This window comes from Hyaena hyaena, unplaced genomic scaffold (genome assembly GCF_003009895.1).
Source record: "Hyaena hyaena isolate Hyena2069 unplaced genomic scaffold, ASM300989v1 scaffold_32, whole genome shotgun sequence".
NCBI lineage: Eukaryota > Metazoa > Chordata > Mammalia > Carnivora > Hyaenidae > Hyaena > Hyaena hyaena.
The window spans coordinates 1,695,697-1,839,875 of record NW_024080663.1 but is presented as its reverse complement, the minus strand read 5'-3'; the positions used below and the strand labels follow the sequence as shown (position 1 = coordinate 1,839,875).

The 144,179-nt window shown below is 36.1% G+C and overlaps 1 protein-coding gene across 1 annotated transcript; it reads left to right on the top strand.

Moving 5' to 3' along the window:
- The first annotated feature begins 29,810 nt into the window (after nt 1–29,810).
- Nucleotides 29,811–131,000, top strand: SNX7 (sorting nexin 7). The gene is made up of 9 exons (XM_039228423.1): nt 29,811–30,014; nt 55,004–55,186; nt 61,165–61,275; nt 61,818–61,982; nt 63,879–64,077; nt 68,837–69,036; nt 71,995–72,081; nt 104,988–105,140; nt 130,687–131,000. The coding sequence occupies exons 1-9, from the start codon at nt 29,835–29,837 to the stop codon at nt 130,771–130,773; spliced, it is 1,365 nt and encodes a 454-aa protein (XP_039084354.1). The 5' UTR covers nt 29,811–29,834; the 3' UTR covers nt 130,774–131,000.
- The last annotated feature ends 13,179 nt before the right edge of the window (nt 131,001–144,179 follow it).

Here is a 144,179-nt window from a genome sequence, read left to right as displayed (position 1 = left end):
AAGATCATTAAGAACTTGGAATGAAGAGGAAGAGGTAAAAAGAGTGTAACTAAAATTGCTGCCATGACCAGTGTGCTTTATAAAACCCACTAACTAAAAGTTTATACTTACTTATTTTACTTTTGGATGACAATATAAAGGATAGAAAAGTATGATGATTAGAGTGAATTCATCTGTCACTAAGTCTTAAAAATACATGAAACTAAACCTAGATTACAGTCTGAGGAAAAAAAATTCACTTTCAAAATAAAAAGGTGAGCTAAAATATAATTTAAGTAATTTTTAAAAATCATATTTTATGAAGTGTTTTATATACAACATATCAGTATTTTTATTGTGTCTGCTATATATAAAAGATTAATTGAATTGTTCATGGAATATTCAAGGCTTGAGGGAACATAGCCTTTAATGGAAGTATAAACCCCATACTCTTTATGGATTATTCATGGTTTATAGCTTTTCATAGCATTTATATAAAGTTATATATTTGAGGCGTTATGCAATTATTTTTAAATTTTGGTTCATCACTTGCCAGTGACCTAGCACAATATTCTCATTTCCATTTAATTGGAAGAAAATGTGAAGTTCGAGATTGAATGAAATAGTTTAACTTCTCACACAAAATTAAGAGATGTGAAAAGTTTATTATTTTTAAATGTCATAGACTAAGTTAACAATTTCTTTCTTTGAATTATAATTTACTGAAGTATAATGTGTTCTTTCCACTCAACTCTGGGGGTTTCTAACATTGGCACAGCATGTTCTCAAATGGGAAAAAAAATACTCACTTTTGTAAGGACATATTAATAAATGAAGGCCAAATTGTGCCTCTAAACTTATATTTGTGTGTGTTTGTGTGTATGTACTCATTAACCACCCATCTCTCAAGGATACAAAGATTCCTCCTCTTGATGCCCCATCAGTAGCACTTTCCTAATATGACTACATTTTCAAGAACATAATGCACAGTCCATCATCTATTATTTCCAGCATTTGCTTCCTGGAAACTGTATCCTTCTAATGGATGTAGAAATAGAGTAGACGCTGGTGTAATAAGGAAAGAAAGAAAAGTGGAGAGATAGATGTTGGTGTGGCAAAAGAGGACAAGGTGAGGGAAGGACACCGATGTTTATGCATAGAATGACTTCTGCAACCAGATGTTAGATGCTATCTCCAGAGGTCATTCAGAATTTGATCTATCTTCTTTTGGCCAAAAAATCCTTTCTGGCTCAGAATGAAGGGCATACATACTACTAGTTTATACTTAGCAAAAAAAAAAAAAAAAAAAAAAATCCTCAATGAAAATACTGCTAGTAAAAAAATTTACAAGGAGGGCTTATTTTTACTCTTTCTTTTCAAGTGCACATGCAGTGTGTGTGTGTGTGTGTGTGTGTGTGTGTGTGCGTGTGCACATGTGTGTGTCTTTAAGGACATTCTTATGGAAAGTTGAGGAAAGTGCTTCCGTCTCCAAGTCAGCTGTTTAAATTATCTCTGTTCTGTACCCAGGTAGCTAAAGACTGACTGTATATGAATATGAGTCTAGTTTCTGGGTCTAGATCTAAGAGGGTGAAGTATGTCACTGAATCAGCAGAATATAAGGGGCTATAAGAATATTGCATCTATCTTGCCTGACAACAAATGTAAGACCTGCATAAATCTCTTCTACTTGAAAATGAGTAATAAAGCAATAGAACAGGAATAAACAGTATGGAGCTTTTGCTCCATTGGAAAACATTTTGCTGCCAAGGGAAAAGAATCACTGAGGATAAAACACTAACTTTGAAAATGTTTTAACATAAGAAACAGAAGAAGATTTTATAAATATGCTTTGTGTCTTCTGAAACTCAAATAGGTTTCTTCACAATGTACTGTAATCAAGGAACAGTTGAAAGTAGAGGCAGAAATGAAAAGGCGTATGCCTGAAGGAGAAATAATGCAAGGAAATGAGAATGGGTTAACAGAACTAGGCTTGGACTTTAAAATGTAAAATCATAGACATAAGAAAAATAAATTACTGATATCAGGAGAGGTGAGAGAGACTGATAAAATTGAACAAATGCAAGGAAGCACATTATATATCAAAAAAAAAAGCTAGCAGAATGGGAGAGTGGAGGTGAAATTATGTTTGGCAAGATGGTTCTTGATGCCTACTCTCCCCTTCTTCACAGACACAAATGCTGAAGACCAGATAGCTTCGCCCATAAACAGCTATACCAGATTGACCTGTGTGGTATTGCTCTGTTCACAGCAGCCAACACAGAGGGAAAATGTTTCCTTTTGTTATTGTCCAAACCAGCCTGACACAGTAAGTTTAAGGACTGATAGTACCAAGAAATATCAATTCCCCGAAAAGAATCCTAAATAAAATATTAGCAAATAAAATTAAAAGTATATGTTTGCCATGATTAAATAGACTCTTAGTGGGAGTGAAAGATGATTTGATATAAAGCAACCTACTAGGATCCACCATTTAGTATGTCCAGATGGGAGGAAAATTATTATCTTCATAGACTAAAAATTATTAGATAAAGTTGAAAACATAAAATTTCCCATTAAAATAAGGATACAGAAAGAGCTACTTATTATGATGAATAAATATACATAGGTATATGTATATAAAATGTAAAACACTAGTGTGTGTATATGTGTGTGTGTTTATGTTTGTATATACATCAGTCCAAAAGCTAACATCAAATTGAATGTTTCAACAATAGAAACATTCATGTTAAAACCAAAAAGAAGAAACATGCCCATTATTGCTACTGTCATTAATTTTTTTGGCAAATTTAGACAAAGTAAATAGCAAGAGAAGGAAATATGAAGTATAACATTTAAAAGGAGAATGCAGTATTTTTATTCATGCAGATCATTATTATTGTCTACTAAAAACAATATAATAATTTGTCAAGTTATTAGACACAAAGAAATCAGTAAGTATGCCAGATATATAAGGATGTATGATATGTCTATATATAAACAGCAGCCTATTGAAAATATAATAGAAATAAAAGTCAAATTTAAAAGAAACATTCCATGCGAGACACTAAAGAAAAACTTAGAGAAAGGTAGTATATTTATACAACAAAAAATTTTAAATGCTGCTAAGGGACTTTGAAAAAGATCTAAATAAATGCCAAGATTTATTACATTCTTGGATAAGAGGAGACAATATTGTAAATATGGCAGTTCTCTAAATTTTGAAACCAGGCAAGCTAATTCTAAAGGTTATTTAGAAAAACCAAGTTACTGAGAATAGACAGAAACTTTGATAAAAGGAAATAAAGAAACACTAATCCTACCAGACGTTATAAAATTCCACTAATATAAAATATATGCAATAAAGGTGGAAAAAAGGATGGATTAAAATAAACACTGCCACATTCCTTTTATCAGATAATGTTTGAAATATCAGTGATTTAGTAAAACCATAAAATATCTAAAATGAAATATCGGAATATTTTCCCCAATAATGGTAGAATTAGGAATGCTTTATGAGGTATAAACCCCAGACATCATAGGGGAAGGTAGATTAGCTTGATCATATTAAAATTAAAATCTGCATAAAAACATAAACCCTAAAGAAGAAAAGTAGGAAAAAGTGCAATACATTGTGGCTAATTTCTTTTATCTTTGTAGAGATATTTCAAATCAGTATGATAAAAACAGCAATAAAAAAATATGGGCAGAGAACAATTCTCAGAAAATGAAAAATAGTAGGTGTTTAAATACTTTTTAAAAGTTGTTTTATCTTATAAAGATATGCTAAATAAAAGTGATGATATCACTTCTTAATCTATTATTTTAAGAAATGGAAGAGATATTTGAAAACTCATAGTGTTGGAGAGCAGATGGGAGAAAAGGCATTCTCAGACACTACCAGTAGGAGTGTAAATTGCATAAAGTTTTTGGAGATCAATTTTGTAAGGTCTATCAAAATTAGAAATATACACCCTTTTACCTAGTAGTTCAACTTTGAGTAATAGCTGCAATTATACTGGCACAATTGCCAAATGACACACGGACAAGTTTACTGAAGCATTGTGTTTAATAGCAAAAGACCAGATTATATAAATGTCCAGCAGTGGTTTCTTAGTCAAATCAGGCTGCTATAAGCAGAATACCATAGACGAGATGGCTTACATAACAAACATTGATTTTTCACTGTTCTGGAGGCCAGGGGGTCTGAGATCAGGGTTCCAGTGTGGTCAGGTTCTGGTGAGGGCCTCCTGGGTTTACTCATATGTCAAAGAGGAAGAATTTGGGTCTCTTCATCCCTTTACAAGGGCACCAATGCCATCATAATGGCTATACCTTCATCTCCATGACTTATCCACATTTAATTACTTCCCAAAGTTTCTACCTCCAAATAACATCACTTTGGAGGACAAGGCTCCAACATATGAATGAGGGGGAGGGGCATAAAAATTCAGGTCATAGAAATGGTCAAATAGGGTGTGGTTCACCCATGTAATGATATAATTTGTAGTAATGAAAAAATTTTTTCAACATCTTTATGCAGCATATTCCTTGACTTACAGAATGCAGTATCACTTTTGTGTGAATCTATGAGGAAAGGATTCTTTCAGTTTTTGTTTGTTCAAAAATCTTAAATTTACCTTCATTTTTGAAAAATAATTTCATTGTTTAGCAGCAGGTTTCTTTCAACATTTTAATACTCTGCTTCTGGTTTTGGCTTGTTTGTCTAGAAGCTCTTATTTTCCTATTTCAAAGTATTGAGTCCATTTATTTTTGACAATTTATAATATTCTCTTTGTCTCATATGACTTGATGCCATTTCCCTTGTATTTTCTTGCTTGGTGTTTGTAACAATTCTTAAATCTATCAGTGATGACTCCAGTCATCAATATGTAAAATTCGTAGCCATTACCTATTTCAAATATTTCTCATTCTCACTAATGATCTCCTTTGCTGTCTTAATCTGCTATTAGGTTTATTAATTTCTTAATTTGAATTATTTTAATTGTGCATTCTAGGATATCTATTTTGCTCGTTTATGGATTTCAGCTATCTACTGAAAGTATGTTTTACAATATATTTTAAAAGTATGTTAAAATTGTTTTGTGGCTCAGTCAGTTACGCTTCCTACTTCGGCTCAGTTCTCACAGTTCATGGGTTCAAGCCCCACGTTGGGCCCTGTGCTGACAGCTCAGCTCCTAGAGCCTGCTTTGGATTCTGTGTTTCCCCCTCTTTCTTCCCCTCTCCTGCTCTCACTCTGTCTCTCCCTTTCTCAAAACTAAATAAACATTTAAAAAAATAAAAATAAAGTTATTTTAAAGTCTAAATCTAGTTACTCCAACACATGTGTCACCTATGGGTCTGTTTATACTGCCTATTTCTCTCTTTCTTTCAATTATTTATTACTGTATCCTATCTTACAGCAATTTCGTTTTATTTTGCTTCTAAAGCCAGACAATTGAGACTCTGGATGATGTCCTCTTTCCTCATAGAAGATTTACATTTCATTTATGACTGTCAACCTGATATAAGAGTAGATAACCTTAATCCAGTGTGGTTTGAGCTGTTGAAAAACCAGGTTTCAATCTTTGGGAGAGATCATCTGTTTTCTGTTTATCCTGATTTGCAGGATGTAGCCATTCAAGAATCCCAACTGAATATCTAGGGTAACTTCCAGGGACTTCATCTTGGGCAGGTCCTGAGTTGAGGTTTGTCTTCCTCATACCATGAGTCTTGAAAATTCTGCTAAGTTTCTCAGCTTTTTAGTTGCTGCTTCCTGCTTGATTTCTCACTCGTAACTACAATTTGAAAACAACAAACACTTCAAGGGGAATAGTGACACCAAATGTTAGGCTGAGCTCAATGCATTTTCCTTCTCAGGGATCCTAGTCTGCCAGGATCAGTTCTGAATGCTGTGCATGGCTGTTTCCTAAAGGCTATGAACAGGTTTTCTTTTCTATCTAGAAAGCTTTTACAGTTGTCCATTGTGGGAATATTGGTCTAATGAGAGTTAACTCTTAACAGGAAGGCTGAATTAGGTACTTCTGAGGTGTGGGCATTTTGAATAACTTTTTATTTACTATTGTCATCACAAAAAAGGTATTAAATTCAGTTTCTTTCACATATGTCCATTATAGAAAATACATTTAATTGTTATACATAGGAATTCATTTGCAGATGAATAAAAATGAATACATAGAAGGACAAAAGTAAAACCAAGCAAACATGAAATAACCAAAGTCGAAGTAGATTATTCAAGACTATATAAGAGAATAATTTGTTGACTGATCTGGGAGGTTGAATAAGAAAGAAAAGGGGACATGTGTAAGGATATCAATGTTGATTCCAGATACTGATACCAAGGCACAAATATTAAAGTGTGGTATGGTGTCAGATATATTAGTTGAATAAAACAAAAAGTCCATAAACAGACAGAAAAATCTACACCACTATAAATGTCATTATTTTATTATAAAAGTGGTGTTTCAAGTCAGTGCAGAAAATTACTAATTAAGTAAATAGCATTGCAACCCCTCGGTACACTTAGTAGAAAAAAAAGTTAGATCCTTTATCCATACCTTATGTCAAAAGAAATTGTAGAGATCAAACACAGAAACCATATAAAATACCATACAGAAATAGATATATATGGGGCGCCTGGGTGGCTTAGTCGGTTAAGCGTCCGACTTTCGCTTAGGTCATGATCTCACGGTTCGTGGGTTCGAGCCCCGCATCGGGTTCTGTGCTGACTGCCAGCCCAGAGCCTGGAGCCTGTTTCAGAGTCTGTGACTCCCTCTCTTTCTGACCCTCCCCTGCTCACGCTGTCTCTCTCTCTCTCCTAGAAATAAATAAAAAACATTAAAAAAGAAAAAAGAAATAGATATATATAAGCTTCAATTCTTTTCTCTTTTTCTTTTTTAACAAAGAAAAACAAGTATGTATAAATATTCAGGAAGAATTGCCAACTGTGAAACAAGAATATTTGAAAAAACTCAAAAGAAAATTCTAATCATGAAAAAGAAATTTAAAAGTAATATGAAGGGGTACCTGGTTGGCTCAGTCAGTTAAGCCTCTAACTTCGGCTCAGGTCATGATCTCACAGTCTGTGAGTAGTAGCCCTACGTAGGGCTCATGCTGACAGCTCAGAGCCTGGAGGCTGCTTTGTGTCTCCCTCTCTGCCCCTCCCCCGCTCAAACTCTGTCTCGCTCTCAAAAATAAATAAAGATTTGGTGGCTCATTCGCCTGGGTGTCTGACTTTGGCTCAGGTAATGATCTTGTGGTCTGTGGATTTGAGCCCTGCATCAGGTTCTGTGCTGACAGCTCAGAGCCTGGAGCCTATTTCAGATTTTGTGTCTCCCTCTCTCTCTGCCCATATCCCACTCATACTCTGTTTCTCTGTCTCAAAAATAAAGAAACCAAAAATAAATAAATAACCATTAATAAATAAATAAAGTAAAAATAATATGAAAAAGCCTGTAAGTTAACAATGGTTGGTTGCTGTTTTAATTTAAAGGAATGTTACATACAAATCCAAGCTAGTGCATCTCAATGAAATAGATATTTTTCTAGAAATTTAAAGATGATCATAATTAACAAAGAAAGATAGCTACTAATTGAACAGACTAAGGAAAATTTGAGGGAAAAGTATTATATACTTATAATTATCACTGTCCAAAGGTTTTGGGCCACATGGCTTTATGGACGTGAGTTTTTAATAGTAAAACTTTGGATTGCAAGTAACTTGTTCTGTGAGCGTTCCGCAAGACAAGCAAACATTTTTAATAAATTTTAATTTGATAACTAGTGATCCCTTGCAATACGAGTTGTACATAACACCAAATGTCACATGATCACAGCATGTTTCTGGAACGAATTAAACTCGAAAGCAAGGTTTTATTGTATTTTAAAGATTAGGTTTTTCTGATCCTAGCATAATTTATTCCAGGCTAAGGAAAATGACAAAGAGCTGCCCGGTTAATCTGATAGATCTAGGATAATTCTAAACCCAAATCAATAAAGAATGTGGAAAAGAATAATATACACAAATTTATTTACATAAATATTTATACATCTTAAATAAATTATTTAAAAAATATATTCAGTAGTTTGTTTTTAAAATGTTCTATGACCAATAGGTTATGCTTAAACAAGTATTAAATACCACTCAACAGCCACTGCTTATTTTTAAAATGTTTTTGAAATGTATTAAAGAATATATCCTTAACATAAGGAAACTCTTACCCCAATGGTAAAATGGTAATTTGAGTAGTTTCTAGCATTTTTTGAGCATTTATTTCAATTAGTCATTTCAGCACTAGAAATAAAGAAGCTTACTTTTACAGAGAGTATATAGAAAAACTAGGCTAGGAAGCTTCTTAACCATTATAGTGGAGCAATAGAGGCCTTACCATTCATTTTGAATATAAAATAGATTTGCTTTATAAACAATAAAAATGTCACACCAGAGGCCACCAAAGGCAAAAGTTAAGAGTCCCCTGCATTCTGGGAAAAGTACGTCAACTCATCCAATAGAAAATGTGTTTAATGCCATTAATTTAAAATCAGAAAATGTGTTTTTTTAATATAATATATTTTTTGAAGAGCTGTCAACTAAACTCTTCTTTACTTTGAATGTTGTAACTGTGTTCTTCCTGATAACAATTATAGATTTATCTCCTTCTTACCTAAGCTTATTGTCTTTTCTGGAAATGGAGAAAGAATAAGCATTAGTGAAATTCTTCATAAAAATTACTCTGTATTTAACTTCTATTAAAATGTCCTATCTTGGATGATTCTATCCACTTTGACTTTAAATATATTCCTGGGCTTCATAGTAAGATACTATCATCTTTGTATTTTTTTGGACTCTTCAAAACAAATAATTAAATTTTCTCACTTTCTTCTATTGATTTTTATTTTTAGCCTGAATATGTCCTAACTATATATTTCAGGAGATTTCTGTCTTTAGTCATTGAAGAAATTTAATTCCCTTTGATCAGCTAACTAGGTTAAACAACTTCATCAGGAGATAAAATTTTAATTAACAAGGAAATACATTGGAAATAAAAGAAAAGAGTTATTAAAACAAGTATTATAAAACAAATACTTGTTTTAGTATTATATTATCCATTTTTATTCATTCATGACAAAAATATAAGCCAAGCCTTTATGAGGGGTAAGGTAATGACCATATTCTCTCTCTCTCCCTCTTTACTTTTGTCCAAGTCTTTTATTTAAGTGTTACAAATGGTTGGCCAGAAAATTAAAATGTATTTAATTTTCAAAAGAGACATTCCTAAAATAATTTTCATTCTAGTTTTCATGGGAATTACCTGTGACACAGCCAAATACAGGCAGATCTATGTATCTATCAGGGTTTTATGGAGCAGTAGATCAATTTAATTTCTCTGTTCTTTCATCTGCTTAAATGGACATCAGTGGACATCAGTCTGAGGGATTGTCCCCAGGCTTTACCTGCAGCCCCAACCAAAGTTGGAATCAGTGTCAGAAGAACATTTTCTCATATTCCCTTCCAGTTTTCTCTCTTGTATATTCTTTCTTTTCTGGGCAACAGTGGGTTTCATGTTAACTCACCATCCAGATGTCTGGAAATTGGTCATAGCTATCTTTTAAGCACTTTTGTGTAGAGAAGAATACCTGTTTGTGATTCCACTATGCTTCTTGAGCTGTCACTTCACTAGATATTTAATGGTGAGCTGTAATTCTGTAAATGGTCCTTCATTATTCATTGTTCATCAAGTACTTACTGAGTGTTCACTCTGTGCCTCACATCACACTAATTATTGGGGTTACAGGTGGGAATAAGGCCTATCTCTCCATTCTTATCTCTTCTCATTTCTTAGGTCACGTCTTATGCTTTGTAATAGTCACATTGCTCCAGCTTTTTACATTTGCATCTCTCCTCATCTTTTAAGATTAAGCTCAATTCCCATTCAAGCATCCCTTTCTTTTTTTTTTTTTTAAATGTTTTATTTATTTCTGAGAGAGAGAGAGAGAGACAGTGTGAGCAGGGGAAGGTCAGAGAGAGAGAGAGACACAGAATCTGAAGCAGGCTCCAGACTCTGAGCTGTCAGCACAGAGCCCGATGTGGGGCTCGAGCCCACAAACCGTGAGATCATGACCTGAGCCGAAGCCAGACGCTTAACCGACTGAGCCACCAGGCGCCCCTCAAACATCCCTTTTTCCTATCTTTTCATTCCTGTTGGAGGCTTGACTAATTGATCCTCTTTTGGATCTCTTGGTGTATAGGTGATCATTGTGTTTCCTTCATTGTATTGAAAATATCGGTTTATAAACCAAGATTATAAGAATAGAATTGCATTATATTTATATCACCCTCATTTGTCTGGGTAGAACATAATAGCCACTCTATAAGTGTTCATTTAACTTGTATAAATTGTACTGAACTTAGTAGAGTAGGTGAGTAACATACCTAGAGATATAATATGGCAAAACAGAGATGTTAACAAGAAAGGAACAAAGTGTTGTAGAACTAGAATGTAAAGAAGGAAGAAGGAACCAATTCTGTGTGCAAGTTTCTTAGTTATTACCTCTCAGCTCCACATTCACCCTTTTATACTTTTTCTGTGACTCTGGGACTGCAACTGTGTTTTGCCAAAAGGAAAACAAAAACAAAAAGATTGGAAGGCAAGACGAAGTAGATAAGGGGCTTCTTCCTTTGTGTCCTGTGTGCTGATCACCATGGAGTGATGCCACAGCCAGAAGTAGTAGGTTTTAGATTCCAGCTTCTTTCAACACCCTCTGAACCATCCGTAACTCGGTCCTTCATAGGAACCATCATTAGCAGCCATGACTCCCTCCTTAGAAGGACTTGCTCCCCAGGAGTTCCTCTCTGAGCTTCTACTTCTGATAAACCCCAACCACTTCCCTTTATTACCCAGCCTTTGTGTGCTCGCTGTTTCCTATTTCTTCCTTACTCATGTCCTGTATTTTGATTCGCCAGTCTCCTAACATCTATGTAACTAGTTCTTTTTGCGAAGTCTTTTTTTTATGAAATAGCTTAGTTGGCTGATTTAGAAAGGATTTATTTTTGTTGACCGGCCCTGTGACTAATCTGTACTGCCTGGAGACAGTATGGAAAGACCTTACAGAAAAAGTGCTATTGGAGCTAATTTTTAAAGGATATGTAGGAAAACTAGAGAAAACTTTAGGGACCTTGAAAAGCAAAAATGAGCTAAAACAACCCATTTTAATCAAGTGACTGATGACTTACAGTGATCTACTTCTAACTGTAGTTTTTAAAAAATTCACTTGAACTGGAAACTCTTCAGCCTAAAAGAAGATAAGTTTGAGAAGTAATGCCCTAATCCAAAGATATGAATGAACCTGATGGGGAACATATCTATGACCATTATATCCAACCTTATTAATAATAAAATCCTTTGTGGTTCACATATATGACCCACTTTGATCTTTTCAATGACACTGTAAATTAACCTGTGTAGATATTTTAAATAGTTTGTAAGAGACAAAGTCATCTAGTCATATAGTTTGTAAGAGACAGATTCCATTAACATCTGCATTTCCTGACCTAAAGTCAGTGTATTGTTCATACACCACATGGCCTTTAATAGCAGACAAAAGCTATTTGGAGGCAGAAAGGGTTTGTATCCTTGTCAAATCATAGCATGCTCCCAGAGGACCCTCTACACATAGGCATGACATCCTTTTTCATAGTGAGAACTAATATTCCTTTGGTACCTACTATTTGCAAGGCATTTTACAAAGTGTTTCTTAAGGGCTATTTCATTCAGTTCTCACAACTATTATTCTACTTTAGAGATGAAAAAACTAGGGCTTGAAGGTGTTAAATAATTATAACATAGTTGGTAAGGGACAAAGTCAGAATTTTATAGCAGGCATTCTGAATCCAGAGCCCACATGCTTAATCACTATACTCCAATATCTCCTATAAAGAGGTAGTCTTAAATAATCCTGTGGGGAAGCGCATTTTCAATTTGAATGCATGAATGAATAAACATTTTTATATTATGAGTTGAAATGAATGGAAGTTTCATGGAATGAAACTTGCATGTCACTGTAAGTTTGAAACAAAATGAACTGTTATAATAGAACATCTTAAAGTTGGAAGAAACAATTGCATTATAACACTAAACTGAACCTATTTTTACTGAAGTATTATCAAACTTACTAACAATAGAAAATTGAAATTGCCTACATATTAATTACTGAATTAATTACTGAAGTGGATACATAAACTTTCATAATTTTTTGAATGATATTTTTCTTTTATAAATTTAAAATATGATCCCATGTTCAAAAGTTACCTTTGTTGAAAAGACTGCTAATATTATTCAAAGACTATGATATTATTATATATTTATCTATGAGAGTCTGTACCACCCTTGTATGCTCCTTTTCCCCCCCATTTATAGGCACTAATGAAAGGCCAAGGCCACTTCACTTTCTCTCACATGATCTGTCCACAATATTTCAATTCCTAAAGAACTAACATTAATTACTTTTTAAAACATGTTCAATTGTCAAAGGCAAATAAAATCAAGGTAGAATATGTCACTGCTTTTGCAGTCTAAATTGATGTTTTGAAACTAATAAAACATTTATAGAAAAGTTCTTTTTGAAATATAAACGTTTGCCTAATAATTGCATTAAGTAACCATGTAAGTCATGAAAATGTTTTTGATAAAGGATTAATAGTCATAATGGAAACTGTCATATTTGGAATATGTTGATGGGAAAAACTTTAAAAATTGGTTTTAAAGGGCATGAGAATAAAATTAGTTCACTTTATCTGTCCAGTATGTTGACCTTTAAATCAAACCCTATCAAGTGATTCTCAGCTACCTTTTCTTCTTCTAAGGTCAATCACAAAGCAGCTGCTCAGCCTAATAATGCTGCCCCACAAACCAGCAGAGATTGGAAATTGCCGTCCCTCTTTCTGATCCACAATCTAAATAAAGCTTAAACAACATAATCAAGGCAGTTTCCCACCCAGACTCCTTCAGGACAACTGGGCTATCTCGCAGGCTTCTTTTGCCTGGATCCCTGAGATGTCTCATTTGCCGTCTCTCTCAGGGACTGTAGGAGCTTCCTCAGTCTTCAGGTGTCTGACTTCATTTCCTGCACACGAAGTCTTGTTTTTTTCTTTCCTTAGTATTCTATCTTGACAGAATATTTGGAATGATGACATCCTAGCCCAGTATCTGACACACTTATAATTTCTATTCACATTTGCAAAGCTGTTTCCATCAACTTCCAATCATTTCTCTGCAAATCACTTTGTCCTTTTAGTTCCCTAAATTCAGTTTCAAACATTTTATGATCATATCCAAATGTTAAGATTAAATGTAAATACATATGCATATAGAAATACAGGTTTTAAAAATCATTCCTTTATAAAATCATATTTTTGTCTGTAGTCATATGTTTACTTAAAGACATAATAATACTTTGGAAAACCCTGCTAAGTCAACATTTATGGCTAGAATTCCTTACTTATATTGGCTGCATGATATTTCAGAATAAATTTCATAATTTATTTACCTAATCATTTATGGATAGATATTCAAATCCTTTCCAGTTTCAGCCACTGTATAACTGCTATAACGAAAAATTGTTATCGACTGATTCTTACTTTTCAGGACTAAGAAGTCAGTTTTTAAAATTTAATATATATTTCTGGGGCACCTGGGTCGCTCAGTTGGTTAAGCAGTCGACTCTTGATTTTGGCTCAGGTCAGGATCTCATTGTTTGTGAGTTCAAGCTTCGCATCAGGCTCTGCGCTGACAGTGCAGAGCCTGTTTGGGATTCTCTGTCTCCCTCTCCCTTTGCCTCTTCTGATCTCTCTCCCTCAAAAATAAATAAATAAACATTAAAAACAAAATAAAATTTAATAGCTATTTCAATAGATATGTTTTATATTTTAGTATATATCATGAGAATGCTTTCAAAAGAGGTGCAATAGTTTATCTATCCTCTGGTATTTAGGAGAGTAGTTTCTACCTGTACCCACAACAGCAGCAAGTCTGATTAATTTCCAGTCTTTTGGGAGGAGTCATCTGGCTCCAGGGCCTGAGAAAAGGATCTGCATATCTTACTGTTCCTTAGCCCACACATTTGCAGTCAAACATACTTGGGGCCTTCAATTCAATAGAAATTAGGTTACATTTCTTACTTTTCCCTCAACTCCCAAAAACTTGTTTTCTTTGGTATGTTAAGTCCAGTACTGCTCATTTGTTTCCATTTCAGCATCACCTGGCTTCCTGTCTAATCTCTTGTTGTCTGTTGTCTGTTTAAAATTATTCACAAATATAATAAATTTAAAGATTACATACATATGAAGAATGTATTGTGGTTTTAAGTCAAACTTTGTGAACCCAAGTTTTATGTATGACAAATGGCTACCAACAAACCATTTTAACCGATGAAAGCACTCTATATCATGATTTGGTTGTGATTACACTATTATATATAATTGTCAAAATTTGTCAAGTTGTACATTTATATTTGGTGAAATTTGCTGACTACAAATTATACCTTAGTAAAGCTGATTCAAATTTTAAAAAGCTATGGTATCATCTATATCCCGTAATAGTAGATTAGTGTTTCAGATCACTTTTGAATCAGAAAAAATACTGAATTAAGTATTCAAAACATGAAATGTGCTTTTTTTTCCCCTTTTTTTACGCTTACTTATTTCTTTTGGGAGAAAGAGAGCACTAGAGGAGAAGGGGCAGGAGAGACAGAATCCCTAGCAGACTCCACGCTGCCAGTACAGAACCCATTGTAGGGCTCAAACTCATGAACCATGAGATCATGATTTGAGCCAAAATCAAGAATGAAATGCCTAACCAACTGAGCCTCCCAAGTGCCCCAAAATGTGCTGTTGTCTCGGATGCATTTGGCAACCCAGAAAAACATAATTTTAGTCTTTCCAGTCTCATAGGAGCAGATAAGAAATCTCATGTCCTATATAATATGGAGTGTTTAACAGGAGCACCCATCTCATGTAGCTCACATTCCATAATAATTGTGTGGGTAAGAGTAGACTGCACGTAGCCATTTTCAAGTCAACTTGAACTCGGTATTTTTTCAGAAGATAGAGAGCTTTGGAATCTAAATCACAAGAGAAAAAGAATGAGTCAAATAACTGAAGCAGTTTGACATCTATTATTACAATCTGAATGTACAACCATGGAATCTTTGATAAGGAACTTCCAAATTTGCTTGATAAAAACTTAATACTGTCATTATGGATCCAAATATTTTCCCATATCTGTCTTTTAGCTTTATAATGTTGGTATTGTTTTCAGGGTATATCCTCCTTTAGTCCCAAAGTGGGCTCAACATTTCCAGATGTCAAATCCAGACCTGTTAACTTCCAAGGCTTCAATAGTAGGACAAGTATTCCAATGGAAAGGGAAGGAGGATTGCATGTAGGCACAAGTGAGTGAGTCTGTATGTTTGACACTCTATTTTCTTTATAAAGTAAGAGATAAAGTTGCCTGCTGAGAAGGAGGGAGGTTGTGCAAGCAAGATTCAGAGTCTTCTCTGAACTTTTGAGTTCTATCCAATTTTTGAAATAGTTGTCATAGGGAGTAAGAATGGGAGTTGAACAAAGAAACAGTAGAATAACTGGGCCTCAGTGAGGACCCAGATGAGATAGGTCATTATGAAGTTACACTGAGAACAATGTGTCATGTTCAGTAATTCTCACTCAGCTACTCGTGTGTAAATATTGGGAAAATAAATAGCTGTAATTATCCAGGTTGAGGGCATTAGAGGCCCATGCAAAAGAAGAAAACAGGGGTGAGAGGTATAAGTACTAGGATGACTGAAATGAAAGAGCAGGAAATCTCAACTGAATGGTGATGTATTAGAGAGGTAGTGAGAACAATGACCTGAGGGCCCAGTGAGACCCAAGAATGATCACAGAGGGAACAGTTGAAAGAATAAGGTAGAATAATAGAAGACCGTACTCAGGAAACACATTGCTTGAGCTAGTGTTTTGGCGGCAGAGGAGCTTTTTAAAAATTAAGTCTTCATAAAGCATGGAAACAGGAAGGCATTCCCCTTTAAATTTTAGAGAAAAACCAAAGTTCCTCAACATATTTGAGTAAAAGCTAAAGCCATTTTTGGCTACCCACATCCTCTCTCCCTTTCTGCAAAGGTAAACCACAGTAACAGTTTGATGTGTGTTTCTTGTACAAACATACATATCCACAGAATATATATTATTGGTTTGTGGGTATATATGTCGCTATAAGGCTACGTATTTGTTGTATATACACTTCATTCTGCTACTTGTTTTTCATTTAATAATGTTCAACAATCATATCTGAGTTTATTGATACATGGAGCTGTTCATTCCTTCAACTGACATCGATCGCTTCATTATTTGGATATATTATTCTTAATTTTGTCATTTCCTTATTGGAGGTACATCACTCAGTGTTGGGCTTGAGAAGCAAGTAGAGATAACGTATAGGGAATTAAGGCTTACAAAATCACTAGAAAGTCTACAAAGAGAGGGTTCTCAGCAGGCCCTTCAAGAGTATCTTCCAAAACAACATGGAATTGACCAACTAAAGTAGCTATTACCTTCAAGACCACTTCTGAAGCTGTACCCAAGTCAAGTTGCCAACACGGCTTCTGTTACTTCCCTAACAACCTCCTTTTAACATCCAGGAAGCTGGGAAATGGATCCTGAAATGCTACTGCTCTGGAAACAGTCAATAAACCAACCACAGCAAGAGCAAAATGATTGTACATCTACCTCCTTGCTGAACTTTGGAAATCACCACGTAAAAACAAGAAGACAGTATCCATCTCACTTCCAAATGCCACATGAATGCATCTAAGCAATTGACCTGATTTGTACACAGAATCTTAGCTGCTGTCATCTCTGGAAAATAAAGTTCCTAGTGTTCCAAATTTGAAGAATAGGTGGTAAAATGAAATTTGAATGAGCAGATTCACAATATTTAACACAGAAAGGTGGCACTGGAATTATTTCCAATTCTTTGCAATTAGAAAAATGTTGTAATGAGCATCCTCCTTTGTGTCTCTAGGTCTTTACCTTGAGAAAAGACCTGTACCTGGAATTTCTGAGTCAAAAGGTATTGTGTTGGTTAGCTCAGGCTACCACAAAAAGACCACAGAGAGAATCTTAACGGAAATTTATTTTCTCAGCATTCCAGAGGTCAGAAGTCCAAGGTGAAGGTGCTGTAAGGCTTGTGGTTTCTTGTGAGATCTCTTCCTGGCTTGTAGATAGATGGCCTCTTTCTCATTATATCCTAAAGAGTCTTTCTTCTGTTCACATGTGGAGATAGAGAATGCTCTAGAGTCTTTTCATACTATTGTAAGGACATCCGTCTTATCAGGGTAGGGCCCCACCCTTGTGACCTCATTTAATCTTTGTTACATCTTGATAGGCCCTATATTCAAATACAGTCACATAGGGGTTAGAGAAAGGACACAATTTAGTGATGAAATCTATGTACAATTTTCACTTAATAAATATCACCAAATTTCTTTGTAAAGAAGCCTTATCAAATTCATCAAATTCTCCAAGCAATAAAATTCGAAAAAGCAAACTTTGAGATCTTGCACAATCGTATAGATAAAAAACTGGAACTTACTGTGAATTTTATCTATATCTTCTAGCTTTGGGTTTGGGTGTCTTTTTTTTTTTTTTTTTAATCCCTAAAATCAAGTTATATAGGGCATCTGGGTGGCTCAGTCAGTTGAGCATCTGACCTTGGCTCAGGTCATGATCTCACAGCTTGTGGGTTCGAACCCCGCATAGGGCTCTGGGCTGACAGCTCAGAGCCTTGAAGCCTGCTTCAGATTCTGTGTCTCCCATTCTCTCTCTGCCCCTTCCACACTCACACTCTGTCTCTCTCTCCTTCAAAAAAATAAACATTAAAAAATTAAGTTAAAAAATCAAGTTATATATATTATATATATAATAAAAATGTAACATATTATTTTTTTCTGACAGTAGATAAGCATAATTGATTAAAAATGGTCAAGAAAACCTTTAGAGTTGAAGAGAAGGAATAGATTTACTCAGGATGAGTGTAGGATTTTGAGTATAAAGAAAGGCAGTGGACCTGATGCCAAAAAGTGTTATATTAAAAGGAGAAATGGAGAAGTAAATAGATGGCATTACCAAGAATAGGGAGAGTATGCTATATCCAAATGGCAAAGGCTTTGATGGAGTTTGATATGCAAGATCACGTGGCTAACAAATACTCTTTAGATTTTTATGAAAGACTATATGCTAGGGTGTCTACCTCAAAATTGTATGGTCAGCTGGTTCTCCCATATTGTCCCAAAGAAATCATGCTTTGGATGTAACCATTTGAAAGAGAGAGAAAGACTTTTGCTTTAGATTTCTAAATATAAAATTATCATTTTTTTTTTAAAACAAAACAAGACAGCTTTACTTTATAAGATCAGACTTTTATATAACATGTTTGGAGCAATATTCCATCTTATAATAATGACTGCAGCCTTTTCAAAAGGAGATGGTGGAGGTTAAAACTCGTGTTTCATACTTGAGAACATTAAACACTGTCGCCTCTGTTCTCAAAGTACATTAAATATTCACTGCACATGTTCTTTTTCCTGAAGATATTAAATGTGGGAGTTTTAATGGCCTTATTTATGTCTTTTTTATATGTTTATTTTGCTGATGCAAAATAAACCCAGTAGGAATTTTAAAGAGTTGATTTTTTTAAACAAGAACACTTTAATTTTCTTAAGTATCTAATGTAGATCTTTTAAAATATTTCTCCAGGCCAAAGTGTTGATACTAAGTTCTGATATTAAGGAAATTGCTTAACAAGTTCCTTTTTGAAATGGAAATGCAAGTTTAATTAAGAAAAATCAAAGAAATAGAAGTTTTCCCTGGTATCAGGCCACAGTACAAAACTTGTCTTCCAAATAATGAATTCCATCAAAATGAAGAAGAGTGAAAACTGCTCTTGCTCTGAGTGATTTTTTTGACTTTGTGTCATTCAGAGAAAGTAAGCATTAGAGACAACTTGCATAATAGCTGAGTGAGGAGCTCTACAGACCTGCTCTCTTAGCTCCCGAGAGAACCATAAATGGTACCTGACCTAAGGGCATGTAGGAAATGCAGAAACATTTATTCAAGACAATCTCCTAAATCTCTGTTGGAACAGGAGAGTCTGTTGTTGAACTTGAGACACAACGTGTTCTCTTTTCTCCCTCCCAGCTCATGGTGATGATGGAAGCTCTACTCTGGGTGAATGTAGCTGAGAAGACAAGGATCCTTCTTTCCCCAGCTACAGTTAAGAGCTCCAGTAACTCCCTGTAAGGTACATGCCACTGGCATTTCCATTCCTCCCCTCCCCTTTCTCATGTTCCAGAGGTTAAATTTGAGGCAAGTGCAACCAATGTACAGGGGTCCTTTCTCAGGAATGAGAACACAAAAGGAATACAGAATGGGTGAAAGAAGAGGGTAGTTATAAATATCAGCTATGACCACATGACCTGCTACAAAAATGAGGACTCTAATTGTCATGAGTATTCTATACTTATCCCTTGTTTTGTTATGATTATATTTGTGTATGTGTGCACATATATATGCATATATAAAAGACACAAAGATGTTTGCCATTTCTTTCCTCTCTTATTCCCTTATCATGTACTATAAGGTGTATTTACTTTATATCACAGTATTTAAGCATTGTTAATTTTAACATTATAGTATTTAGGTTATAGAACATCAAGGAAAAGAGTAAACATCACTCAAGGACTTTACTTCCTCTTCGAGAGGAGAGGCATTTTGATTGTATTGAAGATAGTTTTACCATGCTGGGTGGAATTACGAGCTTGGTATTTCTTCACGTGGATATGAGATATCACTTAAAGAGATATGAATGGATGCTGCATTCATAAGGGGTGAAGTTGTGATGGTTAATTTTACGTGTCAACCTGACTGTGCTATGGGATGTCCAGATATTGGATTAAACATTATTCTGGGTGTTTCTGTGAGGGTGTTTCTAGATTAGATTAACATTTGCATTGGTATACTGGGTAAAGCAGATTGCTTTCCCTAATGGGAGTCTGTCTCATCCAATCAATTGAAGGACCAGGTGGGGGGAGGGGGAATGCTGAGTAAGATGGAACTCCTGCCTGACTGCCTTCAAGTTGGGACATTGGCATTTTCCTGCTTTTGGACTTGAATTGGACTGCTGGCGCTCTCTGGGTCTTGAGTCTGCTGCTCTTCAGGCTGGAGCTACACCATGGTCTCTTACAACTCCGCCTTATTGATTGCAGATCTTAAGACTTGTCAGTTTCCATAATTTTGTGAGCCAGTTACTCATTATATAATTGGTTCTGTTTCTCTGGAGAACCCTGACTAATACAGCAAGCAAATGAAATAAAAGGCAACCATATTGGAAAGGAAGATGTGAAACTATCTCTATTTGAGGATTACTTGATTGTGCATATTGAAAATCTTGAAGAATTCACTAAAAAATATTAAACTGAATAATCAAGTTAAGCAAGGTTATAAGGTACAATATCAAAATTAAAAACTCAATCAATTCTACATAATAGTGATAAAATATCTGTAAATAAAATTAAGACTACAATTCCATTTATAGTAGTATAATAAACAATAAAATATCTAGGAGTAAATTTGATGAAAGAAATTCAAAATGTACATGCTAAAAACTATTAAACATTGTTTAATAATAAAAAAATTAAAGAAGACTTAAGTAAATGGAGAGAGACTCCATGTTCATGGAAAGACGATTTAATACTATTATAAGATTCCACTTAGAAAAAATGAGCAGAACTAGGCAAATCTATAGAGATAAAAAATAGATTAGTTGTTGCCATGGGCTAGGGGCTGGGCTAAATGGGAGTGGCTGCTAATGGGGGTAGGGGCTTTTATCTGGGGGTGATGGAAATGTCCTATATGTAAATATATAACGCCCATTGACTTTTTAAATTTATTTTTTTAACGTCTGTTTATTTTTGAGAGAGATAGAGAGACGGAGTGAGATCAGGGGAGGGACAGAGAGAGAGGGAGACACAGAATGTGAAGCAGGCTCCAGGTTCTGAGCCGTCAGCATAGTCCAAGACGGGGCTCGAACACTCAAACCTCCAGATCATGACCTGAGCTGAAGTCAGACGCTTAACCAACTGAGCCACCCAGGGTCCCCATGGCTTTTTTAATTTAAATGGGGGCATTGTATGGTATGTGAATTATATCTCACTAAAAGTATTAATTTAAAAAAAGAGAAAGAAAATGTCTGAGTCTCACTTTTAATATACGGCTTCTCTATGTTCCATAACGCTTTCATTTAAAAGCATACCAAGTCCATATGACTTATTGGAACATTTTTTTTCTGAAGTTTCTTTAAAGCAAATATCTTCAAATGAACTTTTTCTTCTAGGATTGAAATGAGCTGGAGATAACTTCCCATTATATTGGGTACCACTTAAATTAAATTCTATGGTAACAGTGATCTGTCTAATGTGTTTGTCCATAGAAAAGGAGTATGGCAGATCTGAGAAACTGAACATTTATTTATTTTTTTTAAATGTTTTATTTATTTCTAGGAGAGAGAGAGACAGCGTGAACAGGGGAGGGTCAGAGAGAGAGGGAGTCACAGACTGAAACAGGCTCCAGGCTCCGAGCTGGCAGTCAGCACAGAGCCCGAGGCGGGGCTCGAACCCTTGAACCGCGAGATCATGACCTAAGCGAAAGTCGGACGCTTAACCCACTAAGCCACCCAGCCGCCCCGAAACTGAACATTTATTAAAGCATCAACATTTTAAAAACAAATTTGGCAACAATCTGTTTTTAAATCAGTTTATCCATCCAACTAATTAGGTAACAATTATTGAACAATTATCTTACTATGCCTGCCTTACTATGTATGCCTCTTACTTCTGTATTCCTAGTTATGTTAGATAGTAAATTTGCTTTTTGTTTTCAATGAAATCCCACCTTTTTTTTTTTCAAATAGTTTATTGTCAAATTAGTTTCCACATAACACCCAGTGCTCATCCCCACAAGTGCCCTCCTCCATGCCCATCCCTCCTCCCCCCCACATCCATCAGTCCTCAGTTTTTGTCACCATTCAAGAGTCTCTCATGGTTTGCCTCTCTCCCTTTCCCCCACCATTTCCCCCCTTCTTCTCCCGGTTAGTCCTCTGTTAAGTTCCTCCTAGTCCTCCTATACGTGCACACATATGATATTTGTCCTTCTCTGCCTGACTTGAAATCCCACCTTTAATAGTGGGATCATAGCTTTACATTCAAGAGAAAAGCAGCCCATTATTGGTCATGGAATTACATACATATTCCATATCCTGTGGGTTTTCATAAAGATGTTTAAAATCATGTTGTCTTATTATTCCAAAACATGTATTTGTTCCTTTGTCATAATAAATGACAGAGGACTTGAAACTGCCAGTGCTCCTAAATAGTAAGAGAAACCTTAAAAACAAAACCAAACCCACATATTCTAATCAAACTGCAACACATTACGTTACACTATAGGAGCTAACCCAAAAATTACTACTTGAGTGTCTAAATGAAATTATGGGGAAATATGGCAATCATATGCTACTGCTTACATTAATAATATTAATAGTAATGAAACAATTAAGATTTGTATATGTCTTTGTTTCACATATATTAGTTTCTTTGATCCTCATAGCCTTTGAAGTATATACTAATTACCCCACTTTGTAGATGAGAAAATTGAAACTAATAATTTAAAATACTTGCTTGAGTTTTTAAGCCACTAAAGAATTCTTTTTAGAGAGCTGTACACTTTCAGAATAAATGGGTTTAATCACAGACTTGGGTTATTGCTTTCCATCATCTTGTCTTTGCCTCATGTTAATTACCTAGAATTAACCACATATAGGCTGTGACTGTCATTTGTGCCATTCATCAAATATCTTTGACCCTCTGCCTATTGAACATATGATTGTACTTCATGACCCCTTGGGGTTAGACAGAGCCATGTGACCAGTTTTGGCTAATTAGTTGTGAGCAAAAGAGACATGAATCACTTTGGGGCCAGAAGAGATGGGATGAAAAACATACAAGTTATGGGGTACATGGTAAGAACAGTTGATTCCAAGTGAATGAGCTTATGATTTCCTTTGCTGTGAAATGTTTTTAAATTTTTATCAGATGGAATGCTATATGGACTGCTATGATGGTGAATGATACTCTATGAATTCATCAATGGTGGTGTTGGCAAAAACATGGCAGGAAAGGAAAACTAATCCAGAATTTTTGTTTCAATGAGGACAAATCTCTACCTACTCCATGATGGCATATATCCAGTATAATCAGCCTGCCACCAGATAGCTGGCTTGCCTTCACACATCCCAAGAATGGTGCCATATTAAGGATTCAGTATTGGTTTGCGCTGTTGGCAGATTTAATATCCAACAGCAAGACTAGTCAGGTCAGCTTTGGTAAAGGAATGCCCATGTTATCAAGTGCATGCATAGATTCCATTCCTGCCACCATAGCCACTAAGTTCACAGGCTCCTTAAGTAAGGAATGTGATGGCTATGGAGAAAGGATAGTTGACATTTCTAGAGTCTATAGTTTTTCCATCTGATTGTTAAGAATCTCCTCTGCAGTAGAGGTCCTTTGGTGGACATTTCACTTTCACTAGTATCATCACAATCTGTGCCCATTATGAAAAATACATTGACTATATACTTCTTCTTAAGCTCTCTTTCATCAGTTTCCCACTTTTGTTCTTTCCAAGTCCTTACCCAGCCAACCAAACCATTTACAAACTACCCATGAATTAATATAGACTTATATTTCTGGACGTTTCTCACTCCAGACATAGTAGATGACCAAATTTCATACCCGAGGTAGGGTATATACCAAGGTAGGTATATTCTCACTAGGAGAATTTTCCTTCAACACCGTCCTTCAGGTTTACCCTTGAGTGGGGATATAGTTCCAGCAGCTGCTACGTTGAGGTAGTACTAGCATATCATAAAGACCCATCTGTAGACCAGGCCCAAGGTTTTTTGTGGGTTCTCCCCCCTCATTCAGCTGGTTGTAAGGAGATTCTTAGAAGGCCATTTTTGTAGGTCTATCTCTTAGGAACATTCCCAGTACCAGCTCTATATTGTTCATGGTCCAGGCAGGAGATAGGACTACATGGTCATTTGAAAGGGGAAATTTAACATAAAGCTTTATTTTTTAGCTGGGATTGGAGCAAGAAGTGAGTGTTTAAAAGAATTCTAAAGAAGTAGCTATGGCAGATATAAGTACTCAAGAACAAGTCTTACACTATTGGGGTTAAGATCCATATATCACTGGAAAGAATACTATGTTCGCTTCCTGAATGGGGAAGTCAGCCACGTGCTACCTTAGTGGAACCTGCTGGAAATCCATACTCTGGGAAGCTGCTAAGCCTTGGAACTAGTTAGGCCCCAAGAGAAGCTGCTGGACCCTGTTGTAGTCTGGAGTTTGAGAGGTCCCTCTCTTGAGGAGTCTAGTGCACTTCCACGCTCAGCTCAGACTGGGGCAGCTCTGGGCTGGCTGTGCAAGATGAAGGTTAGGGGATGGCAGACCTCCAGGTCCCCTGGGCTGTCCATGCCGAGGACTGAGGAGAAGGATGGGGCTTAGCAACCTGGGCCAGGGGCAGGCTCACGAAATCTGGGTCTCTAGATGATGCCACCACAGCTGTATGAGTTTGATAGTGGGCAAAACGCCATGAAAACTGTGCCCTGCAGGAAACTTAACACTAGAGAAACTTTGTAGGGGGTAAACAAAGGAGGAAAAAGGGCTGTCCACAGGACATTGGTAAGATAGCACACCAGAAAAAGAAAGAGGAAAATCCTTCCTTTTCTGGTGCCCTTCCAAGCCCTCTACTGATAAGGCTTACCATCATGCCAGGTGGCAAAGCAGAAATATTGATAAACCCCATTGCCATTATTCCAGAGCAGGCAATAAGAGATGATTTGAAGTGAAGAGGCAAAAATTTAACCATCAGCACAACGACTATATTTTTCATTTCTCAATTTTTAGTTATTTTTATAGCATCTTATAGTTATTTTTATTCTTTTTATTTATTAAATAATTTCTATTTTTGTGTTCTTTAGGCTCTAATCCTTTTAATAGTTTTATAGAGTGATTCTGGAACAAGGTAGATTGTTTTTTTAAAGAATGTTTTTAACTTGAATTGTGATCTCATCTGCAGTAACAGCTTTATCTGTAGAAACACTGTCCGAAGTAGTTTGAAGGGAGAGATTTTGTGTTTGTTTACACCATAGGTCCCAGGTATATGTCGTCAACCCAGGGACACTTGTAATTTTTTGAATTGTGACTTGCTGAACTATGGTTAGGATTTGGGGGGAGATATCTTTCCCACCTGGAGTTCAGGCCAATGAAGAAAAGTTTTGTCATTGAGTGCATATTTCACAAATTTTCACTTCCATTATTCTTTCATGATGATTCAAATTTTTAGATTATAGAGGTCAGCCCTACCACCCCCCTGGGGGCAGGCAGAGTGTCAGTTCAAATATTTAGTCTCATTCTCTTAAGAACCAAGAATCCCAAAATACCCTTATAATTCCTCTTTTCTTTTCTTTTTTTTTTTTTTTAATTTTTTTTTAATGTTTTTATTTCTAGGAGAGAGAGAGAGAGAGAGACAGCGTGAGCAGGGGAGGGTCAGAGAGAGAGGGAGTCACAGACTCTGAAACAGACTCCAGGCTCTGAGCTGGCAGTCAGCACAGAGCCCGACGCGGGGCTCGAACCCACGAACGCGAGATCATGACCCGAGCGAAAGTCGGAAGCTTAACCGACTAAGCCACCCAGGCGCCCCATAATTCCTCTTTTCTATATTTTTTAAGGCAACATACATAATGCTGTCTTTCAGTGAGAGTAAATTACCACTTACTACTTACCTTGGGTAAGTTACTAAACCTCTCTGGTCATCAATTTCCTTGTCTATAAAATGGGGATGGTAATAATAGCACCTCTTATAAGATGTTTTTGAGAATTAAATGAACATACATAACGTGCTAATAACAGTATCCGACTCAAAAGAGGTACCAATTAACTACTATTAATAGTTTTATTGATGACCCTGTGGAAACAAGGATGCTCTCTGGCACCTGTGATAAGTTCTGAAGGAGAATCAAAAACACTAAAGTTTTAGGGCAAAATATGCCCTCCTTTTTTTCATGTAGGAAACCAGCCTTTGGCTTGTTGTGGGATTTTGGGACATTGTGTGACTGTGACCTGAGCAGCTTATCATGAAATAGGTGCTATATTAAACCAAAATATCATAAAATTAGATAAGCCTTCAGCAAACCATACTTTTGCAGAAATGGCATGTATAAAACTAGTCCTAAAAGTATACATTGCATGAGCACTTGGCTCTTGCTCCCAACAGGGATACTGTTAGGATCTCAGAGGGAGTTCCATTTGAACAGTTAACTAGGGGGTAAAAATTACAAATCTGGGTTACAGATGGTTCTTTATCATATTCTGGAATCAGTGTACTCCTGTGAAAAAGGGCAATGCAATAGAGAAATCCTCTCCATGGTACATAGCAATGGCCAGTGATCTTCAAAGGAGAGAAGCTGGGATAAAGATTCTTTATTGTCTCAAGGACACGGGCTAAAGGGTTGTTGGGTGGGACTTAAGAAGAACAAGGTAGGAACCAGAAGTCAAGGAGGTTTGAGAAAATGTATATGGATGGACCTCTTAGAATGGTCCCAGAATAAAAGCATGTATATACAGCCCATGGCGATGTCTTTCAAAACTCCCATTTGATGAATTTATATGACCAAACAGCATGTTTGGTAAGAATTCTTGTTCTGTGGATGCTAATACTATTGCTTTTCCAGGTACTACCATGCTCGTTTCATGGCCTCACATACCAAGTAGCCATGGTGGTAGGGATGTATGCTATGCACCAGCTTACTAGCATGGATTTCCCACCCGCTAAAGGAGAGCCTGGCTACCTACATGGCTAAGTGTTCACCTCGCCACAGCAGCAACTGCTTCTGGTCTACTCCTCTGCTACCTTTCTAAAACATACCATGATTCGTCCATAGTGGCAAGGATACATTGGGTCTGCTTTTCCTGCTCAGTTTCTCCCAACATGATCATCTATGAATTCACTGACTGGTTGCTTTCCCATCAGATTTTGCACAAAGCATTTTTCTTCGAATCAATTAAATCATCTCCCAGCAAAGGAAGCAAAACCACTGGGCAATGCCCTAGGCGTGACTTGTCTTATCATGAATTCCATTATCAGAACCAACTGACTTTATGGATGGTTGAATGTAATATTAAAGACTCAGGTATGGTGTCAGGAGATTCCACCTGAAGGAGGTGAGAGAGAGAGAGAGAGAGAGAGGCAAAGGTTTCTCACAAGATGTACATTCTCAGAACCAAAATTTAATATATGATACGATTTCTCCTATAATCAGAATAAGAGTCCAGGAACCAAGGGACAGACTGGATAGGCCTCCTCTTAGTATTGTACCTGTACTTAAAGTTTTGAATTATGTTGGTTCAGAGACTTTATTACCCAAATAAGAATTCTTCCATTATAGAGCCCAGTGATGATCCCATTTAATGGGAAGCTTAGACTGTTATGTATCAGTTTAGGATTTATCATGCCATTGAATAAGCAGGCATGGCATGTTGGTGATTAAATTCAAAAGTTTAGTCCATAAGTTGCAAAATATCAACAGGATTGCAGAAGTGCAGGAGGAATAGACATATGAGACTTGGAGCTGCACCAGTAATGAATAGGTTTGGGGAGCTAAGGACTATATTCCTGAGTGCTTGAGACATAGCTGAACTATATTAGAAATCTCTGCGGGACTTGGGCAGGTGAGCCAAGAGGATCCGTCCTCCAGGGTTTTGAAACTAGAACTATTCACACAAGAAAGAGGACTGTGGGGGCATTTTTGTGGCAGGAACAGCGGAGGTACTTCTCAGAGGCAGTTCTGGTACTCGTATTGATGACAGTTCCCAAAGTCTAGGGGTATCAGTGTTCATGGCAGTGTGTGCAGCTGCTGTAGCATCCAGTGATCAGCAATGGTGGCAGCAGTATCTTCACATTAGTTCTGTGGCATGGTTTTGGTTGTGATCCAGGCTGTGTGGTCTTGGTTTGTTCTGCCCATTTTCTGAGCCTGTCACTATGCTTTCTGGCAATTGTGTGAGTCACAGTATCCTTAAGAATTTTCTAATTCAGATTGCAATTAGAAAAACTTGAATCTCTCACTAGCTGGAATGAGCGTAGAGAGGAAAACACAGTCTTTTAATAACTGTATTCCTTTTAGACCTTGGGATAGAGCCTTTTTGAGCATATCTGATACTGTGGTTTATTAATAAACAATGTGATCCCTACCCTTAAAATGTTATCGTTTACTAAGGAATATAAGTGAAATAAATACATGAAATAAAGACAGTCTATAAGATGGCATAAACTTAAATGCTAATTCGGGAACAGGCTGTGTTATTTGGAAAGTCTTCCTGAAAGAGATGGGGCTCTAGTTAGTTCCTGAAAGATGAGCAGGAGATGGTATTATGGACATAGGCACCATAAAGTGTAGGAAGAAGACTGTACATTCACAGGGCAGCTGACGAGCCTAACTGAGGAAGTGCAAAGGGAGGTACATTTGAATGGCTAAGAGGGCACATATTAAAGCCCTGTCCCCTAATAAGAAGTAGAAAACAATCTCTATTCCCCCCAAATATCTTATATATCTTTCAACTTTATTAAGTTAAAAATTCTAAACATTGGGACAAATATTTTGCCAGGAGTCAAGTCTGACTTAGCCTCCTCCCTGCCTATCTGCAAACTCATTAGACATTCTTTCCAGGGCCATGGAGAAAAGAGCTGGCTGGGACTGAGGGGAGTAAATAATAAAACGTGGAGATAGTCCCAAGATACATCAATTTTTGTTCAATTTTCCGTTATTTCTGAAACTTAGATTTAAAAAATAATCAGCAGTGAACAACTAAATAATCATAGCGTCGCCTTCGCAGTACAAAGATTGAAGATTATTTCTTGGTGGCAAGGTCCAGTCCTGCTCGCTGTCCTCAGCTCTTAGAAACATTCCTGCTCATTAACTTCAGGAAGACTTGCAGAAGTAAAGGCACATTTGCAAGTGACTGAAAATAGTTTTTAAATCCAACTTCCCTGGCTTGACAACGAGATGACCACACAGTCCGGTCACTGGGTCAAAAATCAATTACAAAAATAGAGGTGCTTTTCAGGTCTTTTATTTTTGCATTAGCCTTAGTAGGAAAAACAGAAACAAAAACAAAACCCACCAGAATCCAAAAACCACAACCGAGAAGAAGACAACCATTTAAAATACAGGAAATACAGTATGGGCTTATTTCTCTGGGCCGGATGGGTCGGCTGCCTTCCAGCCTCCGTGCGGATTCCCTGAAGTTGACGGTTTGCTGGGTCGGTCGCTCAAGCCCAGACCCCTGCCCCCGCGGAAGCCCACGCCAGGCAGTCCCCGAGCCAGGGCAGTGGGAGGACGCCCCGGTCCGACTTGGGCGTGCTGGGCTTCGGTGCGGCGGACAGCGGCCCTTTGCCCACGCTCGCCAGGGCCCGCGAGCCGCACGCGCGAGCCTCCCGCAGGCCCCAGGCCAGGTGGGGACGAGCCGGCCCCGCGCTCGCCCCGGCAGTTCCGCGTCTGCGCAGCGGGCGAGGGGCTGGAGCGGGGCCGGCCGGGGAGGCGCAGGATGCGCGGGAGCCAATGGGCAAGCTCGGGGGAGCCGGGCTGGCGGCGGCGGCGGGCCGGGCGCGCACTCTCGGGATGGAGGGCGAGCGCCTGGCGTCTCCGGCGCGCTCCTCCGGCCTCCCGGCTGGGGGCGCCGGTGGGGAGAGCCCGGGGGTCGACGCCCCCCTCCTGGGCAGCAGCGGCTCCTCCGCCTTGCTCCAGGCCGAGGTGCTGGATCTGGACGAGGACGAGGACGACCTGGAGGTGTTCAGTAAGGTGAGGGCGGAGGCGGCGGCGCGTCCCGGGAAAGTTCCAAGTCAACTCCAGGAGTTGGCACCGTGGTGCGGCGGCCGCCCCGCGAGCTCGCCGGGTCCGGGCGGAGGCTCGGGGCTGCGGATGGGTGGGGTCTCCCCCGGCCGCCCAGCCCAGCCGGCAGCTGGCCTCCCCCGGGCTGCCTCCCGGCCGGGCCCCGAACCGCAGCCGCTCCCTCCTCTGCACTTTGACCTTCCCTTCCCCACGGCCTTGGCTTTGTGGAGTCTGCAAAGTTGTGATTTCCCCCCCCCCCCCTTTTCTCTTTTCTTCTCTGATGCGGACAGCTCATCCGGACAGTGTCCGAACCCGGGAAGCAGTGGCCCGAAAAGTACCCCTCCCTAGAAGCTTCTTTTCGGGCGCAACCAGCCCCGAACTCTGAGAGATCACCCTAGTCTAGAGAAATGATTCCTGATTTAGGGCTACTGATTGTGGGTCTCAGGCCGGGGTGATTGACACCCGAGGTCAGTCTCGAGCCCAGGGAGAAGAGGTGGCCTGGGAATCCCGTCTTCAGGAGAAAACGGTTCGTGTGTCCCACAGGAAGCTCCTCTGTTGCGGAGTTGAGCATTTTTAAGCCAGATACAGCCACCCAACCCACCGCCAGCCGCTTTCGTTTTTCCTTTCCCCGGGGAAATCTAGGACCAAAGGGCCGTCTTAACTTGCAGTGTAGTTGCAGGGAAATTGACTCTGGTTAGTGGTAGGCTTGTGGCTTTTGTAGACCGGTGGTTATAATTTCTTTTAGGAAAAGAAAAATACCTTTCTTGCAGGGCTGTTAGAATGCCAACCCAGTTTCCTAACGTTGCTGCTGGTAGAAGACGTGCGATGACAACAGTGTATTAATTAATAGAAAGTCTGTGCAGTAGTTAAATGTTACCTTGAGGTAGGAGGGAAAGCAACATTCCTAACCACTGCTATATTCTGGGAGAGTGAACTCAAGTTACCAAATTGAACAAGCAGACTCTGGCCCCAGAGAGGAATATGCAAAACTCCTTTCTCCCCTAAGGATTAAATGCAATGGTAGGCACGATTGTATTCTAGACGTTCAGACAGTATCAGCTTTGTGCTCTTGAGAAAGTTATTTGACCTTTCAATGTGTTTCAATCGTAAAGCAGTGGAATTATTTTATGGTCACTTGTAAAAAAAATATTAACACTGCCTTTTTATATTGCACACATACTTTATGTTCAGATCAAGGACAATTGGCCAGTGCTTTGCATTGCCTTCTAAGAAACTATTAGTCTAGGCGTATTGGTGTAGGGCAGCTGTGTATCAGAATCATCTAGGATTGTTTTTTCCTGTGCTTTCTCTTTCCCCAGATTCTAGGTCTCCCAGCCCCCTCTTAAGAATGCCCCGTTTGTCAGAAGCACATCTAAGGCGAAGCTATTTGGAATTTAAACTTCAGATGTTCCTTTGCTTAGGCCTCTGGAACTGTTGAGAGTTACTGAAAATTGTAGATGTTCTTGGTGGGAAGGGCATGACAGGTTGCAACCAGAAACATTTCTAAGTTAGTATGCCTGGTAAATTGCCTAAAGCTATCTCAGAAGAAAGGAATCTAGATCCCCAAGGCTTCCAAAGAGCTGTTGAGATTTCTTTTCTCTTTCTAGATAAACACTTATGTTGCTATCTAATTTTGTTTTGTAAGTTTGTATTTTTTTAAAAAGGATGTAAGCTTCAGCTCCATACACCTGGACCCACCCTACCTCTTAGTGTTGTATAACTACCCGTGTTGAACTCTTAGAAAAAGTTAAGAACCACTTTTGTAGAAACTGGCCACGTAGATCAAGGTAAAGAAAGATACAATGTTTGTTACTGAAAACAATACTTGAAAAAATTTTAAGTTAGCTACCTACTTGTATTTCAGTAAGTTGAATTTTACAACCGTTAACCCCAGTTAGTTAGACAGCAGATTTGGGAAAGTCGTCTCCATTTGGCCTGTTGTCTGTACCACTCCCTTCTTAGAGCCTGCGCCTCCATAGAACTCTTCCACTGACCAGTTTACCCTAGGGTGCTTTCAGCAATTACTTCTGAAGTATACTGTTGTTACCCTTCTGTACTTTGAGATCCACTACTTTCATATTTAGCGTTCATTTCCCTTAGATTATTTGTGAAGATATATCACATTCCCCTCCAGAAGCTTTTTAAAGAATAGCGTCTTTGGCTTATTATTAATTCTTTTCTTCCCGCAATGGAAGTGTATGACAAATATATGTTAAATATTTGTGTGTGTGTGTGTAAGATACTGTGCTAAGTATTTGGAAAAAAGAAATACATGATTCAGTTCTTGCTGTCAATCTTGGAGTCCAGGTGGAAGATATGACAGAAGTTCTAAATGGCAATATAAATCAAGAGAGATGGAAAACAAAACACAGTATTGTTCTGAGTTTTAAAGTAATCCAACAAGGAGAAAATGATACCAAATCTCAAGAGACCATAGGGAATGTGAAGGATGTTGGAAGGCAGGGGAACATGATGAATGATTCAAAAACAGAAAAAGGACAAAAATTATAATGATAGTGTAAGAATAGTGTTAGAGCTGGGCCAAAATGACTTCCAGCTTGCAAAAAATTTAGAGAAAAGAGTCCAGTTCTATATTTTTTAACAGTTATTTTTTTCAGAAATAACATGATAATAAAATATATAGCCTTTATTTTTATTATATATATTATGTATAGAAGGAGTAACTGAAGCATAGCAAAGGTAACTAGGTCACAGTGAAGCATCAGGTGCTTATCTGGTACTCAGTAAATGATAGATCTTGTTTATTGGTCTTTCTAAAAGGTATTCAGGACTAGAATATGAGATCTATATCATCTAAGATAAATAGGGAATTTACAGATGTAATTATTGTCATCACCACTAGTCATCTTTGAGGGGACACGGATTGTAGGCTTGTGCACCAAAACCAAAAAAAAATTCTTTTTGTAATATAATGGGCAAAAAGGAAGCTCTGGAATGTATAGGTAGGCTTAATCAGTCTTTAGCAAAGCTATGAGAGTGATAGAACTATTTAGTATTTCGTTCATAAACACTTTGAAAAGAGAGAGGTGGTCTGGTTTTAAAAGAAGGATGGAAAATTGTTTTTTAGGGTAAATCAGAAATACAACAATGAGCATGTTTATTTGAACAATGCATTTGAAAGAATCACTCATTTTTGTGAAAAAGGTTCTTTTTGAAAGAATAATAGAATGTAGTTTTTGAGACAACCAGTTCCTATGTATATTGGATCTCTGTCAATCCCAACGTAATGATAGAGGGACATAATTATGCTATTCAACAATTCTGTCAGACACATAGAAGAAGATATTGGAAGTTTGGTTATTAATTCTTCATATTTGTTCCCTGAACTGTCTCTGTTTAGTTCCTATTGTGTGTCTGTCTCAGTCACGGCCCTGATAAGAATTGGAATTCTCTCCAGCAACTTAAATGAAGAATGTTTGACACAAGAATGACTTACAGAATTTGGGGCAGGGTTAGGAACAAACTAGGGATACTGAGGTAGATCGAAACTTGTCAAGGCAAAAAACACAAAACAAACAAACAAACAAACAAAAAAACAACCCACAAAACGTTAGCACCTAGTGTTTAATGGGAAGAGGATAGATACAGTGTTGCTGAAATCCAGTGAGAACTGGGCCTGTAGAAAATGGGCCACTTCCACAGGAGCTTATTTACGGAGAGATGTAGCCAGAAGCGCGGCCCTACAGAAACGTGGTGCTAAAGCAAGGAAGAAATAGGCAGTGTACTCCCTGAGCTCCTCCCTCCTGCTCTTGGATCTCCTGCTCCTGACCGTCCCTGGGCAAGCAGCTCAGGCTGTGTTATCCATTGGGGCTGGCCTCCCAGGCACGGAGTAGATGCTGGGAGCTGGCAGATTGGGGGTGAAAATAAAGAATAACCAGCATAAGACATAGTACAAAGATGTGGCAAGTAGCTATGGAAAAGGATAGTCACATCTCTGTCTCCTGTCCTATATGCTCTTCTGTAACGTGAGCTGCCGCCTCCTCTCAAGAGGTGGGCTCTCTGCCCCTCTCCCTGAATCTGGGTGGGATTGTGACTGCCTGGTCACTAAGCTGTGCTGGAAGTGATCCTGTGCAGCCTCCAAGGCCACATGCAAAAAGGCGGTGCAGGCTGTGCTTTGTCCACTGGGATACTGTGCTTTTTGGATCTGATAGGCAAGAAATGTCTGTAGTCGAAATCCTGGTTCCATTGCTTAATAACTTTGTTTCCTTGGGCAAATTACCTAGCTTCCCAATGCCACAGATTCGTCATCTGTAAAGTGAGGGCTGATAATAAACATGAGAATTAAATGAGTTACTATGTGTAAAGAATTTGTGAGTAGTTTCTGCCTTTGGTCAGCACTCTTGACTCTTCATCAGCTATGCACAGGCACCATAGGATTCTGTTGTCCAAAAAGAACTGCAATAATGGGCATATTCTATATCTGCCTGTCTAATGTGGCAGCCGCTAGCCACATGTGGCTTTTAAGCACTTGAAATGTGGCTAGTACATCTAAGGAACCGACCTTTTAATTGTAATTGTAAGTAAAAGTAAATTAAAAGTCATTAAAAATAGAAGGGCACCTAGGGGTGGCTCAGTCGGTTGTCTGACTTCGGCTCAGGTCGAGATCTCACAGTCTGTGAGTTAGAGCCCTGCAATGGCCTCTGTGCTGACAGCTCAGAGCCTGGAGCCTGCTTCGGATTCTGTGTCACCCTCTCTCTCTCTACCCCTCCCCCACTCATGCTCTGTCTCTCTCTCTCTTTCAAAAATAAGTAAACATTTAAAAAATGTTTAAAAATAAAAATAGAAGTTGCTGACTATGGCTAGTGACTATCAGTTTCAGCAGAAGCCTAAACAAATCTTATTTCATTACTGGCTTGACTTATGGTTACTCCAGAAATATGAAGGAGTGAATGAGTAGTTCCTTTGGTGCATACGTATGTGTGTAATGTGTGCATGTAGGAATGTATTTGTATGTATAGGTTATGAGTATGCTTATAACGTGCAAGCATCTATGAATGTATGTGAATATTTGTGTATATGTGTGTGTACATTCTCAACTGTCCAAATCACTTAAAATCTAGAATGTAGGATTACAGGAGTCATGATGGTCATGTATTCTCCTTTCCTGGCCTACATCCTAGTCCTGCCTTAGTGGGTCTTAGCCATTTTGATGGTTGAAAAAAAGAGGATCCTGTAAACCAAAAGAAAGTAGGACTGATCTGGGACATTTATATCCCGACCACTCCAGGTTCCACCATTTACCGTCATCGCGTTCTTATACGTTAAGTACTCTTACGTTCTTCCCAGAGGAGGAAGAAAGGTGAGTGAAGCAGAAAGGAGTTTAAAAAAAAAACAACCTTTAAGTTATGGGGAGCCTGGGCGCTTCAGTCAGTTACATGCCCAACTGCAGCTCAGGTCATGATCTCATGGCTCATGAGTTTGAGCCCCACATTGGGCTCTGTGCTGACAGCTCAGAGCCTAGAGCCTGCTTCAGATTCTGTGTCTCCCTCTCTCTCTGCCCCTTCCCCCCCTCAAAAATAAATAAACATTACAGAAAATCCTCAAGTTCTCCTTATGTGTGAGCACAGATGGTCAGCAATAGAATGTAAATAAATAAAGAAATGCCAGAGTAAGTTTAGGGAGACCTTGTATAGGATCATTTTAGGTACAAACCTTCCTAGTGGTTTTCAGTGACTGAAAGAAAAATCATTTTACATAACTGACATGATATTGAATCTAGACACCATGTTTTCAAGGTCATATGGAGTATTAGATGTAATATGTAGTATGAATTGTCTATGCCACTTCTGAAGTCTCATCCCATTCTCTGTATTTTAAAGGGAAATCAATGTGTATATCAGAAATTGGCAGAGGGAGATTATCTAGATGCCAGCGCCCTATTATTGATTCTTTGGAATGCTGTATTGAAACTGAGCCTGAGATCTGTCTGGGCTTAGCAGAAAGAGGGCTTGGGTCCATCTACACTGTCTTCTAGTAGCATGAGCAGTGGGGAAGGCTGCCCCAGCAAGAGTCTTGCCAAACCCGTGCTATTGTGAAGGAGAATAAACAAAGGGGATTCACTGATGATGTGTTTTGGCATATGAAGAAAGGCTGAGGAAGAACAAAAAGTAGCTTAGATTAGAAAGACTTGGGTTAATTCTTTATGAAGGGTTGTTGTGTTCTACATTGGTTAGATGTTTGTAGTTTTGAAGGATGAAACCAGAACTGCTAGGTCAAAAATATGAGGAGACAATTCATTTATGGAAGAATTTTATTTTTTTAATGTTTCTTTATTATTTTGAGAGAGAGAGCACACAAGTGGGGGAGGGCAAAGTGGGGGGAGGAAGAATTCCAAGCAGGCTATGCACTGACAGCACAGAGCCCAACACAGGGCTCAAACTCAGGAACCATGGGATCATGACCTGAGCCCAAGCTGGATGCTTATCTGTCTGAGCCACTGAGGCACGCCAATGGAAGGATTTTCTAATCGAAGCTTCCAAAATGGGAAAGGATTTCTCAGCATGGTCACGAATTCTGTCCTTAAAAAAGTTTCAGCACAAGCTGAATGACTGTCCCAATGGAGAGGAGGGTGTGACAATCAGACTGTCCTTTCCACTATTAAGAGGCTATTACAAGTGGAATTTTAACTTACTAAATTTAACTACAAGAGCAGTGGAAAAGTCTTAATTAGATGAGCCTACTCCTCTCTTCAACCTAATTCCCAAATCAAACTATGTTCTGCCGTTACCCAGATTTATATTTCTCTTCCCACATTGGTTATTTTTCCCATTTAATTATCTGCTAATAATGTGACAGTTCTGAAATAGCCCAGATAAAATACTTATGCTTACTTTCTACTTATCCCTTTCATTCATTCTCCATGTTCCTGACACATCTAAAAAGTCCCCATCAGTTTTATCTTTTTGTATCTCTGGAATCTTCTTTCTGTTCACACTGCTACAAGCAGAGGAACTGTTCATATAGTTTTATAAAGTCTGAATCTTCTCATCTTCTGCCTCTAGTCTATCCCACATGCTCACAAACATGCTGATGTTTTCAGAGCACACATTTTGCCATTCGAGGTGCTTGATCAGGCTGCACGCTGGCTCTCCTGCCTGCAGACTCTGTCCTCTCCCGCATAAGGACTCAAGAGTCCACGAATCTATCACATCACCAGGGGGCTCCTTAGAAATGCAGTCTCAGACTCCACTTTCCAGGCCAAATGAATCAATCTATAGGTTACCAGGATTCCCTAGTGATTTGTTTGCACCTTACAATTTAAATAGTACTGATCTAGACACGCTAATCGAGGTTGGTTCACTTGCTACTCCATGAGCTTGCTCCGTAGTTTTCTACCTCTGTGTAATTATTGTTGGGTCAACAAAGCAAATTCCTTTCTGGTTTTTATGGCTTATTGTAAAGTTACCTCTTACCTAAGAGTTTCTTCATTCTCCAGCTAGAATTAATTTTATCACTCTGTGCTTCCCATAATACTGTTTTGAATCTCATCATACTACATTGTCTTATGAATAGGTATTTATTTCTCATCTGTAAAATCTTGATTGCTTGTCTGTCTCCAATAAATTAAACTTCTTGATGGTCGGGGAATAAGAACTTTAAATATTTAAGGGATAAATATGTTAATGAATGATACAGCCTGTGACTTTTTTTTCCCCCTGTGTATAGACCAGTTATTACAGTAATTTGTCAATGATCTGTTTTCAGTAAATTCAGTTTGTATTATGTTGGTCTTTCCTATTAGGATACTAAACCAAATAAAATTAAAACAAATTGGCCTTAATAAATGGTGAGGAAATATTATTGCCGGATGATACAGAGCTGTGTTAAGTGTCACTACTGGACAAAATATCCTGTTTGGATTGTATTAGAAGAAATAAACACAAAGTAAACAAAACAAAATGAAAAACCCAAGGGAATTATATAGGAACCTTGTTTTACTTGGAAAAATAAATTTTTTAAAGCCAATAGCACCTATCTCAATCAGGAAGCTCACTTGCAAGCAGTGGAAACTAAGTATGGCAGAAAAGGAATGAAATGGTGAATATTAGCTAGCTTACAATCTAGAGATTTGAAGGTTGGAAAAGCAGATGCAGAAAGGGATAGTCACTAGCAGAAACTGTAGTCAATGTTATATTAGGAAAGGTGATTGGATGTTATATAGCCAAAAGATAAAAGTCCATGGGAACCTTTAGGAAAGGTTTTTATGCAGTCAACAGTATTTATTTATTGATGCATGACAATGGGAATATTCTTAAAAATATTTTTGGAAAATGATGTCAAAAGACTCCAGATTTGAATGTAATATACTCTAAAAAGTATACTTTATTGAGTTCTTTTTTTAAAGTTTTTATTTGTACATTTTTAATAAATCTCTACACCCAACATGGGGCTCAATCATGATCCTGAGATCAAGAGTCTCTTGCTATGCCAGCTGAGCCAGCCAGGTTTCCCTGTGTCATTGAGTTTTAAAGGTAGAGTTTTATTTCTGCATCCTTGAGGTTCTGAAAGGATATTCTAGGGTAACTGTTCACTGATAACGTATTACAGTTTTACAAATGGCAAGTGTGATAAAAAAAAGAACCAGATTCAATAGCTTTTGGCTGTAGTGTTCAAAATTTATTTTATTCTTGTATTTATTTGTATCCCACACTTTCCAAAGAGGACATAAGAGGCTGTAAGACTAATTGTGAAGTTAAAATAAACTTTTACAGTTACTCACTTTAGGAATATATGTTAAAGTTTTCTCGATAACCAAGTGAAAACTTATATGCTTAAGGGATTTTCTGTTTGTTTGTTTGTTTTTTTTTATTTCTAGGAGAGAGAGAGAGAGAGAGCGTGAGCAGAGGAGGGTCAGAGAGAGAGGGAGTCACAGACCGAAACAGGCTCCAGGCTCTGAGCCGGCAGTCAGCACAGAGCCCGACGCGGGGCTCGAACCCACGACCCGCGAGATCATGACCTAAGCGAAAGTCGGACGCTTGACCGACTAAGCCACCCAGGCGCCCCATGGGATTTTCTGTTTTAAATGGAATATTTTATTAACTCTGGCACTGCATATACCAATCATGCTGGATAACACAATGTTGTTACTTATAGTGTTAATAAAAAAGGATAGAGCCAGGAAATCTAATTTATTAGCAAATACGGACATAATAAAATCAGTAAAATGCACTTATGATAAAATAATAGGTTAAACCAGTAGTTTTAAAAATCAAAACAATTATATAATACACATACATCTATAATTATTTACATACATATATATACTATATGTATATATATATGTGTATGTGTGTGTATATGTTTGTTTGACTTTGAGAAATACTTTGGTATAACATACTCTTTGTGATTGTTTTCAAATTAACTTCAGTGAGATATAATTGATATACTTTAAACTTCAGAGGTGAATGATTTTTTTAAAATTAAATTTAATGAATTGTACAACTATCACTATAAACCAGTTTTAGACCATTTTTATATGCCCCCCCCCCCCCCCCCCCCCCCCCCCCCCGCCAATCCATTATATCATTTACAGTTAATCTCTATTTTTACTCCTGGTCATGGACAACCACTAATCTACTATTTTCTAAAGGCAAGTCTCTACAGATTTGCCTTTTCAGGAAATTTCATATAAATTAAATCAGGCAATATGTGGTCTTTTGTCTCTGTTCTCTTTCATTTAGCATAATACTTTTAGGCTCATTTTTCTTGTAATTATTTTTTAGTCATGGCTTTACTTTTTTGGTACAAGAAATACAGTTTCTATTTTAAAATGAAAAAGGTTAATCATTTACATTAAAACCTTAGGAATGGAAATTCTATTTAATATTGATATGAATACCTTATTACATGTGATCAGAAGCAAATGGCAAACTCTTGGTATAAGAACCTTCAGAATTGGGGGGGGGGGGGAATCCCTAATTTGTTCTTTGGTACTAACTCTGAAAAAGTTAAGTGTGTGTGTATGTACGTACATACATATATATGCATGCGTACATAAATACGTTTTTATATATTTAATCAAATTGAACATTGAATGCTTACTTTCATCAGCTTTCACTAGTTACGCTGTAGTACAAGCCACAAGATTTTAGTGGCTTGCCTATAATAAAGGCTTATTTCTTTTTCATAAACTTGTCAACTGTAACTGAGCTATGAGACTGTTCCAAATTTTGAGTCTGTTACACATGTCTTCTTCATTCTGGGATGAAGACTGAAGGAGAGACTCCTAACTGGGACATGTCATTCCTCTGGCAGAGGGAACAGAATATGAGCACTGGTAGAAACAGGCAGTGGTTTTCAAACATACCATTATCCACATAAGTCCCTGATCAAATCCATTGTGGTGGGAAACTGTTTTCCTTCCATAAGGAGGCACTGAAAGGTACCTGGCAGTTGACTAAGATATAATCCTCTCAGAGGAAGACAGAGAGTCACTGGGAACTATCATACCATCTCTCACAGTGGTCTTGCAAGAAAGTTATAGACAGACGACATGTTGGACCTCTCTGAATAAGGAAAACCATTTTTTTCTATAGGGTATTAAAAAAGAAAATTTTCCTCTAGGTAAGAAATTATCTGACTATAATTAGTCCAATCAGCTAATGCTGATAGTCTCAAGACCGTACAGATCCTTAAAATCCTCTAATTGTGCAACAAATTTCTCACTTTTGGATAATGAATGTGGAAAATTCATTTATTGTGGAGTTCTCCTCTCCCATTTTTGAAGACCTATAGAATGAGAATGTTAATACTTAATAATTCTGAGGCAGTACATGTTAAAATGAGTTTTGTTGCTTATACCTTCACCAAAGCCTGTGTTCCAGCCATTTGCCACGTTCCTGGACCTCCCACATTCTGAATTCTTTCTTGTTATAGGTTTCATTGGTTCTCCAAACTGGAATCCTTTTCCCTCAGTGTTTTTCATCATTGGCTCCTTTTCAGCATTACCTCCTTTAAAGACACCTTCCCTTGTAGCTCTCTCAAGAGCTACATCCCTCTTGCTCCCTGCCTTCACCCTTTAACCCCAGCAACTCACGCTACTTTTTTGTTCGAATTACTCCCTTATATATAAATACTTATTCATATTTGGAATTTTCTTGTTCTTTTTTTTTCTCTCTTTATGTACTTATTATCTCCAACCCTCCCACTTAATTAAACTGTAAGCTTCATAATAGCCCCAGAAGCATGCCAGGCTTGGCTACTGTTAGAGCCCCAACCCAGTGCCTGACACATGCTTGCCATTCAGTGAACATTTGTAGAACGAAATTAAACTGCTATACTGGGTATTATTTTGTGTGTGCATATGGCTGGTGGCAATGGTAGTGATGGTTGAGTCTTGGCTCTGCTAGTTGAGATCAGTGATTTGAGGAGAATTATTATCATCCCTGTACCACAAGTTTATCTGTAAAATGCAGATGATGATAATTGCACTTACTTTCATCATGTTATTGAGAGGATGAAGCGAAATAGAATAAGTATATGGTACAAAGGCACAGTCCCTGTCCTGTATTTTCTATTTAGAAAATTTCAGTATTTGCTATTATGGTGTATAAGATTAATATTTCTAAGTTTGATAAGCAACTATTTTGCATTTGTAATGAGATCTTCTTCAGAGACTCACAAACATATTTGTTCTTGTACGTTTTTTAGTTACTATTGAGAGTGCTACCAGAATTCTGATATTGTCTCTTAGATGCTATATTACAGGCTTCCTCATCTTACTGCTCTTTCCTTTCTTGCAGGCTTTGCAAATAGAGCTTTTTTTTTTTTTTTTTTTTTAACAAATTGAAGGTGTGTAGTAACCCTGTGTCAAGCAAGTCTGTTGGCACCATTTCCCAACACTATTTGCTCACTTTGTGCCTCTGTGTCACATTTTGGAAATTCTTGCAAAATTTCAAACTTTTTAGCTATTATTTTATTTGTTATAGTGACTGTGACCAGTGATCTTTGATGTTATTATTGCAGTTTGTTTTGGGGTGCCACAAACTGCAGCCATATGAGATGGCAGACAATATATAAATGCTGTGTGTGTTGTGGCTGCTCCACTGACTAGTCATTACCCTGTTGCTCTCCCCTCTCCTTGAGTCTCCATATTTCCTGAGATGCAACAATATTGAAATTAGGCCAACTAATAACCCTATAATAGCCTCTAAGTGTTCAAGTGAAAGGAAGAGGCACATGCCTCTCACTTTAAATGAAAAGCTACAAATGATTAAGCTTAGTGGGGAAGGCCTGTTGAAAGTTGAGATATTTGAAAGCTATGCCTTTGCACAAAATAGCCAAGTAATGAATGCAAAGGAAAAGTTCTTGAAGGAAGTTAAAAGTGCTACTCCAGTGATCACACCAATGATAAGAAAATGAAACAGCTTTATTACCCATATGGAGAAAGTTCTAGTGGTCTGGACAGAAAAGCAAACCAGCTGCAATATTCCCTTATGCCAAATCCGAATCCAGAGCAAAGCTTTAATTCTCTTCAGTTCTATGAAGGCTGAGAGAGATGAGGAAGCTACAGAAGAAAAGTTTGAAGCTAACAGAGATAAGTTCATGAGGTTTAAGGAAAGAACCGATCTCCCGAACACCAAAGTGCAAGGTGAAGCAACAACTGCTGATGATGAAGCTGCAGCAAAGTATCCAGAAAACCTAGCAAAGATAACGAAGGTGGTGATAGCTTCAATGTATGACAGACAACTTTCTGTTAGAAGAAGATGCCATCTACAACTTTATAGCTAGAGAGGAGAACCCAATGCCTGGCTATAAAGCTTCAAAAGACATGTTGACTCTCTTGTTAGGGGTTAGTGCTGCTGGTTGAAGTTGAAGCCAGTGCTCATTGACCATTCTGAAAATCCTAGAGCCCTTAAGAATTAGAAATCTACTCTGCCTGTGCTCTATAAACGGAACAACAAAGCCTGGATGATAGCATGTCTGTTTACAACACGGTTTACAGAATATTTTAAGTCCACTGTTGAGACCTCCTGCTTAGAAAAAAAGTCTTTTCAAAACATTGCTGCTCAGTGACAGTGCACCTGGTCACTGAAGAGCTCTGATGGAGATAGACAATGAGATTAATATTCTCATGTCTGTTAACACAGCATCCATTATGCAGCCCATGGATCAAGGAATAATTTCAACTCCTTGAGTCTTATCATTTAAGAAATACAATTGCTAAGGCCATAGCTGCCATAGTGATTTTTCTGATGGACCTGGTAGCAAAGTAAATTAAAAACCTTCTGGGAAGGATTCACTGTTCTAGATGCCATTAAGAACACTCGTATTCATGGGAAGAGGTCGTGATATCAACATGGGCAGGAGTTTGGGAGAAGCTGATTCCCACCCTCATGGATGACTTGGAGGGTCTCCGGACTTCAATGGAGGAAGGAACTGCAGGTGTGCAGAAAAACAAGAGCACTAGAATGGGAAGTGGAGCCTGAACATGTGACTGAAAGGCTGCAATCTCATGATCAAACTTTCAGGGATGAGGAGTTGTTTCTTATGGATGAGCAAAGAAAGTGGTTACTTGAGATGGAACCTACTCATGGGGAAGATGCTATGAAGATTGTTGAAATGACAGTAAAGGACTTAGGATGTGACATCAACTTAGTTAATAAAGCAGCAGCAGGGTTTGAGAGGACTGACACCCATTTTGAAAGAAGTTCTACTGTGGGTAAAATGCTATCAAACAGCATCCCGTGCTACAGAGAAATTGTTCATGAAAGGAAGAATCAATTGATGCAGCAAACTTCACTATTGTCTTATTTTATGAAATTGCCTCAGCCACCCTGGCCTTCAGCAGCCATTAACATCAAGGCAAGACTCTCCACCAGTAAACAGATTATAATTCACTAAAAGCTCTGATGATGGTTAACATGTTTTAGTAAGAAAGGGTTTTGTAATTAAAGTATATACTGCACATTTTCTAGACATAATGCTATTGCACACTTAATAGACTCCAGTCTCGTGTAAACGTAACTTTGATATGCTCTGGGAATTCATTTGACTCATTATATTGTGATACTCCCTTTATTGTGGTTGCCTGGAACCAAACCCTCAGTATCTCTGAAGTGTGCCCGTGCGTATATCTCTGCCTTTGAGTAATTCATGATAAGTAGTATTAGTCATGTTATTCTAGGGGATAAGAATATTCTTGGTACAGCTATTTTAACTGTTTGCTAGTTTTCTTGATACATTATAAGCATAGATTAAGTCTCTTCAGGAATGTCCTTGAGGTTGTTGGTGTGGCTAGATATCAAGGCCACTCAGCCTTTTCCCTGGAAACTATAAAGATGGAAACTTGGTTTAGGGGAGTAGTTTTAGTTTAGTGTATTCCAGAATCCTTTTTAGTCATGCCTAGTAAGTGCACAGTCAGTTGGTGGTGCCTTTTAACCACTTTTTTAATTACATTCCTGAGTTGAATCTTCAGTGTTGTCTACCCATACGACACATTTTCAACTTCTTCTGGAGTTCTGGTTAGAATAATTCTTTTTCCTGGCTTGCTCCATTTTTTCTTAGTCATCAATGAATCTATAATAGGTATTTGCCCGATACTGTGTTTAATATGTATATCCAGTACACCAAACTTATTTTAAGACAAGTTTAGTAGACTCTTGTCATTTGTGGATTTAGCATTAATGGCTTTAAATGGCTTCAGCATGCAGTAATATGACATGTTGGTGGGGCACACATATAGGCTCACCAGTGGTTTGGAGGACACACTTAGTGAGGGAGCCTTGCCTGTCTCTTAGCCTTAACATCTTACATGTTATTTATTTGCCCTTGCCTACATATGCAGTAATCTTTATGAGGTGAATAAAAACAGTAAGTTGTCTGTGTGTCTGAGTATATTAAAAAAAAGGCCCTTAAAAGAATACAGATGCTAAAACTCTGGAACTTACTTACCTTTTACCTACCTATGAATTGTCAAGAGGAGTTTATTTCTACATTTTATGAGAAAACTTTAAAAGAAAATTACTAGACAGGTTTTACTAATCAAGAACACATCCTTATTCTATTTAGACAAACCTTTTATAACTTTTTAAATGAATTTCACTATAGAGTATTTTCATGCATGCAAAAACCTATACAGATCTTCCTTCACTATGATGGTGTTAAATGGAAAACCTATCGTCAACTGAAAATATTCTAAGTCAAAAATGCACTGAATGAATACATCTAACTACCAAACTAGCCTCACCTACTTTAAACGGCTGAGAATATCTACTTTAGCCTACAGTTAGGCAAAATCATCTAACACAAAGCCTATTTTATAATAAAGTGGTGAGTATCTCATTGCCCTGAGATGATGAATTTGTTGAATACTGTCTTGAAAGTGAAAAACAGATTGATTGTATGGGTACAGCATGGGTGTAAGTGTATTGGCTCTTCATCTTTGTGATGCTGTGGCTGACTGGGATGCTGCTGTCCACCACTATGACAGTATCATACTGCACACATATCTCAAGCCCAAGAAAAGAGCAAAATTCAAAACCGAAGTATGGTTTTTACTGAATATGTATCACTTTCTCACCATTGTAAAATTAAAAATCATAAGTATTGCTATCTGGTTAAAAATAGGTGGGGGGTGGTAAGAAATGGAACATACTCTGAAGGATTGTGGTAAGGTTTGCATAAGATAATTCATATACAGCTTTCAAGCAGATGATGTGTACAACACATTTATTCATCTTTTTTTAATCCTCTCCTTAATCCTCTGTGATCCAAGGCGAAATATGACCTTTCTGCCTTACTAGAAACTCTTTCTTTTAATACACATTTTAGGGGAGGTGGACTGATAACAAATAACATCATTTGTTATGTCAAATAAAATGATGTAAAAATTTTCTGTGGTTAGAATATTGCTTTGTAGTGCACAAAACCCGAGGAAGTACAAGTACAAATACATTCAAGGCAACACTGTTAGAAAATAGAAATGCTAGAAACAGAAAAATGGATAAATAAGTTATGATATATGCATACAAGGGTATATATACTACATGGTCCTGGAAATTATGTCAAACAAGATTAGAGTGTTGTATGCCCCTTTATAGAACATGACACAGGCTGGCTTTTCCCCCAGTCTCATTTTCAACAGTGTTCCACAGAAGGCCTTTCTGATTTTTTATTATTATTATAAGCAGGCAGATTGGAAGGAGCTGTAAACCAAAACACAGCTGGTAAGTCTAAATTTAGGCCCATCAGAATGAGTGTCCCTTATAACACAGTTTCTCAAACTCCTTCCACTTTAAGTTGCTTTTTTACCAGATGTCTCTTGGTGTGCGTGTTTCTTGCGCATCAGCAAATTTTATTTGCATGGCCTTTTCATGCCATGATTCTGATTTATCACACTTCTCACATTGATTTTTTTTCCCTCTACTTGTAAAAAGAAAATAGCTGTTTGTGCACAGATGGTGGATACGATTTAGTATTATCAGGGTAATTCATGTTATATTTATGAGACGTTCCCAAGTAGCCTTTTACTGAGAGGTACTCAGAAAGGAGTCCTCTCAGAAAGGTCATATCTCCCATTTTAACCTGTTTCTTTTGGTATTCATCTCCTGAGTACTCAAATATTGACAGGCCATTGTTTATTTTAAATTTCAGTTATGTATTTTATTTATTTCAGTAGTGGAGCTTTGAAACCATCTAAGAGCACTAAAGGAGGGAGGCAAAAACATTTCTCAGTAATTACTGGAGTTGCTTGTTAACTTGTAAGAAAATGAAGTACTGTAATCATCACTCCTTTTTTTCTTTTCTACACTTGCTTCCTTCCTTAAATCTTTATTGTGTACAACTCTACACATAGAAATGCCGTCAGTTTGCCAGGGCTACCATAGGTATCTGAAATAAGAGGCGTTTATTTTTTTCACAGTTCTCGAATCTAGAAGTCTGGAATCAAGATGTCAGGGGGGTTAGTTCCTTCTGAAGGCAGTGAGGAAAGGATCTGATCCAGGCCTCTCAACCTGGCTTGTAGATGGCTGTCTTCTCCTTGTGTTCCTTAGCATTGTCTTCCCTCTGTACACATCTCTGTGTCCAGATTTGACCTTCTTATAAAGACACTGGTTATATTGCATTAGTACCCACCCCAGTGACCATATTTTGACTTGATAATCCTTATAAAGACCCTGTCTCCAAATAAGGTCACATTCTGAGGTATGGGATGCTGGGTCTTTTCAACATATCCATTTTGGAAGGACACAATTTAACTCATGACAAATGCTCATAATAAACCAAAAGTAAGAGGCACCTGGGTGGCTTAGTCAGTTAAGCATCCAGCTCTTGGTTTCAGCTTAAGATCTCACAGTTCATGGGTTGGAAGCCCCGTCAGGCTCTTTGCTGACAAGTGCAGAGCCTGCTTGGGATTCTCTCTTTCCTCTCTCTGCCCATCCCCCCACTCACTCCTGGGCATGCACTTCTCTCTCTCCCTGAAAAATAAATAAACTTAAAAATAAATCAGAAGTAACAACAAGGAAAACTTACACTTAATTGGTAAGTGATTGTGTCAATACATTTCAATATCATGTTGACATAACTCTAACTAATGTCCATTTGTTTCAGTAAAGTCATTTAAGTGGTTCCTCTTTGGATGGATGTGTTGGTTTGGAATAAGATAAAAGATAATGACTTCTTGGCAATGATTTGGCTTCACTATTATACATGTTCACATCTCAGCCTGAAATAATGGCAAGATATTTGGGGTGTATGTGCATGCACATGTGTGTTCTCACTATGCTAGCTATAAGAAAGATACTGAATATTATTTAAAAAGTAGAGAATTACCACACAGATAACTTTCTTTCTGCTTTTATCTCTTGAGGAAAGAAAGTGAAATGGTGTACTTTCATTGTCCAAAAGATCCTAAGGTAATGGACATCTCTCTAAATGCTAAGAATGGATGAATGTGTAAATAAAGTTCAGGGGTGGGGGTGGGGAGGAAGAAAGAGATAGCTATGAGAAAGGAGCCCACATTATTGTGGGGGTGAGATCTTTGTTTATAAAGAACAAGTTTTAATGATCCATTTCTCTTGAAAAGCATCTGCTACAAAAGGTTAAATAGAGGGCTTTTTTGGTTAATTGCTTCTTTGGATCTTCTCAAACACTTATTTTCTTCTCTTATTCATGTCCAAATGTAAATCTTTTAAGTATTGTCATTATATTTTCTTTCCTTTTTTTTTTTTTTGAAGTGAATATAAAACTCTTTGGATAGTCAGTTTTATTGAGGTTTTAAGAATGTTCTTGAGTGATTCATAGTAATTTAAATCCTTCTACTGAAATCTTGGATGTTGCTAAATTTCAGCCTGTAATTTTCTTCCTTTGCTCGATATTGAAGCATATTTTTGACACCACACTATGCTCACTGGAATTGTGAGCCTTTGTAAATTCATGCAGAACTTTCCCACTCTACAAAAGGATGCATTTTAAGCAGAAAGAAATAGAATGCTAAATTATGTAGTAGGTAGAAGAAGTGGGTTGTGGTGAGTTAAGAGGGTGACTGCAAAGAATACCAAAGCACATGGTTGTGTGCAGTGTCAGGGAAATTTAAAGTACGATTGCCCATCACATGAAAATTTGTCAGCTTTAAAAGCTACTACAGCTTCCACCCCCACCCCAACACCCCACTATCTCAGAGTAGAGCATTTCTGTGAAACCTTTTGTTAGCGAAAATGGTATAAAGCAAAGGAGCAATTTCCATTAATCTATTATGGGAAAAATTTTTGAGCATTCCAAGACTCAAAAAACAACCTCTCTTAGTCTTTTCCGACACCTTAGGCTACATTTTGCTAAAGAGGGCACGAAATAAATTGGGATATGGCACAAATGTGCACAGACACGTTCAAGTTATGGAGTTTGATGCCAGGAGGCTGAGTGTAGTTCCTGGGGAAGGAGGTAGGTCATGCCACCCTCACTGCTTGGGGTGCACGCTGCCTCTAAAAGGGCTTGCTGAAGAACAGTTAGCGAACACTATGCTTTCGCCATTTTCCATATGAGCGAAATCCTCTTTGGATTGCAAAAACCTGTACTTAAGTAATGAAGTGGCTATACTGTATACAATATATACTGTATAGAGAGATATTTTTGTGCATGCTGATTGCACATTTATTTGAAACCTCTAAATTATGTTTTTAATGGCTGCTTAGTGTTCCATTGTGTTAGCATTCCATAATTTATTTTGACAAACCCATTTCCATGTGAATCCAGACATTTTTAAATTTCCTATTTAAGTATGCAGCATTGACGAGTTAAGAAAAGAAGTCAAAAGTAATCCAAGGTTTTTTTGCCCAGTGGCCATACACAACTGTTTTAACTTATTCCAGTAGTTCCTACTGCCATTGAACAGATTATGCACAGTGTTGACACTAGCAATTTTAATATCTTTCTCGATATGTTTATTTTAGAATATTTGGAAATATAGAAACTCATAGAAAAATATTAAGCTCAACAGCTGGAATAACATCTGTTAATTTTTTTGGTATAGCTTGTAAGTTTGTTCTCTCTCTCTCACTTTCTCCTACCCTCTCTGTCACACACATATAAACACACATATACACATAAGAATCTAACTGTACACAAATTTTATAATCTGTTATTTTCTTTAGTAACATTCTATGAACCTTTCTCCAGCATACTATATTCTAAGTTACTTCTAAAACATTACTCTTAATCACTTTATTGTATTCTTTCACATGGATAGACTTTATTGTAGCCTATCATAGGGATATACCATAATTAATTTTGCTAAACTTTTGTTGCAAAACATTTATTGTCTCTATGTTTTTCTGTCTGATTAATCCAATTATTGTCTTATTTGTCTTCTATTCCTTGGTCTAAGTCATGCCTAAATGTTTTTCCTTTCACAAATCATTTTGTAATCACAATAACTTGAACCTTCAAAAAAAATTTTTAATGCTTATTTATTTTTGAGAGGGAGAGAGAGACAGTGCGAACTGAGGAGGGGCAGAGAGAGAGATACACAGAATCCCAAGCAGGCTCTGGGTTCCAGGCTGTCAGCACAGAGCCCAGTGTGAGGCTGGAAGCCTTGAACCGCAAGATCATGGCCTGAGCTGAAGTCCAAAGCTTAACCAACTGAGCCACCCAAGTGCCCCGAATCTGAACTTCTTAATTTGAACAATCATTGTTCTTATCTCTTCAGCTGGTGTGTCTTACCCTAATATCTCTTGTATTATTGCATTGAGGGGTTAACCAAATGCTGTATTATAGTTCACACAACTAAATTTTTGCATAGGAAGAGCCTTGAGAAAGTGCTCTGGATGTTACAGATGCTTCCAAAGGATTTCGGTTGGTTTGTTTTGAGGGGAAAAATAAATCCATATTATGATTTCAATCTTTTTTCATCCCTACTACTACAAAAAAGTTCCTTTTCTTAAAATGTCTGGATTTCCTACATTTTCCTACATTAATGCAGTTAGAAGTTTTATTATTTTAGGCTTTGAGGTGGGAGAGATTTTGCAGATTTTTAACTCCATCTCCTTAATTTAACCTTGAAAGGCTGAATTAATTGTTCAGAGTTACCTGCTTTCAGTCAGTGGCAGAGAAAGGACTTGAATCCAGTCTTTGACCTCCTTTGTACTATAATGATTTTTTTTTTGTTTTCCAGTTAGGACTGGCCAACTCTGCTGCTAAATTATGATGGGCTTCATTCGTCTCTAAGAGTGTTGGTTAACTTTAGTCTGTTCATAACATAACAACAGACAAAAATTTTGATTCTAACATCTGGATTCTTAATTTGGGGGGCAAAGAGTGGTATCTAAAAGAGAAAGTATAGAGTTGGAAACATCATTATTACTGCTGAAGAAATAACTCAAATGTCATATTGATACTGTTAGTTTTATCTTTGCATATGAAAAGATGGATTTAAAATTTACTGCGTGTTACCCTTTGGTTTCACTTAAAAATTTTTATTAAAAAAATAACATGCAGCCTTCCCTTCCCTTTCTTTAAAAATGGTGCCTGAGGAGACAAACAGCATGTCCAAGGAAATAGCCAGTAAGATTAGGGATGAGGAGGGGTCCTGTGTGGTTGTGAGTGATATAGGATGCCCTGGCTTATGTGGTCAGGGCTGAGGAGACAGTTAACTTGGATAGATTAGCTATAAGTAGGAAGATTGAGCATATAAGTAAATATCTTCAGGATAATGGGAGCCAGGCTTCTCTCTGCTGGAGAAGAGTTACAAATATGGAAAGAGGGCAAGCTGGAAAAGTCGAATGATGTCATATTGTAATTGGAGGTATCAGTGTGAACTGATGGCATTTATATCTATTTGTATTTCTATTGATTTCTATATATCTACATCCAGATGTGTATCTGTGTGTGTGTGTGTGTGTGTGTGTTATATACATTTCCTATCATTCATATCTTGATTTCCAAATTCCAGTTTCCTCTCAAAGAAACCAGAGCTCCTTGGAGAAATGTCTGGGAACAGGGTCAGGGAAAATAGAACGTAAACCTGAAATATCTAATTTTGCCAAGTTATGTTATTTAAAGTGCTCAAGGAATAATGAAGACATATCAAACACACAGAGGTGCCAGAATTAAAGAGCTCCCAGTAGGCAAGTTTTGAACATTTACAACATCAAAATAAATTATGGGGTTAATGGATTACAACCCATTGAGTAACAGAGGAATCTGTGAGTCTATACTCACATAATTAATTAGTACTAATACTAATACTAATACTAATAAATACTTCTTAGTCTCCTTAGTAGGAAACCTACTGATAATGTCAAAATTGAAAAAAAAAAAAAAGCAGTATGTATGTTATTTTGAAATAAGGAATGTAACAAGGAACAAAAACAGCTAATAGAGTTCTGCATTTGCTTCTGAAAAGAGCAATTCTGGAGCAGAGGAAGCTGCTTTTAATTTTTAGTTTGTCTTGTTTTGTTTTAAGTTTTATAGAATTATTTGACTTTTAAAAACTATAAATATACTTTTTTATTTTGAAATAATCCCAGCCTGGGAGAAAAGTTGTAAAAAGACCACAAAGAATCTAGATTTCCCAATTATTGCCATTTCACAACTTTTGCTTTATCTGTGTGTAAGTTGAATAAATTGGAGACTTGATGTTTTATTACTCCTAAATAGATCTGTGTGTATTTTTAAAACAAAACACTCTCCTACCTAATCATAGTATACATACACAAATCAGGAAACCAATTAACACAATACTGCATACCTATCCACAGACCCTTTCATATTTTTTCAGTTGTCCCAATAAGTTTAGAAAACAAAACAAAACAAAAAAAAAACAAAGCTTCTCCTCTTTTGGTACAGAATCCATTTCAAGATCACATGTTGTATTTAGCTATTATGTCTTTGGTCTTCAGTCTGGAACAGTTGCTCATCTTCCTTTTTTCCATCATAGTAATTGCATTTTTGAAGCTATTTTATAGGCAATATCTCTTCCCCTCACATATATACAGTATATATACTGTTTCTTCTGACCATACTTTTTTTTTCTTCTATCACCATTTTTAGTTAAATTCAAGATTAGGAACAATTTATTTTTATTCAAAGTCAAGCCATATAGTGAACTATGATTACATTTTAATTCTTTTTTTTAATGTTTTATTTATTTTTGGGAGAGAGAGAGAGAGAGCACAAGTTGGGGAGGGGCAGAGAGAGAAGAAGACAGAATCTGAAGCAGGCTCCAGGCTCTGAGTTGTCAGCACGGAACCCAATGCAAGGCTCAAACCCACAAACTGAGATCATGACCTGACCCGAAGTTGGTCACTCAACTGACTGAGCCACCAAGCACCCCATTTACATTTTAATTCTTACACACCTTTTGTTTTCTTGAGAGTTCACCATTCATTATTCCTTCCTTCCTTCATTTCTTTATTTCTTTATCTATCCCTTTCTTTTGCTTTCCACTTGGCTTTTCCTACACCCATCACAATTCATCTTCCTTCCTTCCTTCCTTCCTTCCTTCCTCTCCTCTTCCTTCTTTTCCTCTCTTTTTTTTTCTTTTCCTTCTTCATTTGCTCACTCCCCTGTCTCTTTCCCTCTTTCCTGCCTCCCTTCTTCCGTCTCTCCCCTTATTCTTTTTCCCTATTCATCTCCCTGCCTCCTTGGTGACTCTGTCTTACTGACCCAGTCTGTATAGGTTGTTCTTTAGTTCTGCTGCAAAGCTGTTAACCTGTAACATTGTTTCATGATCATCCAAAGAATTTCCTGTAGTTCTCTTTTCTGTTGAATCTCCTGTTTTCAGATCCTATTTCCTCTTGTTATATGTCCTCATTTTGGAAAATTAAAGAAACTTCCAAAGAATGGATGCATGGGAAGTCAGTTTTTGAAATCTTTTATATCTGAAATGACTTTACTTGTATACTTGAATGATAATTTATCTGGCTATATGGAGTTCTAGGTAGAAGATATTCTCTCAGAATTTGGAAGATATTTTATTGTGAATTAGTTTCCCATATTACCATTGAGAAATCTGGAGCCATTCGGATTCCTGGGATTTCTGTTGTATTTTACCTGTTTACATTCTCTCTGGAAGCTAACCTCTATTATGCAATGTCATGGTAATTGCAGGAGCACTTTCAATCCCACCACTGCCTCCATTCATTTTAAGGAGGCAGGAAAGGCGTTACCAACCTGGAAACACTTCAGTTCAAAGCACATTTTCCTCTTCATTTTATGGAATTTGCTTTATTCAGGCACTACCTGCCTGGATCCTTTAATTTTTAAAAACACTTCCTTCTCCTTTTCAATCTTTTGTCCTTTTTAATTCAACTTAGTTCTTGAGTTCTATCTTTCAAACTTCCTGTTGAGTTGTTATCCTATAATCATATTTCAGTTTTCATGAGCCTCCTTTTTTATTGTCTTGCTGCTGTTCTCTGAATTTTTCATACAATATAACTCCTGTTTTTATTCATGAATTTGATATCATACTTATCTCTGATGATTTCATCCATTTTTTTTAAGCATTCTGTTCTCTAACTGCTTCCTGTCTTCCGTCTGTGATTCTTTCTTTCATATCAGAGGCTTTTCACATATTTAGGTATTTTGTAGTTTCTACATCAGGTAATAAAAAGCAGAGTAGATATTCAACATATACGGTAAGGGCTTCAGAGCAGGGTGATTATGCAGAGACCTGGCTCACTCATCAGGGACTCTACCTGTTAGTTTTTTTCTTGGGATAGTGAGCTAAGAGAGGAAGCCTCTGATCACGGCATGGAATTTTGAGGGCCGTGAGGAATTGCTGATGGAATCCTTAGGGCCAGGTGAGGGGAGAGAGCTGGCTATCTTCCCATCTCAAATGTAGGACTTTCCTTTGCCATTTCTTCCTCCATTCTGCCTGGCACGCTTGAGTTCAGAGACATTCCAGAAAGTAAACTTCCACTTTTTTCCAAAACTGGGGAAGAAATGTCACCTGATGGGTTGGGGTAGGTGAGGGAATCTGAGGTACTAACTTTTTTGTTTTATTAGCTTTCAACCAGTCCTCTGGTTTTAGCTCTACCAGCACTCGTGTCCACAGGTTTCTGGTGCCTGAAATTCTTAAGTCTCTCTGGGATTCTGTCTTATAAACGTGCCTTCTAGGCTTACCATTATCTCCTAGGGTTAACTATTCAGCTTTCTCTGCACTGCTATTTCAGTTACCTCTCAACAATCAAAGATTTCCAGTTTCCAAAAAGTAGTTGCTTTTGTTTGCTTCATCTCTCTCTCTCTCTATTTTTACCTCAAGGGCTTATGCCTTTTATGCCTTGTTTTGTTTTAATTTGTTTATTTCTTTGCAGTCATTTTTAAAGTGGAATTTTAAGAGGAAGCAGAGATAAAAATACATGTTCAACATACCATATTTAACCAGGAGCCCAATCATCCTTTTTGTTCTTGACATATTTCATTAGTATTTATTGTGTCTAAGAAAAACAGAATTTTAAACTGTTTCTTCCATAGATGTTAATTTTTGAATGTGTTTTATTTCTTAGGATGCCTCATTGATGGACATGAATTCATTCAGCCCTATGATGCCAACGTCCCCTCTATCAATGATAAACCAAGTTAAGTTTGAAGATGAGCCAGATTTGAAAGATCTTTTCATTACAGTTGATGAACCTGAAAGCCATGTTACTACAATTGAAACTTTCATTACTTATAGGATTATTACTAAGGTAAATCTTTAATGAACACCTTCTTGAATTAGTTGCTCTCTGAACGTTTGGAAGTGTTTTTTTGTTCTCTATGACTCTCAACATTAGAGAATCTTAACCGAACTGACTTATGTTTTGTTTTTCAACCATTTTGGTAAGATGTTGCATCTAATCTGTCCTTCACTTGTTCTAGATGAAATCAGTGAAATTCAAATTACAACAATCACTCCTTTTTTTTTTTTTTTTTAATTTAAATTCAAGTTAGTTAACATACCGTATAGTCTTGGCTTTAGGAGTAGAACCCAGTGATTCATCTCTTAACATATGACAGTGCTCATCCCAAAAAGTGCCTTCCTTAAAGCCTATCACCCATTTAATCCATCCCCCCCCACCTCCCTTCCAGTAGCTTTCAGTTTGTTCTCTATTTAAGAGTCTCTAATGGTTTGCCTCCGTCTCTGTTTTTATCTCATTTTTTCTTCCCTTCCCCTGTGTTCATCTGTTGAGTTTCTCAAATTCCACATATGGTCACTCATTTTTTTTAATGTTTATTCATTTTTAAGAGAGAGTGAGCATGAGTGCACATGAGATCAAGTGGAGTAAGGTAAGGGAGAGGAGGACAGAGGATCAGAAGTGGCCTGAGCTGGCAGCTGAGAGCCTGAATTCACAAGCCATGAGATCATGACTTGAGCTAAAGTCGATGCTCAACCGACTGAGCCACCCAGGTGCCCCAGTCACTCATTGTTTTTAGCAGTGGTGCATCTTGAAACAGGAACATTAGGGGCACCTGGGTGGCTCAGTCGGTTGAACATCCAACTTCAGCTCAGGTCATAATCTCACAGCTCGTGAGTTTGAGCCCCGTGTTGGGCTCTGTGCTGACAACTTGGAGCTTGGAGTCTGCTTCAGATTCTGTGTCTCCCTCTCTCCCCTTGTCCTTCCCGGCTTTGTCTCTGTCTCTGTCTCTCAAAAGTAAATAAGCATTAATTTTTTTTTTTTTAAACACAGGAACAGTTTGTTTTTAGTTTAAAAAAATATAAAGAAATGTCTTTGGAAGAGCCTCTGTTTGCTAATAAAATAAAACTAGTTAACAGCATGATATAATATCTTATTGTAGCATTTCTTCTGAAAATCACAAAATATAATTTCATTTTCTTTCCAAATAAGAGCCAGTGGCCATTTTATCGTATGTATAAGATACTGTTAGTTGTCCTATAATTCAAATGCAGAGTAAATCTAGAACCCAAATCTCCTTAATCCTAGGACAAGGTTCTGCAAAAAGAGAGTTTATTTCTGCCAGAAAAAAACAACCAAGTCATGTAACTGTTTTTTTTTTTTTTAAATCCTTTATGTAATAGCAAACTTTAGGAATTATATTCTTAAGTTATATTATTCTCTTTTTGAGGTCACACCCTCCATCTCTTTTGTAGTATGTCTCTTTTGCAGCTGAAAAGGTTTTGGACCATCTTCCTATAATCACTTCTTCCAGTGCAAATTCCACACTGCTTCTAGTTATGTGTCATAAAATTGTATATATCTGATCTCCTCACTCAGAGTCTTAAAGCTCTTCCAGGTTCCTCACTTCATACAGAACAAAGTACAAATTCCTTTGTATGACATGTAAAGAGCTTCTCAGTCTGATGCCAACGTACTCTGTAAGACTACTGTCTTTAACTCCCCATTTTTAATACCCCTGCCCCCCACTCATCTAAAACTATTTTTGTTATCTGAATACCATAGAGTATTTCTTTCTGTCATGACTTTGTATATACTTTTCCTTCTCTCTGTTTTGTCCTTCCTCTTCTAAAAAGAAGAACTAATGTTTATTTTTCAAGACACAACTCAAGATGATGCCTGCCCTGGCCCTACTCCTGCATCTGCAGGCTGGAAGCTTCTTTCTTTCTTCTATTTTCTCATGCTATTCTAATTGAATTCTTAAAGGATGTAAAACACTGGAGTCAGTATAGCAAAGAAATTTTAAGCCTATATTTAATCCTTCTAAGCCTCAAGGTTTTTTTTAATCTATAAAATGGAAATGACACGCAAACCTGGTTCTGTTGAGTTGCTGTAAGAATTGATTTAGGATTGCTCATCAACATAAAACACTTAGCAAAACACCTGACACATAATAAATGTTCAGTAATTGCCACCAACCTGTTTGTGAGTAGATAACTATGTGTTTACTTGTATTTATTCCCAAGAAGTCTGTGAGCTTCTCAAGGAAGGTAATTATATCTTAAGTTATCCACATTTCCAAACACAATCCTTAGGATATAGTGAGTAAGCAATTTAACTTTTTGGTCAATGAATGAGTGAAAAAATTTATAGTATCATACTTCTGTCAAGAGGCTATAGAGCAAGATAGCATGGAATTCGATCTTGATTATTCCCCTTCCTTGCTATGTCTTTTGGGCAACTTAATTAACCTCTCTATGCTTAGTTTCCTCGGTTGTAAATAAGATAACAGTACTAAGCTTGAAGGGTTGTTGTGAATATTTAATGTATTTATACAGACATATTGCTAAAAATAGGACCAGATTTGTCCTGGTATTACTATTTTAATTATAACTATTCATTGTCATCATCCCTCCTAACAAAGAATTTGTGCAACTGAATTATTTCCCCATCATTATTTGTTTCTCTTAGAAAGACACTGTGTTATAAGCTACCGTGTGAATTTTACTCTAATCACAGACATATAATATCCATATTTACATCATATTTTAAATGATGCATGGCTCTTATAGCAGCAACAGCATTAGTAGTAAATATCGATAATATTACAGTGTTAGTTTAACTAACATTTATTGTGTGATTACTTTGGGCCAGGCAGTGTTCTAACCACTTTATACAGATTGTTTAAAGTTCAACAATGATCCTAGGACCTAGATGTTACAATTTACCCCTATTTTGTTCATGAGGACACTGAAGCTCAGTAACTTGCCAAAGTTTACACACCATAGTGATTACCTGAGCTGGGATTTAAATCCAGACCATTTACTTTCACACTATATGTGTTTTCTGTTATATTTTTGTGTGTCTCTATATGGTTATGGAACACTATCTTTCAGTTTCACTATTGTGAAAAAGTCTCTTTGTTCTAGTTTTGATTATTTTTACTGCATCCGATATATAGAGTATACCTACATATACTAAAATATGCATTGCAGATAAAAATATGTAAACATTTGGTAGATGTATGTTTTCAAATAGTCTTTTCTTTGTTAATCACTTAAAAATTTTTTTAAAAATATTTATTCATTCTTGAGAGAGACAGGCAGACAGAGCACAAGTGGGAGAGGGGCAGAGAGAGAGGAGGACACAGAATCAAAAGCAGGCTCCAGGCTCTGAGCTCTCAGCACAGAGCCCAGTGTGGGGCTTGAACTCACAGACTGTGAGAACATGACCTGAGCAGGAGTCAGCTGCTTAACCAGCTGAGCCACCCAGGCACCCTGATTTGTTAATCACTTTTTATCATTTATTCACTTTCTCATATATTCAGTGAAGTTTTGTTGAGTGCTAATTATGTCCCAGGTCTTGTGCGTGTATACTGAGACTACAACAGCAATCAAGACAGATATACTCTCTGCCTTCTTGGAGCTCTCAATCTAGGGGAGTGATGGATATTAAATAATTACGTGCTAAATTATTTAATTATAGTTATAAATGCTGTGAAAGAAAAATAAAGGATTTTATGAGTATGGGCACCCCATCTAATGTGGAGGTTCAGAGGTGGCTTCCCTGAGAAAGTTTTAGTTTTATTAACATTTATAGACATTAATATTATAAGGATAAATGCACATATATGTGTGCACATATGTACACTGACACTCTCCTATTTAGGAATATTCAGAATGACCTGACTGTAAATAATTTTGAGTATCAGGAAGCCCACATCCCTAGCATCTGTCCTCTTTATGGGAAATTGCCCTTTATTCTCTAGTTTAGAATATTCAAAGTGACTGTTCTAAAGAAGTACTTTTGCTTTTGGAATCAGAGATGTGCTTACCTTTACTACATATAGAAACAAGAGCTTTGAGATTTAACGAGGCTCTTCCCTCTCACATCCTCATCATGAAGACAAACTCATAAATGCCTGTCAGTGTGGAGTAGGATTTAAAGTATATTCTTGATTCTAAAATTCATTTTCCCTCAAAAACAGTTTTCTAAAGCCTCAGAGCCTAGAGTAACTGCCCTTGACCAAAGGTCAGTGTTTGTTGAATGAGTGCATGTTGGGTTGTAGATCGCATGAGGCCATTAGTCCAAAACTTCAAGTACCAAGATTTTATGGTCAGACATGAAAAATTAAAGACAATTTGTGATATAGCTTCCATGGAATACTGTATTCTGTATTAGGAGCATTATTTATGCATCTTCTGTTTTATTCCTGTGTTACTGCAGCATGAAAGAGTAGAAAACTTTTAAGTCAATGACAGAGTGATGGGGACAGAATCAACCAATTATTTGACTTGATTTTACATCTTCCTCTTGCTGGAAATGTGATCAGATTGTTCTACTTAAAGTGTTGAAATTTCTTGAGGACATAAATATCTCTGAACTGCCCAATATTTGAGTATTTTAGTATTGGTTATACCAGTTTTTACTTTTGGAAATTGGTACTATACATATGTGTCTGGTACAAGGAGGTGTTGTTCAATAAGTGATTTTTAGTGAGTGACTGTAAACCATGTTTTGTGTACTTATATATGTATGCATGTGTGTGTATTTGCATATATGTGTACACATACCAACTCGTATATATGCTGTTAAACTGTGTTTCTGCTAGATATAGTTTTCCTATTTTTACCATTTCCATAACTTGTACCCATAGTTAACATTTCATAGTGTTTTATGAACATTTAGTTCCTTAGACATCTGCATCTCATTTACCTCAACTTTTTCCCACTAAAAAGGAAATGTTTTGATAAAATACATTGTATGATATTATAAGCATTGATTTTAAAAGAATAAACCTTGGAAAGAATAACTTTTATGAACCTTATTTCATGACAGTTAAGATTACATCTATGACTTGAACTACTTAACTTTACAGTTGCATTCATCTGTGTGGATGATTGATATTTTGGGTGAGAGCAAAATATGCATGTAATGTGTTATTCCATCGTTACTCCTCCAGGAAAATTTCAACCTAAATTCACTCTGTATAATTTTTAATATCCAAAAATTTACTTAATAAGATATTGGTAGGAGTGAGTGTGCATCAGATAATGTGTGTTTTTGTTTTTGTTTTTTTTAAATTTGGCTTGAGATTCAGGCAGTGGAAATGAGGTTGATATTGTACCCATGTTCTTCTTGTCATATGTGTTGGCATAGATTTTTGGTTTGTTGAGAACAGATATTTTAATTTATTTGCTTAATTTTTAGGAGTTAGGCATATAACTCAGAATCCCTTGAGAAATGATTTTCTTTTCACATCAAATCTTCATTAATAACATTTTTTAAACAGTGGTAAAATCACTCTGTAAAATGTTAGAATTTTCATATACTAAAAGCAAATTTTAGCAAAGCAATTCATTTGAGCAGATTCCAGGAAAACATTTTTTCTCAGTTATGTTCAGGTTATTTTCCAAATTACAAAAATAGGACTTTCCTCAAATTCTGAATTCTAATCATCTTGAGAAAAAATATATTTGAAACCTAAATTCAGAACACACTTTCTTGTTAGCAAGAAAGTCATGCCAAATATAATAGTAGTTAAAATCTTGTGGAAGGCAGATGGCTGCTCTAAGACAGATTTTTCAGTTTGGATTTTAAATTTGAGCATGATGTTTGCTTTCTTTCTGGAAATACTGGAAAGTTTGCTTTGTTTCATCTGCTGTATGAATTGATGACTGCAAAAAAAGTACAGGCTGACAAACACTGAATAATTAGAATTTGTTAATTTTTCTTAGAGACCCATTTATTTCAGCATGTCTAAAATAACATTAGGCAAATGTCTTCTGTCTTATACTGCATGTGCTGTTATTTTTTCCTACCTTCTTCAGACATCTCGTGGGGAATTTGACTCCAGCGAATTTGAAGTTAGGAGACGTTATCAAGATTTCCTTTGGTTGAAAGGAAAACTTGAAGAAGCACACCCCACTCTGATTATTCCAGTAAGTCTACATTTTTCCCCATAGAGTAGCTGCCATTTTGTCTTATGAATCATTAGGATGTCTATAACTAATATCAGACTTTTAAATCAGTGTAATTCATTTATCCAGAAATCTTTGCTTTTAAACTTTCAATCTATGTACAGATTTATCTTTCTTTCTTTTTTCTTTTTTTAATGTTTATTTATTTTGAGAAAGAGTGAGCCAGGGAGGGGCAGAAGAAGAGAGAGGCTCACTCAGCACAGAGCCAGCCGGACATGGGGATCCATCTCATGAACCATAGGTTTATGACCTGAGCCAAAATCAAGAGTGGGATGCTTAACCGACTGAGTCACCTAAGCACTCCCAGATTTGTTTTTCTAAACTATTCTAATATGTTAAGATTTTGCAGGTTTTTAGTCCTAGCGTTGTGAATTTTGAAACATTATTTTTATAAGAAATGATTGCAAGCTCAAATAGTCTCCTAAAAAGGAAAAGTGTAGAATTCCTTATAATTCCATGCCACGTAATGCTCAGATCCTTCTTAACACTTTTTTTTGTCTCAGCCATTGCCTGAGAAGTTTATCATGAAAGGTATGGTAGAACGCTTTAATGATGACTTCATTGAGACACGAAGGAAAGCACTACATAAGTTCCTGAACCGAATTGCTGATCACCCAACTCTAACATTTAATGAAGACTTCAAAGTGTTTCTTACTGCACAAGCTTGGGTAAAGAATTTTGATTTATACTCATATAATTCTTTAGCATCTGTATTTATAGTAGATTGTATGCTTCCTCTTGTTTTCATTTATGAATCAGGCAGCAATGTCCTTGAATTAAGATGGGGTATCAAACACTGGAGAGATAGTCTTCAGATTTAAAATTTACTCTGTGTCAAATCTACATATAAACATTACAGACATCTTATATCTTCCTCACATATACATATTCGTATTTCTCTTGGTAGCTGAATTTTTTTAATGTCAGGGTACTCCTTGCGTATTTAGCCAATACTGAACATATACAATATACTTCTATATTGGGTTAGGGCTATTCAAGATAGGATAAATGGATAGATGGTTGGAAGTTAGTATAAAAATCTTTATTAAATGGATAGATGGTTGGATGGATAGCCAGTAGATAATACAATTTTCGTATTTTTCTTTCAGTTACCTACTGTGTATCTGTTTCTAATGCAGAAACTTTATATGTTCTTCTTCTTTTTTCTTTTCACCTATGAAAATATAACTCACCAAGAAAGAAAATGGATAGGAAACCTGGTCAATATTAAACGATTACTGACCCATATTGAGTTTTGTATCTCTCAGTTGTTACCAAAGTGATAGAATCTAGAAAGTGGTTCATCTCAGTCTTGACAGATAGTACTGCTATTTGGAAGTCCTTTGAGACTTACATGAAATGAATTTGTGGCCTGACTCCAGAACCTTAGAAGCTGCTAGAAACATTCTCTGTAGTCAGTTCTCAGTAATAGCTTGCCAGTTGTGACTTATGCTCTCTCTGATAATGTTTACTCTATCAAGTAATGCTGTAGCACCTCCAGATACATGCGTTACTTGGTCAAGGGCAGCATCTGTTACTATACACATAAAATCATGCTGCCTTGGAAATAAACAAGTTTACTTTATATGTATCATTTTGTCTAAGACCTGCAAGAAAGAAAATCTGGAAGAAGATAATATATTACTTAATATTTAGATAAATAATATATCATATTTTTGTCTGAGGATTTGGTAGTCAGCATTATTATTTATAGATCTTTTTTTGGTTTCTTGTGGTAATCTTTTATTTGATTGACTTATTTGATGCCAAATCTATATTTCAATGAGTGCTAGAACCATCTCCAGAATCCCGTGGTCTTCTTCTTGCTGTTCTTTTTTTAACACGCTGCACTTCTAAAGGGTTGCTTTTGTGTGGTATATCCTTTTATAACCTTTCTTCTTGTTTTGCATGTCTTTACTCCTCCCTCCCAGATTAACTATGAAAGAACTACTTACATATATTGTTAAAAATCTCTCTACAGCCAGCTAGACAGGGGAGGTAGTGTCACAGTTTAGCTTCTTCACTTGGTTGGAGAGTTATGGTCAGGGAGTATCATTTACAAACTTTTATAGTGACATCAAGAAGACAAAGGTGGTTAGTGCTTAGCCTCTGGAGTCAGATCAATCCTTGTCCACCACTTTATCTCCCTTGGACTTGGAGCAAGCTTCTTAACCTTAGTGTGCTTGTATTTTCTGCTGTAAAATGAGGATAATAGTAGAACCTACCTCATAGTGCTATGGTGAGTTTATATATATATATATATATATATATATATATATATCTTCCTCAATGTCTCCTTAAGCACAGTTCCCTCTGTTAAACCTTATTCTTTTAAAGATCCATGCTGAGAGGAAACCTGTATACATGTTTTACATGAGTACTTTGTAATGGAATATTATCAAGGACACAGACTTAGAGGAAGAACTATACCCCAATAAAACTCATGAAAAAAGTCTATGAAACATTTTTATCATCTTTTCCTTCCAATTACATTTCCTATTGTTGGGAATATTGAAATATTTGCTTCACCACAAACATTTCATTGTTTGTTTTTTTGTTTCTAGGAGCTCTCTTCTCACAAGAAGCAAGGGCCTGGATTACTCAGCAGGATGGGACAGACAGTCAGGGCTGTCGCACTGTCAATGAGAGGAGTAAAAAGCCGCCCAGAGGAGTTCATGGAAATGAATAACTTTATTGAAGTGTTTAGCCAGAAAATAAATTTGATAGACAAAATATCTCAGAGAATTTACAAGGAAGAGAGGGGTATGTAGAATCACTGGAATGTGATTACCAAGTTGTTCAATTTCTGACTGATCTTCACATTTGCTGGTGTAGTAAAGCAGTGTTGTCAGCATTTCTTTCTGGCTCTTTCTTAAGGTTTCCATCTCGCTGCTCACAGTCCCTATCTTGTTTTGTGTGATGTTTCCTTTGTCCATTAGAGCCCTCAGCATATCAATCATCACTGCTTTAAATTCCTGGTCTGATCATTTCAGTGCCCCTGTCATGTCTGATTCTGATGCTGGCTCTGTCTCTTTAAATGGTCTTTTTTGCCTTTTATTATGCTTTTCTTCTTAATAGCCAGACATGATACTGGGTGAAAGGAACTGCTATAAACAAGCCTGTAGTAATGTGGTAAGGGAAAGGAGAAGGGTTTTATAGTTTCAAATATAGAAAACTTAAGTAGATCTAAATATAGAAAAAAAGAAAAAAAAAAAAAAAGAACCTTTTGTACCTGAAGCACTCTATGGTTTTGTGATCTGGTCTCAGTTTTAGTGAGCTTGTGCCTCTGGACTGTGAACTTCACAAGAGTTTCTCAGTTTTTCTCTCCCTGCTTAGTTGGGACAGAATGACCAGAGTGGACTGGAGTTGAGTATTTCCCGTTCTCTAAGTTAGTTAGGCTCTGATAATACCTGAGCAGGTTAGGCTCTGGTTAACTAGTGTCCTCTGAGGGCAGGCCATTGTTAAGAAGAGCAGAGTGCTCTGGCTATTTCAAAATTTTCCTCTGCAAGAAGCATGAGTAGTTTTTATTCAATATTTACAGTGAACCTAGTTGAGCTCCTGAGGTAAATCTCACAATATTGACCCCACGACTGGGTCCCCTGGAGCTTTTAACTCTTCACGTTGTCTACACTGCACCTCCAGCAGTTTACCAATTACAGGTCCAGGCTCCCTATCCCAGCAGTGGGTGGTTAGAGGTGGTTTCAGCTTTTTAGTGTGTGCACAGTACCCTGCGATTCCTTCTATTCTCTGCCCTTACAATCTTGAGGACAGTGGTCGGTCCTGTGTTCTCCCCTGTGTTGCAGAGCCAAGAAAAGCTATTCATTTTTCAGTCTATTCAGCATTTTCCTTGTTAAGACAGAGTAGTGATTTGCAAGCTCCTTACATGAGGTATCACATAACATTAAGTTAGAATTTCACCTTTATGTGTGGCTTATGCCCAGATATACTGACAAAATATTTTTGATTTCTATATGATTTTGAAGTTGGCATGGCCAGCCCCATTTGTTTTAATCAATCACTAGCTGTTCTTGTTCCCATTTATAAGTAATAATGGTAAAGTAAGCCCTGAGCTTAAGATTTTGAATGTAGTTGTATGAAGTTGGTCTCAAATGTACAACATGGATCATAGCTTAAATTCAAAGAAGCAGTGTATCAGAAAATAGGGTTTCCACATTTTCTGTGATTTTTTTTTGGAACAAGTACTCTATGTTAGGCCTGTTCAAGCATGGCACCATTTCCTTTTTCAATTTTTTATTTTTATTTTAGTTTAGAAGTTAGACTGTATTCCATAATGATTTTTTTTTCTAATTCCATGATGACTTTCTGCTGATATTCTAATTGCATTTAGCTACATTAAAACTAGGTGGCCAATCAAAGAATATACTTCCTAATATAAATTGGTTTCAGAGATGAACTACTTTGTCTCTGTATTGAGACTTATTTCTTCATTTTCTATGTCTCCCATTAAATAGTAAATTCTATCAGGACAAAAAGGGAGAAGATTTGTTTAATTTCTAGTTTCCAGATAGTGCTTAACACACAGTAAGTGCTCAATGAAAACCTGTTCAATGATTGAAAAAAATGAATGAACATATGAGTTGGTGGTAGGAGAATTTGCTTTATCATTAGTTGATTGGTTATTAAAAGAAATATAGACAAAGCTGTCATCACTGAATTTACTTTTATCTTTTTTTTTTTTCATGCGTTGATGCTTGGTGATGTCATTGTGGTGACTGAATATAGTTTAATAATTTCTTTTAGAACTTACTGGTCTGCCCTTGTTATTTATCATTTGTCTTTTTTTTTTTTTTTAAATCTCAAGAGACTAATTGTTTTAACCGGGGTCTGTGATTCCAGTTCTGTTAAGAATATTCTTGATGCACGGTTAAGTGGAATAGGAATTCAGAGAAACCCCTAGAAACTTTTTAAGACCTATGAGTTTTGTAGAGCATCAGTATTCTGCTTTACATTTTGTGAAATGATCAGAAGGAAAACTGGATTTTATGATAGACTTTATAAATTTGAGTTCTGATTTTCAGGGAATGATTGCCACTGGCCCAAACTTGAGGGATTTCTTATTCTTTTGAGTGTGAAGCCCACTTGTCAGACACCATTCAAGACAATGGAATGTTTCCTTTGGTAGGCTGGGAAGCCTTAAGCTTTATAGGGCATTTCATTCATATTCAAATCATGAAAATTTGGTGATCATAACTAGTGGTTTCTATTTTTTTAAGTTTTTTGTTCAAGGTTTTCCTTTGATCTGGTTTTGTTTTGTGTTTCCCAGTTTATTTGCCACATTTGCACTGACCACAGGCGGTACCTCTTCTCTGTGCTAGAGGTTGAAGGAGGAGTAAGTTGGTACCTGTCCTTGAGCTCAGAGTCTAGCTGGGGAGACAGATATATGGATAGACAAATTACAGTAAAACTCAGTAACTGTTTGTATACAAATATGTTCTGAGTGCTGTGTAAGCACAGTTTAGAATTTTTGAAAAGCTCACTATGGAAGAATAAATATTACAGGGGCACCTAGGTAGCTCAGTTGGTTAAGCATCCAACTCTTGATCTCAGCTCAGGTGAAGATTTCATGATTTCATGATTTCATGAATCAAGCTCCGCATCAAGTTCTGTGCTGACAACACAGAGCCTGCTTGGGATTCTCTGTCTCCCTCTCTCTGTGCCCCTCTCCTGCTTTAACTCTGTCTTAATAAATAAATAAATAAATAAATAAATAAATAAATAAAAACAGAGAATGGTACACACTGATGTATACACAAATTGAGAAAATGAGATAAAGGAGAACATTTTTCTTTTCTAGAAATGCTAGTGTAGTGTGGCCATTATTTAAAACAAAGGATAGGCCTAGATTAGGAGGGTCCAATTGGAAAGGCTCTAGTGGTCATTAAACCTAATACTTTATTTGGTGACAACTGATATTTCCAATGTTTTATTTTTTTAATCTTTTTCAGTTTATTTGATCATACAAACTTTTGACATTTTAACAGAATAATCTAGGGTAGTATGCCATATTTCAGCTAACTCTAATAGTAGTAAGATGATTAAATATAGAGAAGTTTATTTTATTTGATGGATATTAAACAAAAAAATGTTCACTACTTATACATTCTCTATCATAAAAGGCTATCATTAAAGATGGTAGCGTATCAGGGTGCCTTGGTGGCTCAATTGGTTAAGCGTCTGACTCTATTTTGGCTCAGGTCATGATCTCATGGTTTTTGGCATCAAGCCCTGTGTTGGGCTCTGCACTGACCTGTTTGGATTCTTGCCCTCTCTCTGTTCTTCCCCATGCACATACACGTGCTCTCTCTCTCTCTCTCAAAATAAATACACTTAAAAAAAAAAGAAATATGATACTATAAAATGAAGAATGTAAAAATATTCAGATTTTGAAATGAAATACAAATTTTTGAATTAATGGCTTATCAAACATTGAATAGTCTTTTGTTGTTCTTTCATTCACTCTTATAAAAATATTTATTGAACACATTATGTATCAGGCTTTGAGATAAAAGAAAATAATGAAACTCAGCCCCTGTTTTAAGGAGCATATGGCCTAGGAGAATATGATTTATGCAAGCAATTATAATAGAATAGGATAATACAAGCATAAAATTATGATAGTCTTTAATAGAAGTATAAAATTATGATCAGCTCATTGAGGCCAAAGCATCTACAAATGTTTTGGAACAGAATCAGAAGGAATTTTTTTGAAGGAATCTAATCAGAGGGATTAGAAGTAATTTGTCAAATGGTAGAAATGGTAAAGGGCAAGGCAAAGGGATATGTGTCATGTTTAAATGAGAAATCATGAGATATTCATAAATAAGTAATTATTATGGCCTGAATTAAACTATATTTGGGAAAGAATCTCAAGAGTTGGACCCGGAGAGGCCATGTAGGGACTTTCTAATTCAGCTCAGAAATTTCAATGTTATATACCGTGACAAAAATTGAAAGAGGGAGAATAGTTAGGATTCCCTTGCAGAACTACAGGTTACAGATGCTGATGAGCAGATGACAATGGAAGTGAGGATAGATAGGAGGTAGATAGGTAGATAAAAAGATGGATGAATCGATGGATAGACAATGGGTAGAGAGATAAATATTAAGAAATATTGAAATTGGTAATTGGCTCTGTGCAGGTATGATTATAGAATGATACCCATTGTTTGCTTTGAGATCACTGGAAACAATTACTGTTAAGTAGGATATGTAATCAGGAAAAGGGGAGAAAGAAGACAAACTTATAATTTGTTTTCCAAGTCAGGATACTTAAGAGAATGAAAAAGGATGTTATTGCTAATTACATGTGGACACTAGTCATTTAAGGACTGACCTGAGTGGATTGGAATGGCTGCCAACTTAATGAAAGATGGTAGCCATCTTCTTATGTTCACTTAGAAGAACATATACACAATGAGAAAAATAAGGTCTCTTCTTACTGTCTATGATACACAGATTTTTAAAACTTCTGTAAATTGAAGAGCTTAATTTTTGTTTTTAGAATATTCTGATGAAATGAAAGAATATGGCCCAATTCACATTCTGTGGTCAGCGTCAGAAGAAGATTTGGTTGATACTCTAAAAGGGATTGCCAGCTGCATTGACAAATGCTGTAAGGCCACTGAAAAACGGATGTCTGGACTCTCAGAGGCCCTACTTCCTGTAGTACATGAGTATGTACTTTATAGTGAAATGTTAATGGTAAGAACACCCCATCCTTGTACCTTAGTCTCTGACCTGATTATAAGCTTTATAAAGGCAGTTTCTATTTCTATTTTTTTCACCACTGTTTTCCTATCCTGTAGGAATACTCAATAGCCACAGTAAACATCCTCAGTCAAGATTTACATAGACAATATGATTAGTTTTTCCAACCCTTTAAAATTTTACTTAAAAAATTGTGGGGGCACCTGGGTGGCTCAGTTGGTTAAGCGTCCGACTTCAACTCCGGTCATGATCTCATGGTTCGTGGGTTCAAGCCCTGTGTCGGGCTCTGTGCTGACAGCTAGCTCAGAGCTCAGAGCCTGTATCCTGTTTCAGATTCTGTGTCTCCCTCTCTGACTCTCCCCTGTTCATGCTTTCTCTCTCTCTCTCAGAAATAAATAAAAAACATGAAAAAATTTTTTAAAAATAAAATTTTACTTAAAAAGCTTTTAGTGCTTTAGAGATTTCTTTTCATGAAAGAGTTCCTTTCTCCCTTCTAGGTACATTTGATTTAGCAATGTATTTAGTATCATTATGTACAAAGTACTTGAGTAGGATTTTTGATGTTTGTTCTGTCTTCTGGATGCTTCTAAAAAGAAATCCTTCAAGTTAAAATGTTTTTCTTTCACTATTTGCAAAGGCTTTTATTCCTTTTACATCAAAGTTTTGTATTTAACCTCCTCAGTTCAAGTTACGGTTTCCAGATATTTGGGATTTAGCAATGCTATCTGCAAAGCTAATGTTTTTCATCCTGTATTATGCTCTGCTCACAGTACCTTGAACAAACTGATACCCTCAGGGCTCTGGTGTTATAGCGTGGCAGTGGGAGAAGGAGCCCACTTACATTCATATATAGTCCATTTCTTCTGCTGTGTGTAAGTGGAGCTGTGTCTGTTTTTATGTACTCTTGGTTTGGGAGGACTTTTTAAATTTTTTTTTTTTTAATTTTGCTTCTGTCTTGGTAAGAAAAGCTCTCTTAGCCTTGCAGCATGAGATCTGTCTCTTTTATCACGCTTAGGTTTTTATTTCACAGTCATTAAATATTTTGTAGGTATTTCAGGTTGCTGCTATTACTCGACTTTATTGGGGTCTTCTATAAACAAATGCTTCTTGCTTCCCAAAGGCCTCTAATGTTTCACTGCTGAGGAGTCTCCTCCTAGTCTCCATCAATTTCCTTGGCTACATTTCATTGCTTTACTTCATTATTGATATCTGCTTTGTGTGGTTATTCAAAGAGATTTGATTTGTATAATTAAAAATAGTATATTCTTCTCCCTCAATTAGATGTGTTTTTCTCTTTATTATGCCAAGATGAAAATTATGTAATTTAAGTCATATATCACTAAAGGTGTGGAAAAATTATAATAGCAACCAGAAGAATTATTTTATAGGTTCTCATTTGATTATATTATTTTGTAGACTCCTAGGGTATAATCAGTAGCATTTATATTGCAGTTCTGGTTCTGTTTAATATTAGAATGTTTTCTTCAATGTGAGCTAAAATAATAAAGTTTAGACCTTGACAAAATGATTAAATTTGTGTAAGTTTACTAGTTGTCATCTGATGCAAACTCTTAACTTAAAATATTTCTACCTATGTGAAGCATAGTACTTCATAGTTATGAAAACATACCTTAAATAAGTGAGACTAAATTGCAGTATGTGTCATTTGGGTTAGACATAAAAAAGGGTTCCTGATATTAATGGCAATGAAACACTGAAATAAATATAAAAGATGTGTAGTAATTACCTGAATTTTCTATTGATTTCTTTGAACACAGGAGAAATGTTTATCTCTTTTGAGTGTGTTAAGAGTAATTCCGCCAGACACAAAATTAGACTGAGTAATTTTCAGGATGCTCTTTATCCTTAATGCCTCTCAGTTCCCAAATACTATTTCAAATTATCTTGCCTCCATTTAACTGGTTTATGGGTAGGTTCTTCCCTTCCTCGGAAAACACCTGAAAAACTTATGCCTCATTAAGGCTCTTCTCGTATATCCTGCACTTCCACTCTTTCTGGTTGAATTTTTTACTTACCTGGAGTTAGCTTAATTTTTTGTTAACCTCTTTGGGCCTCTTGTGTTCATTATCACAATTTTATCATTTAAACTAATATTTTGAAAACCAGTAAAAGATGAGTACAAATAAAAAGAGCCCTTGTGTCTATAAAGCCTAAGTAGCAGGTCTTGGAAGAAAAATGGGCCACAAAGGGAAACACACTGTAAAAGACTGGCAGAAATTATAAAAGATGCAGGTGAATTCTGCACTCAGATTCCTTCATAAGGGTGTTTTAAAGTTTAAGGGTACCAAAACATGAAATCAATGGTTATTCAAGAAAACAAGATGGAACTCCTCTCAGGCAGAGAAAAGGCTGTGATTTCTCATCAAAAGCTTGGCTAATTGATTAATACTTATATATGTTAAGCTAAAGTAAAATCTCAAAACGTGAGTTCACACTTCAGTTTTCTGATTCCCCACTGTAATTAACTCTTTAATTAACCATGCCTTTGGATTTGGATAAGTGGGCTGCCAATTATTATAGACATTTTTAGGTGAGTGTCCTGTGTGACCTCTCAACTGCACCAGGTTATATCGTAGCATATATTTTCAGTGCTCCCACTGGTTTTTTTGAATAATTATTTGTTTTGTTTTTTGCTCTTTTTGAAGAACTGAATATGTCGAGAGTGCTCCGTCAAGAGTTGTACATAAAATACTTACACCAGTAAGATGTTCATTGGGAAAACTAATAAAAGATTTATGAAGAAAATTATCTTAAATACCTGCTTTCAGTTTTAGCTTTTAGAGGTTAAACAAATTTGTTTAAGTCGTTGTATCCCCAAATGACTGATGACTTGGGGAAGAGAGGCTATTTATATTCTAAAATGTGTATTTTTTATACAAATATTGTTAAACCAAAGTGCAACTTATTCCATCCCTGTGTTTTGATATGAAGGGTGTTATGAAAAGGAGAGACCAAATACAAGCAGAACTGGATTCCAAAGTGGAAGCTTTGACCAATAAAAAGGCAGATACGGATCTGGTAAGTTTTTAAGTTTCTCAATATAATCATACAGAATTCATTGTCGAAAACTTCTATTAGCTGTGTAGAGCTCCATTGCATGCTTGCTTTTAAAGATTCGGTAGATGATACTAAACTTTCTTCTAAAAAACCCATTATACATTGAGTACCCAGTGAATCTGCAAGCTTAACAATGATGCTTTTCTGCCTTTCTGTCTTATATTGTCTCTTATGATGAGTAAAGCATGAAGTTAATTTAAAAAAATTTTTTAACATTTATTTATTATTGAGAAACAGAGAGAGAGAGACAGAGCATGAGCATGGGAGGGGTGGAGGGGGCAGACACAGAATCTGAAGCAGGCTCCAGCCTCTGAGCCTGACACAGAGTCCAACATGGGGCTCGAGCTCACAAACTGTGAGATCATGACCTCAACCGAAGCAGACATTTAACCAACTGAGCCACCCAGGCACCCCTGAAGTTAATTGTTTTTAATTAGAGTTAGAAGAAGGTATGGAAAGCACCTAGCATTATTCCAGGTTAGTGAGCACTCAGTAAATAAATCCACTTTTTGCCTATTTTATATAAGAAAAAAAAATTTTTATAAGATTTTTTATACAAAATAGGTCAGTGTTCCTATCCATTTTTTTCTAGTTACCGTAAAATCCTTTAGAGAGGAAGTGTCTTTGCTTTCAAGTTTCATCTTTTCCTTGCAATGCGTTCTAATGGAGAATTTCAAACATAAAAAGTGCTACGATGGACTTATATACCTATCACTGGGCTTCATTAATTTCCAACGTGTTATCCAACTTTCTTCATCTGTTTCTTTCCTCACCTCTTTTTTCTGAAATGTTCCCATGTAAATTCCAGACATTATATTATGACCCACCATATTTTAGTATTTATATATATATTTTTTGTCTTTGCATGTCTTCAGAGTACTCCTTTCAGCTTGGAATTATTTTTCTCACTTTAAAATTGAGAAAGAGGCTTTCAAGGTGGAGTAACTCACCCAAGCTCACGTAGTTCTTGAAGCAGAAATTAGACTGGAGGTATCACTTAACATCTACTTTGCTGCCTCCCAGAAAACAAGTATAAAAGTGGGGGAAACTGAGTATTACTTTGATTAATTTCTCTTGAGTTCTCTATGAAGCAGACCTTCTTACTCAATCTTATTTTTAATTTAAGGATTTTTATTAGTAATGAGTACAATATTGAGTGTACTTCTGGCAGGTGAGTGGTGAGTTCTTGACCGCCCTCCCCCCATTAATCTGTAGTATCCCAGCCCCCATCTCAGCCTGACTTGGAACTCAGCCTCCCTCTTCTCTGCTTTAATTTTCTCCCTGACTTTAATCATTTTCTAACAGAAGATAAGATTTTGTACTTACTGGTTTTCTTTGTACCATCTTTCTTTCTCTCTCCCCCAGTCCATTATCTAAGCACCTTAAACCCAGGAATTTTTATTTGTTCCCTGAAGTGTTCTCAGCCCCTAAAACAGTGCCTAATACTTGGTAGTCACTCAATAAATACTTAATGAATAAATGAATAGATGAAAATGGCAGTGACTACTCTGGTTCACAAAAACATACTGAAGGCTTAAAGTAAGAAGTTTCTACAAATTCAGGCTTTGTGTAAAACATTGAGACTTCACTAAGAAGTGAAGAAGTGACTATGAATTATCCTAATTTTTCTGGACTATTTTTGTTTTCCAAACTCAGTTTCATTCTCCTGAGTGGAATGTGACTGGGCAGTGGTGGGCTGTAGTAAACAGAATAGGAGAATGGAATCTGAGAGAAAAAAATAAATAATGGAAAATGTAGAACCAGTGGAACTAGTGCTCGAGGGGAGAATCTTGTTTGCCTTTACCTCAAGGTGAGGAGAAAAAAGAGGAAACCCAAGGTTAACCTTTTCTTCACAATAAGTAACCTTTTCTTCACAATAAGGTGTGTCTTTGTGTGTGTGTGTGTGTGTGTGTGTGTCTGTGTGTGTGTGTAAATTTAAAGAGTCACTTGGCAAGTACAAAAAAGAGTGGGCACATGTACAGAAATTATCAGTGTACCTTTTGAACGGTGGATTCTTTGTATTTGTTCAGTAAATTTTAAAGATACTGAAATTAGCAATTAGATAAAATTTATCCTTGACTAAATACTAGAAAAAGTACAGTATTTTAAAGTTTCAGGAGAATAGTTAAATGGTTTAAAAACCAAGCATCTGTTCAGAATGGTTTATATTCACATTTTAAATTGAAAGGAAGAGTAGTTGAGATGGTTCCAACCACAAAAATACAGGAAAAAATAGCTTGGGCCCAAATATGGCTAGGCTTTCCCAACTCCACTAAAAAAACACATTTTTTTTTTCATTTGACTTGCAAATATTTTGTCTTTTGCTCTATAAAAATTTCCTTGATATCTCATTATAACCTAATGGTCCATCTGTATTTATGATTTGATTTTATGTGTATGTGTCATATCCACTATAAAGTATTTTTTACCTAGTTATCCACTACGTTGTAAGATCGGAGAAATTTGAAACTTTAATTATCTGCATTATATTCTGTAAGATATTTTAAATGAAGATTTGAAATAGGCACATTTAACAGACGTTACAAATTTTTTTTTGTTGTTACCCATCAAAACAGATCCTTCCTAAAACATATAAGGACCAATTTAATGATTTATGAATGGTACCATTTACATTTTCAAGCAGTTTATTTGTTTACAGGCCTCACTTCCAAATCCCTGTGTGTTCCGATGGTATCTATGGGAGAGACCTTCCAGGGTGACTCTCAGAATGAACCTGCTGCAGTTGGTCACGGAGCAACCAGAGGGAAGTTGCTTAGAAATATGCAGGATAGGGTCACCATGGAAACGCGCCCTTGTGAGGTCCTTCTAAGGAGCCATCCTTTGCAGTCACCATGGCGACTCTGGCAAGAATTGAATATAGCAATCTAGCCTGGTTGTTTACCATGGCAACCCAAGCAGGACCACTTTGGAGACAACCCTGGGGCCATTTCTATGGAGACCTGCTGGAGCTGCCTTTAGAGGCTCCCTCAAAGTCACCTTTGGGTGGGATGCTATATGCAAACCCAGCAAAGCACCTTATAATGAAAAGGTCAGTGAAATGAAGCATTACCAAGCAGGGCGATTGTAAATATTGGGTAGAAATTAGTAGTGATGTAACATTCCAGAGGTCCTTTTGGACATATCAGGTGATCTTTATGTGGGCTTTGTGGGATACAAAAACAAGGTTCTGGTCTTTTACTCTGCCTGTAATTTTATAAATGCTGTAAATTGACAATAATGGTATTATTGTTACTCCTTCTCATCATGAAAATATACCTACAAAAATTATGTGTCTTCTTGTATACTAAAACAATGTTTTAGAGTGAATTTCTTTATTCATTATCTGGGTAGTTGTAAAGTGGCAACTTACAGTTTATGAGGTTTTTTTTTTTTTTTAATTTATTTACTTTGAGAGAGAGTGAGCTAGAGAGGGGCAGAATGAGAGAGAGAGAGAGAAGGAGAATCCCAAGCAGCATCTACATTGCCACAGTGGATCCTGATGTGAGGCTTGAACTCACAAACCACGAGATCATGACCTGAGCCAAAATCTAGAGTCAGACACTAAACCAACTGAGCCACCCAGGCACCCCAGAGTTTGTAGTTTTACTTCTTTTTTCACACAACAATAAAATTAATGGTTGCAAAATGACTTAAACTCAATAAAGACTTTCAGAATACCTATTTGAAGGTCAATCAGCTGTTTATTTAGAGTTTTGACATTTAGGCTTTGGAATTAGACCTAGGATCCAATCCTAGCTCATCTGCTTATTAAGTCCGTCACCTACAACGTGTTTCCTACCTTCTTGTAGCCTTATTTTATCATGTGTAATTTGGGGAAATTATCAGTACCTTTCTAATAGATTTGTTTAAGGATTAAATGATATGATGGAAGTAAATTATGTAAATTATAGTAAGCACTCAGTGGGTGTTAGCTGCTGTTATTCTGATGACTTTGTAGAAGTCACATTTGAGGTAGCTCCTGTAAAATGATGTCAGAATTGTTCCTTGGAGAGCAAGGAGCGTATTTCATGTAGAATTGGTATTATGAAAAGTAGTAAAAGCTCAAAAAGCATGCCACACTGAGAAAACTAGATATATAGAGAACAGATATAGGGGAGATGAGATGTAGCTGTAAAAGAAGGGCACAGTCAGATAGGAAGAGAGACTTGTTTATGTCAGGAGGAGGAATGTGGACTTTATCCTTTGGGCAGTGCGGATCCAACAAGAGCCTGAATGGAAGAGGTAGTAGTGGAGTTGCAGACAAGAATAAATTTGAGAGAGATGTAGGTGAAAGATCGAATTCATAGCACCTAAGGAATGAAGGGAAGCCAATGTTTCAAGTTGTTAGTGACTCTTCACATTTCTAGCTTGCAAGGAGGGCAGAGGCGCCTGGCTGGCTCAGTATGTAGAGAGCATGCAACTCTTGATCTTAAGGTTGTGAGTTTGAGACCCCACACTGCATAGAGAGATTACTTTAATTTCTTTTTTTAAATAAGAAAAGGAGGGCAGATAATGGTGCTATAGATTGAACTATAGCATATAAAAGGGAGAAGGAAATTAGAAATGTACAACTTTATGTCATGATAAGATGAACTTTAAGGTAGAGATATTCAATGAAAGCTGTCAGCAAATGTGGTTATCTACTATAAGAGAGACAGCATGCAAACATTGGGGAAATAGCAGTCATGAAAACAGACCCTCATTCTAGAGGATGGAGACAATATTAAATAACTAATTAATTAAAATTTAAGTTGACTGTCCTATAGTGGTAAGTTGTAGAGAAGAGGGAGTGTTTGGGAGCAGTGCAATTTAATACTGGGGGTCAGGGAATGTCTTACCAAGAAGCTGAGTAAGTAAGACCTGAAAGAGGTGAGGTGTTGAACTGGGAGAAGAGTATTTCAGGCAGAGTCAGTAAGTGCAAAGTATAAATATGCTCGTACTTTTCAGGAAAAGCCTGGAGACTAGTGTTGCTGGAACAGTATGAGCAACTGAAAGAGTTGTAGGAAATGAGGTCAGAGGGGTTAGATCATGAGGTTTGGTCTCAGTGAAATAGGAAGAGAACAGTTGAACTGAGGAGTAACACAATCAGACATAAGCTATAAAACAATTACTGTGCTTGGGAAAGATAGGAGATGATGTATATGTGATGTGCGCACAGGATAGAACACCCAAGCTGGAGACTAGCTCTTCAAATCCCAGTGAGACATGATAGCTTGGACCAGGGTGCAAGTGGTGTGAAGTCAGATTCCAAGTATACTCTGAAGGTATAGCTCTTTGTTATTTGGAAAACTGTGGCTTGTGAATGCACAAGAGTGATACCAAGGTTTGGGGACTGAGCAATTGGAAGGTAAGAATTGGCATTAATTAAACAAGGAAGACTTTAGAAGGGACGGATTTAATGGGGAAGATGAAGAAATCAGATTTGGACGTTTAAGATTGATGTGCCTAACAGATACCCAAGTGGAGATTATGAATAAGGATTTACATAGAAAAATCTTTATAAAAATCCGGAGGTCAGAGCAGGGATCCAACTGGAGATATGTATTTGGGAGTTGTTAGCAGATAGATAGTAGTTACAGCATGAGATTTGTTGAAGTCACTAATGGAAGGGGAAAAAGAGGTCCTAGGATTTAAGGGGGTTGAGCCTTGGCGCATTCCAGTATTAAAAACCAGAGAAGGAATAGCTGGTGAGAAGGAAAGGGCATTTATATAGCTTTGGCTGGTGGTAAATGAGGGAGTCAACAAGATGAACTCAACAGATTTATTTAGGATTATTCAACTTTTTAAACTGCTTCTCCATTTATGAGGCATTAATAAAAACAACCTGATAGAGAATAATTAAGATAAGTGTAGATAATAAAATATTTCAAGAGAAATTGAGAGTTGTATTATGTGATCCAATACAGAAGATACTCAGTGAAATAGATATTGTTCAGTCAAAGTAAGAATTTCTGACTATGGAGATAAAAGTATAACAATAACTGAGATTTGAGGAAAACTCAAATATTTGGCAGAACTTGTGGTTTTTGCAGTTTAGTTATTAAGATTTCAGAGTCAGAGCTTCTGTTTGAAAATGCTTATTCACTTCGCTGCTTAACTGCAAGATAAATAAGGGTTCATCTGTGGTGCTAAATAATGCTGCATTTCCATTTTATTTTTGTTTTTATTTTTGAATGGATGATTTATAGTTTTCCACTCAAAGCAGCATTCAAATATAAATGAATATGAATACATTTGACATTTAGCAATATGTGCATTGAATCTGAAAGTTGGATCTAGATATGATGGCATAGCTGTTTAGCAGTATATTTATGTGAGCAAAAAAATGCATTTTCATAAGATCATTATGATCTGGATTTGCATATAGCCACATTCAGGAGATGCAAACAGATACCAAATGTATTCAAGCTGGTCCTTTCTCTGTATGACTTGCTATTTTTGAGCTGGTATTTCACTCTTATCCCCAAATAGTGGCAATTAATTTTCACATGTTTTTGATAGTGTACTAAATGCTGTACAGAGCAAGAATGGCTTTCCTCTGAGCTTCTGGGAGGTGACAGTATTGACACAATTTTTTTTTTATTGTGGGGGGGGGGACAGAGGTCACCTCTCCCTTTCTCTGATATTTATTGTCTTACCTCTCTCCCCTGACCTTTTTACCAATTTATTCCTTTCTAGATGCCTCATTTCTTAGTGTCTCATTCCCTCTGTCTCCTTTTTTGTCTGTTTGCCTCTGTGTGTGTATCTGTCACATACATGCAGGAACACACATGCACACATACCACACTTCTCCAGTGGTAAAAGACACGACACTGTCCAGTGGAAGGAAATTTCCTTTTATCGTTTATTCTAGAAGGCATCCAACAGACTTTTCCTAATTTCTCACTGGCCAGAGTTGTGAAAAATCCATGATCAAGTTACTTGGAATGTGGCCATCAGAATCGACTTAGATAAGCAACAATGATTCCTCCTGATGCAAATACCTGAAAAAAACTGGGGCTCTTTTGGGTAGTAAGAAGAGGAGTGCAACATTGATTCTGGATAAACAACCAATAAATATGTGCCACAAATACACAGTGTAGCACATGTTGGAGTAGTGCTCCACAGCTGGGTGGGGGTTAGGGATGGGAGAATAGGTGAGGCTAAATGATCAAGAAGGCCTCAGCAGCCTCTCCTCCCAGAACAAAGAATCAGGCAGTGCCTAGCATCCCTTTCCTTCTGTACCTTCATTGGCAGGCCACTCATTCAGGGCATCATTGGTTTGAGTGGGGTGGGATATCTACCCTATCAATAAGAGTCTGTTGACCTTGGGATCTCCATTTGAAATTCTACTATATTACTTTTCCCCTCTATGATTTCTTTTTATGATCCTGGTACTTTTAAGTAGAGCAGTCTCTGCAAAGTATTTAATACAAGGTCGTCTTAAACCCAGTTGCAGAGTTCCATGTGATTTCAACCACACATTGTGTGTTTTTTAGTTTTAGGCAAGTTACTTACACTCTCCTTGCTTCAATTTCCTCAATTGTAACAGTTGTGGAGAATATCTTCCCTCGAGTGTTCTTAAATCCACATCTGAAAACTCTCAGCCCAGTGCCTAACAAGTGTTAGACTGTAAATAATTTTATAAGCAATTTTACATTATATTCAAACTTTCTTTGAAGTTTACATTGTGTGTTTCATTCTTCTAAATCAAAGTGTAAGTAGTAGTTACAATTTTGCTTCTTAGATACATACATATATCTATATATACACATATACATATATATTTTTTCTAAAGGGAGTGCCTGGGTGGCTCAGTCGGTTAAGTGTCTGACTTCAGCTCAGGTCATGATCTCATGGTTTGAGTTCGAGCTGCACATCGGGCACTGTGATGAAGCTCAGAGCCTGGAGCCTGCTTCAGATTCTGTGTTTCCCTCTCTCTCTACCCCTCCCCCTCCCCCACTCAAAAACAAATAAACATTAAAAAAATTGTTTTTAGAAGAGGCAGCAATTAGCTCGGGCTGAAAAGTGACCGCTCCCACTGACCCCACTCTAGGTAATAGAATAGATACTTTAAAATGTATCTAAATTTGTACAGACTATCAATAAGTTGTATTTTGGACTCCATATAATTATTTTAACTAACCTATACTTGGTATTATGCCATTGGTTTATAATGAGGGACATTCTAAGGAGAATCACAAATTTCCTTTATGATAAATGTCAATAGCACTAACTACACTTTATTTTCCATTTATGAGGACTATTGAGAAAAGTTTCATTTATGTCTCAGCATCATCAAAAGAGGATCTAATTTCTCCTGAGCCATTAGCTTGTTTTTAGCATATATACGTCTTGGGTTTTATACCTGATCCCATCCACTTTTTACCATAGGCTATTGACAGCCCCAGTTCAGATCCACTTCTCTCTGGCAAGTAACTGTACCTTTTATTTGTCAACCTCACCCCAGGCTTTACCATGTTTTTTATTTTTTTTTTCCCTTAGTCTTACTGTCCCTTTGCACTAATGCCTTTATCTTACTGTGTTTAAGCTAATTGTAGGGAATAAATTTTGAAGACATCTCAAATCTAACATGGCACCAGTGAGAGGCATATTAATAAATAAGAACTAGAGGTACAATATTCCAAATCACCTCAAAGATCAGAGCATTTGTATAACATATTTGCAACCAAAAAAAAAAAAAAAAAACCATGTTTTAGTCATTTTCAGGGGAATCCACAAACACCAGCATGTCTGTTTTCAACAGGCTTCATCACTGACTGACTCACGTGAACTGTTACTCAGAAAATTAGGAGATATTTAAAGGTGAAGTGAAAAACTTGTATTACTTCCAGAATTTTTACCTATGAAATTTGCTTAAGTAATACATTGCATATTAATGTTTACTGATTTGAAAAAAGAACACATAAACTTATAGTCTTGATGAATAAGGCTTATGTGTGTTTGTGGTGGGTGAGAGTGTAAGGAGGGAGGAGACAATGGAAGACTGTAGAAAAACAGAGGCAGTGTAACATTGTTGCAGATGATTTTCTAAAGGAAGATTGTTAGCTCTGTGTCTTTCCCTGGAAACATTGTTTCCCCCACTGTCTTAACCGCAACTGAAAAAGTAACAAATGGGTTAGTGAAAGAAGTAGTTTAATATTCTAGTCATTTGTTCTCAGGATTTAAGAAATTCTGCTTATGGTGCCCTTGTGGATTTGTGGTTTGGTTTGTGGAGTTCTGCCCACCATAGATATAATAGTTTAAACAGCTGTCCCATATAGAAACTCAAAATAGATTCAATTTCCTTTTAATTTACACTTTTTGTTAATAAGAAATGTGTCCTAAGGGTCTGTCTTATGTATCTCTTTCACTCCTGGCCCTGCCGGGGCATTCAATAAATATTCGATTATGCTTAGAGCAATAACACACTGGGAGTCTGAAGCCTGGAGAGGGCTTTGATTCACTTTTACTTAACTTGTGACCTTAATCAGACATTAATTATGCTTTATCCATGAACATGCAGAAATAATGCTTACTTTGAAGAAAAATTTTTTGAAGATGAATAATGTTTATAAATCTAGAGCTTGTGTCAGTAAAAATTTTGATAAGTTAGAGGAAGAAAGTATAAAAGAATAATATGTTAGGGAATATATAATGGTATCATAAAACATATTATTTAAAGTATGAATCATTTAAATAGCACTTCTAAAAATAAAAAAAATATGTTTCCACAAAGAATAGGACCAGTATTTTTTTGTTTTTTGTTTTCTCTCAGCACAGTACTGTATCACTAAATTAAATGCATTTTGGCTAGGCTTTGAAAAGTAAGTGTTTCTCTCTATTAAATCATAATCAGTACAGCAGTAAATTTAGGGGGAGATACATGTTGAACTTTCAGAGAGGTTCTAGATCCAAACTGGTGTTTTCCCTTGTATAAGTATATTTCACATCTATATGGTACCTATTATGTGCCAGGCACTGTGTTAATCATTTGCATATATTATCCAATGTACAACACGATAAGGTAGGTAGTAGTTTATTCCCACTTCATAAGAAAAATCAAGAACTAGATTGCCAGTCAGCCAAGAGTCATTAGCTGCCTCTCTGTCCAAATACTTGGCTATGGGGAAATTGCAGTGACAGAGACTGACAAAGCCCCTTATCCTAAGATAATTATGGTCTCGTTGGGGGATACTGAAAATAAAGGAAACAATAATAAATAAATGACTTTAATAATTTAATAAATAAATAAATTAAATTTAATAATAACAAATTTAAATTAAACAACTTAATAAATTATGAAGAGAATAAAACCGGGTGATGTGATAGAGAATATCAGGAAGGGAAGAGAAGGTCTTTCTGAAAGCTAACGTTGAGAGGACAGCTAGATGCTGGAAAGGACCAGTCATTCCAAGATCTGGGCACAAGTGTTCCAAGAAGAAGAGTCCATGCAAAGCTCTGAAGTGGGAATGAACCCTGCATGTTCCAGGAGCACAGTTACAGCTAGTGTAGCTGGAACATAGAGGATGGCTGGAAATGAGGACTGAGAAAGCAGGGTAAGAAAACTTAAGTCTTGGGTTTCATTCTAGTTGCCGTGGGAGTCACTGAGAAGTTCCAAGAGAATACTTATAACGTGAAATGCGCTGTGCTCATAAATTTGGTATTTTTTAAATCTTGATTTGACAGACTTAAAGAAAGGTTGCAAGTACAGCTCAAAGACTTTTTTTTTTCGCATTGAACCATGGAAAAGTACATTGCAGTCCTGATACTCATGACTCGTTGATGGTGTGATGGTGCATCTTTCTTACAAACAAGGAAATTTTTCTACATAGCCATAATACAACTAGCAATATCAGCAAATTATCATTGAAACATGACTCGCATATAATTCTCAGACCCCGTTCATATTTTGCCAGTGTTTTATAATGTTGTTGACAACATTTAGTTACATGTCGTCTTCAGTCTGGAGCAGATCTTTCATCTTTCCTTGACTTTCATGAGCATTACACTCTAATACCAACTTATTTGAGTTTTCTTTAGGATTAGATTTAAGTTACCAATCTTGGATGGGAATATTGCTCAAGTGATGCTATGACCTTTTCATTGATCTCTGTCAGGTAGCATAGGATTTTTATTTGGCCCAATAATGATGATGTCCTCTTTGATCACTAGATTAAGGTGATGTCTGCCCAGGCTCTGCACTGTAAGATCACTCCTTTCCCTTTGTAAGTAATAAACATTTTGTGCAGAGCCACTTTGAGACTCTATTATTATACTATTCCTTATTATACTGTAAACTTACAATTAATTTGTGTGTGTGTGTGTGTGTGTGTGTGTGTTGTGCATGTGTTTGTGGGATTCTGTGTTAGTCAGTGGGTCTGTTACTGTCACTGTGGATTTTGATATGCAGACTGCCCCCAATTTGGCTAATATGACAATCTTCAAGCTGGTTTTTATTTTTTCCCTTTTGATACATTCCCATCATTCTTTCTCATACAACAAGACATTTCAGACTCTTCATGTACTTTTCTTGCCCCAGCCCTGGAATCAGCCCTTTCTCTAACAAGCTTTGGTTACTTTTAGTGGAAAAAATTATATTTAGAATACAGGATCTTGGCATTAGATATGTTTGTTGCTATTGAGATGTCAATAATTCTAGAGATAGGGAATATATCTTTTTATAAGATAAACGCATGCACATTTAAAAAAATTTTAACATTTATTTTTGAGAAAGAGAGAAAGAGTGTGAGTGGAGGAAGGGCAGAAAGAGAGGAAGACATAGAATCTGAAGCAGGCTCCAGGCTCTGAGCTGTCAGCACAGAGCTCGAACCCATGAACCATGAGATCATGACATGAGTCAAAGTCAGATGCTTAACTGACTGAGCCACCCAAGCATCCCACACGCACACTATTTATCTATATTAATTTGTCTAATTATGTATATTAAAAACAGTTCATACCAATGCCTCCAGTTAAAATGCAGTATGATAAAGTTTCACTCTAGTTTTCTTTCTTTCCTATTTGTATTTCCCTTTCTGACAATGAGAAACAGGTTCCCATTATCCTTCAGATATCTACTTATTTGATCAATCCCTTGTTGGTAACCGATCTCACACAGCATCTTTTTTCCTAAGTGTGTCACTCCCCTTGGGTTTTTGCACCCTATGCTGGGCCACACCCGTGCAAGAGCATCTTTTTTTTTTTCTTTTTAAAAAATATTTTATTTATTTTTGAGAGAGAGATAGAGACAGCATGAACAGGGGAGGATCAGAGAGAGAGGGAGGCACAGAATCTGAAACAGGCTCCAGGCTTTGAGCTATCAGCACAGAGCCCGATGTGGGGCTCGAACCCATGAACCGGGAGACCATGACCTGAGCCGAAGTTGGATGCTCAACCGACTGAGCCACCCACGCGCCCCGCAAGAGCATCTTTACACTCTAGGATTCTGTTTCCTCATGCCAGCCCTCCTCTTCCCCCACAATAAGGCACACTCCTCAACCTGCCTGGGCTGTTACTTTCCATTCCAGGCTGCTTTTTGCAGGGACTACTTCATCATCTTGCAAATGCTTTGATATCCTGCTCTGGGCCATCATGACTTTGCCTCCCTTCCTTCACCAGCATGGACACCAGCTCTGCTCTACCCCCTCCCATCCTACCCCCCAAGAAGGACAGAATTGTTCAGGAAGAGAAAGGGAAAAAGGAAGAACTTGTAGGTGCTTTCAAATGCTCACTCTGTTTCCTGCATGGGAAACAAAAAGACCTGCTGAGCCCAGTACAGTAGGAAGACGATGATGTCCTAAACTAAGCTGGTAGTAGTGGAGATTGAGTAAGAAAGGTTAAGTGATTTGTTCAGTTATATAGCTAGTTAAATAGCAGAGCCAGACTTATAACTTGGCATCACATGCCCTGGTCTCTTCTAAATACTATTTTTTGGGGGGTGCCTGGGTGGCTCAGTCGGTTAAGCATCCGACTTCAGCTCAAGTCATGATCTCATGTTTCATGGGTCCGAGCCCCACATTGGGCTCTGTGCTGACAGCTAGCTGAGAGCCTGGAGCCTGCTTCAGATTCTGTATCTCCATCTCTCTGACCCTCCTCTGCTCACACACTCTCTCTCAGAAATAAATACAACATTAAACAAATTTTTTAAAAAAATAATAATACTGTTTTTTTCTTTCTGGTGGGTGGGCCAGAAGCCCAGAAAATTTAAAGACGAATAACAATCATTTTCTACTAAAATAAAAACAGAAAGGTATTTTAAGTTTAGTGCTTTGTCCTTTTATCTCATCCAAAAAAGCATATTTAGAGTTCATAATACATTGAAAATTGCAACTTCAAAACACTTTGGAACATAGAGAGTTGTGATGGTCTCTGAAAGTTGAAATTCTTTCTTTTCTTTTTTGAGGGAATTATTATATAGAATTTTATTTCAGCCAGATCAGTATGTTATACTAAGACATCATGGTGATGATGATGATGATAGTTAACATTTTTAAGCACTCACTGTGCTTCTAAGTGCTGTAGATGTATTATCTCACTTAAGTCTCACATAGTACAGTGAGGTAGGTACTATTACTTCCTCATTTTACAAATTTGAAAACTGAGGCACAGAGAGGTAGAGTTACTGGCTCAATATTGCACATGTTGGAGTTGACAAAGCAGCAGTCCAGAATGTATGCTAGAAGCTGTATTCCAGTTAGATTATATTAGATATAAAACTGTATTCCAGGGCAACATTTGAAAAGATGCTTATCAACATGCTTTAGATAACTAATATCAATCAGTTAGAGTTGGCATGTGTGATAAATTTTATTTGCCATTCCTGCTGCAAAACGTTAACGGAGATTTGAAATATTCTGTCACAGTGAACTGGCAGTTTTCATGGTGTTAATTTTAGAGTAAATTGACCTGCTTTGCTTATCTCTCAGTAAAAAGAGGGTATGAAATGAATTAAGGAGGCACAATTTCTTCTAAAATGAGTAAGAAAGAGGACAGAGAAATTCATTCAAAACAAATCTTTAAGGGGCGCCTGGGTGGCTCAGTTGGTTAAGCGTCCAACTGCAGCTCAGGTGATGATCTCACAGTTTGTGGGTTCAAGCCCCGCATCGAGCTCTGTGCTGACAGCTAGCTCAGATCCTGGAGCCTGTTTCAGATTCTGTATCTCCCTCTCTCTCTGACCCTCCCCTGCTCACGCTGTCTCTCTCTCTCTCAGAAATAAATAAAACATTAAAAAAAAATTTAAACAAATTTTTAATGTATTAAAAGACCCTTTCGCAGGGAAAATGCTGGACACATTATGAGCAGTCCATAAATGAGGATACAAATGGGCGTGCACACACACCAGCTACGATCATCGCTAACACGTGTAGAAATGCAAATGTAAGGCTACCCTGACACAAGTTTCCCAATGAAGACCACTCACTAAAAGGCACGGTTTTTGTCCAATGTCAAATTTGTAGTTTTAACATTTAAATTAACTTATTTATACACATTTAAGATCACGTACATATATGAATGTGTGGTTTTCTAATATTACATAATATTGGAATTAATAAATTAACTAGTATATTAATATAGAAATATCACCTTTTTCCACTCTCACATGCATCTTTAACATTTCTTTTGCATCATCTAGCATTCCTTTTCATTGAGAGGTGGTTGGATATTGATACAGTCCAACGATTAGGAAAAAGAAGCTCAGAGTCTCTATTTCTGTGCCTTACTTTTGAATCCTTATGTGATATGTCCCTACCAGTATCGTCTCCAACTGTCTACAATACGCAAGGAACTTCAACATTACATTTCTCCCAAACATGTATGTTTTTATCTCTAAACATAAGAAATTAGCATGTTGTTTAAAAAAAAAAACTAAAAGGATTTATTTGAATAGGTAATACTTCACATAGTTATTAAGTCTTAAAACACACATTTAATGAAATGCCTTCTTCCCATCCTCATATCCTATGACTCCCAACTCTTGCCACACATGTTACAAGTACCTACTATACTTGTTAGCCACTTTTCTAACCTTCCATGTTTCTTCATGGATGTACAACAAATACAAAAATGAATTCTGATGTCCCTTTTCTTAATGAATGCAGTGATATGCTATAAAGTTTGCAGCACGTTGCTTTCTTAATATATCTTGGACATCATTACAAGTGCTGACCTTTTACAGCGACATTGTATTCTATTGTATGGAATTATCAGCATTTATTTAATCTGACTCCTACTGGTGACCCTGTACTTCTAATCTTTTGCTGCTGTAAACAATGCTTCTGTGAATAACCTTGTACAAATACTATTTTGTAAGTGTACCAGTAGATCTGTGGAATAAATACCTAGAAGTTAAATTGCTGAATCAGAGGCTAGTCAATACTGATACTTCATTACTAAGTGTGGAATCTTAGACAAGTTCGTCAACTTCTTTTCCTTGATTTAGTTTCTTAGTTTGTAGAATAGAAAGAAAAGTACTTAATTCTGAAGGCCAAATGCATTAATGTATATAATAAGGTGTTTAAAATAGTGTCTGGTACACAGGAAGGGTTAAAAGAATTTGTTATTGTTGTTGATATTATTATTACTAGCAACTCCTTTCCACTGGGAGAACTATTTACATTCTCTCCAGGTTATTTTTTTTTTAAGTTTATTTATTTATTTTGAGAGAGACAGAGATAGCATGAGTGACAGAGGGGCAGAGAGGGAGATAGAAAATCCCAAGCAGGCTCTGCACCATCAGCACAGAGCCTGACATGGCTCAACCCCATGAAACCATGAGATCATGACCTGAGCCGAAACCAAGAATGCAATACTTAATCAACCAAGCCTCACAGGTGCCCCTCTCCAAGATGTTTTTGATTGCTTGTTTACTCCTGTACCCTCCACCCTGGGCTTGTCATCGGTAAATGACAATGTTCCATTTGACAAATGGAAAGTACTAGTTTCAATTTGCATTTCTATGATAATGAGCGAGATTAAGCATTTTTATGTTTAATTTTATTAAATTTTTAAAATTTTATTTATGTAAAATTTTATTTCTTTTTTGTGATTGTCTATTTTTGATCATTAGATTTTCTCTATTCTTGGCCTTTCTCAGATTTTTGGAAGATTCTTATTAGGAAATCTTCTTAATCCTTTTTTGTCATTTATATTTTAATTTTCTTTATAGTGATTTCTGTTATGCAGAGATGTTTAGATTTTGTAAAGTCAAATTTATCTGTCTTTTTCTAAAGAACTTTAGTTTTAAGAACATGAGACAAAGTCCTCCCCTACTTCAGGATAATAAAAGAATTGTCTTATGTTTCTTTTATTAATTTTTCTGGTTTTCTTTTTTTTTTTTTAATATTTGAATCTATCAGCCATTGGAATTGATTCTGGTTATGAGTGTGAAGTGTGGATTCAACTATGTATTTTTCCTAAATAACTATCCAGTTGTGCCAGAACTATTGAATAGTAATGTTTTTCCCAGTAATTTGTGATGCTTCCTGTGAAATATACTACCTCTGGAAGTTTTTGTTTTCATATGCACCTATTTTAATACTTTTTTGTATGTTCCTTTGATCTGCCTGTTGGTTAAGCTCCAGACCCGCACTGTCTCAATAATAAAAGGGTTTTAGAATATATTTTACATATGATGGGAATTGTCTGTCTTCACTCGTTGCTCTTTTTGTTTGTTTGCAGTGTTTTTAAAATTAGACTTTAAAATACTTACTTATGATGATAACCAAACACTTGAATTATGAATCATTTTTTAGAAATAATTATTGTGTTGTCACCTTTGAAAAAAAATGTGGGGTGCCTGGGTAGCTCAGTTGGTTAAGTGTATAGCTCTTGATTTCAGCTCAGGTCATGATCTCACAGTTTGTGAGTTTGAGCCCCACATCTGGCTCTGTGCTGACAGTGCAGAGCCTGCTTGGGATTCTGTCTCCCTTTCTCTGCCCCTCCTCTGCTCACACTCTCTCTCTTTTTCAAAATAAATAAATAGAATTTTTAAAAAGAATGAAGTGATACAATAAATATTAAATAATATGAGAGGCTTTTTAGGAAAACAAGTGAAAACCTTATTAAAGGATATCTTTTGGGGAGAGAACCTCTAACTTACATACTTGAGCATAAATGCCATTCCAGCTATATTAATCACAGCTTTCTAGAGGTGTTGTGTACAATATAGCATCCAGTCACATGTGGCTCTTTACATTTACAGTGGAATTACTTAAAATCAAATACAATTTAAAATTCTTCAGTTGAACTGGCTGTACTTCAGTAGTCATGTATGGCTATTGCTACTATTCTGGACACTCCAGAACAGAACATTTCTATCATCACAGAAAACTCTGTTGGCTAGCTCAGTTTTAGAATATGTTGCAATTATGAGAGCTGTTTTTTATATATGGTAGTTTTGTTGATTGGGTCAAGGAGGAAAGGTCATATCTAATGGAAGTTTTAGCTTTGGTAGGAATTCAGATAGAAAAGAGATGAATGTCTCCAAGAAATATCAGGAGAATTCACTTGAGTAGAAGCATAATTAATGTACCCAGTACTTCAGCAAAGATAACTTCTAGTTACCAGACATTTTGATCACATGCTTCATCACTTAAATTTTTCTGAGCTCACCACCCACTATATATACATTTTAAATTCACAGATTATCAACTTATACTACTAAATATATCTATAGACTAGATATATTTATTTATATTATAAACTATGCACATAATTTAAAAACATTGAATAAGAGTTAAATATAAGGTTGTCAAATGTACAAACTTTCAGTTATAAAATAAATAAGTCATGGGGATATGATGTGCAGGACAGTAGCTTAGTTAATGATTTTGTAGAGTATGTTTGAAAGTTGCTAAGAGAGTAGATCTTAAAAGTTCTCATTATAAGAAAAAAATGTTAACTATGTAAATATATAACTATGAATGATGATGGACTTTAACCAGATTTATTATTGTGGTGATCATTTCTCCATATGCACAAATATTGAATCATTATGTTGTACACTTGAAACTAAAGTAATGTTACAGATCAATTAAAAAAAAAAAAGAGTTATGTATAAACGGAAGTTCCTGTGTGTAGGTAGCTCTGTAAGCTAGTTTTACATGCTCTGAAGTTCATGAGCGTGTAAACTCCAAAATGGAATTTAGTAGTATGTTGGGGGCTGGAGTTAGAGAACCCAGGTAGAAGTTACAAAAAAGTCACCAAAACCTCGAAAGCATTACTTTTGCTTGTTAATGAGATAATATGTGAGATACTGTTTGGTTAAGCAGTGAATAAAGTAAAAGTATTTCTTGACAGAAATTTGGGGAGTCTGTGAAGGTCTGTAAAAGACATAAGCTTAGATTTTGGTATTGAAATAGCATTTAACTTCAGTAAAATCTAATGATAATATAGCAAATTACTTTTCTTATTTTTTTAAGTTTATTTATTTATTTTGAGAGGGTATAGAGGCAGAGAGAGAATCCTAAGCAGGCTCTGTGCTATCAGTGCAGAGCCCAACGTGGGGATTGATCCCACACATCAGAGATCATGACCTGAGAAGAAATCAAGAGTTGGACACTTAACTGACTGATGCACACAAGCATCCCTAGCATATTGCTTATCTAAGCTTACATTATGTTTTTCAGAAACAAATTACAAGAAATTATTAGATCTAAAGAGTCAAAGACCTTGACCTCCTTTTTAATTTTTAAGGATACATGTCGTTCCTTTTTAAAAGATTTATATTAACAAGACTCATGGAAGCACCTCGAAATAAATCTTCCTCAGTCCAACCTGTATTTACTATGCCTCTACTGTGCAGAAGATTCAAAGGAGATCACTACATTTTTAAAAATAAGAATATTTAAATAAGTGGCTTTGTTTGCCTCTAATGTGACAGGAATCATATTCCTTATTTGAAGGATATTAGTGGTCCTGGAGATGCTGACTTGAAAGGTGATGTGTCAACTACATTTGTGGGTGTTTGTGACTCAAATTGTCATTTTTAGAAAATGCACTGTATCTTCCTGAACATGTTACATTTGTGTAACAAAATTGGCAATGGGTTTCAGGGAGAAAGGTTTCTACTTTTTAAAAAATGTGTATATTGTAAAATATATAAAAAAGGTACTACTTAGTAATCACATGTATGCCTGAGCAGCATAATATAATCAAGCATCTAATTTCTCCAGACACATCTTACCTCTCTCACGAATCAGAAAATAATATAATTTTATTGTTAAGAGCCCTCTTATCTCTCCCCTGCAATTTAATTAACACTTGTTAAGAAGACATAGCTGTCAGATTAGAATTAGATTTTTGAATTTTCTATTGTCTTGTGATGGAGTGGCAATCTAAATCTTTTTATTTAGGTATATTATTTTCAAGAACTTTTGGAAATGATAATTTCCCAGCTTTTCTGATGATGAAGAGAAATTTTTAGCATTTGAATAAATAGATTGAATGGTTGATTTTTTCCCCATAAAAGGAAATAATAGAGAAGCCATTTTAAAAGGAAAACAATGAAGATATTTTTAAGAAAGAATAGCTATTATTCTCAAATTGTATTTTTTTGTTCAAAATTTTGGTGATAATATGACATTGGGGTTTGGTATGGGCACATTTTAGTTTTGTGTAGTATTTAAAAGTATAAAGAAATGATCATTGGAAAGGCAGTAAGGACACAAGCCTATATTCATTGCTAATATTTCACTTTTCTAAAATCACTCATCTATTCTGCAAATATCAAATTCCCACATAGTGTAAGTACAGGGGGGTGTAATGGTCAAAAGATAGACACATGGCTTTCATGGTACAACTTACATTTTAACATAGGCAAATAAAAATAATTGCCAGTTCTAACGAATGTTAAGGAAATGAACAGTGGACTGAATTAGAGAATAGCAAGAGAACCTACTTTGTACTAATGCTCTTCTGAAAAGGATTATCTGAGAAACATATTTAAACTGAAATGAAAGGAAAGAGAACTAACTAGAAGATGTAAAACAGAGAGAATGATATTTTAAATGCTCACCATTTATTTAGTCTTCTTGGATATCGCTCAGTAAAGTTCAAAAATGTCTTTTCCAAAAAGTTCTTCTACATTTTTTGATAAACTTGTTCCCAAGAACTTTATTTTTTGTTTGTATTTATCATAAATTATAAATCAAAAAATTTATTTTGTATACCTTTTTTCAGCATGAGTGTATAGAAATATAATTCACTTGAGCATATTTATCTGATATCCAGCAATCTTCTAAATTTGTTTTAATTTTTAATAATTTGTAGACTCTCTGGGATTTACTATGTAGAAAATCCTGTCATGGGTGGATATTGATAGTTTTGTTTATATATTTGATATTTATTCATTCATTATACTTTATATTTCTTTTTTTCATTTCTTACTGAGCAGGCTAAAAAATGCACTATAATGTTATTAGTGATGGGACATCCTTGTATTATTCCTGATTTTAAAATAAATGCTTTCAAAGTTTTTTTCATTATTAATGCTGTTTGCTGTAACTTTTCCCCCTGCTATATTTTTAATCAGGTTAAGACAGTTCTTATCCTCTGTGATGAGAGGTTGACTCAAAAGTGGGTGGTCAATTTATTAAAGAGTTGCCTAGTACCTACTCACATAATTCTATGATATTTCTCCAGTATGTACTTAATACGGTGATTTATACTAAGTGATTTTCTCATCAGAAGCATCCTTGGATCCCTGGGAAAATTCAGCCTGGCCATTCCTGGATTTGGGGTGCTCAGTGTTTTAGGACTTTTGTATCAATATTTCTGAATAAGAACGATTCATTCTTATACACTTCAAACATACACAATTTTATTTGTCAATTATATCTCAGTAAAGCTGGAGAAAAAAAGAATGATTTGTAATACTGTTGCTTATACCAGGAATATCAGTTTCTATATCAGGGTCTTGCTAATCTCATAAAATTTTCCAGATTGGACTAAATTTTGTGAGATTGCCATTATTTGTTAATAAAGAAAAAATTATTCTAACAGTGCTTTTGGAGTAGACCCTCACTAGCTGTTTCGATGTTAGGGGCTTAGTCATGTACTGGAGATTCTAAATTTTAATTGTGCTGTCTGTATGTCCTTACTAGTGTACTTGCACGTGGAGACAGTGAGGGGGTGAGGAAAAGGATGCTTACTTGCCACTAGTGCTAGATTATAATGTAAGGCATAAGTGATGAAAGATGGATGGCTGAATAGTCAGTGAGGGTGATTCTTAGAGACGTAAGTGAAATCTCCCCTAGACTGTTCCTTAGCAGTGATAGATCACAGTGATTGAGAAAAGTTTGACTGGCAGTTTCTTCCATCATCCTGGCAGCTACTCCTGGAGAAATAGGCTGTGAGGAAGCTGCTTTCTCAATCTGTAATTTTTATAAATGATACTTTGACAAAATTGTTGGTAATCATGGCAATTAACTCCCCTAGAATTATCATGCCAAAGTATATTAATTATTTATTAAATATATAGTTCAACAGTTAAGCAGATTTGCTTCTAACATGCATTTTAATGTAGTATGTAATTCAAACATTTTTACCAAAAGAGTTACTTTCTTTGATGTAGGAAAGGTGGAACATATACCCCAGTCATCTGAGAGAGACCCATTAATGAGCAACGTAAGCTCAAATTTTTTTAAGCTCTTCTGATTTGAAGTTTTATTTGCATATCACTACTCCATGTTATGTTTGTGTTAATTTAAGAATGTCTTTATATGATCTCCATAAAATAACTATCCACGTAAAATATCATAAAAGATTATGCCATGTTTATTCATGACTATTCAGAGAAGCAATTCCCTGGACCATCCTTGAGTGTTAATGTGGATATAGGAATCCCAATTTGAGAAACATAGATTAAGGCATTCCATATCGGTCTCATCATGAAACTGTATCAGAATTGAGAGAATTTTCTGATTTTAGGTAGATTGTCTCTATGAAATCAGTATGTCAAAAACTGAGTGAGAAAAGAAGGAAAATAGTTCTCACAGGGGCACTAGACCTAACATGGTAGTTGGTGTATAGTAAGTGTTCAACAAATAGCTGTTGACTGGAGTAATACGTTTCCTAAAAACTAATAACCACTATCTGATAGATAAGAAAAACTAAAGGCCTAAGAAAATGTTTGGGGTATACAGGGAGGGGGAGGGAAGAAAATGTTTGGAAATATGATGGATCCTCTTAAGTTGCTGAAAAGGTATTTTTAGTTACTAGGAAGTATACTCTAAAGTGTCTTCAGGGTCAGGGGAGAAAAAGGTCTGTTTGCATCTTTTGTTTTAGGGTTTTACCATTTCATAATTACCAAGATACTAATATTCCTTGGTTAAAGTGGGATAATTTATTAATGTGACATGGCAACCTATTTCCTTAAAATGTAGGTAATTTTTGGATGCTTCTTGGCCCCACCCATCTGATTTGGAGGAGGGCCTGATAGAATGGCCTTACTTAGAATTTTTGGCCTGCTACGTTGTACATTCCGGCCATGGCACTCTCAGATATATTGGGTTTTGGAATGAGCTTTCTGAGCCATTAACAGAGTGCCTCTTTGTTTTTCTTATGATTGTTGTTTCTTTTTTTATGCAGGTTCTCAGTAAATATTCTCTAATACAGTACACGTGAGTGAGCCCAGCAGATTCATTCATCATATTTCTGAAACACTGAGACTAATCCTTTCAGAGTGCCACTCTAACCCTAACATGTGCTAAATGCTTAGGTCCCAGGTTCTTTGCTAACATAGTATTTAAAAAAATCCTATTAGGTAGGTATTCTCTTCCTCCTCATATTACAGATGAGCAAACTGTAGAATTATTATTAAGGAGCCTATTATACATGTGTGTGATTATGAAGTTTTTAAAATTCAGGACAAGAAAATGGGAAGAGCCCAAACCAATGTATTAATACCCTGAGGCAACCAAGAAAGATGAAATGTTACTTCTTCAGAGTGAAACTGCCTAAGTAGACAGTACATGTGGCATCCAGGTCAATCTAGATGCAAAAGCGTATCTTGTTGTTAGGAAGCAGGGAACCTGTCACTAAGGCAGGTCGCTCTCCCTTGTAGCAAGTACCTGTCTTGCCTCCCACATGCAGCAGAGGACTGGACATACAGAAATGTTCTGGAAATGAGGTTATTACCCTATCTGGGTTGATAACAATTTGATAGTTTACTTCTCTATATCAATGCTTAGCTTAACTCCATCAAGTGGATATTTAGTACAGTAAGGATAGTTACTGGATGTAAAGACATTTCATTTTTTAAAGGAATTTTTGAATTTAGATGTCCTTGATTTCTTAAACTTTAGTTTGGAAAGTACTTTCTTATTTTATAAAATAGAACAAACTTATTGATAGACTGTAAGACAATTGGTAAAATAAAATAAGAGGGGATGCCTAGTGCATTGTGGGTCTTAAACCCCTACTATATCATAAACTCCCAATGACAGGGATCTTCCCTCTTGTATTCATGCCTGTGCCATTGGTCATGTGCTGAGCCAATGGCTGCCACATAGTAAGCACTTAAACATTTTTTGAATGAATGTTTACTTTAATACTTTATTTGTCCTTCTATCTTATTGAGGACAATAAAAAACTGCATTTTATAAGAGAATAAAAGTTTAAGGAGCACAGATAAATAAAATTTAGGGGACAGGAATATTAAAAAAAAAAAAAAAAACAACTTAGATTGAGTTTGCCAAACAATTCAGGAGGAAAAAAAAATTATTGAGAATTGGTCCAAGGCTATTGAGAGTATAGTGTTTCAAGGATCCACATTATATACAAATTCTATTTTTGTTAAATTACCAGAAACTTAGGCCAGCTAGATTTGGGCTAAAGAAAGCTACCCCTAACACTTATAGAGAAAATGAAATGAGGTGCCGTATGTCAGCACAGGACCTGATGGGAGTAGGTACTCAGAAATGTTAAGTTAGATGGCACACACTAGGAATCTGCTATGTGCTAGGTACATGCAAGTACACAGCTCCCTTTCCTAACTGCACTCTTCATTGTGACTTGAAGACACCTCTCGTGAATTCGCCTCCTTTTCTTACTACCAGGCCATCCTTGATAGTGTTTGAGACAAAGAGAAGAAAGATGGTCTAAAGGCTTTCACTACTGTAAAGGAGTTAGGACTCTGTCATCTCCTTGATAACAATGGTGATTTCACTCAGCTTGCTGGGGAGATAGTCTCCATTTTTTGTGTCCATCCCTCTAAAAGCTAATTGCTCTTTTTCATAGCCCTTGCCAAACCCAGAGCTATTCTAAAGTAATTCCTAAATAGCTGTACTTTCCTGCCAGAAAGTCCAAAGAAGCTCTCAAAATCCATTTGTGGGAGAACATAGGCTAGCTAAGCAAATTCAATGGAATAATGGTTATTTCTGTTAGTAAACTTAAAAGTTCTTGCCTCAGTAATGGAAATGTATTGAGAGAAACAGCATCAAGAGATCAAATTTAAGTCTTAAGAGCAAAAAGCCTACCCAGTCATCTTTAAATACACTTTAATTTCTAAAAAGAAAAGCCCACTTATTTTCAAATGTTTATATTTGATGAGTATACAAGTAATGCCATTTTATAAATTTATTTCCAAATTTTATTTATTGTAAAATATTTATGGGGTATGTTATGTTCAACAACATATTTTTTAAAGCTATATAGCTTTTTAAAATTTAAAAATTTATTTATTTTTGGAGAGAGAGAGAACACAAGCGAGAGAGGAGCAGAGAGAGAGGGAGAGAGAGGATCTCAGGCAGGCTCTGTGCTGTCTATGTAGAGCCCAATTCAGGGCTCAGCTCACAAACTGTGAGATCATGACCTGAGCCAAAACCAAGAGTTTTATCAACTCTTAGAGCTTAACCAACTGAGGTGCCCCAACATTATTTTTATATTTTTAATATCTTATTTGCTACCCTAACTTTGTGAGAATATGTTCCACATCTATAATATTTTCTTTATAAAGAAATATTTCTTTATATTAAAATATAATTTCCACGATCATATTTTGTTACAAGGAAAAAATTATTACAGAATTCTAAAACGTACCCAGTTGTATTTTTTATAAAATTACCAAAATACTATTTTATAGAATTAATTTTTTTTCCTTTCCTATTTCACTCAATAATTTGGTTAAAAAATTGCTAACAGACCTTATTTCATGGATTTCTATAACTTCTCTAATGGTAGATCCATTTCTGATGGTTGTAATTAATGGTATTTACTTGCAAATTTAAATTTATAAAAGCAATAGAAAATTAAAATCTATAACATCTATAAATGTAAATATTTATTAATATAAATATAATTAAAATACTAAAGGGTTTCTGGATTGGTTTCACCTGAAGTCAGCTATGAAGGAATGAGGAAAGAAACCTCCAATGTCGTTAAGTGAGTTTGAGGAATTGAGTGCACCTATGGTTGCATTAGCAGATATATGTGTCAAAAATTGAGTAACTTAAAAATAGTGTAATAGTCTACAGTTGTAAAAATGGTCCATAGGCCTATGTCAGTAAAATGTAGGTTTTCTTTTCTATCATAATGAATGATGCACATAGATTCATCCAGATTATTTTACCTACTTTCCCACATGCCCTGTGACAAACACTCAGAATATGATGACCAGGGTTCAAGCTGTAGCTGGTGTTGATGGAACCCAGTGCATCCATTCATGGTTGTTTTTACCATTAGACTAGTCTCTAGATAACCTTGAACAACATCAAAGAAACAGAACAAGGCCAACCTAACAGAAGAAAGCTCCCTTCAGCTGAATCTAGAATACCTCCAAGTTGATGGGATATGATATGAACCTTATGCATCTTTTATTCTTCTACTTGACACAGACTGTACTTTTCATGAAAGAGAATTCAATATTGAAAGAGTAATTAAATATCACTTTAACACACAATATGTTGATGTTAATGGTAGACTTACTATTTTTACTGTGATTACTATATTTTTTTCTTTTTCTTCTTTGTTATTCCCTTTAATTTTTTCCTCTGTGACTTTGTCTCAGGGATCAGCACATTTTTCTTTCACTTTGTAAGAATTCTTAGTGAAACATGTCACAAAGTTGCCAATGTTTGGTCATGTTCCCCTTTCCGGAAAAATAGTTTTTAACTAGAAAACAATTAAAGATTTAATTTTAACTTCTTTCTAGAACAAAGGAAAAGTCCAAATGTAGGAATCCTGCTTTTTGTAAAATTTCTTTAGCTGCAAGTACCTCAAGAAAGTATGTGCTCAGTAGATGGTTTCTACTCTTCAAACATCTACCATGTACCTTAACCATAGTAGGCAAGAAACAAACAATTATGAACTTAGCAAATAAAGACTGTCATCTTTTCAGTATGTAACTCTCAGAAGGTGTTTCTTGATGTTGAACCACTTCTGAACGACCTTCCTTTCCTAACGGGAATCTTTTGCTATTTTTCATATCAAATGTCTCATAGTTCAGTCACTATACATGTGACATTTCCTGAAGACTTGATTCTTTTTCTTTTTTAAGTTTACTTACTGATTTTGAGAAAGAGAGAGAGAGCAAGCGAGCAAAGAAGGGGCAGAGAGAGGAGAGAGAGAATCCCAAGGAGGCTCCATATTGTCAGTGTGGAGCCGGATGTGGGACTCAAACTCACAAACCATGAGATCATGACCTGAGCTGAGAACAAGAGTCAGATGCTTAACCAGCTGAGCCACCCAGGTGCCCCGAAACTTGATTCTTCTATAGGTACACTAACCTAAAGTTTCTGTTTAATTCAGCTTCAGTGACATTTGAATTACTTACTTTAAACCAGTAAAATGTTTTATGGTTTTCTGAAAATCTTGAAAGCATAGTGCTATAAAACAATTGATTTTATCAAAGGAGGATATGGGGGAAAAATAGAACCAGGTTTATATATTTATGTGTTTTAATGAGTAAGATTAGGCATTTATTTTGCAGGAGCAATAATTTTTAGCAGTTTTCAAATGAACCACATCACTGTTTTTTGTTCTAGAATTCTAAGGCAATGTAAGCATCATTAAAATATAAAGCCAAAACCTTTGGTAATAAAGGTCTTGCCCAAAAGATAGGGAATATACATCAGCTGCACTTAGATGCAGAGCACTTCTCTGGGTATTTTTCTTATAGTTTTATTTCTCCTCCACAAACATAGTTCTAAGTTTTCATTATTGAAAGTAGTTAGCTGTGTTTGTATATAATTGGTGTGTCCTTCTCCCCGCCCTGCTTGCCCAAATTACCCAAATTACTAGAGCAAAGTCACTTTGGAAGTTTCAGAGCTTAAGTGTGATACCCCACCTGTTCTTCCAGTTAATTGTAGCAAAACAGACTTTTCTCCCGTGCCCACATATTGTCATTTGAGAAACCCTGCTGATTCTCTCTCCCAGCATTTACATTTTCTCCTGAAGGACCCCTGTATCAGAAATCTGACTTTGTTACTACTGTCCCCAGGTCCTTTCCTTTCCTAAGCCCTCCTCAGTTATTTCACTTGTCTTTTTTAAAGGAATAGAATGAATAAAATGATACAGTATGCAGTTTTGTCTTGTTTCTGATATTAGAGGAAAAGCCTTCAATTTTTCACCACTCAGTGTGATGTTAACTGTGGGTTTGTCATATATGGCATTTATTATGTTGAGGTACATTCCTTCCATATCTACTTTGTTGAGAGTTGTTATCATAAATAGATGTTGGATTTTGTCTAATGCTTTTTCTGCATCTATTGAGATCATTACATGATTTTTAATCCTTTGTCTTTTTAATGTAGTATATCACATTGATTGATGCAACCATTCTTTCATCTCTGGAGTAAACCCCACCTGATCATGGGATATGATCCTTTTTTTAATGTGTTTTTGAATTTGTTTTACTAATATTTTGTGAAGGATTTTACATCTATATTCATCAGGGATATTGGCCTGTAATTTTCTTTTTTTCTGGTATTTTTGCCCAGCTGTTCAGTCAGCTGTCAGTTCCTCAGGAGGAACTGCTCTGTATATAGATATAGACTCAGTATGTCTGTAGGAGGAGGCGAGTTCATGGTCCGCCTGCACTGCCTGTTATCTTAGTTCCTAACACAACCTAGATGGATGCGAAGTGAATGCTGCTGGATGAGTGAAGGAGTAGGGATGAACCAGGTCCTCCTTAGTATTTTTCATTGTGTCTTCATGATGCCAGTGCAGATTAACTGGTTTCCTTTTGCCTCTCCTCCTTCCTTTCTCCTTTAGCCATCCCTGTATATTTCTGACTTAGGAAATACGGCTCTGTTCTGGTCAAAAACTTTTAGTGACTTACCATTCATTTCCTGCAGAACCCATTTCATGCTCAATATCATTTAAGCCCTGTAAGCAGTGAATGTTCAATCAGCCTGCCCTGCAGTATTTCTTGTTTCTGCTTGCCCACCTTCAGACTCCAAACCTACCTCTTATCCATTCTGTTGTCGCAGTCCATAGCATGCCACCTCTGTGGTTTTGTTTATGCCTTACCTTCATCCAGGCATTTCTTCCCCAGCCCCTGCCTACTAAATTGGCATTCAAAATGTCCCCTATCCCAATCAGAATTAATCCTTCATTCTGTATCTTTCTATACCACTTTAATTTTTCCTCCATTGTGGTATATATCACGTTCTGCTTTGTATTATAGCTTTAGTTTTTATTCCATTTTTGCATATGTGTATTCTTTATTTTTTTAAGTTTATTTATTTATTTTGAGAGAGAGAGCGCGCTAAAGAGAGTGCATGAGTGAGAGAGGGACAAAGAGGGAGAGAGAGAGAAAGCAAATCCCAAGTAGGCTCTGCACCATCAGTTTGAGGAGCCCAATGTGGGGCTTGAACTCACCAACCATGAGATAATGACCTGAGGCAAAATCAAGAGTTGGACACTCAGCCTATTGGGCCACCCAGGTGCCCCTGCATGTGTGTATTCTAATAGATTATAGACTCCTTGAGTTAAATGTGAATCATTTAAACCTTGAAATACAAAGGCAAACTAGCTTGGTGCTATTTAATCAGTGTGGAAAACGCATGGGCTTTGACTTAGGCTGACTTTTGTTTGAATCTCTGTTATGCCACAAAAAGCTATGAGATCTCTCATTTTTTTCTTCTACTTTCCTAACTTGTAAAAGGAAGATAATACTACCAAATTTGCAACACTATTATGCAGATTAAATGAAATAATACATGTAAAGTATATAGCTTAATGCAATGGCCCATGGCAGAAATGGAGTAAATGGTTATTGTTGTTGTTGTTGTTACTGGTACTATAGTAGGAAGTCACTTTTGGAGAAAGATTTTGTTTTGTTTGCCTGAGCTCTTAGTATTAATGGTTTTCATTTAATTGCATGGCTAATTTCTAGCTGAATATAACTGAAGCTAGAAATTACCCATTAGCCTTGCTGTTAAATATAAATCTTCCCTCCCCCCACCCCCCAATATCTTACAATCTTGTATTACTTATTCTGGTATTACAGGATTTTCCTGGCAAAAAGGGTTGCTTGCTTCTTGAGCTTTTCCACTAACAGAGGGCCACATCGCTTCTAGGATTTGTAAAAACAATTATTTAAGCTTTAATCCTTTTTAATTCAATCTTTTCTGTGCTATTTTATAGTAGAGAAAGTGAATTGAATTTCTTACTTCTTGAGTTATTGGAACCTGCTGTGGGGCTAGAGAGACAATGAGGTGCTAGAGGGGCTTCTTTGGCCTGCGGGGTTCTAACACATCTTACCCTCCCACTTAGGTTAACTTTCATTGACTGTATAAGTCCAAAGCCTGGATGACACCATCTGAATCCGTAGTTCCTTATACCAAGAAACTAGCTAAAATTGAAGTCATCTAGGAGAAAAGATATATTATGCTTTTGTAAATTATTAGGAAAGATATAGTCCAGCTCATTCTCCATTTGAATTAGATGTTTTGTGTTTATTATTAATTAGAGTTTCCTAGAATTGAAATTATGGGAAGATGATTCAGTGTGGGGAAATACCTAATGTCTCTTTTCTCCTTTTTCAACTAAAGTAATGATGAAATAATCAAAGAAAGAAAAATTACTCATATATAGTTATGAAAAATGATAAGAATTGATCATATTTATTTAAAGCATATGCATCATCTTCCATAATGGTAAGAATAGATTGAGAACTAGCACTCGAAATTAACCTAAGACCTAGACCCTGGCAGAGGAAACAATACTTCCAGAGATTAAAATACTGGAATAGGAGAGGGAATCAACTTCATTTTCACCAGTTGATGATGATGGTGGTGGTGATGGTGGTGGTCATAGTGGTGGTGGTGATGGTGGTGATGGTAATACATGACATTTAATAGGCAAATTGTCAGGCACTGTGTAAGTCAATTAGTGTTCAATATTCCATGGATCTAAAATCCCTATGTCATAGGTATTTTCATATTCATTTTACAGTTGAAGAAACTAGGGCTTCAAGAGCTAGTCTTATCCAAGGGCACATAGCGTGTAAAGACGGAAGTGGAACTTAAACTGAATTCTGTCTGACCTATCATCAGTCTTCTTAATCCCAGTGCTGTGCTGATAAGGCTGATAAGGCTACTGTTTCTGTAGGTGAGAGTGAGGTCAGAGAACAGGACAGAACTTCTCTAGTAGCTTTCAGTCACAGCAGAAGCACCAGCCAGCCAGACCACCACTTCCATGGGTTTTTATGAGGGGGAGTTGCAGATTCACAAACGGAAAACTATGTTGTAAACCCCTTATGGCAGGGACATCATGTTAAACTGTTAGGAAGGGAAGACAGATATAATATATGATTCAGATACTCTGTTTCCTAAAGCCAATTTTAGTAGAGCAGTCTGCCAGCAATCCCATTCCAGTGCATAACGATTTTAGACTGCAAAAGCTAAGTAGAGGAGAATAATAGTGCACTCACAGTTGGTGTAGGTACCTCCTGATCCTATGTAAGAGAGACATTATGCTACTAATTTTTATCTGATTATGAAAATGACATGATTCCATCCAACAACCCAGAGGACTGAAGTTCTCTAACCAGCCCCTAAGTTTTTTCCAGCAGACCAAGATCCCGTTTGGGTTTGGCCTTTCAGTAGTTTTACTCTTTGCTTATCCCCTAACATCCACCATCAGACATCATGTTAACATCCCGTTAACAACTCATTAGGTAGATTCTTTAAGATTTAACAAAATAATCACCCCAAAGAATACACATACTTACAAAGTAATAAATGGCCTCCTTGGGATAGTTTACAAACAAAACAATGTAAAATAATATCGCCCCCCCCCAAAAAAAAAACCCACAGAAGTCAACCTAACTACTGAAATAGATCTCCCATAATCAAAGATTTATATAATACCAAATATCTATTCTTAGGAAATAAAAACAAATATGGCTGCAATGAAATAAAGGCAGAAAAGTGAAATTCCATAGCAATAATAATAATGATGATGATGATATTAGAGTAATAATTCACATAAGCATTAGAAGCAAAATAACATTTTTATTCTAAGACATTTTTTGATTTCAACATCTCTGAAATGTGGGTCTTCTTTAATAATGGTCTCTTTCAAATACTTTCAGTCACACCACAACGGTAATGATGATGCCCCTTTTAAGACTTGAGAGAGATGGCATCATTTCTGCATGAAATTTCCTGGCTTTAGATCCCACTCAGTAAAATCCAAGAGCCCTCACCAAAAACTACATGGCTCAGTAAGATCTGGTCACCTGTTCCTTATGTGACTTCATCTCCTAGACCCTTCTCTTTTTTGTTCACTCCACTGAATGCTACAGCCATGCGAGTCTCCATGTTATTCTTGGACCATCCAGGCATGCTTCCACCTCCCGTCTGTTGCCCTTGTTATTTCTTCTGCCAGGAATGATTTTTCTACTGAGAACCCCTATGGTTCACTCTCTTGTTGACTGAAGATATTTAATCAAATGATACTTTCTTATTTAGGCTTTCGCCTGTCATCTTGTGAAATTGCATCGTCATGTTTCCCTGTCTACCTTTCTGCTTCATTTTTATTTTTAGCCTAAATTTTCAATTAATTGTCCCTATTTCATTTATCTTGCTTTTTGTTTGTCTCTCCCCATTTGAGTATAAGCTCTGGTAAAAGCAGGGATTTTTGTCTGTTGTCTTCCTACTGTATCTCCAAGTCCTAGAAGAATGCCTGGTGCAGAGAAGGCACTTAATAAATATATGCTGAATATATGAATAAATATATATGTAAATATGTATAAATATATAATTTATAAATACACAAAATACAAAACAATAAATTGATGAATTACATGCTCGAAGGTTGGTGGGTGAGGCGGTGAGGAGGTGTAACTATCACGCTAAGCCTGTCTAATGACGTATGGACTAAGTGTTAAGCATCTTGAAATCCAAACCTGCTTCTGTTATTACTTTGGTGAAATTTGTCAAGTTAATCCCCTGAGCCTCCAGGTTGGACTGCATAATCTGAATGAATTTAGTAACCGGTCAGTTAATTGATCTTTCTAGTAAAAACAATTGAAAAATGAAGCCCAGGAATAGGAAGTGGGTGAATGAAACCATACCTTTTAACATAAATATTATCACCGTAAACAGTAGTGGTAGTGAGAGTTAGTGCAAAAGAATTTTAAGGTAACTTATAGTTCAAGTTCCTCTGTTTTATAAATAGTGACATCTAAGCCCAAGGTTTGACGGACTTAGCCAAGGTCAAATGCTAATTGCTGGTTGATCTTAGAACTCCACTCAGCATCTCTGGCTGAATCCAGTTTTCTTTTTACTATAACTGATTATTACACATGGTAAGTGCTAGTGACTTTCCAAAGAATTATTCTTAAGACGTTTTAATATAATGTTCAGCTTAGATTTGATGAATTCATTTAGTAACAGGAATACATAGATCAATTTATCTCTCTTTGTGATCTAATTCAGCTTACAGAAGAGATTGGAAAACTTGAAGATAAAGTGGAATGCGCTAATAATGCCCTGAAAGCAGATTGGGAAAGATGGAGACATAATATGCAAAATGATATCAAGTCAGCATTTACGGATATGGCTGAGGAGAACATCCACTATTATGAACAGGTAATTAGTGGTATGTAATATTGCTTCATTTTATGAAAGTTATCCTCTCTTTTACTTTCTATCTGTCCTTTGTTGAAAGTCTGTTAAAGAACCACGTATCACATTCAAAAGCCTCCTTGGTGGAGGAGCCAATGGAGTTGCCAGTTAATTGAGTAATGCTGAACCCCCCCACTGAAACAAATGTGTTTATGTGGAGGAAGGATGGAGAGTCTCCTTCTTACACAGCATGCCCCAGGTGCCTAATTTGAGCCTTGATGTGGGGAAGAATTATGCTACCATTTTGTTTTGTTTGTTTTCCCCACAGTTTCTTATTTTGGAAGGATTTGAATTTTTTAAAGCATCTTACAATGCTTGCCACTGAATCGCCTATCTTCCCTCGTCCTCTCCCTTTCTTATGTTATAAAGTATTTACAGCGTGAGAAAAGTACCAGAGGTTTAAGTGAGCAGAAAATCAAATCAGGTCCTGTACATTACTAATTTCCCTGCCATTTCCACCTTGACTTCTATAGCTGTTCAAACCTCAACAAAGAGCATGCTATTCTCCTTTATTTTTAAGTTCAAAATAGGACCTAGTCATCCTTTTGCTTTTCAAATGATTGTTTTTTATCTTTTTTTTTTCACAACTAACAGTTCCCCAAGGTAGTTGTCATTTTAAATGAATTTTATACTATCCTTTTTTTTTTTTTTTTTTTTTTAATCTAGCTTATTCTAAACATACTTTTCCTAGCAGGTACATTTTCAACATCTTTAACTTTATCTCTGGCTAAATTAATGACTGTATGAAATTGATACATTTATGCTCAATAGTCTATAGTGCATGCCTTTTTAATGCTATAAAATATTGTATATTTTGAAAAGATTAACTATTTTCATTAAGTAAGAGTTACTTAAGCCTCTGCTTCCAACAGACACTGTGCTGGGCCCTGCAGAGACCATAGCATGCAGGATAATCACAGTGCCTTTCCTATGTAGGCAGAGTCACCAAGGGAAACAGCCAGTTAATACAAAAGATTATAATAAGGTTTAATACATTCTAGCACAGAAAGACATTACAAGGGCATCTAACCTAATCTAAAAGGAATGAGGAAAGTTCTGCAGAGGATGTGGTTAAGTTGAGACCTGAATGATGAGTAAGAAGTAGGTGGATAAAAATGTGAGAAAGAGTTCCAGTCAGAAAAAATACATGCAGAAAATCCTAGAAGTGTGAGAACATGTTCAAATAACTGAGGCTCTTTTCTGGAGGTTGGAGAAGCAGAGGTCATGTTGAGTTGAAAAATGAGGTTTGTAGAGGAGGAAAATGTTTTCCTGAACCCTCTGAGGGTCCCTACCTGGGTCTGAAATTAAAGTGACAGAGATAAATTGACAGGAGAAAAGCATACAAACTGATTTAATGTGAGTTCTTTGTGACACAGAAGCCTCCCTAAGGACATAGAGTCTAAGAAGCAGACGTGAGTATTTTATGCTAGGTCTGCTGCAGGGTGGGCAGTCATGTAGAAACATGGTAGATTAAGGAGTATGAGGTGTGTATAATAAACTGGGGGAAACTTGACAAGAGCTGTTTGTTAGGTGTCTTCTCTATGTTCCTTTCCTTTGATAAGGACCTTCCTTTCTTCTAGCTACAAGGAGAGCACCTCTCATATGAGGGTTTTATCACCTGCACCAGGGGATAAGGGTTATGGAAGATCAAAGTGACCTTCCTGCCTCTGCCATAGTCTCTGACTCCTTCAGCCTAAAATATTCAAACACCAAGGTGCCCTATTTTGCTGCCGTTTGACCTGAACCACACTATGCTGAAGAGGGTGTCGTAGTACAAGTCTTTTATTTTTCATTCTAAGGGAAATAGGAAAGGCCATTGAATTTTCATCAGGGAAGTGACAATATTTATCAGATTTGCCTTTTAGAAAGGTCACTTTGGCTTTTATGGCTCAGAGTGAAACAAAACTGGATGCGAGGAGACTTAAGAGAGAGTGTTGCAGTACTGGACAGAGATGAGCACTGACATCGGGATTTCATGGTGCTGGCCTAGAGACTCAAGTGATTGCAAAGATCATTTTCTCTCCTTAATTCTTTTATTCTGCATTAACAACCTTAAGTAAATTCAAGTATCTCAAAGGAATTTCCCATAAGTCTCAGATTTTGAAATGATTTAAACTCTTTTGTTGAGGGGCCCCTGGGTGGCTCATTTGGTTAAGCGTCCAACTCTTGATTTCAGCTCAGGACATGATCTCTCAGTTCATGAGATTGAGCCCCATGTTGGGCTCTGTGCTAGCAGTGCAGAGCCTGCTTGGGATTCTCTTTTTCCCTCTTTCTGCTCCTCTCTCCCTCGCATGCACATTCTTTCTCACTCTCTCTCAAAATAAATAAATAAGCTTAAAAAAATAAAAATAGAAAACAAAAATGAATAAATTTTTTTTGTTGAATGATTTATTACCACTTAACTATTTAAATCCACAAAAATAACTTTCTCTCTACGTTACAACCTGTCCATTCTGATGTCACAGAATTGTTATGACAGTCAACCAAAATAATTTATGGAAAATGCCTCAAAAATTAAAATATGCAATATACTATAGGTAATTATAGTTGTAAAACATAAGTATATTTTAGAGTGTAAAAATCACATGACAGATATACTGACTATATTTTCCTTTAAATGATAGGATCTGCAAGCTTTTTTTCTAAGTGTGAAAATGTTCGTGGCAATTCCACTGAACTCCAACTAAAATGTTTGGGTTTTGACTCTACCTGTCACATAAATTCATACTTTTGTCAGTCTCATAGACTGATTTCAAATTATATAAAATATTGTTTTGTTAGAAACAGTTAAATTAGCATCACTGTGTCATATTGCCAGTTTTGTTCTTCACAGCAGTTTAATATCAGTATGTTTTTAACTCTTCCTCCAAGTGAATTATATTTATAAATGTTACTAAAAATGTATCAAGTGTACTGCATTCTTAGATGTATAACTTTGAGGGAATTTTTCTTTAAATTCAAAAAACCCCTGCAGCGTCAATTATTTGTTTTTTTTTTTTTCCCTGAGTGAATAACTTTTAACTGATTTGCTATATCAGTCCAAGCATAATTAGGAAGTTGGAGCCCTTAAATAATCAAGGCTTTCTAATTAGCACACAGACTGTGTGTCCTGAAACAGTAACAGTCTGCTGTTATCTGTTAACTTCAGAATCTCTTAGTTATACAGAGAAGTGAAATGTTCCAGAATCTTTCCATTTCCTTTTTAATTTAATCACATTCTTCCGGAAATACCTCTTTTTTCATCAACGTTTGCAAATATAAATTCCAAAAGGGGTTTGTTCCTAGTATGATAGATGAATTGGGGTATAAACATTTGCCTTTGGACTTGTTTTATGAAGTAAAATGGTCACAGCTTATTTATAACTTAAAATTTAAATAGCTAAGTGACAGGAAAATCAGGTTATGGAGACATGGGTCTGTATTAGAAGATAGCTATTGTCATAATGAAATGTAGTCCTTAGATGTGTGAATTTATCTGGAGATGGCACCAAATATAAAACAGGCATTTCCACATAAACTCCAAGTAAGTAAAATAGAGTTATTTTCATTTTGTCCTATAAGACCAATAACTAAGAATAAATATGAGTTATTTTAAAAAACAAGAATTAATAAGACACTACAGCAAAAAATCCAGTTGAACATGGGTGAATAATTTCAAAGTGTACGGGTACCCAAATAACCAATGAAAATTATTTCCTGATAAAAAGTGAGGGGATGCTAAAACCATAAAACATGACATGCTGCATTAAGTACATGGACATATTCTAATTGCTCTCTATTAGGTACAAAAGAGTATCTGTTTATATGGTTGTTTACGCTGATGGTAATGATGATGATTATGATGATGGAGATTTGAAAGGAAGTGATGCTTGGTAGATATTACAGACTAAAGAATCTACTTTTTGAGGGGCGCCTGGGTGGCTTAGTCGGTTGAGCGTCCGACTTTCGCTTAGGTCATGATCTCGCGGTTCGTGGGTTCGAGCCCCGCGTGGGGCTCTGTGCTGACTGCCAGCTCAGAGCCTGGAGCCTGTTTCAGTCTGTAACTCCCTCTCTCTCTGACCCTCCCTTGCTCACGCTGTCTCTCTCTCTCTTTCCTAGAAATAAATAAAAACATTTTAAAAAATCTTTAAAAAAAAAAAGAATCTACTTTTTGAAATTTTAATATCATAATGAAAAGATCACATAATGTTAATTTTTGCCAAATAAAGCAGTTTAATAGTTAAGTGACTATAATACCTAAGTGACTATAATACCTAAAGTCATATAGTTTACTACTTTGCACAGTTTACTTTACAGTATTAATGTACGGAAGTCCTTGTTTCATAGCCTCCTTTTTGTGGTTATAAAATTAATGTACATGCACACTAAAAACAAACAAAAACAATAACAAAAGCTAGGCACACTAACATAAGGTAAAGAATGCTCATAACCTTTTCTCCTAGAGAGAGTGGTATACTTAAATATAATTACAGACAAATTTACTATATTCGAATCAAAATACTTTAAAATTTCTACTGACCCCTTCTGAATGTGTCAGCATAAAAACATATGATTACTTATCTATTTTGTGTCAGGATGATGACAGTGGATATGTGTTATTTTGAGCTCCATATTTCTCATTTGTTTACTTTCCCATATAATATAATTTTAATATAATACATGATGGTAGTATATTTCTATTAGCAAAGGTAACAGCTAACAGTTGAGGCTTTATGCTATTTTTTTGCTCTCACAAATAATACTACTAAAAATAATTATGAACATTAGATCTTTAAAACTTTCTAGATAAGAATTTTAAGAAATAACCAGATCAGAGTTCAGTTCATTTCAAATTATATCAATTTTATTTAAAAGTGTCAGCTGTCTCATGTGAAATCATTCATTTAAAATTCTGTTAACATCAAAATTCTTGCTAAGTACTTGGGAGCATCCAGATTCAAACTTTTAACTCTTGCCATTTGGGACTTTACAGTTTACTGGGGAAGAATAAAAAGTATATATATTTATCACTTGATTACTACAGCTTTACTATGTACTAATTTTTTTTAAGGAACAACATTTAAATTAGTTTTATTTACTTGTAATGAACAGATTTAATCAAAAGGTTCTATCACTACTGAATAGTACAAATACATATATCAACGTGGAAGTCTAGGAAGCAAAAAAAATGATTATAGTGTAGGACATTTTCTGGAAAATAAAGGAAGAAAGAAATAAAATTATTTTAAGAGTATATATAGCCATATGAATAATGCACCTAATACTTTCCTAAAATCCAAGTCCAATTATTTATGGACCATTTAAAAATTAGAGAAATTAAAAAATATATGCATCTCTGTCCAAAATTTCATTCTTCTTGTAAAAACTGGGAATCAGAGAAGTTATAGACTCTGTGCTCATCTACATGAATTAAAAGAAACAGTGAGGGGGAATGGCTTTCCTAGACTTAATTCAATTCAGCATAGAGGAACTGTTAGGTAACATGAGAGAAACCTGGGAAGAAAGTACCGTTTTCAAAATCTGGGACGTAAGAGCAAAGGAAGGAAACTCTGGCCATTCTCAGTCATATTCCCTAGAACTTAATAAAGTGATTTAAAAAGTTACAGAAATTTAGTTGCCATTTTAAAGTCACAGACTCAAAGAGAGAATATGACATACAAGGAATGAACAATTTTTTAAAAGTGAAGCAAAAATTAGGTATGATTATACCTGTGGATCATAGACTATGAAAGGCAAAGATACAAAAAGAGGGATTTGGTCAAAGATGAAGACACAATAAACAGTGTCAGAAGGCACATTTCAAAATGAACGAAGTGGGGTTTCTGGAAAAACAAAAGTGAATGACTTCCAAGTAATATCAGTCACATGGAATTGGATGTAAGGAACTTCTTTGGATGCACGAAAACTAGGATTTAATAAGCTTTAATAAAATTATTAAAGTGAATGTCTAATGGAAACCATGTTAAGGAAGCTGAAAATACAGGACTACTTCAATTCTATTTCATTCTTGTTTTCTCCATCCAGGAGAATGAAAGTGTAAGTTGAAAGGTTTAGGCAAATATAAATAAAAGGTAACTATAATCCAGTATATATGAAGAGATAATAATAATAAAAAAAAACAGCTATCCATTGCCACAAAAAGAGAATTCTAGGTATATTCTCTTTTTTAATGAACAAAGCAAAACCTCTTCCTTTACCAGCCCCAAAGCAGTGCTTACAGAGCCTTAGTTGTAGCCCCTAATTCTAAACTGACTTATGTTGGGAAGATTGACAGACTTCTGCTCACCCAGGAGACATGCAGACTAATTTCCATTCCTAGATAAATACTAAAATTAGATACAGAGGAAATTGGGGGGAATACTGGAAAAATGACACCTGCTTCCAAAATATGTAACCCCTGTAATTTCTGATATATACCATATCCAATCCCAAAATAAAGCCTTTGTGAATAGCCTTTCTTGTAGAGAAAATGATGAGAGTGCTAGATGATCTACACAGATAGTTATTTAATATACTTTTGATGCCAAGGAATAACAAGTAGTTTTTGAATTTTTTTTTTTTTGAAATGTTGGGTCCGAGACATAATAAATGGTCTATATGGAACCATTTAAGTTATATTTTATATTGATAATCTCTTAGGATAAAACTGAGTAAATAGCTGTTCTCTTTAAAGTTAATGTGCCTCAACTCCCTAATCATAAGAACAGCTGGGAATAATTCAGTTATCTCAGAAAGGGATTTTCTGGAAGGTATCCAAGTCAGGGGACGTTTCTTTTTATATTCATGCCCAATTCCATTTACTAAAGCTGGTCCCTGACCTGATCTCTGGGACCCAAGAAGACAGATTTCTTGATGGTGCTAAAACAGCCCTTCAGAAGGGGGTATATCTTTGAAACTCTTTGGAGAATATTTCAGAACTACATTATAGACCCACAGATTGAATAGATTCCCAATGTGTAGACTAGACTTCCTGGAAAGCAAACACACCAGCTTGAGAAGCTAAGATGCTTAGATTTTTAATCAGCCTAACCATTTTTATACCAGTTAAAATTTGCAATCCATTACATTCTTGTGCCCACATTATCTACTTATTTACTGGAAGGCGTTCACTGGTTGAGTCTAATGTCTGGATTAGCAAATTCAGGCTATATCCCACCACTTTTCTTTGGACCATCCAATCAGTTCATTTAGTGATGCTCATTGTCATCGAAAAGAAAACACCAAGTTTTTCTCTTACTGCCATCAGTGGCAATCCACTGAATACCTAGGAGCTTTCCCTTCCTATTTTTAATATAGAGACCAACACTACTGATTAATTAATGATTAATCTTGTCATTTTACTATCTATGCCATGGAAATCATTTTTCAGTGAGCATTCAGTTCCTATTTCAAATAGAATGTAAAGCTACACAGTAATAATGATCAGAGCAAGGAAAACAGAGACAAATAACTCTGTGTTATCCTAAGATTTTAAAACTTTATATTCTTACTGTTTGATGAGAGGCTTCATCATTGATTAAGGAAATAAATCATCAGTGAAAACCTGCTTAGAATGTTCATGAGAGACTATTATAGTTCTCTAATGGTTGATTGGGGGGAGGGACATCTTTGGAGATTAGCTACCAAGGAGGCCAGAAAACTGCCTTCTCAGCTTGATAGATTATACCAGGAATCTTAGATAAGTGAAGAGGTGAGAATCTGAACTGAGGAAAACGACATTAAAGATAAAGTTTAGTTTATAAATAGGGGCGCCTGGGTGGCTTAGTCGATTAAGCGTCCGACTTTCGCTTAGGTCATGATCTCGCAGTTCGTGGGTTCGAGCCCCGCGTTGGGCTCTGTGCTGACTGTCAGCTCAGAGCCTGGAGCCTATTTCAGAGTCTGTGTCTCCCTCTCTCTCTGACCCTCCCCTGCTCATGCTGTCTCTCTATCTCTCTCTCTCTCCTAGAAATAAATAAAAATATTAAAATAAATAAATAAAGATAGTTTATAAATAATTTTTTAAAATCAACTATTGCAAATATCAGAGGAAATTCCTGGGTATATAGTTCTTTTGGGTCTCTAACTCTTGTATATTTGGGAGCATAGTTGATCACACAATCATTTACTTCCATTGATTTTACTTTGGTTATTATTAGGTATGACGGCTTAAGTGCCTTTCATCTAGTTCAACTGTTTCACTTTATTGTAGAAGGTTGGCAATGTACCTTAGCACATTTACATTTCCAAGAAACTCTTTAGGGGAAAAAAAAACCTGTTCACTTTTGTTTAATGTCTCAGATTTATTTGCTCGCAGAAGCCGTTTATGGAATAAACAAATCTTTTTTAGAAAAGACTATGGAACAAATAGAAATGTAAGATTTATAATGTTAATTAGAGCCTTTATTGTAAAACCATCTGAAGTTTAGGTAACTATGAGCTCTTAGAGTAAATCTCAATTCTACTTGGTTTGAAAGACTGGTCTGTTGTAGTCACCTACCTTTTGAATTTATACCTTAGTAATTTGATACAGGTTTTTGATGATACAGATGGATGTTCCCCTACCACTGTAGTAAAAAGGTAAATATTATCCTCTACCTTGATGACACGGTCCTGCTTTCATATTCCAAGTCATAAATCTACCTCTAACTATTTTTTTTTCCAAAGGAATTTTATACTCAAGCAACAATTATTTTGCAATAAAACTCTCTTCACTGTGTAAAATGATAGTATACTTTGCAGAAATCAACTTATTTAATTCACTAGGTCTTTATCTTGGTGACCACATTGAAATATGGTCTCTTCAAAATATAATAAGCTTTATGAGAGTCATATTAAGGTCTTGTTAGGCTAGAAGACACTTATGACTAAAAAAGAAAAGAGCAAAGTAATTATCTACATCTTTCACTATTCAAAATACTGAATTCAGTTCTAATGATGCATTTTGAAAGATACATTGACAAATAAGATGTAATCAGAATAAGGTTATGATGATAATGGTCTTAGAAGTGCTTCTTCATCCAAAAAGTATGTGGAGGACAGTCATGAAAGAAGGATTACAGATTTTGTCATTGCTCCAGATAATATGTCTAAAACCATACAACTCTTAGAAATTATATAATTTGAACTCACATAAAAAATTATTTCCTATGTGCTAAAATTTTCTAAATTATATTAAATTGTATTATAGAGAAATGAGTTTAAAAACTGGGAGTTTTTAAACAGTTGTTGAATAATGTAAATCAGTAATTCTGTCTATGCTAGAATCTCGCAATGCATTTTATAGAAAATTAGTTTTTGTAATGGTAATGAGTGTTACTCTTGAAAGAAGGATTCTGTAGTCAAGTAGGTTTGGATTAAATAAAGTTAAACAGGTTTATTTCCTAAAGAAGTTCTTAGGTATTTTATGTGCTTATATGGTTTGTGAATTTGAGGACATAATTTCCTTGACTAGATCAGCGTTTCTTCTTGCAGGATTAGCATATCATGGAACACAGTTTGGGAAAACTTGCATAATTATGTTGATCTCTGAAGTAATGTTGCTTGAAATGTAGACCAATGCCCAGTCCATAAGTTGCTTATTACAGATTCATAACAAGATAAATCAGAAATTACAAGTAATCAATTAAAATCTTCTAGAGCAATTAGACATCACCATGACATCCAAGTAGATGATTAAGACTTGTTATGTTGATTAAATATTGACCAATTTGGGTATGACTTGGCTTTTGTGGTGATTCATGTGAAATGAACTGCAAATGAGTCACGCTCAGTAGGATCACTCAGTGGTCCTTGGAGATTGAAAGAAAAAGTTGTGTTCTTTACCATAGATGGTTTGAGAAGCACCGCTCTGAAGTTCCATCTGTTTCCTAAGAGTCTGTTCCTCTCTTAACAATTAATATAGTGTCCTTTCTCACTTAAAAGTTTATAATTTATTTATTTTTTTAAAATGTGTACTTATTTTTGAAAGAGAGAGAAACAAGAGGGAGATGGGCAGAGAGAGAGAGAGAATCACAAGCAGGCTTTGTGCTGTCACCACAGAGCCTGATGTGAGGCTTGAACTCATAAACTGTGAGATCATGACCTGAGCCGAAGTCAAGAGTTGGATGCTTAACTGACTAAGCCACCAGGTGCCACAAAAGTTTATAATCTATTTAATATTCAACTGTTATATAAAGTATATAAAATAGTCAATTATAGATTTAAGGTTAGATGCAGCCGGGTGTGATTTTTATTTACTCCTCAGGAAACCTTAAAATCAAGCATTTGTCATTTTTAGAATTCCAAAGTAATTATTAATTAACTACAGTTGACTCTTGAACAACATGGGGGTTAGGAATAACGACTCCTCGTGCTGTCAAAAATCTGCGTATAACTTTTGACTCTCCAAAAACTTAATTGCTAATAGCCTACTGTTGACAGAAACTTTACTGGTGACATAGTCAATTAACACACACTTTGCATGTTATAGTCTGTTTCTACACTAAAGTAAGCTAGGGGAAAAATAATGATACTAAGAAAAGCATAAGGAAGGGTGCCTGGGTGGCTCAGTTGGTTATGCATCTGACTCTTAATCTTAGCTCAGGTATTGATCTTAGTCATGAGTTCAAGCCCTGCATTGGGCTCTGCCCTGGGTGAGGAGCCTACTTAAAAAAAAAAGAAAAGGAAAAAAATCATAATGAAGAAAAAATATATTTACAGTACTGTAACTGGAAAAAATCTGCATATAAGTGGACTTATGTAGTCAGCTATATTCTGTTGTTTTATTAAGTGATAATTTCTGTATGAATTGCACATTCAAAAGCCATAGCTACAGCACATGTTTTCACATAACCATGGACATCGTTTATTATGTTTGATAGAAGTCTTGAAGATTTTTGTTATTTTTAGATATCTGATTTCTTAAAAATTTCTCTTAAAATATTCTCATTAATCTCATTCTGCAATGTTATTTCTCTTTTATATAAATGAAGTTGAGTTTAGCTATGAGATGAACAGTTATATGGACTATATAGCATAGTCATTCTGTGCCTCTTTCCCATCCTTTGGGTTAGATAAATTTTTTAGCTATTATGGTAGTCAAATATTTGAATAGAAGATTACATATTTATAATTTCTGGAAATATCAAGTTTCTGAATCAAAGACTTTCATTTTATGCCTCACAAATGATAGACTATATTATATTCTATGGGCCAATAATTATAGCAGTTTCTGTAAAGAAATGGAACTAAGGATTTAAAACACATATATACACATGTAAGCACTGTTATGATAGAACATCATGAAGAAAAGAGGTGGATTTACTAATGAAACAAATTAAAGTTGGATACTAGGATGCTTACCACTAGCTGATTGTAAAATCTCAGTCATGTCTTCTCTAAACCCAATTTTCTAATCTGTCAGTAGAGGTGTTGATAATCCTCCACTTCCCGACACTACCACACACTGCCCTCATAAATCTTAAGGAGAATAAAATTTAAAAACATTTGTGGAATGCTTTAAAATAATGCAAAACATCATTGCTGTGCCTTGATAATTTTCCAGTAAATCAAAGGTAAATGTGGTCTTCCTTATAGTTTGCTGTACTTTCAAGGTATGGTTAAACGACCACAGATAAACTTGGTGTTTAAAGTATCTGGGAGACCTTGAAGACTCACTAAAATGTGATTAACTGGACAGACTTCATGTAATTGGCTTGTTATTAGTCAAAAACAATGATGTGGTATAGAAAAAGTATGAGTTGAAAAGATTTGAATTCAAATTTTGGCTCTTGTATTAATTCTTCCTCTGAACATTTTAAATTTATTAGACCTTTTGGAGCTCCAGTTTTTCCATGTGTAAAAATGAGAGAAAGGGACTAAATTATATCCAAGTTTCTTTCTATCTTTAGCAGATTTTGAGTTATAAATTCACTTACTACAAAATAATAAAAACATGGACCACAAGATGGCGTTTGTTGCTAATGAGTCCTTTTGCATTAACTCTGTAATAGTCTTTGAAGTATTTGCAGGATTTACAAATTGAACTTATTACTTATATTCTTGTCAGATATGTAAATGTTTTAGAAAAAAAGGAAAAATCTGTTATTTTTAAGTGTTGATAGTTCTAAAATTATAAACTGACAGATGATTCCAAAAACTGAATTTAGACTTTTCCTAAAATGAAATATAATGAGTAGCGTTAAACTATTACAAAATAATAGAAGTTGCTTTTCTCTAGCAACAGCGTCTCTGATTTCTTTTTGTACTCATCACATCCACGATATAAAATATACATACAGTTCCCGCAAGTTTTCATTCCTGTTGTGAGTCTTAAGTTTAGGAGGTAAAAAAAAAGAAAAAAAAGCTGTTACTGAAATGTTACACATACAAGTGGCCTCATACATCTATGTTTACATATTTGAGCTTCCATGTTTCCTCAAATGTAAGCAATGTCATTTGTGTCCAAGATCATTTGATACAGCATTAATATACTTAGAGGACACTCAGCCATTTTTCTCATTTTTAGCTTATTAAAAGATGTACAATTCTTGTACTGTCTAAAATGTATTTTTAGATTAGTGGGGAAAAAACTAGAAGCACAGCAACTTTTGGCTTAATGTGTATATTTCTGGTTTTAAAAAATATATGGCAAGGTTTGACTTTTATCACATTTCATAATGATAGCTTTAATTGTTATTATTTTAGGCAAATTTATGGTTATTTTACTGTATTATTATAGAAATACATAATGTTTTCTTCATTTGACTTATGTGATAATTTGGATGAAACTAAATTTTCTGTTAGCTGTTCCACAAACACGGTGGTAGAATTGTGGATGGAGACATCAAACTATGTTGACATTGTTGCATATTGGCTAAGTGCGGCTTTGGACAGGCACAACTTGTAACTTCACTGGGAGACCTTGAAGACTCACTAAAATTTGAGCCTTAGTATCCTTCTCTATAACATGCTGAATTTAATAGTACCTACATCACAGATTTGTTCAGGTATTAAAAAATATATATGTAATCTTACATATATATCATATATGTGTGTGTATATATTATATATATAATATATATAATATAATATATATATATGTGTAATGGAATAAAGAAAGATGAAAGAAAATTCCCAGAAACAAAATTTAATGTTCCCTGTAAGTCACTAAAAATATGTGATTTTGAAGCTTTTATACTCATAAACATCCTTCAAGGAGTCTCACTTAGCTTATCCCTTAAGCCACAACTTACTCTACTTTAGCCTGAAATTTCCGATATAGAAAAAGTAAGTTTCAAAACTGATAGATAGATAGATGATAGATAGATAGATAGATAGATAGATAGATAGACAGACAGACAGACAGATAGATGATAGATAGGTAGATAGATAAGGATGAATGAATTAAAAATATATATGATGTCAACTTGGTGCCTATGACATAATAAGGAAAGTTTTAATAAATGTAGACTACCGATAGTAACAGAAATAGTAGTAATTGAAAGTATTTCTTATTAACTTATGAAGCATCTCTTTGGAAATGAGTTATAATGGTAATTATCTTATAAATGTCAAATGCTGAGGAAAGAGGTAAAATTTTGTTTGATGCATTTCCACAATGTGTCAAGCCACGGGGACCAAGACAGAGTTATAAACTGTATGTAATCTCATTTCCCAACTTCTTCTTGACTACAGTTAGCCCCTGGAAGCATTCTTTTTTAGTTCTAGAATGACACTTAATGGACACACCTAAGCGAAGCCCCTTATTTTATGAAAGAGTAAACAAGCCCAGAGCAGTGAAGATACTTGCCTGAAGTCACACTGTAGGACAGAATCCCTTCATACCCCACCAGCTTGAGAAAATACTGATTCTTAAATAATACACGCTTTCATTGGAAGCTATATTGTAGTTATAGAAACACCATTCATTCTCTGGAAAGCGATGGAAACATCGCTTATAGGATTGCTACCCACTTACAAGAACTGAAGAATCAGTGATCTTTATTAAGGGCATAGTGTCATCACCATCTTTGCTGAAGTAGCAACAGATTTGCTTTCAAAACTAGCTTTGGAATTAAAACTTATTTTCTAAATATTCTGTCTGTGTATTTGAGAAGTTTTTAAGAATGTGTGCAGGAACAAAAAGGCTTTTGTTTACATGTTGGATGTGTTTCCCCAGGCTCTGGCTCACCTTCCCTAACTGTACAGCTTTGTTTTCCATTCGTGCCCTTCAAAGACAATCTAAGGTTTTTGGCCTTTGGCTACACACTGGGGCCACCTGGGGAAAACGTGCCCTGGATTCTCGATTAATGAGGATTTGTGATAAACTTTCTTTTTGGTCACCCAACATCCTACCTAGTAGCATCATGTGCAGCATATTTATTGGCTCACTTTTACTGCAGTGATGAACATGAGGCAGTAGAAACAGGTACTGAAATCTATAGACACAGGTTTCATAACTATAAGATGCAATGACTTGATTTTATCCAAGTATTGTTATATCAAATAAAATAATACATGTGGAAGATTATGACACAGTATTCAACTAATGGTGGAATTCCTGTTGTTGATTCTCTGATGATAATATGAGAATCTAAAGCTAGAATGAGCTGCTGAGTAGTGCTAAAGGTCAGGCCAAGAGCGATGCTGGTGAGTGTATTCGATTGTTACTCTAATTGTGATAGACATGTGCTTGCTTCACTAATTGTAATGATTTGAAAGTGGGAAAAATCAATTCCTCAGTAGAAAGCAATGAGAATCCAGATAACAGAAATATCTGTTTTTAATGCATTTCTTTTTTTAAAAGGGTTTTATTTATTTATTTTGAGAGAGAGAAAGAGAGAGAACAAGCAGGGGAGGGGCAGAGAAAAAGGGAGAGAGAGAGAATCCCAAGCAGGCTCCACACTGATCAGCACAGAGTCCACCATGGGGCTTAAACCCATGAACCATGAGATCATGATCTGAGCCGAAACCAATAGTCAGACGCTCAATGGACTGAGCCACCTAGGTTAGCCCCCAGAAATATCTTTTTTTTTTAATTTATTTATTTTTTACATTTATTTATTTTTGAGAGAGACAGACAGAGCCCAAGTGAGGGAAGGGCAGAAAGAGAGAGGGAGACACAGAACCTGAAGCAGGCTCCAGATTCTGAGCTGTCAGCACAGAGCCCAGCGTAGGGCTTGAATTTACCAACTGTGAGATTATGCCTTGAGCCCAAGTCAGATGCTTAACTGACTGAGGCACCCAGGTGCCCCAATATCTTTTAAAGAACATGATTTACAGTTATAAGCCAGTTTCATGATAAGTTTTGAGATTGTTTTGTTGCCATTTTGATGACTCTGTCTCCTCCAATTATCACAGTCCTGGACACAGTAGATACTGAATTAAAGTGTTTAACTATGTGGTATAAACAGTCCATTTCTTGAGTCTTTACTTGGTTTTTCATACAAAAAATAAAGCAAGAAAGAGTAAAGAGCTTTTTAAAAGAGATTTAGGGGTTATCTTTTATTATTTTTATTTTAAAAAAAATTTTAATGTTTCATTTATTTTTGCGACAGACACAGCGTGAGCAGGGAAGGGTCAGAGAGAGAGGGAGACACAGAATCGGAAACAGGCTCCAGGCTCCGAGCTGGCTGTCAGCACAGAGCTCAACATGGGGCTTGAACCCACGAACCGTGAGATCATGACCTGAGCCGAAGTCGGACATTTAACCAACTGAGCCCCCCAGGCACCCCAGTCTTTTATTATTTTTAGATAGATTTGTGTACAGTAATTGGATAAGTATATAAATATCAGGGTCAGTCCTTCCTGAGAAGCCTGACTAGTCAACAGCCTGAGTGGGAATTAGACTTTTATGGCAAAACAACTTTAGAGAGCAATAGAAGGCAGGATGTCAATTATTAATATTCAGATTGAAAAATGAAGCTTTTATGACAACCAGCATACTTGAACCTAGTTCTATACATTTCTTTCTCTATAATCATCTGCATCTACTGAGTATTTACTGTATGTCTGGTGTTATTAATTAAGTCATCTTCAAAGGCTATGTGTGTTCCTCAAGCTATCTAGACTTTCCAAGAGGTATGTAGGAAATCAGTTTCCACACATTCAACCTGCATATATACATTTTCCTAAAATGTGATCAGTCTGATGCCTCCCTGCAAGCATGCGTTTTCTTACCCACCTCTTCTTCCAAAAATGTCTTCTTTCCACTATGTAAAAGAAAGATATCTTGTGATGGCCCAGTGACTTAGTAAATGTACCCTGGTGGTCATTCAAGAAATTGGTTACTTTCCATTTATTAATGAATAAATAGTAACTATACTACTTATCAGATTTGTAATGTCACAAATGTACTTAACCATTAGTGCCTCAGCTTTCTCATTTGTGATATAATATACATAACAGTCTTTGTAAGGTAGTAATATGAAGGTAATATATAATAAAGCAACCATTACAATGCCTGAGCAAGTATTCATATAGAGCAGGTATCATGTTATTTCTATTGTTTTTCTATGCTAATGTTCTATAATCCATATTTCTACATACATAAATTGTTTTTCTGCCTCTAGTATGGTAGATGGTAAGGAGATAGTTCAGTGGCTAATTTGCTTTTTTTACTAAGTTTTGCTGTCTCATTAGGACTTAATTTAGAAATGAAAATGGGGGCTTCTGGGTGGGTCAGTCGTTTGTGTGTCTAACTCTTGATTTCAGCTCAGGTCAAGATCCCAGGGTTGTGGGACAGAGCCCCACAGGGGGCTCTGCACTCACTGTGGAAACTGCTTGAGATTCTCTCTCTCTCTCTCTCTCTCCGTCTCTCTCTCTCTCTCTGCCCCTCTCTACCATTTGCACACTCTCTCTCTCAAATAAGAAAAAAGAAATTAAAATGTTAATTCACAGTGCTAATCAGCATGGATGTCTACTGAATATCTTCCTTAGGTATTTATTAAGGATAGTTGAAGTAGAGTATGACAGTAGAAGTTTCTTTACATGAGATATAATGCCATTTTTGGTACAATTTGGATCATTTATTTGACAGGAAATCTAAATAGAGCAGACTGCTCATAATTACATTTTGAATTTTTCCTTGAAGACTTCAGAAGTTTATTCAAATGATAGTTTGGCAGAGTTATCAAAAAGATATGGTATCTCCTGAAAGTAGTAATGGCTTTGGGCTGCCATGCAGGGTTACCATGTAGTAGAATTGTATGTGGATTTGCAGAGGACGCCAGAGGGCTCTAGTAGAAATGAAGCTCACAGAGGAAACGGGGCTCTCCCCAAACACAAAGTATGGTCTGCTCTCTACCAGACCTTCAGTCCCAGTTAGTAACTTTCCTCATTTTGTAGATACTGTGGATAGAGCTTTTTTTATACTTAAAATTTGGTGAAGGAGGTTTTTGAGTATCTATAAAACTTTTAATTTCTTTTTTTGCATTAAAAAGAAAATATTAATAACAGCTAATGTTTAATGCATGTCTGCTTATGATGTTAACTTTAGGGTTTTTTTTGTAAATGTCCTCCTGAGGTTGTAGAAGTTCTCTTCAATTCCTGATTTGCTGAGAACTTTTTAAAATCAGAAATGGACATTATAATTTGACAAATGCCTTTTCTGTGTCTATTGAGATGATCTTACATTTAATAGTCAATTACATTTTGATTGATATTTGAATGTTAATCCAATCTTACATTCCTGGGATAAATCCCGTTGGTCATGATGTATAATTCTTTCTATAGATTGCTGGATTTGCCAAAATTTTGTTTTGAATTTTTATATCTATGTTTATGAAGGATATTGGTTTGTAGTTTTCTTCTCTTACAGTGTCTTTGGTTGTGGTAAATCAAAAAGCATTCCTATGTCTTCAGTTTTCCAGTAGAGTTTGTATAGAATTAATATGATTTCTTTCCTAAATATTTTATAGAAATTTTCCAGTGATGGGAATAAGCCTAGTTTTCTTTTGTGGGAAGATACTTAACAACAGATTCAAATTCATTGGGTTATCTATTTCTTGTAGAGTGAGTTTATGTAGTTTTTGTCTTTCATGGAATTGGTCCATTTCTTGTAATTGTCAGTGTATAGGTGTAAAGTTTTCAATAATATTCCTTTATTTCCTTCTGTAGAATCTGGAGTGATGTCACCTTTCTCATTCCTAAGAGCTAATAATTTGTGTCGTCTCTCTTCTTTTAGATCAGTCCGGTTAATGATTATCAGGTTTTTTTTTTGGTTTTGGTTTTGGTTTTTTTTTTAACGTTTTTATTTCTTTCTAGGAGAGAGAGAGAGACAGCGTGAGCAGGGGAGGGTCAGAGAGAGAGGGAGTCACAGACTGAAACAGGCTCCAGGCTCTGAGCTGTCAGCACAGAGCCCGACGCAGGGCTCGAACCCACGAACCACGAGATCATGACCTAAGCGAAAGTCGGACGCTTAACCGACTAAGCCACCCAGGCGCCCCAATGATTATCAGTTTTATTAATCATCTTAAAGAGCCAACATTTGGTTTCATAGATTTTTAAATTATTTTTTCTCTCTTTTTTTCATTGAGTCACACTCTGTTCTTTTTAGTTTCTTCCTTCCTTTCTTTCTTTCTTTCTTTCTTTCTTTCTTTCTTTCTTCCTTTCTTTCTTTCTTTCTTTCTTTCTTCCTTTCCTTCTTTCTTTCTTTCTTTTCTTTCTTGACCCCTAGTTTGAGTTTAATTTATCTATAAATCTGTTAGTTTTTAGGATAGGAACTGAAATCATTTATTTAAGATCTTCTTTTTTTTCTTTTTAAGTTTATTTATTTATAATCTCTACATCTGATATAGGGCTCAAACTCATGACCAGAGATCAAAAGTTATATGCTGTACTGACTGAGCTAGTCAGGAGCTCCTTTTCTTTCCTTTTTTAAAGCTTTTATTTTAATTAGAATTAGTTAATTTATGGCATTATATTTGTTTCAGGTGTACAAAATAGTTATTCAACACGTTCATATATCATCCATTGCTCATTGTGAACCTTTCTTCTTTTCTGATAGACATTAAGTTTTATAAATTTCTCTCTATGTATTGCTTTAGTGACATCCCAGAACTTATTTTATGTTTTTATTTTCATTCAGTTCAAAATACTTAAATTTTCTTCTGAGTTTTTCTTTGACACAGAGTTTTCTTTGACACGCACATATATATGTACAATTTCCTGCTTAAATTTCAAATATTTGGGGATTTTTCAGATATCTCTCTATTACTGATTTCTAATTTAACTCCATTTATGTTCAAAGAGCAAACTTCATGTGACTTAACTCTGTTTGAATTTATTGAGACTTCTTTTATAGCCTGGAATGTGGTTTGTTTTGGTAAATGTATGTGCACATGAATAAATATGCATTTTCCTTTCTGTAGATATCAGTTAGGTCAACTTGATTGATAATGGTGATTCAGTTTTCTACGTCACTGCTGATTTTCTGCCCATATATTCTGTCAATTCTTGTGAGAGAAGTATACCAAAATCAGTTGTAATTGTGGGTTTGTCTTTCTCTTTGCATTTCTCTCAGTTTTTGTTTCATGTGTTTTTAAACTGTCTCATATATATTTTTTTAAGTTATGCCCTTTAGATAAATTGATGCCTTTATCTCTCATAATAATATTTGTTCTAAAATCTATTTTATTTAATATAGCCCCTCTAGCTTTCTTTTGACATGTATTACATAGTATATATTTTTTCACCTTTTTTATTTTAAGATATTTGTGTCTTTATGTTTAAAATATATTTCTTATAAGCAGAATATAGGTAGGATTTTAAAAGAAAACTAGTGCAATATGCATCCTATTGGAATATTTAGCTTATTGACATTGAAATTGATTTTTGATATGGTTTGGTTGGGTTTGTTATTTTGCTATTTGTTTTTTATTTGTTCCATCTATTCTTTGCTCCCATTTTATTCTTTATGCCTTCTTTTGGATAATAGAAAATTTTGTATGATTTCATGTTAGTTCTTTTGTTATGTTAGATATGTCTTTTATTTTTTAGTGGTTATTTTCAGGCTTATTGTATGTATCTTAATCTTTAAAAAAAATTGATGTTTATTTATTTTTGAGAGGGAGAGGAACACAGAGCGCAAGTAGGGGAGAGGCAGAGAGAGAGGGAGACACAGAATCTGAAGCAGGCTCCAGGTTCCATGCTATCAGCACAGAACCCAACATGGGGCTCAAACCCATGAACCATGAAATCATGACCTGGGCTGAACTCGGATGCTCAACCAACTGAGCCACCCAGGAACCCCATCTTAATCTTATCACAGTCTGCCTTCAAGTAATATTATACCACTTCACCTATTATTTAAGAACTGATAGTCATATTCTTCTATTCTCTTTCCTCTGGTCCCTATGCTCTTTTCTCATATATTTTATTTGTATATATATTCTAAGCCTCACCAGGTCTTATTACTATTATTATTAATTATTTGTCAATTATATTTCAAATAAAGTTAAATAATAAGAAAAATATATATGTTTCCATATCATTGACATGTCCTGTGCTCTTCATTCCTTTGAATAGATTCATATTTTTGTCTGGTTTTATTTCTTTTTGGCTGATTGAATTTTTCTTTTTTTAAAAACATATCTTGTGTGATCTGTTAGTGATAAATTCTGTAGCTTTTGTTTGTCAAAAATATCTTTATTTCGCCTTTGTTTTTGAGGGATAATTTTGCTGGGCATAGAAAAAAATTCTATCCTGACAGTGCTGTTTCTTACACTAATTTAAAAATGTTACTCTCTTGTCTTCTCACTTAAATTATTTTGGGTGAGAAATCTCAATGTTTCCTTCTTTTGTATTATGATTTTTCTCTGTCTTCTTTAGAGATTGTCTTTATCTCTGACTTTGAACAGTTTGATCATCAAGTGGCTTTATGTATTCTTCCTCATATTTCTGATGTTTAGAGTTTATTGAATTTCTTGGATTTGCGAGTTTATGATTTTTTTATTAAATTTGGAAAAATTTTGGCCTTTATGTTTTCAAAAAGTTTTTTGGCCCTCCACCTTTTGAGGTGATTAATATGTATTATACTACTGCAAGCTATGCCCTATGGCTTGTGTATGCTCTCCTTTTTTCCACTGATCTTTTTTTTTTTTTCTATCTGTGTTTCCTTTTAGATACTTTCCGTTGCTGTGCCTTCATGTTCACTAACTTTTTCTTCCTCATTTTCTTATATATTATTAATTCCATTCCTTATATTTTTCATCACCCACATGGTAATTTTCTTCTCTGGAAGTCCAATTTGTGTCTATTTTTCATATATTCCATGCCTCTACTTAACTCTTTGAACATCTAGGACACTTTTATAGTTTAATGTCCTTGTCTGCTAATATCTTTGTCAATTCTGGGTCAGTTTCTTTTCTTTTCTTTTCCTTTTTCTCTCCAATTTCTTGTTTAAATTCCAATTAGTTGGGGTGCCTGTGTGGCTCAGTCAGTTCAGCTTCTGGCTTTGGCTCAGGTCATGATCTCACAGTTCGTGGGTTCGAGCCCCACATCGGGCTCTGTACTGACAGCTAGCTCAGAGCTTGGAGCTTGTTTTGGATTCTGTGTCTCCCTCTTTCTCTGACCCTCCCCTGCTCACGCTGTCTCTCTCTCTCTCTCAAAAATTTAAAAAAAAAAATTTTTTTTTTAATTGTTTTAAATTCCAGTAAGTTAACATGTACTGTAATACTGGTTTCTGGTATAGAATTTAGTAATTCATCACTTATATACAACACCTAATGCTCATCACAACAAGTGCTCTCCTTAATCCCATCACCTATTTAACCCATTGCCCCCTACCCACCTCCCCTCTGGTAAACATCATTTTGTTTGTATAGTTAAGTCTATTTTATGATTTGCATTGTTCTCCCCCCTGTGTTCATTTGTTTTGTTTCTTAAATTCCACATAGAAATGAGATCATATGGTATTTGTCTTTCTCTGACTGTCTTATTTCACTTAGCATAATACTCTCTAGCTCCATCTGTGTCGTTGCAAATGACAAAATTTCATGCTTTTTGTGGCTGAGTAATATTCCATTGTGTGTAAGTTTCCACTGGTTGAATTTTCTCCACATTATGGATTGTGTTTTTATGCTTCTTTACATCCTGGTAATCTTAATTGGATACCAAATATCATGAATTTTGTTGTATGCTGAATACTTTTTATCACTATAGCCCTTAGTGAAGTTGTTTGGACACACTTTGATCCTTTGAGGTCTCACTTTAAGATTTGTTAAATTGTACTTGACCAGATTTTATGGCAAATTATTTCCCAGTCTTGAGGCAAGACCCGTCTTTGTATTCTACCCAATATTTCATGAAGTATTTGATTTTCCAATCTCTTTAGTGGAATCCTGTACTATTCCAGGCCCTGTGAGAACATGGACATGGTCACTCTAATCCTCACTGATGACTTCTTTTCCTGGCCTCAGGTAGCTTTCTCACATGCTTGTACTGATCAGTACTCCACTGAATACCTGAAGGAGACTGTCCACAGAACTCCAGAGTGCTCTGTCTATTCTCTCTCTTCTCTGGTACTCTGCTCTACAAACTACTCTTGCATTACTTTTCTATAGACTCTTAGCTTCATCTCTTCAACTTAGGGAGTCTGCCTGGCTATACCTAAGTTCACCCTCCTCCCTCCATGGCCTGGAAATTCTCTAAGGCATTAGGTGGTGTATTGGTTTGCTAGGGCTACCATAACAAAATAGCACAGCCTTGAGTAGCTTAAATAACAAAAAAAATTATTTTCTTACAGTTTTGGAGGGTAGTGTCCAAGATCAGGGTGTTGACAAGCTTGGTTTCTTGGTTTCTTGTGAGACCTTTCTTCTTGACTTTGCAGATGGCAGCCTTCTCCCTGGTCTTCATGTCATCTTTTCTCTCTGCTGTCATTCCTGTATTCTCCTTGAATGACCAATCTCCTCTTATAAGGAGGCTAGTCAGATTGGATTAGGGTCCATCTTAATCTCATTTAAACTGAATCATCTCTTTAAAGGCCTTCTATCCAAATGCTTTTACATTCTATAGTACTTCAACAAATGAATTTTGAAGTATTGCACAATGTGCGTCAACAAATGAGTTGGGGGGGGGACATAATTCTGCCTATAGCATAAGGTTAATCATAGAGCTCATCTTGTTTTTATCTTGTCTCTCAGGGATCACTGTCCTATGTTGCCTGATGGTCTTGAAAACTGTTGTTTCAAATATATTTTTTGTGATCTATCATCTATCTATCTATCATCTATCTATCTATCTATCTATCTATCTATCTATCTATCTTTTAGCAGAAGAGTAAATATAGCCCTTATTATACCATCTTGGCCAGCAGCAGAAGTTTGAGCCCAGTTTCTTAACCACTATTCAATACAGTATTCCTCACGTTGCCCTGCCACAAACATGCACAGAAATTTATAGGCTTACTCCTACTAGGAAACATTAGTTAACTTACTGTAGTCTGATTGAGATCCCGCTACTATTTATTTTCATCATATGCTGCAACTTCATAGACCCTGTAGTTGGTTATATTTGCTGACTTGTGTGTTTTGCTAAATCATAAGTTCCATGAGGTCAGGGATGTACCCCAGAACCTACATAATGCCTGACATAGTAAGAACCCAAAAATACTTGTTGAGTGAATGGATATTTTATGTCAACCCCCCACCTTCCAAATCATATATAGTTTGGACAATGATAAAAGATTTAAAGTCTAAAAGTTGAAACATATCAAATGTGAGATATTTATCTTTAATGCCCTTTCATGAGTGTAAACATTTAGATGTAAAGACATCTGGCTTCTTCTCCAGTATCATGTGAGAGGAGGCCACTCTTATGTGGAAGGTCCCTGTCATAACCTGGCCTTCCCTTTATTCCCCTGTCCTCTCCTTCCTTACCCCTTATCCTGTTATTTTTCATCCCTGTGAGACAGGTATTATTATTGTACATCTAAGGAAGCAGAAAATCAGAGAGTTAGTAACTTACTAAAGAATAAAGGCAGATTCCAGAACTGATTGATCCAAAGAGATTAAAATCATGTTTCTTGGCTTACTTGGCTTCCAGTACTCTCTAAAGTTTTCAAATCAAAAATATCCCTTAAAGTCCTAATGGAATTGATTCTTCTTATGAGACTTGTATTATTCCAAGCCTGACTTTCAAATACTCAGTATTTTACCCAGTAATTTACTCAGTATTTTTTTTAGGCGATTAAGTTTTCAACAATATTTTCTGTTGTTCTCATGCAAATATACAGTTTTCTAGGCATATTATTCATTTCCTAGGCTCTTGAGACTGTCTCAGAATCAAATTGCTGGATATAACCTTTATAAAAACCTAATTTGGCAAAATGCTACCCATATTCTAAATCTTAAGCTTGAAAAAATATTGTATAAACACACATATATGTATATACATACATAAGTCCCGACATACACTTTTTGGAGTGCAGCACCTTTATAATTTGGGAGCTTTAAAATTTTGAGTTTGTATGGTGTTTGGGAAATCACTGGTCTGTCATTTGGTACTTGTCAGAAATGCACACAGTAAAGCTGCAAAGGGATTAGAGGATAAAGAAATGACATGAAAGTAGTTTAGGCAAGTAAATCAGTGCTAATCAATCCAACTTTGGAGTTTATTGTATCAAAAATACATACATATGTATTTGTATATAGCAGTCTATCCCATATATATATATTTTTGAAAAAACATGATTTCTTTCCTAATTAATTTTACCTCTGGCTGAATATATGTTACAGTAAGTGTACTTTAGAAGAATCCTAAATAATTGCAAACTGTTAACATTATGCTATAGATAAACTTCATGCAGATAACTGAGACTAGGCTAGTAGGCAAGTCAGTCCTAGGCAACATCACAAAGGTGGCCACATTCCTGTTTGTGTGTCCCTACCACCTTTCATTGTCTGGTGCTTTTTCATTTCCTGTGGCACATTAGTGAGCAGGTTTCACCACCTAGTCACAACAGACCATCATAATATAATAATTGCTCATTTTTTTGAGCACTTACTTTGGACAAGGCATTCTGTACAGAGATTTATACAGATTATAGAAATTTAATTTTCACCATTGCCCTAGTGGTAAGTACTATTATTAACCTAAGTTATAGCTGGAGAAACTACAGTAAAGATTCATCAACTTGCCCAAACTCAATGTTTGCTGTAGTGGGATTCACATCTGATGGAGGCACATTTGCATCTAACTCCTCTGTCTAGATGCTTAACACCTGCCTCCTCGGATCCAAATGGTCCATCTTTTCCTCCATAATTGAGAGCAGTTTTCTTTCCTGACAGTGGGGTAATACTGGATTGTTTCAGGAAACTAATCCATACTCATCTTTAAAACTTTTATGTTTTCCTCTTATTTAGCAGTAGTATCCCACACTAGGAATTAAAATATGTAAAAAAAAAAAAAAAAAAACCCACAAGGATTCTGGCATGCTGGGGGAAAGAGGAGCAGGGCAAATTGCTCTAGGGACAGATACGTAAGATCTGTATATCCATTCACCGCTGAAAGTTCACGATTGCTGATTTCCTCCTGGTATATTTCCATTATTCAGTGCCTTGCTACATGGGAATCCTTCCTTGCATCACAGACTGACCTCCACATGGAAGAACCTTCTGAAGATAAACCTGAATCCCATTGAGGACTTCTGTGTGATCTTTGGGAGACAGCATCTATTAACCAAAGTTGTTCTTTCTGGATGGACTGTGTCCTTCATAAAGTGGATGAAAACGTTTAGCACTATCTGGAAAACCAACAGCTTGAAACTCAGGTATTCCAGATCATTGACATGAATTTGGATATATATATGTATACACACACACACATAGAATATATATATACACATACATAAGAATATATATGTATGTGTATATATACACACATAAAATTATATATGTGTGTGTATATATATATATATTTAGCTTAGTTTTTATTTTAAATTTATGTGCCAATAATTACATATAGAAATTTTTTGCCCAAATATTTGTTTGTGAAATATCTCATTTTAAATATATCATGAAGACTCAGTTTTAATAAAAAGTTTAATATAAAATGACTGGCTATGGTGTGTTCTTTTTGTACTAGTAGTTCAAGCCTCTGAAACAGATTCTGACAAGAATTCAACCTATGTGGAGTGCCTGGCTGGCTCAGTCAGTTAAGTGTCCAACTCTTGGTTTCTGCTCAGGTCATGATCTCACAGTTCCTGAGTTTGAGCCCTGTGTTGGCTTCCTGCTGCCTGCTGGAATTCTCTCTCTCTCTCTCTCTCTCTCTCTTTCTCTCTCTCTCCCTCCTCTGCTCATGTGTTTTCTCCCTCTCTCTGTCTCTCTCTCTCTCAAATAAACTCTAAAAAAAAAAAAGAATTAAGCCCGTGTTACCAAGCATATTATGCATTCACCTTTATTTCATCATGATTTCTCTAAAGTACTATTCTCTCTGACATTAGGAACTTGAAGTAAATATACAAAAATTATCTAGTGGTATAAAACATTAACAATAACTGTTCATATGTTGGTTTGATAAGAGTTAAGTAATTGTTTTCCACAATTAAAAAAAGTTACCAAGTTATACTAATTTGGACTTAAATTTTAAAAAATTAAAAATAAACACAGTCAAGCATCTCAAAAAAAAAGTTACCAAGATAGATTGATATTAGTATTTGAGTTATTAGTAATCCTATACAATCTAGTAATCTAGTAATATTGACCATACAAAGTGATTTTGTGTTTATTTTATGGATATATTTAGAAACTGAACATGTTATTTAATATTTGCTAAGTTTTTGAAATAGATATTTTTCAAGACTGAGGTTTGAGGATTTGGTCATACATGTTACTCTACATGCATGACTTCAAGTATCATTTGGGTATTAGCACTTAAATCCGTGTCACAAAAAGAACCTAGACCTTTAAATTATTTTCATCAAAAGAGATACACGAATGCAGATATAAAGCTAAATGTTTTTCATAAATGCTGGCATGTATAATTATTAAACCATTTATAATAAAGACTCTGGCTCCATTTTTTTTTTTATGTTACAGCACTGGTAGCTTTTAAGCACATGTCCCCTTTCCCCTCCTGCCCACATCTGGGAAGCCTGCTAAGAAAGCCCCAGTGTTTCCCCTTTGGCCCTGATGTGAAGTTCAAACCGTATAACCTCCTCCCTGCAAGAACCCGCCCCCAGAAACACCACAAGAACCCCAAGCCATTCTCCTTCCTCAGCTCTCTCAAACCATTTTCAGAACAGCCTGAGAGGCCTGCCCCAGTATCCCCAGAAGGCCTCATTATGTAAGTAATAAACCTTTTCATACCATCTTAGTGTGTTTGTGGCATCACTAAGCTTGATGTCTAACAAGTTTTGGGTGAGAATCCTTCCTATTTATCAGGATGGCCCCAACCATATTGTTTTGCACGCTATCTTACTACTCCAAACTGTGTTTTCCCCATCTAGAGATAATGGAGATACTAATCTCTAACTCACAGGTTGTTAAAATGATATAGTAAACTTAGAACACCTACCATTGGGAAGTAGGGTGTGGGAGAATTGGGTGGAGGTGGTTGCAAGGTACAAACTTGCATTGTATCCTGGGGATACAATACACAACATATTAACTATAGGCTAACAATACTGTATTGTGTATTTTTAAGTTACTAAGAGAATATATCTTAAAAGTTCTCATCACAAAGGAAAAAAGTTGTAACTGTGCTTGTGTGATAGATGTTAATTAGTCTTATTTTGGTAATCATTTTGCAGTAAGTTATAGTATCAAATCATTATACACCTTAAACTCATAAATATTAGATGTCAATTATATCTCAGTAAAACTAGGGAAAGAAGGAACACCTACCAGAGAATTGGTAGCCAGTAAGGCCGTTAATTATTTAAATGGAAATCACATAAAAATGCTTTATTTTTAGGTACAGTGCCTTTCTTTTTCCTCTTTAGTTTTGCATGTCTTTCCACCCTCTTTTCCTTTCTATCAACATGACTGCAGTCTCCCATCCATATCATGCATACCCTCGCAGGTGCATCCTCTTAACTAGTATATATCCTTCCTTCCATTTTTCTATGCTCATAGTATTTGGTAAAGACTTACACACACACATACACACACACACAGTTTTAAAATTCATTTTATAAAAATGAGGTCCTAATATACATGCTATTTTACCACTTGTTTGGTCATTCCACAATATCTTGTGGAAATGTTCAAAGTCAAAAATAGCTCTAAAACATTTCCTAAATGGCTCTACAACATAACATGTTGTGAATATGTAGTAATTTATACAGAAATTTTCTTATTTATAGTTACTTACATTGCTTCTAGGTTTTCACCACCTCAAAAAGAAACCCCATGCCTTGTGGCTATCACTTTCTAACCACCACCACCTCCCATATCCCCAGGCCTAAGGAACCACACTAGTCTGCTATTCCTTTTATTTCATATCAATGGAATCCTATAGTATGTCATCTTTTTTGACTGGCTTCTTTCATTTAACATGTTTTCTACAAATATTTTAGCATTTGTCAGTACTTTAATCTTTTTTTAAAAAATGTCAGAAATATTCCATTTTATGGATATGCCACATTTTGTATATCCATTATATTTGTTTATTCTTTCATTGAAAGACATATTATTTTTAATTTTGTCTGTTATGAATTATGACGCCATAAAGTTGGTGGATTCATTTTGTGAGAACATATATTTTCATTTCTCTTGGGCCTATACATAGGAGTGGAATTACTGGGTCATATCACAACTATATTTAACCATATAAGGAGTTGCCAGGTTGTTTTCCAAAGTGGCTACTCAGTTTTGCATTTCAACCAGCAGTTTATGAGGACTCTGATTTCTCCACATGCTCATGAATGCTTGTTAATTTCTGTCTTTGTTTGTTTGTTGTTGTTGTATTATACCCACCCTACTGGGTGAAATTGTATCTCATACTTTGAATTTGCATTTCCTGTTGCATCTTTTGATGTGTTTATTGGCCATTTGTATATATTCTTTGGAGAAATGTCTTTTCAGATCTTTTGCCAATTTTTAAAGTGAGGTTGTTGTTTTATTGTTGAGTTGTAGGAATTATTTATATGTTCTAGATAAAAATCCCTTATCAGATCATGATTTGCAAATACTTCTTTTCACTTCTTGGTAATCCACTTTGAAGCATAGAAGTTTTTCATTTTGATGAAGTTCATCACTTATGTTTATTTTTCTTTCCTTGCTTATGCTTTTGGTGTCATTTTTAAGAATCCATTCTCAAATCTGGGGTTATTGAAATTCACCCCTATGTTTTCTTCTAAGAGTGTTAACTTTTAGGTTTAGGTCTTTGATCCATATTGAGTTAATTTTTGCATACGATGGGAGGGAGAGACCCAGTTTCATTCAGTTGTCCAACACTGTTTGGTAAAGGGACCATCTTACAATTTTCACCACTGGGGAATGAGTCCCTTCAACTCCTGACATTGTCATCCTAGAAATGGAACTCGTGTTGCAGCTTTTGTACTGATTGTTGTGATGTGTGTTATGATGGTGGTTGTTGTTAATATGGAAATTGACTACCTGATACCCCATCACAAAAAATTCCTTAACAACAGCAAAATGACTCATTTGATTTTTAGTTAAAAGAAAGATTTACCCTGAAGTTTACATGTACTTTTCATTCAACACATGCCATCTTTCAATAACTGCTTCCCAAAACACAGATTTCCTTTTTTCAGTTAATTTTCTCTGAGCCATATAGCCTTTCAGAAAAGACCAAGAAGGAATTTAAGTGTATGTGCCAGTAGCTGTTATATAGAATTGGTAATAGACTTAGTGTGTTTTGAAAACAGTTTAAGTCCATCTTGTAATATTGCTTGTAGCCAGGTATTACTATTTTTTATTCTGAGGATTCTACCCCTCTCCCCTTTCATTCCAGTTACCTAGAGGGAAATTAAAAGTCTTTCTTACCTCAACTGGCTATTCAAAGCAGAAACATCAATGCTGAATTTCTCTGCAGTTTTGACTTGAAATCCTAGGGGAGGGGGCAACTAATTTCCTGTGTTCATGGGAAAGGAGGCTGAACTTGGATGAAAGTCATCATTATGGAGGATGACTCATGTGAGCTTTGGTGTCAGTGGGCTCAGGTATAAGATCCAATTTGGGGATATTACTTATCTGGTCCAGTTTGTGCTTTTGTTGTTGTATTACTAGCAGTTGATTGACTAGAAAACATATATGCTCCATTTTTAGAGAATTACAAACACATACACACACACATACACTTTAAATAGGAAATCATCATTGGGCATGTTTTAGTTCAAAGAGGGCACAAGTAAAAGTCTGGATTTGTTTTCTTCTTTTTTTCCAAGACTACCTTGAAGATAAGAGGCTCTAAAATGAAGATAAGTCCATGTATGCTATTTACCATCTATTTCATAATTTCTTTATCTTAGCTTTGCTTTAAATAGGTTTGTAACTTACTATATTTGTTTCAAACTCAACACTTGAATCTATGCCTTGATCAAACCCTATAATGGATTGATTTTTTTTATTGTGCGTTAGCTCTGTTCCTCCACTTGTCTTTTCCTGTTACTGTTTCAGAATTTCTATCATCCCACTTGACAAAACAAATCGAAACTACTTTAGATCACAGGGAATTGATGCACTAAGATAACCAAAAAGGAAAAGGGTATATTTCGGTATAATTGGTCCTGAACAGGTATATTTCTATTTCTGTCTATATTTCTTATTTCTGTTGAAAGAGTTGACCTCTTTTCCTCCTCTTCTACCTTTCCGGGAGGCTTATTTTGTGGTTCTCAACTGGGGGATATGTAGCAGAATCTAATAACACAGTATGGTATAATATATAATAAATAATATATCTCAAGATATTTTTGCATGCTGTACTATCGGAGGAGGTTACTACTGACATCTAGTTGGTAAAAGTCAGGGATTCTGTCAAACATCCTACAATGAAGAGGACAACCCCCACAACAAGAAGTTATCTGACCCAAAATGTCAGGACTGCTGAGGTTGAGAATGCTGGGCTAGATTATGTCTACTAGTAGCTCCTGGATCACAAGTTCCCAACTATCTACTCAGAAAGAAAGAGCTCTTCCCTTCCAATTTTAATTCAGTTGAAAGTTCCTAGGGAAGGCCTGGCTTGGGATACAGCCAACGCTTCCCTACCCCTACCTCAGCCCTGCCCCAGGCCAGTCTTTGTGGCTAGGAGCCAAAATATTATTATCAACACAGCCTAGGTCAGGTTCTCACTGTTAGACACATTACAGCAGGCAGGGGTTATGACCAAAGGAAGATGGCAGCTTTCACTTAGACCACATGTTAGATGTTCACTTGCCAAAAGAAAAGGGCTACTTTATGCAGAAGAAAGAAGAATACGGAGAAGATAAAACATTTTGTCCACACTTTCATTTTCAAATGAAGATATAATTTTATTCATTTGAAATTGTTCAAATTCTATACCTTTATATAATTAACAGTATTCTGTTCTTATGCCTAAAATTCTTCAACAAGAAAGGACTGAAGTAAAAAGAGCTCTTCAAAGAACATGAATTAGAGATTACAAGTGTAAATCAACCATTAGTCCAGGACATATAATTACATAGGAAGTCAATCGTAATTTTATTGGCTAAGAAATAGCACAAGATTGTGAAATTGAGTCATTAGTGCACTCATCTGTATTGAAAATACAACCTTTAGATTAGGTTTGATTGAGCCCAGTGAATAAAGTATATTCATAAGCTGAAATAAGGCATTGAGACTCCATCAAAGTACACTGATGTGAAGAATATATTGAATAACAAAGCTGTGATGCTTTCTTGCACAAATATGTTCAAATATATGATCATCTTACATGAATGGAGTATTGAGGGACTAATACACCCAATTTCACTAAAGATCAATTCAATATTCTCACTGTTTCATACAGATTTGAAATTTAAGAATAATGAAATGAATCTGTTGTATGGAGATAAACAGATCTTTTAAACCATGTTAGCACCTAAAAAAATGGCACCTAAGCACCTTTAATTTAGATGTAAGTGACTATGTTTATACTTGATCTTGTAATTAATCAGTCTGTTCCTGGCCTCTTCTATCATGTTATGTTTTACCCCTTTAGCAGTGCACCACTTTATTCTGGCAACTTGTGACAGAGAATGGATGATTGTCCTTTTGAAAAGCAACTAATTTTTTCATTATATCTCAAATGACACTTGCACAAACTTACAGGACCTAAAAAGTACTTTTCCAGCTAAAGCAGTAGTATTGTGCCCATATATTTCCTTCTCTAGAGATACTTTGCAAAGAACTTAATCTGCTGTTTTATTTCATTTTGCTTTTTTTAACCATTTTTTAATGTTCATTTATTTTTGAGAGAGACAGACAGAGCATGAGTAGGGGAGGAGCAGAGAGAGAGGGAGACACAGTATCCGAAACAGGCTCCAGGCTCCAAGTTGTCACCAGTGATCCTGACTCAGGGCTCAAACTCACAAACCACAAGATCATGATCTGAGCTGAAGTCAAACGCTTAACTAACTGAGCCACACAGGCAGCCTTATTTTATTTTGCTTTTTAAAAATAAGATTAAGCCCTATTTTCTTTCTCTTCTGAAAATATAGGGAACAGATCATGGGTTTCTTACAACTGCATAATGACTAGCGCCACCTCATATAGTATGACTTCCAAAATTCTTGTCCATAGCCCCATCATTCATCAGGTCCTTAAGCTTAAGCTTTTGACAAGTTGTTTCATTTTTGTCATCTCACAGATGTGGTTATTTTGATCTTCTAGAATTATGACATTTGACTAGATCTTAATAATATTTCAGTCAACCTTTCTCATATGAGAAAAGCAAAGCTCAAAGGAGTATAATGACTCTCAGTTGCTTGTCCTCGGCATTTTGTAAAAATTAATAAAAGGAAACCTCATTTAAGATGAAATCTGGAGGCCAGAAAGGGTAGCTTTCATGCCCTACAACCTGTCATCAATTGTAGACCCAACAGGAAGTGACTTACCTTGCGAATACATTGTGCTTTAGCTACTACTGTACTGTTCCGGCCAGAGAAAGAGGGTTTTTCTTCACCCTGCAACAGCCCAGCCAATGAGAGACTGTCACAACTCAGCCAATGAAAAGCCACTATACTTTCAATTCTGTTTCCTTCAGGGGCCTTTCTGTTTATAACAGCCTTTCCAACTTCTCCCTTTTCCTCTATAAAATAGTAGTCCTCTCCATTATTCTCCAGACTTCCCCTATGGTTTTACTATAGCTTGCTTGTCCCAGATTGTAATTCTCTGCTATTCCTGAATAAATCCTTTTTTGTTTGTCTGTTTGTTTTTTGCTGGTAAAATACTGGCACTTTTATTTTTAAGGTAACAATTTCACCGCTCTCCCATACCCTCACTAACAGAAAATCAGGTCTTTGTCACAGCATCCCTGGAGGATTCCCCTAAATATTTTACTCCCTTGCAGGCTCTCTCTCAGACGTCTCCAAACCACAGTTTTCTGACTCATTTCATCCTGGCAGAGTTTTTTCTTTGGTTCACATTAAAATCAGAAAATTAAGAACAATGTACTATAGTTTTCATAAAGCCAAACTTAAGAGTTGTTTAGAAATTGGTTCTTTGTTAAAGTCATAAATTTGCCTCTTTTATGAGGTATTGATAATTGCAATGTCCTTCATTTTGTAAAATAAAAATTTAACTCTATAATCATTTATTTATTTGTCAACTGGACTTGACCACAGGGTGTCCAGGTGGTTGGTCAAACATTATTCTAGGTGCCTCCATGAAAGTGTTTTTGATGAGGTTAACACATAAATCCATGGACTTAGTTAAGCAGATGGCTCTCCTTAAAGTAAGTTGGGCTTCATCTAATCAGCTGAAGGCCTACATGGAACAACAAATTTAAGAGAAGAACTCCCACTGCCTGACTGCTGTCAGACTGGAATATTGGCTTTTTTCGTGCCTTTGTACCAAACTGAAACATTGGGTCTTCCTGGGTCTCCAGCTTGCCAACTGCAGATCTTGGGACTTGTCAGCTTCCATAATGTAGGAGCCAGTTCCTTATAATAACTCTCTCTCTCTCAGTCTCTCTCTCTCTCTCTTACTCTCTCTCTCTCTCTCTGTCTCTACACACACACACACACACACACACACACCATATTGATACTGTTTCTCTGGAGAACACCATTATTTTTTCTTCTCTTATTTTTGAAAAAATTGCACTAGTTGAGAAAATCCAAAAGCCTAGAATTTGTGCTCTGCTTTACCATGCTTGATCAATCGGACTCTACTCCTGTAAGTTTTCAGGCCCTAAGCTTGTGCACTCAGAGTTTTCTCTGCTGGCTATTCATTGGTGCATAAGTCTGAATGAAACTGAGAAAAGGTTAAATACTCTACAATGGAAGGAGATATTTTAATAGGTATTCCAATATGCTATCCCACTATATGATTAATTATTTTAAAAGAAGAAGTATAATCTTTTCAGATTCAAATTCCAAGCCTACCAGAAGCATAAATTAAGTGCACTCTTAAGAAATAGTTAATAATATATATCCGTTATTAAGTCCCTTTTATGTGTCAGCCACGCTTGGTTATGATTTCTTTGTGTTTTCTCATTTAAACTTTCTGCCAGTTCGGACTCAGAGGCACTATGATGTCTGTTGTTCAAGAGTGGACTGGATCTTAGAAAAATTAGTTTATCCATTGTGATCACGTTGGGAAATAATGAAGCAAGAATGGCCCAGGTCTCCTCTCCATGTCCTCGTGTCCTATACCACTGCTTCGCAAACTTTAATGTGCATTAGAATCACCTGGGGATCTTGTTAACACGCAGATTCTGATTCAGTGGGTCTGAATGGGGTCTGGGGTTCTGCATTTCTAATAAGCTCCCAGAGGATGTTGACGCTTCCAGTCCAAAGTCTGCATTTTGAATTCTCAAGGTTACATCATTATTGGGAAGGTGCACACTGTGAGAATATATTACATGACGTATATAAAATCCTGTGTATACTTGAGCCTTAGAGACTACTCTCTCTTTGGTCTAGCTCTACCACTTATAGTTCTATGACCTTAGGAAAATTACTTAATTTCCATTATCTATTCTATAGAAAGACTAATAATAATACGTAATTAATATCATACTGCATAAGCATTTGTATGCAAATAAAGGTCTGTATATATTCAGGCTGCAAGTTAAGCATAAAAAAGTAAAAGGATCTTAGGATTGATATTACAGCATAGGCTTCTTCCTAAATGAGAAAATCAATTTGACTGCTACATAATCTAAAATAGAAACATGCAACTATTAGGCACTGACAAACCCACAGGTATTAGACTAATCAAGAAAACGTTCCCAATTTCTAGCTTTTTGTTTTTTAACCAGACATAAGTAGGGTTATAGCAATGTGATCCATGAGCAACCTAAATTCAGAGAGAAATAAAAGTTACCTGGGAACACATTCTTTCTGGCAACCCAATTCTGACATCTAGCTTACAAATGTAGAAATAATGTTCCTGTGTGTTTAATAATGGCTTTAGATAAACTCTTCAGATTGTTAGAGGTAGAATTAAATTCTGAGCATACTGTAAAAAAGAAAAAAAAAGCATTTTAGCATTTAAAATTCTGAGCTTGTTAGTTAAGTATTCTAGGCCCCGATTTCCCATCTGTGGAAAGGGGAAATTAATCTGCCAAGATCTACATTGCTGGGAAGTGCAAGAATAAATTATATACAGCTGACTTTGACTACTTTATTTTAAAAACGTATTAAATTTTACAATCAGCTTCCTCTTGTTACCCCCAAATACCTGAAACTTACAGTCCATCCATGAATTTGGGATATCCTGAGATAAGGTAGAGTAATGCTTTAGTGACTAAGGTATGTTACAGTAGGAAAGATCAGAGCATGACGCATATGTATGAATATAAATAGATATAGACACATATTTAAGTTCATATTAATGTACAAATGTGTGTATGTGTGTGCGCGTGCAGGCTCATGTGGTGTGTGAATGTGTATAGTAATTAGTGGAAAGACATACGAATTAAAAATCATTGGAGCAGGAAGCCAACTGCATGCATGCTATTGCTTATCTTCCTCCCTTTTTTTCATGTATTACAATTCCCCAGATTGGAAAATATATTTATGTTCATAAGGTTATTGAGCAATGAGATCCTTTAAAATAGGACAGCTATTTGTGGGTCTTGCCACCACTTTAGCATGTGTAATTCTTTTCTTCTTTCTACCTTTTTTTGATGTTTTATTTATTTTTGAGAGAGAGAGTATGAGCCGGAGAGGGGCAGAGAAAGAGGGGGACACCAACGCAGGCTCCGTGCTGACAGCAGTGAGCTGGATGCGGGGCTCGAACTCACAAACCACAAGATCATGACCTGAGCTGAAGTCCGCTGCTCAACTGATTGAGCCACCCAGGTGCCCCAGCATGTGTAATTATGTAAGGCTATAACTGCATATGTTCAAGAGAGGAAAATTGAACTTCCACAGTTCCTGTTTATATTTCTCTTAAAGTAGGTCATGAAGATTGAAGAGATGGTTTGTATTTTTTTCTAAAACATGACAGGGTAATCTTTTGGTAAGATCAGAAGAACAATGCTTTCTCATTTTAAGAGAAATCACCCCAGAACATGCAATTTAAATAGCTAATCAGAGGTGGTTAAATGAGGCATTTGATAATTATGCATGAAAGATTTTCTCTTCCTACTTGAAGTATTATGATTACTGATATTAAAATTAAATTATTTTTGCTTTTAAGTGGTTTATTTGAACAATCTGAGGTTATAAAATCTTTTCAAACATTTTGCCCTCAAATATCATCTATACATCCTTCCAGTAATTCACCAATTCCATACATATTCCACTGCTAATAGGTGCCAGACACCCTCATCTGCACTGCTGTAAGCAATAACAGTCAATAAAATTAACATAACCTGCCCTCAGTAAGCTAAAAGTCTAATGAGGAGACAGGCACCAAATATAAATAATGAATAAATCTCAACTAATATGTGCATCAGTGCATTGGCAGATGGGGCTTATAGAGGCTGGAGACAGAGATGTAGCTGGGAAAATGAACTCTGTAGCAGAAAATCCAGCAATCACCAAGTTGAACTTGATTCAGGAGATATCCACATCCAAATTGGTCCCATTCCACAGAGGAAGTATTAGAAGCTGGAGGCTTCCCGCAGAGGAAAATCTGCATGCCGATTCCAGGAGAGCAGCCAAGGTGTGAAGGAAAAGGATGCACTCTGTGCAGGAGAGAACCTTCCCAAGCTGGATGCAGGACAGGTTCCCACATAAGGAGAGGAATGGAAAGCCAATATGGACAAGGACATAGGATCTATTTGGCTATAATAAGTAGGAAACCGACTTTGCTGGATTTAACAAGGAAGAGATGTATTCTCACTGAACTAGGAAGTCCAGAAGGAGAGGGCGCTTTAGGATCAGCTTAATCAGGTCTCCCCGCCTTTGCCTCTCTGCAGACCCTCCTTCCTGAGCACTTGGCTTGTTGGCCTGTCTTTTGCCTGCTTTCCTCACAGAATGAAAATGATGGCTTTGGTTTATATGCACATACACAATATCCGGAGGAAGCTAGACACTATCTTCCCGTGGTTACCTGTTTTTAAGTCTAAGAAATTTCTTTTCCAGAATAACCAATAAACTTTTCCTTGTGTCTCATTTCTGCAAATTGAAACATATGCGCATCTGGAACCAATCCCTGTGAGAATTTTGTTATACAACAATTTGCCTGAGTTCCTGGGCCATTTGATTAGATACTTCTCAACCATTTTGTAATAAAAAAAATCAGTTAGGATTTCATACCCTAATATTAGAGAGTATCAGATAAGGAGGCAAATTCTGCAAGACAAAATTAGAAATGTCGAAGATTCAGGTGGGATATACCTATAAGAGGTAAAGGGGAGAGGAGCAGAGAAAAGATGGGCTTCAGCCTGCAGTGCGCATCTGAACCTGAGAAAGGAGAGGTAGAAGGAAAGGAAACTGGTCTTGGTTGGAAGCGACTCAGAATGTAGCATGCCCGTGAGAAATCCTAGGCCAGGAAGAAGCCCTAGAGCAAAGATGACTGTCAAGAGTCTTGCGTTGGCAGAAATGGCCTGTCTGTACTCCCTCTGCCAGGTCCAGTCATAGGCTGGTGAGCAGCCTGGGGAAAGCGTCCTCATGAACATCAGAATGACTCCCATTATATGGCAGCTGGAGGCTGCCTGCTGACTATGCTTGTCACAAAAGGTTTTCTCTTCTAGGTGACATACTTGACCACTGTCTATATATTGTTTTCATACAGTCTTTCTTCACTTTCCGGCTTCTGGGAAGTATAGAAAGATTTTACCTAAACTTACTTAATGACAGTTACTACTTCTTTTACTCTTTCACTTAGAGGCACCTTGTTCTACAGAAGGGTTTGGGAAATTTTTAATATTGCTAATTTTAGTTAACCTTTACCATAAAAATGGTTTTGATAAAGTACTTAATCTTAGGTATTTTAAATACATTTTTTCGTCACGGTTCCTGGGTGGCTCAGTCAGTTTAGCTCCCAGCTCTTGAGGTCAGTTCATATCATGATCTCACAGGGAGGCTGAGCCCCAAGACGGGCTCTGTGCTGACAGAGACTGACCTTAATATTACTCAATCTTTGATTAATCTCTTATCTCTGAGTCACTTTTCTTTGCATCCTCCATGACAATTTATAGTTAGGTTTGTTTAAATTAAAAAAAAATCTTTATTAAGGTCTGATTGACAAAATCATAAGATATTTGAAGTGCACAACATGATGACTTGCTATTTGTATACATTGTGCAAGTTCCTTCTTTGAGCTAATTAACACATCCATCACCTCACATAGTAACTCCTAACTTTTTCCTTTGATGAGAAGGTGTAAGTTCTCTCTTAGGAAATTTCAAGTATGCAATACAATGTTATTAACTAGCTACCACTTATACATTATATTCTCAGATCTTATCCATCTTAGAACTGAGCATTTATATCCTTTTACCAACCTCTCCCTATCTCCCCCACTT

Excerpts from the sequence above, each read along its gene's own strand:
- SNX7 (XM_039228423.1), top strand. The coding sequence starts at position 29,835 with ATGGAGGGCGAGCGCCTGGCGTCTCCGGCGCGCTCCTCCGGCCTCCCG. Across the intron at positions 55,187-61,164 it reads CTTATAGGATTATTACTAAG|ACATCTCGTGGGGAATTTGA; the intron begins GTAAATCTTTAA and ends TACCTTCTTCAG. Across the intron at positions 61,983-63,878 it reads TTCTTACTGCACAAGCTTGG|GAGCTCTCTTCTCACAAGAA; the intron begins GTAAAGAATTTT and ends TTTTGTTTCTAG.